Raw genomic sequence first — 129394 nt, forward strand, 5'->3', positions numbered from 1 at the left:
GCCAAGCTATTTGAGACAGCTAAATAGTCGCGGTACCAACATTATAATAATTAGTTAGTACTAATCATCTGTTTGGCTGTTTAATGGGCCTGTGCCTTCATTTGATATGGCCATTTCAACTTTTAAAAAGTTTGGCTCTCGACAAATAATGGAATTTCTATGCAACATTGCAGTCCCAAAATCGAGACTGCAATGTATTTTAACTTTTTAATTTTTGACTGACCATAAACTCCGCACTTCGCGATTATATTTTAAACGGCAAAGTTGACTTTGCCGTCCATTTTTGAGAAAAAGCATTTTCGGTAGCTGCCACTATCTGTTTAAAAAGTGCACACTGTACAGCGAGCTGCAAAATTCCATTCATAATTGGTTATGCAATTTTGCAGCTGTGCGTACACTTCCCTGACTTATTTATCGTTGTTTGCAGACAAGGCGGGCACACAGAACTCGCCGCCCGAATGGTAGAACTAGTATACGAAGCCACCGACCGCCTCATACAATTCCTGACGGGTTCGCGCCCAGACCATGCCACTGGGAAACACTTCGCCGTGCCACGGGCATCGGATGCGCATGAAATGACTGACGTTGCTAAGGCTGCCCGGGGAAAACTGCAACTTGTAAGTATACAATTACATAGACTTCTGTAACTTTAAGGTTTGTATGGCTTTAATGTTTAGGTTCAAATGTGTCTTAATTTCTAAATACGTTTTGAATATGCTTGTGCGGATAAATGTTGCGTAGTAGGAAATAAAAGAAGTATGTGGCAGATTCCTTTTTCTTTTTTATATAGTTCAGTACCTACTTATTGACTATTTCCTATAAACTTGCTTGTTTTTAAATTACTACAATTTGGTGCCGTGACCAGGATAGTTATGATAATTTGCCCCCCGTAAACAAAGTATTATGATATCTTGTTTTTTTTTTTTCAGCTACCAAATCACTTATTTGAAGAGTTAGTGATGGATATCTACGACGAGATCGACCGGAGAGAAACTGAAGCCAGTGAGTTTCATAACTATTGCTGCAATTATTTTTTTGCAAATTTTAGTTGTATATTTACTTCCTGAATATGAATATAATACACTTAGGTATTCTGGTTGATAAAATTTTGATTATTAAACTGACTTGACTTTGACTAATACTGAAGACCTTTGAAGACCTTTCCAAACGATTTCAGTTCATCGTAAGAGCTAAATAGATTATTTAACCGTTCATTATCGTGTGCGCAGTATGGCAGACCAGCGGAACAGGACTAGAGCGATGCGGCGTAGTATTCCTCCCAGTGAACCCAGCGTTATCAGCGCCGCGGAACCAAGGCAGACAGAAGCTGGCGCGATTATCCTGCGTGGAACTTGGTGCTCTATGCCGAGACGTGTTACTAGACGCCACCCGTCGTCAGCACATCGCTTCTCTGCACCCGCACGGTACTGTTGCATGTTACATTTTTGAGTGATTATTTGTTCTTAGAGTGATCTTATTACAAAGAGATATGGTTTAAAATAGTCTTCATGATCAAGGACCAATCCAGAGACTAGGAATCCTCTAGACGGAGTTTAGAGCAGTTATTTCATGAAACCGATGCTGCCAAAAATACGGGGGTGCGGGGGACGAGGTGAGCGAGTTCCCGTGCCGTGATTGGTCCGTTCAAAGACACGGACGTCACACTTTCGACACAAGACACTTTCGACTCGAAAATGGAGTAAAACTACCGTATTTGTGGCAGAGGGGGTAGAGCTACTATGCTCAGTCTGGAGGATGTCTTCTCTGTGGATCCATCAGACATTTTAGCGATCATTCGTAGGATAAAGCTTAAAATAGTAACGAAGAATTTGTATTTCATATAGTGACCAGGATTTGTGTAGAATTTATACACCAAATAAAGTAATGGAAATTGATCACAATAGAAGCGAGCTTTCCTTCAGTTACTGCTCTGCAGTTTTTTCTCGTATTAAGAACGAATTTCCTACACAGCATTAATGGGCCCGCTGAATCCGCTGCTGTCAGCCAGCCACTTGAAGCACGTATCTCACATGTCAGACGACGAACCGCTGTACGATTCCGTCGCATCAGATGATGACTACGCTGCGCTCGCGCCCATCGACCTCGATGTAAGTATTTATTTAGATAAGATGTCTACATATTTACAAATATAGTAGTCAAAATCTAAGCAATTAAAGAAATTAACTTACTCACTGCTCGTAACTTGTATAAGCTAAATGCAAAATTTGCTTCTCCTTTTAAAAAAAGAAAACAATAAAACACAATACACTTGCTTATTCATTCATAGCTATAAATTTACCTGTGTGCCTGCAGATGGGTTTAGACCCGCGAGCCGGCGAGACCGTCTCCTCAACCTACAACCCTTCTCTCCCCATCGAGCACTCGACCAGCTCCGACCTTCGCTTCACATCTCTACACGGCAAAGAAGACGTCAAAACCCTTAAAAAAGAACTAGACAGCAGAGACTCGACCATTACAGAGCTTAAGAACCAACTAAAGAACCTACAAACTATAGTCGAACAACTCACTAAAGAAAACAGCGTTTTAAAAACAAACAGTATAGACGACAACAACAGCTTAACCTCACAAACAGACATAACTGACAACGTTTCTAGTTTCGACAACGGCTTAGATACGGCCTGCAAGCCCCCCGAGAGGGGCCGGAGTCTCGAGACAGACCAACTCACGCTTAGCGCCGAAGAGGCGGACTTAAAACAGGCCCTCAAGAGCTCCCAGCGACCGGTCAGTATGTATGAGACTAGGGAGGGACCAAAGAATAACTGGCACGTTACTAAACATCAGGTACTAATCATTAATTATACTAATTTTAGTCGCTTAGTAGTTAGAAGCCTTACAAGTAGTTTGATCTAACTTAAATTTATAAAACACGGTGTGGTGATGTCTATTAAAAGACGTAATAGATTTAACACTTCACTGGATAATAGTAAATAGTCATCTGGTTGATATAGGCTTGTAAATTGATTATGTTTAATTTGTAATCATGATTTTGTTAACTGTCCTTACAAATTGCATATTTTGAAAGAATGAAATAAAAGTCATGTCCAGTCAAGGGTAATGAAAACGTATCACTATTATGTATATTTTATACAAAGTTACCAGTTTTTATGGCTCTTGAGTATAATTGGAGATCTGGCGTTACATTTTGGTGCCGTGACCAGGATTTGCAGGGATTTCAAAGGATGTCTTTATTTTAAGACAATCTTTTTTATTTATTTTAAGGAACTTGTCGCGACATTTACAGTCATCAGAAGTTTTCTGAAACGCTAGTGATTTTCCTGTAGCTTTCCAAAACCTAGAATCCACTTGGAATGTTTGCAGCTAACGACCCTCTCGAGTCTCGATCGCTCGCTGACACAGAGCGTGTTAGAGTCCAGTGAAGTGCTACCCACAGCAGAAATGGTCCATCGACGGGCTGAGGCGGTGACGCGAGGCATACAGGTTCGTAAAAAAAGTACTTAGTACTGCTACTAGGGGACAAATCAAATTATTTCGTTTAATATGTGTTTTTTTGTGAATTCAGAAAACCTGGTTCAATCCCAGCTTGGGCACTGGAAGCCTTGAATGACATTTTCATTTGTAAATTACATATATGTGACGTCCCACGGGTAAAGGTACCTTATGGCGGTTGGCGCTTACGCTATTATTAACGCCGCTCCAATACTATTGCGGTGCTATGCAACGTAAGCGCCAGCCGTCATAAGGTACCTTTTCCCGTGGAGAGTCACATATTTCGGCTGATATTGTATAACCAATAATTGTAATAAATACAGGAACTGTGGGCGGCGGCGCGAGAACTCGGCCCCGCGAGATTGAGTGAGCGTGCAGAGGGTATACGGAAGGCAGTTAGGGCGCTACTGACATTGTTTCCTCAGGTATAGTTTATTATCAAGTTGTATGTTTTTTGCAAAATCAGGATTTGTCGGTGATACAGACGGTTTTTGCTGTCGTTAACAATCGTTAATATCATCAATGTTATTTTGTGCAGACATGTTCAGACCGCGAGTTAGAGGTCGTGCTGAGCTCGCTCCGCAGCAGCGGCGACGCGCTGACGGCGGCGTGCGGCGCGGCGGCGGCGCTGGACGCCGTGCGCGACGCCGCCTACGAGCTCGCGCGCGCCACCAAGCTGCTGGTGACGCACTTCCACGTCGACTCCTAGCGAACACCGCGCTACACCACGGTGTGAGTGGTGTGGACCTGTGGACCTTAGTGTGAGTGGCTTTAACACTATTTTGCTGCGACTCGTTAAAGTGTCTGAGCAACACTTATGACGACTCGACACGATTTGAGTAAGTGAAGAAGCTTAAAAATTACACTGTGATGTGAGCTGGAACTTTGTCAGTTGAGTGAAACGGCGTAAAGTACGTTTGTTTACATACCTGCATATAAATAATTCGGGGCTCTTGGTTAAATTATGTTAAGATATGAGCTGAAAGAACCATTTGTATATTTTAATGATTTAGTTCATGTTTCATAAAAGCTTGTACAATCAGCAGGAGATGATCAAATTGATCTACACACGCTCTTATTGTTTTAACAATAAAGTTGTGTCTACATACTGACTAACCTATGATACAAGCCTCTTTTTAACTAATTTTACTTAAAATATACAAGCTCTCATGAAACTGGCCGCACATTACGCTCTGTGTACATTCACAGTTCCATCTTGATTCCTAGTAGAAGTGACATATCATCGGGCATAGTGCAATACCACGCAACTAACAAATTCTACAGAGTTCGAAATTTCAATAATGTACAAGGTAATTGGAACTTTCCAAATGCAGTAACATTTGTTATAGTTGGTCAAGCACATCTTGTCAGTAGAAAAAAGCGGCAAATTTGAAAAATGTAGGCGCGAATGGATATCGTCTCGTAGAATATTTGAATTTCGCGCCTTTTTCTACTGACAAGATTTGCTTGACCATCTATAATTACGCGGTATTGCACTACCCCCGACGATATTGGAAATAATAATTGAACTGTGTGTGCAGTGCTGTGTACACTGAGACAAGAAACATAAATAAACACAGTCCCAATCATAAACCAATTAATTATTAGCAAATGATATGAAGAACTTTTGCTACATTATTTCGACTCCAATATGGTTGATTATTATAAGTACGAGTATGTGTTGGTTGTGTATAAGACTCGCTTCCGTAAAAGTATTATTTTTTATAGTTATTTTGCTTTTTGGATGTGAAATAAATTTTCGATGAGTGAAATGTGTTCGTGATTATGTATTAAAAAGTATTTACATGAATTAAAATGAAAATAATAACGTTTTCATTAAAATAATGTTGTGTTCGTTATCCTAAGAGTTAGAACTTTGTTCAGTTAGGATTTGTCAATCAAATGCTTTTTATATAAAAATGAAAATGAGTAGGTATGATATTTTTAAATGCATTTCATATTGTAACACCTCAGTGGTATCACTCTTATTGCATTGAGATTATATTACATTTTTGCGTAAGAAAATATATATTAGATTTTATGAGAGGCTATGAAAATCGTGTTAATAGAAATAACGTTAAATACATCCCCAGTGACAATTTGTATGAGATGAGAATATATTGTGACTGGGGTCTGTTGCCCGGTAAAGAAATATGAACGTTATTCTCCAAGGTTTAAGGTTGCTTTTCAATTCAATTATAAAAAATGGTTTACAAAAGTAAAAACTCGATCTAATGTGATTTGACATTGGCTAAATTTCAGCCATGATATAAGTAAATACAGAAAAAAAATATACATAATTTTAGTTTCTGACAAATTGTTCCTTAACTGCACAAGTGTGCAAAACGATAATGTATGAAATTATGTTGGTGTAGGTATAAATCTATTACAAGATAAGTTACTGTAGTATACCATATACACTTGTAGGTAGTTGTTATTATTGAGCTTAATGATTATTAAAGTTTCACATTGTATTCTTCGCGTTTGTTACTCGATTAAAAATAATGAAGGTTTATCAAGAGTGAGTACATATAATTCTATACTTCAGTCTTAAAGTCAAAAATTCGTCGATTATATGTTATACATACATACATATAGAAGAGAAAATTCGAAAATAAAGATGAGCAAAATTCTTCAAAATTATCACAAAAGATGGTGCAGTACAGCGCCATCTACTTCAGCTATCAAACTCGGGGACACTTTTTTTTCTTAGACTTTACTCATCTTCGCAATCAATGAATTTTATTATATTAAAAAAAATATAGTTCGTTTTTTTAGCATTAGAAAGAACTTGAAAGAAGGTAAGCGATCTTGACATGTCTTTTAATTGAAAAATACTTTTTAAAAATCAGTAACTATTACTTATGAAAGCAGAAGAATATAAATGATTGTATTAGATTCATAGTTGTTACATATTTGCTGTAACTCATTTAAAATGTGTTTTTCGATTAAAATTAAGACACATCAAGATTGTTTACCTTATTTCTAATGCTAAAAAAAACGAACTATAGTATCGCTCGCAGACGTTTCTGCTTGATAAAAATTACTTCAATGAATCTTTGTTTAAGACTAACAATGTTTGTGAACTTTAGTAATGATTAAATTTCGCGCCATTAAATTGAGATATAAATATAATGATTGGTTCGTTGTAATTCGTAAGGTAACGTAACTCAAGTGCCATACCCAGTGCGGGTCGATTCGGCTGTATTGGTCTAACCAAAGCTAACGCTTCATTGTCACAAATGTATCTTTATATATTCTGTATTGTTAAACAAATGTAGGGAAACATAACCTCGTGACTGCCATTCGGCAAATAATGTTAACACCATACATAAAGTTACTATGATTGAATGAGTAACATCTTCCATACTGTTTACTGATAATTCGTAGACCTTAGAGCACTTTCACATTATCCGATCCGATATCGGATGTCGGATAACCTTTGGAGAAAAACAACTGCTAGAGAGTGCCCCATAGGATCAAGTGCTTTTATTTATGCATTAACATTTTCACCAATAGATATTGACTTAATTATAGAATAAAAATATAAAGACACTTTTTCATTTTACATTTTGGAGTCGTAATAACTGTCATCCGATATCGGATCGGACAATATGAAAACGCTCTTATTGCAAAGACAAGATACCAATGGTCAGTTAAAAGTTTTTGGTATGTCAGAACGGGCGACGGGAGCTACGTGGTATTGTTTGGTTACATTATTACAAAAAAATAATAAAAGCACATTACAGAATTTAGGTTTAGTAAAAACTTTCAAAATCAATCCTTATGTCAATGTAACAGACATTGACGGTTCGTGTAAAACAAATGAATTTAAACCGTATGTCAAGGTCATAAATAATATCCCCAACTTTCTCACTTTATAATAGCTCGCGCCGCGTCATTCCATTTCATGTGTTTTTCGCTAATATAATTTTAATTGTCAACTGTATAAACTATTATGGGTCTTCTGGCATTATCATGAAACATATTTTTCAATAGGTTAAGCTTGTATATTGAAATTATGTAACATTTATATTTCGTTGTAAGACTAAACTGCATTAATTTAGAAATCTAAATTCTAACTCTGTCATAATAACATTGTTCAATTAGCATTTAAAACAAAAGGCAAATATGAAGTGCACTTTGATCTTAAGAAACGATAGAGATTCCATGTATTATTAATATGTATGTCGGCGGGCGATCGTAAGATTAGGCATATCGTGAAATTCCTAGGCATATCGTGAAACGTGAAAATCTTTGACTCGTTCCCTGAGTCGACGGAGCCCCGCTACGCGGGGCTCCTATTTCTGGGCAGTTAGCCCTTCAGGCATCTGAAGCAACGTAACGAACCTATCCTACCTATATATTGTTTAAATGTGACTATCGTCAAAACATGGCACAGGAACATTACGATCTGCCTGATCTTACGATCGGCCGCCGACATGTATATGGAGATTTTTTTGATTATAAATGCTAGTAACACGTAAAATCTTATCAGTGCATACATTTATAAATTATAACTATTATAAGATTATCAGACTTTATTTTTGCTCGAGATTGTATTTAAGTTTAAAGTATAAATATTAAATAACGCATTTATTAACATTTATATTAAATAGTATTTTTTAATAATTTTTCACATACTACTTTACGCTTAAAACATATATATGTAACATAATTCTAAAACATTTTTCTCTTCGCTGATACATAATATTATCTTTACGAAATTTATATATGTAATTTAATAAGCCCATAAGAGGCAGCGCATCGCATCCCTAAACATTGCAGTTATCTGCCAGTGCAAACGTGACTCTATTTCTTATTAAATAGGGTTCACTGTCGATGGCGCCCGAAGGTGCCTCAGTACCAGTGGCGTGCACTTCATAAAGGCAAAAAGGCACTGCCTACCCTACTATAATTCCGATGTCTATCCTCTTAAACTACTTAATTTAATTTATACCTGATCGTACTATCAGTAATCGATATAACTTAAAACATTCTAAAAATTAATAAGCGCTCCATCTACCGGTTAAGCTTTGTCATCAAGTCATCATCTATAATAATTCTACGCGACGAAGTTTACACCACGCGGCACTAGCGCCGCTACGTGCCTTGCACGGCAAAGACAGAAAACATTTCCGTCTAAATCTTTCTATGTGTGCCTCCCCGTGAGGCGTCGTTACGCGGTTACAGTGTAGTGGGCCTTCCTATAAGTACGAGCACACAATTATACAAGTAACGCACACATTTAGACGCAATAGGCAGTGTCTTTCGTACCAAACATAAACGAATGACGCCCGAAAGTTTCCGAATAGTTCCGATGTTTACGTGACTATTTTAAAAAGTAGCATTTGCTATGGTAATTTAGTGCAAAAACGAGACTATTTTTTTATTCGTTTACAGTATTTGGTTAAGTTTATTTACATTTTTTATTCGGTCGCCATTGTTTGTTTGTTTTGGTGAGTTTATGAGATAACAGTTAACAGTTGCCGGAAATTATAAAGTGCGATTAGTGAAAAAATGGATAATTTTATCTGTGAAAGTTGTGGGTGTGGGTGTGTGTGTGTGCAAACTATTAAAAATGATGCGTTTTCGAAGCTTTCGTTTAGCCAAAAAAAGAAGTAATTGAAAAGACTTGACAACAAAATGAAAACCATCACGCAATTTTTTTGGTGAGTTAGTAGCTCTCATTTTTTAAGGTTCCGTACCCAAAGGGTAAAACGGGACTCTAGTACTAAGACTCTGCTGTCCTTCCGTCCGTCCGTCTGTCATCAGGCTGTATCTCACGAACCGTGATAGCTAGACAGTTGAAATTTTCACAGATGTATTTCTGTTGCCGCTATAACAACAAACACTAAAAACAGAATAAAATAAAGATTTAAGTGGGGCTCCCATACAACAAACGTGATTTTTGACCGAAGTTAAGCAACGTAGGGCGGGGTCAGTACTTGGATGGGTGACCGTTTTTTTTTTTGCCTTTTTTTGCATTATGGTACGGAACCCTTCGTGCGCGAGTCCGACTCGCACTTGCCCGGTTTTCTGATATAATTTTGCCTACCCAGTCCCAAATCTCTGTGCACGCTACTGCTCAGTACTGACTCGGGTAGCTTGTGAGTATATACGCTTATTGGATAACACTACATAGATGAGGGTGGTGAAAGCTTTGGTATATGTAATCTATGGGGGAAACGGGAATTAAATATTTTTTTAATCAGTCATTAACTCTGCACAGATGCTTTAGCCTTAGACGGACTCTACACACTGATTGTCCATTTGTGGTAGGTATACTCATTACCGTCACTGGCTCTATTTTTGTATAAGTCACCTTTACTGCCTTAAAGGCCGTAACACACTATCGCACCGCACCAAGGTCATTGTGCGACGCACCGCTAAGTAAGAGCGAGAAAGAGATATCGCTTTCTCGCTCTTACTTATGGGTGCGTCGCACAATGACCTTGGTGCGGTGCGATAGTCTGTTACCACTATTAAATGAGATCGGATAAACCAATCGTTGGAGAGGGGCTGACAATAGTTTTTACATAAATATCAGTTGCATTTTAGGAAACAAATCTTTTTATAATGGTGGCGCCCACTGATACCTAGCAACCACGTAAACCAAATGCGAATGAAAGCTGCTTACTATTTAAATTTAATGTTTTATAACTCTTTCTAAATATTTAATTCCCGTTGACCTGTTTGCGCAAAATTAGAAGTAGAATGTTGCGAAATCGTCGGAGTTCTGTCGCAGTTCGTATCGTAGACTCCAGTGCTTGTACCCAGTACACTCGAAACTTAACGATTGTGCCTAAAATGTTGAACTATTCATACCTTTGTTAGAACATAGATACCTAACATAATATTTACTATATCAGTTGTGTAGATTTTTTATATGACCGTTTCATATATTATCTATGTTATAGAAACTGAATGTACGTATCTAGTACGATGTGAAATTTATATATTTAGCTTTCGTACGAATTGTAATAAGTATTAATTATTTATACATATAACGAGTATTTGTGATGTGCCAATGTTTATGTAAAAGACCTAGGTTAGTAAGTAGGTAGACACGCTGTGTAAGAATTCCTGCCTTCAAGTAAATTAGCTTCACAGTAACCAGTTTGTACGCTGCTGAATTTTGGACATGTAAAAAAAATAGGATATACCCAAGAAGTTATTTCAGAATGACAAAATTCTAAACAAGATTAGATGGGGTAAGAGAAGCTTATATTTTTTCTCTTGCCCTTACAACATTTATTTGGGACTTTATTATACTGATATTTAATTTTCTATTAATTCCTCTTCAAACAGAAACGTTGTTCAGAAATGAGTTCATTCACCCGCAAATTCAGATCCGTACATCATAAACTCTGTTACTTTGCACAACTAGCAAAGGAAGCAGGTATTCTTTAGCTCCATACGAAATTGATTAGAATTTGTATCGTTTAACATATAAAATTCTATTGAATATTATGAATTGTTTTATTGCGTTTGCAGCTGTTTAGCTGTCAAAATAAAAACCTTTAAACCAACGACGCTATCGACTCTTTAGATTTTGGAAATTGAATAAGAGTTCTTTCGATGCCTTGTTTTGATACTTAGGTAAAGTCAGCCAAGAAAGTGGTTTACCACTTTTCGGCTCTATCATCTGATTGATAGAGTCTCGAAAAGTGGTAGACTTTCTTGGCTGACCGTACGTACCTTTTTCCATTCCGTTATTATTGTTCCTCTATGATGTACAACTCCCATACAATTTTCGAAATAAGGTTTCTTACAGTTCTAAATAAATACGATTAATCGAAAGTCTCCACGTAATTTTTCGTGTATACAGCGACAAAGTACTAAATCCGTACACGGCGGGAAGAAGATGATAACTGGCGGCAAGGCGGGAAAAAATTTAAGAAATTGGAACCTTATGTAATTTTATTTTAAGTTCAAATTTCTCGAGTTATCTACTTCTTTCCGCTGTGTACGGAAATGTACAACAACTTCCGGGGCTACTACCTTTGAGTAGGTATTTTTATTTTGTAGCCAGTAAATACGAGTATCAGTCAATATTATTGTTCTGATTAGGCATTCACTAATCGTAATGATTCAAACAATCAGGTATAGTCAATAAAATACGTTCTACAAAATATAGTGATTTATTTGTAGATTTATAAAATAATTATAATAATGTCAACACCATCACTCGCATAAATATAAGAGTAATTATATTAATCAATATACCTATTAACCCGTGGAGCGCCCTACACAGACACGTGTGCTGGTAACTAGTATAGGAGTTCCATACTACGGTAATTATGGGGCGCTCCAGGGGTTAAATATTATTATAAGTAATGTCATGCAAAAAATACATCTCTCGTTATGGCCTCGATTTGTACGTTCTCGTACCTTGTCCCTGAATATCATAATAACGATTACAAAAAGTACGTATAATTGACAAAATAATTGTAACAACTGCCCAGTACTTATACAACGAGCACAAACCGTTTCAAGCTAAAACAGACGTTATGTTGTTGGCGTAAGGATTAAAGTTAATTGTCTAATGTTGGTTTTCCTATTCATAATTATTTCTGGGGACTTGATATGACTCAATGGACAATGGAAACTGGAGGAATATTCTCATAGCTCCAAACGAATCGTCTTAAGACGTCCAGTGTAAGAATATTCTCCTATTCTGTATAAATGTCTTGTCTTTCAAGGTCGCTCCTATTCTGGTGCGTTCGGTGATTGTTTAGGTAAGTCATGGGAAACACTGCGCTGCCCACGGTTCTTGGACAGATCTCACAAGGTCGCTCGATGGTTATAAAGCTATTACAATAATGGTTTGCAATAATTACGAAGTTTGCTAGCATTCATCAAATCTGTTCCTTGCTCTACCTCAAGAAAATACTTCAATTGAATTTTGTCCCTATTATAAGTATAAACAAGGCTCGACATCGTCCAAATGCATGGAAACAAAATATTACGCACGATGCTAAAAGGATTATCAGAATACATTCGTTACTGATTGTAGGTATTGGGCAACTTATGTGCATTTGGCATTATCTTAATTTGGATGATCTCATATCATAGGTAATGGTGAGCGTGTATAATTTATTTACTGCCTACATCATTGCGTAAGTACATAGAGTAATGCAATATAATAATTGTAGTATTTAATTAAGTATTAAATCAGTTCATGCAAATATTTGCTTAAGCACTGTTATTTGCATTAATATATTGCTCTTGTACAACCCAACGCCCAAATATGACCTATGACATGGCACACTCATCTGGCTCTAAAATAATATTAATTTTGCTATTTTTTTAGAGCCAGTTTTTAGATTTTTTTAGAGTTTTTTATCGTGTTCATTGTACCTACCTAAGATCTACATGTAAGGCAAGCAAATTGGATGCCGTAATGTGATTGATGGATGCCTCAAATAAATGGGGTTTAAAGAGATAGAGCAAGGAAAAATCTCAAAATAATTAGATTATTAGCATAATAATATGTAGTATGTAGTGCCCCTCTGGCGCAGAACTTTACGAAAGTAGGTAGGTAGATTTCTTTAAATGTGGAATTTAAAATAAAATGGAATTTATAAAATAAATGGAATTTACGTACTCTATCACAGTGACAATCATAATTATGAGATCCCTTAGCGGCTTTATTATTGGTAGTCACTGTGACAAAGGTACGAATACGAAGTGAAGTACCCATGTAGGGTAAACTACGTAATTTGGCACTGAGAAGTACCAGTCATCGGCCTATTTTATATCAAAGTCACAACTGAGCCAATCGTTGATTGGGTTTCGAATTTTCGATAATATATAGATTCGTTTAGAACTACTAAATAGGTATCAATTTGCGTGATCGGTTGAGATTTTTCAAGCTTGTTTAAAAAATATAACGTGTTCTGTCAACAACAAATTTGTATGCGGTATTCAGCGCGTGTCCCACAGAAATAACTAAGAGAAAACAATTTTAAAAGTCATTTACCCAGGCTTATGCTAATAAAGGCTACTCGTGTTTGTAGGGGTACGGATTTACATACGAATGCATCGGCGTTCCAGACATTTCGTCTCGAGGCATTACTATAATAGCCTTTAACGCTACTTCGAGGTAATCAAAGGTACAACTAAAGATAAGTAAGTATAGTTACAGAAAATATCTTTGTTCCTTTTAGACAGCTTAACATTACATTTTGTTTGCTGGTTAACATTAACTCCGACGTAATGCCATTCTTTATGCTGTAGGTACGTTAAACATATTCTCACAAAAGAAGTAGTAATATATTTTAATGTCAGTGCGTCAGCGTTTGCAATTGCCGCTTTTTAGGCTAATTGTCTTAAAAAGTATAATAACCTACAATTAAGAACAAAACCTGTCTGACGCACTGCTCTATACTTAGACACCTTATTGTATACTGGATGTTACAGTTCGCGCACGAAATCCAAGGAATCATATAAGCGTGCAAACTGAATGCACGTTCGAGCGAGGTTTGGGGCGTAGGGTTCATGTTAAACGAATGCAAAAGTAAATATGACGTGAGTGCACGCTATTATACTTTGGAAACTTCAACGCCACACTGAGACAAAAAACTAACAAAAACACACTTAGAATTACAAAAATAAAACTTAATCCGGGGACAAGGAGAGTCAACTAATAGGAACAAATCGACTTTTGCAATTTCCATTTAGTAGGAAATACAACTTCTATATTTGTAATTTGAAGTATGCTAGAGTAATTTCAGAAATTTGGTTTTGTTATTCCGAGAGGTGCTTTAGCAATATCGGAGGTGAGGACGTCATGGGTGAAAACTAACCGTTTTGTAATTCTAAGCGTGCTTTAGCAATATCGGAGACGATGACGTCATAGGTTTTACTAAACTGTACTGCGATTCCAAGCTAGCTGTTGTTATTCGAGAGAATGACGTCACAGGTAAAAACTAAACTGTTTGCAATTCCTCCGCCCCTAGCAAACGGGCGCCGCGAAAGCATGTCGCGCGCGTGGTAGCTACCCGTCTCTATTTCTGTCTGTATGAATAAAAAAGCATTTGGTAGTATATCTCTGTACTTACTAAAGAGGCACTATAAAAGCCTGTCGAGATATTCTACCCATTCCTTTCTTATTCATACAGTCAGAAAGAGACTAGTAGTTATTACGCGCGCAACATGCTCTCGCGACGCACCTGTGCTAGGGAGGTTGGAATTGCAAACAGTTTAGATTTACCTATGATGTCATTATCACTAGAATAACAACAGCTAGCTCGAAGTTGCAGAACAATATATTCCTGTAGACCCCAACTACACAGTAGGTCGCGGGTTAATATGTCCATGGCCCACAATATATCCTAAATTTATTATTTAACTTAAGTATGTTTTAAACAAAGAAGACACGAGACACGCCCGCCCGACATCCGACACAATACTAACTCTAACCAAATGAACGTAGCAAGTAGTAAATTTTACTAAAATCACTAACATTCGTTTCGCTGTGTTGGTATTACAAAACTCGTTTAGTGATTGGTACAACAATGAACATAAACACAACAAGTCTATCTACTAAATACCAGTAAACTTTGTAATGTCGCTATAGTAACAACTGAATTGTTATTTTAAATGGGGTAATGTTATTCCCGCGAACTCGTTTTTTAGATATTACAAAACTATGTAAGTGAGACATTTACTAAAATCATAACTTGAAATCACAGATGCTTTTTTCCAAAAATCACAAACTTTACTAGTAAAAATCGGAGAATTTTAGTAGTAATAAAAATGGATTGTAACAAATACTGAACTTTGTTTAATGCTCCATTTACTAAAGTCTGTTTGCTGAAATTAGATTTAGTATTACTGAGCTGTTTGTAGAAATAAATAAATTTTACAGAAATAGTGAAACTTCCATGATTACTACTAAAACTTCATTTTTTTCCCCAGTACAGAACTGTTTATTAATTCCTGGTGATGATTTTTCTCTCAGTGCACGCTGCGCTTGGATGCTCACCACTGAGGCTTAGGTAGACCTGTTTGTTGACACCCCCGCCAAGCCCTTCGATGCAACTCCACTTTCTCAATTCCTCAGACTACTTGCGCGGACCTTGTATCGTTAAATTCCAGTCCTAAGAGCACTTCCACATCATAATCGCCTGGTTCCCCCCAAAGTAAATATAGCAGATGGTGGTACACTCGTACGTGATCTCGAAGCCGTAGCTCTCGCCCACCACCACGTGGAAGGAGGGGCCGAACTTCTTGTCCATGGTCTCTTTCACCATGCGGGCCGCCAGCTCGTTGTTGTTGGCGTGCTTCTCGCAAGCCGTTACGGACAGCTCGAGAGCCTCTACCCGCATCTCTTCGCTCATGTCCGTGTGCTGGGAAAATGGAAAACTATTAGGAAAAATTACTGATGGTTTTTGATGGAAGTTTACTTTATCTCTACCCCGAGCAAAAAGTGGCAAAACAGCCGTTAAGTAGATTGAGGTCACTGATTTAAACTTTCACGATTATTAAACATTATCAAACTGCACTCGGGACTTAAATCGCGTATTTAAGTTTTAAAATTTATCTCCGACGTTTCGAGGACGGCGTTGTCCCCATGGTCTCGGAGAAGACTAGCTCAAGTTGACATCAACATCTTCTAGCCGCGCGAGTTTTTCGAACTACCCGCACTTGGTCTTGTTTATCAGTTTGAACGTTTTGCTCACTAGGGATGTTAACTCTGTCGACACACAACACTAACGATATTCGATTTATCGACTGCCGATATTCGTTTCCGCTTACATTTACTAATGACTGGATTCCATGGAGGTAAAAACATTGCAATTTTAATCGGGACGAGGGTTTTAAGATCTCATCCACATGGAATCCAGTCATTAGTAAATGTAAGCGGAAACGAATATCGGCAGTCGATAAATCGAATATCGTTAGTGTTGTGTGTCGACAGACTGGAGTAACATCCCTAGTGCGCAAAACGTTCAAACTGATAAACAAGACCAAGTGCGGGTAGTTCGAAAAACTCGCGCGGCTAGAAGATGTTGATGTCATGGTCTAATAAAACATGGTCTTCCATTCCCAGAGTGACACGGGCCTACGTCACAATAACATTGCCACTTTATTTCAACATAACATGTTACATGGGTACATTATACCTATGGTTAATAAGTTAAAATATTTCTTTATAATTTTATAATTTTCATTTATATGTATTTTAGCTTAAATTTTACAATAACACGTCATTTTTAATTACTCGTTAGCAATATCTTCCGATTCACGACAGAAATTTCAGACTTTCGGGTAATTCTGTTTATACTACTGGCAACACAGGATAGCGCTGTGCACATTTGACAATTCGGATCTAGATAACTTCATGCCCTGACCGTCATCCTTGTCGAACGCGTGTTAATTGTTATTTCCTTCTCGCTCAGTGTCAGCAGTCGCAGTGTTTTCCAAACTTTTCACGTCGTAAGCTTGGTAATTAATGTGTAACTGTGAATTAGTTTTTTAAACGTTTGTCTTGTATAGATAAATAAAGTTTAATTTAATACATTAGATTTGTTTTATTTTACTATGTTTCTACATGAATAACTTAAAATTAATGCCGTTAAAATAATTTTCACCGTTGGTTAAAATTCTCCCACATTTCAAAGTTTGAGAACCTGTAAACAGCATGATGACGTAGGCGCGTGTCAGTTAGGTCATACGCGAATCTCGGAATGGAGTACCAGGCGGAGTATATTATTATACCATGGTTGCATGATGTCAACTTGAGCCAGTCTTCTCCGAGACCATGGGGACAACGCCGTCCTCGAAACGTCGGAGGTAAATTTTAAAACTTAAATACGCGATTTTAAGTCCCGAGTGCAGTTTGATAATAGATTGAGGTCAATTATCGGAACAAAATAAGTATGATGTTTATAATCATAAACACGCCCTGTGGCCTATTTTATAAAGCTACAAGTTACAATTTACAAGCGGAAGTCTCTTTCTAACCCTATGTGTTAGAACGAGACTTCCGCTTGTAAATTGTAACTTGTAGCTTTATAAAATAGGCCACTGATGGTCGGTTGTTTGTGATCCTCTCAAGAAACTTCACACTCGTCGGCTAGGGTGGTGGAGTGGAGCTGTATATAGCATAGTCTAATAAAACATGCGGGCTCAGCATGGTTCCATTTTTATCGACTATCACTATGCCCGTCACTTTCGCACTTACATACTTGTTGTTAGAACGTGACAGGCATGGTGACAAATGATAAAAATGCGACCGTGCTACTAGGGCTGGTCTTCTATTCCCAGAGTGACACGGGCCTACGTCACAATAACATTGCCACTTTATTTCAACATAACATGTTACATGGGTACATTATACCTATGGTTAATAAGTTAAAATATTTCTTTATAATATTATAATTTTCATTTATATGTATTTTATCTTAAATTTTACAATAACACGTCATTTTTAATTATTCGTTAGCAATATCTTCCGATTCACGAATGAAATTTCAGACGTTCGGGGTAATTCTGTTTACATTACTGGCAACACAGGATAGCGCTGTCACATTTGACAATTCGGATCTAGATAACTTCATGCCCTGACCGTCATCCTTGTCGAACGCGTGTTAATTGTTATTTCCTTCTCGCTCAGTGTCAGCAGTCGCAGTGTTTTCCAAACTTTTCACGTCGTAAGCTTGGTAATTAATGTGTAACTGTGAATTAGTTTTTCAAACGTTTGTCTTGTATAGATAAATAAAGTTTAATTTAATACATTAGATTTGTTTTATTTTACTGTTTCTACAAATGCCGTTAAAATAATTTTCACCGTTGGTTAAAATTCTCCCACATTTTAAAGTTTGAGAACCTGTAAACAGCATGATGACGTAGGCCCGTGTCAGTTAGGTCATACGCGAATCTCGGAATAGAGTACCAGGCGGAGTATATTATTATACCATGGTATATAGTTATGTAATAGGTACCTAATAATACCTATATGTAGCATATATATGTGTTTAGGGCTGCCACGCCGAATACGGCGCTATACGTATCGCGCCTGCATGTTTCCGCCACGGCAGACGATGTGGTGGAATATCTTCGCAAGAAGACCCGTTACGAGTTGAAAGTGTTCCAGCTGCGATCGCGACATTACGTGCACTTCAGCTCGTTTGTGGTGCGCGTGCCGCGGCCTTTGCTGGAAGCCATCGCGAGCACGGACTTCTGGCCGAAGGGTGTGATATTTCGGCGGTTCCGTGGGAATCTGCCGAATCCTACACCAGAGCATGTGACGCCGCAACAGAAAACTGCGTCACGAAAATGATTTTTTAGTATTTAAGTTTTTATTATTGTATATATATGTTACTTTGTAAGGTATGTATCTATGGGCCTTAGTAGCCTGAAAATAAATGCTTTGATTGATTGATTGATAAAAACCGGACAAGTGCGAGTCGGACTCGCCCACCGAGGTTCTCCCTTTTTAGTATTTGTTGATAACAAAGCGCTATAAAGCGGCAACAGAAATAATATCACGGTTCATGAGATACAGCCTGGTAACAGACAGACAGACGGACAGTGGAGTCTTAGTAATAGGGTCCCGTTTTTACCCTTTGGGTACGGAACCCTAAAAAATAGCGTCACGTAACCAACAACCTCCGACAACCTAGCCGAAATCATTAAAAACTCCAAAGAAAGCAATAAAAAGAGCTGTAGTAGATGTTCTAAGAATTTCGCAACATGAATCTCGGGTCAATATAAAATTAATAGGTACCTAATAATGCCTTCGTGATGAACCGATTCAATATGTTTTTTGTCAAATTAACATTCAAAAGTTTTTGATTTTTTATGAGAGACACACGAAGGTGAATATTGAATTTCGAACAAATGAGAAGTCCAGTTGATGAGATTTGAGAGGCCTCTATAGGTATCTACTAAGATGTAGTTGAGTAAATCTATAGATAGATGGATCAGATAGAGGCGGACAGCATGGTCATCTATCTAGGTACCTCTTTATTATACCTACCCTACCTACGCGTATTCGCAGTGCCTTATCTGTTTAATATCATTAATTACGTAGTCCAAAATACCGTTCATTAATAATTAGGACTACGTAATCTATTGACAGATATTTTGAATGTTGCCAATAGGTTGATGATTTGGGATGTTTTTTAACGTGTGGGAGGGTAACAGTTGGATAAACGGAGACTCACAGTGCAGACTTAACAACTTATAGAACACAGGACAACAGGTTCTATTTACTGCAGTCAGACGAACTGTGGAAGCGCGATGGGATCTCTTTCGCCGCACTGAGGTATGGCTATGGGATGGGACATAGGACAAGCTGTGGGTTTCACTAAAATTCCTCTTCTGGGTTTCACTATAATCTTCCGCGAGTTATAGATAAAAGACAGCGACATATCCAAGACACAAACGGTATCTCTAATGTCCAGTTTAAGCTAAGTACCTTGTCTACCGTCCACATAGATCTACGAGGGAAAACAAACCCGGCGCGGAACCGTGACGTATCACGTTACGCCGTTCCGCCGTCAATCATTCGCTGCTAAATCACCGTTTCTTTTCTATTTATGCTATTGACAGTAAGTATACCTACAACTACACTGTACTGTATAGTTATTATGAGGAGTTGACAGTGTTGCGTCAGTTGCTTCTCCGGCGGTGGCCGCATGAAAGAAATGCTTAACAATTTTGATCAGAAGAAGTGTTTATCATCGTGACAAATTAAAATGCGTTCCACTGCTGTGGGCACAAGGTTTCAGGTTTGGGTTTTAGACTTCATCACACTAGCTAGCGCATTGCGGATTTTGTTATTATGCGCTTCCTAACGATATTTTTTTCACGATTTGGACGCACTTAAGATCCGAGCTACCTACTCAAATAATAGTGCGACGGTGCGAGCCGGGGTTTAAAAACCACAATCTCTGGTTTTAGACCTCATCGGTTTTACCGAATTATGAAAAACGAGAGCATATAATGTGACGTACTAGCTTCGCATCTACCTCACATGGTTTACGCTCAACATACATCAGCTAAAATAAACAAACGATCAAGTTAGAAAAGCGGAAACCGCGTTATTTACCGATGCCACACGCAGATCCAAATATTTGGACTGACACGCATATTTTCCAACAAATCTTAGGCAATGCTTAAACAATTACGTTCCGCTTTACAAACTAAACTTTTCCGTCGTTATCGTCGTCTCAAAGATGAATGAAACTCGTATTAAATCGTTAACGATTGTTTGATTATTTAATTTTTCTAACGGTAAAGTAAAGTTTGTTTTATATTGTTTGTTTTTGCAGCCGTAAGAAACCTCTGAGTAGTTTCGATAGATGTCGGACGCCGTCCATAGCGTTCTATAAATGTCTGGATGAATGGTTGCTTCGCGTACGTGTCTTTGTAGAATTTAGATTTAGATGAAGCTATATATCACGGGCTTTAAGTTAAACGGTCTTGGAGCGTGCTGATGGTGAAATACCATTGGGATTTTATTTTGTTAGTGGTAGAACTGGTAGAAGTGGCACGTACTATGTTAGTGTAGTGTCAGTCAGCTAGTGCGATTAAATGAAACGTTCCCTCTCTTAAAAATTAATTGATGTGGGTATCATATTGGGTCGAGCTTAACACATTTCGTCCAAATATGTAGCTTAATAAACTCCGGCCTGGTAAATGTTTTTTTATTAAATTATGTCCTCTCCTCTTGGTGACCTTACAACGTTTGATCAAAAAGCTCTGGAATCACTAAGTTCTGGAAACTCAATATCTTGTTCTTAAGTATAGGAAACTCTACTACTATTAGAATATTAAGAACCCACCACATTCTTCACCTGAAGCCGTGCAAAAGCATGACTAAAGCTAGGTACGTGAATAACAACTCTCAATCACTACTATTTAACCCTTTATTACTTATGTAGATATGGAAAAAATGACCACCTGCTATAACATTTAACACCTTTTTATTTTCTTCTTATACAGAATTTTTAGACTTTTGGGATGCGATGTCGTGTATTTTTTTAAATCTTAACCGTTAAATCAAAATCCAAATCCAGAGCTTAGATTTAGAGAGAGGACTCAAATCGGAATTGACAATTGCCCTCATTATAAAACCACAGTGACCTACTAATCTACGCTGAGGGGCTACCGCGAAAACCGAAATTCGCAAATTGCGGGGATCTTTCTCTTTTACTCCAATGAAGGCGTAATTAGAGTGACAGGAAAAAATGCCCGCAATTTGCGAACTTCGATTTTCGCGGTTATAGCCCTGGTGCTTGAAAATGAAGACATCTTGGCGCCTGCACCGTATTTACATAAGAACTTCTGTCAATCGAAAACCACTCTTAATTCGTCGCAATAAAGCCTCAATTACATTACATCATTTACATCTAGAAGCAGGTCCTGAATGACAACATAAACAACAACAATAGATAAAACTTACTCGAATCAGCGGGTACGTGTGCACAATCTTCTCCACTGGCGCTCCGGGGGCTGCTTCGTCCGCCATCTCCAAGATTCACAAAAGCCACAATACAACGAACAAAATGCACAGACGAGTGAATCGGCTCGCGTCTCCCCACTGTTTACGCGTTGCCTTGACGACCGACGGAGGCGGGAATCGCGCGATTGATTTTTCTCACCGACGCGGATGCGGCCAGCCTGTCGTGGACCAAGTTCATTCGTAATGAAGTTCGTATATTGCTCTCATTCAAAGATCATGTGATTTAATTTTTGTCTACTAGATTTCATTGAAATGGGTACAAAATAGAAAAATATTAAATATATTCTGTCAAACCACTTTGTCAGTAGAAAAAGACGCGAAAATAAATTTTTCTATGGTATGAAAACCGTTTTTAACCGCGCCTACATTTTTAAAATTTTCCGCTTTAATATAAATATTTCCGCGGTAATATTTGAATTTGGCGGTTAATGTGTCATTTCCGTATCCGCATTTAAATTACTTCCGGTGAACGCTGTTCGAGCTCATTTTAAAACTGCCAAAACATAATAGTTATGGAATTTTCATAATAACATCTGACAGCCTATCACTGTCAGAAGTGTCAGTTTGAAATGTGATGGATTGCGTTATTGGAACTGTCTGTCTGTAATGTCTGTATGCAAAACAGTACAAAATATTATGTAAAGTGATTATTAGGCTATTCAGGAAACAATCTAAACTCCTAAGCAGTACTAAGAAATGGCGTCTCGCTTCAGTGGTGCCCTCCAGCTCACCGATCTAGACGATTTCATTACTCCGTCGCAGGTAACCTATAACTTCCTTTTTCAATGTTTTTTACTCACCTTGGAGCTTTATTATTAAGAGCTAGTATGTTGTACCAACTTTTTTAATTACAGTATTATACCTGCAGACAGTTTGACACACAGGACCCGCAGTTTCATTTAATTTATGATTGAAATTTTTAAATAAAGATCAACAATAAAGTTTTAGTTTGGGACTAAATAGAACTAAAAAAACCAGTCATCGTTAGTCGACTATAATTCCAACAAGATAACTTATGATATTTAAAAATTTATTAGGTTCATAGTTGCAACATATTTCATTTTTGATGTGATAGGTAATTAAGTAAATTATACACACTGAACCAAACTGAAACACCTGTTTTAATTTTTCCTACACACCTTAGCAGATATAACGTTTGCAAAGATATTAAATTTATTAAATATCAGCTTTCGCCTTACTGTTAAAATATTACCAAAAGTTTTCATTTTTCACCAGGAATGCATAAAACCAGTAAAGATTGAGAAGCCAAAAACCAAAACTGGTGCCAAAATCAAGATAGGCGCCGATGGATACTTTGATATCAGTGAAGGGAGGGAGCAGAAGCTTCAAAAGGTGGAGATCACGTTGGCTGACTGTCTTGCCTGCAGCGGATGCATCACTTCAGCAGAGAGTGTATTAGTCACACGGCAGAGTCAGGAGGAGTTGCTAAAGTGAGTACACTTTTAATAAATTAAGGTTCCCAAACAAGTGTGTAGACTGTAGAATACAATAAAAAATTCTTGACTCCAACTCATGTTTAATTAATATTTCTATAAGTGATATATACACAAATGAACTAGTACAGCGGTCGGCAACCTTTTAGCAGCCAAGGGCCACATTATAGTTAACGAAGTTGACACGGGCCGCACTTTGTTAATATTGATGCCTTTATCAGACATTTGTCGGTTATCAATATTACACACAAAATAGCCAGGAATGCTCGCGGGCCGCTTGTTGCAGACCTCTGCATTATGTGTTATTAAAGTGGCCATTATTTTAATGCAAATGAACTAAGTTACTGTTTTATCTTGCTTAGTTATACTTTCAATGATATGTTGTTTTTGAATTCCAATGAATATAGAGGTAAAATAAACATGATTCATTAGATTTTCTCCCTTAAAACCATCAGGATAAAATCAGTACTACGAGCTTGTCACCAATGGTAGACTTTATGATTGTTATAGTAAAATAGAAAATCCAATGTATAATATAACACCTGCCAGACATATCTAGTGGTAAACACATACATACAATGTAACAAAGTAAAATAGTGTTTTCACCTTCCCATACAATGCAACATTGTATTGACTGTATGCAGCATACTCCACCAACCAGAGAACTGGCAGGTAAGAACTCAGTCTAATGAACTATGTATTTCAGGGTGTTCTCAGAGCGCAAACACACAGACAGCAAAGGTGTGACCCAAGACGTGAGCGTGATCGTGATCTCCTTGTCGCCGCAACCCGTGCTGTCGCTCGCAGCGCGTTACAAATTGGAGCCCGAGGAGGCGGCTAGCAGATTAGCAGGTTATTTATGTTTCCTGATTTGCAGTGGTAAAACATTATCAACATAACCCTGGCAAATTTATCTGATGTGTAGTAGTTTTAGAAATGGAGTTTTGGAGAATTATCTGACTGAGATTTTGTACTAACAATAAGCCACAAAATCACAATCCCAAAGGCCGCAATTACGAAATCGCGAGTGCGCCAGTTCAAATCTTGTATTGAATTTCAAATTTTTTAGAGCATTGCACAAAACTGTTTGCGGTGCTCTTATGGGATCACTTCAGTCTTGTATTTTACTGAGATCGTTTTGCAGGTTACTTCAAGAAGCTAGGTGCAGACCTAGTCTTAGACATGACGGTGGCAGAGGACCTGGTGCTGTTAGAAGCGCAGCAGGAGTTCCTCCAGCGGTACCAGAACCAGCAGCACGAGCCCACGGCGCGCCATCTACCCATGCTCGCTAGCTCCTGCCCAGGTATAAATATGAACCACACACATTAAATTGTAGGCAAAGATCAATTATCATCTAACTGGAGCATACAGATGACGAGAGATTCATGTGAATAAAATAACTGCGAGATTAAGTTGAAATTTGGTGCACATACGAGTATGTAAGTCTGTTACCCGATTTATGTAAATAAAAAGCTCGATGTGTAAAGACGTGCCTCGGCGGTGCGATCGATGCCGCGCGTGCGTTTGCTTCCAGCAAGGCACGCATTCTCGTTGATGTAAAAATCAGGATAATCGTGTAAAGTTGCTCTCTACAACCCAAGTAGAGATGGGTAACTACCCGGGTAAATACCCGAGAGCGGGTATTTACCCGGTAAATACCCGATATTTACCTACCCGCGGGTAAATACCCGATATTTACCTACCCGCGGGTAAATACGCGGGTATTTTCGTTTTTCTTCTAAATTTGAATTGTTAAATGGTATTTGAGTATAAATAAGATTAATTTAAGTACTTTTTTATAATGTTACATAAAATGTATGTTCAAACTAAGTATGAAAAGGTTGCTATGAGATGAAGTTCGATTTTAACATATCAGTACAATTATGAAAATCGTGTAAAATCATTCCCTGGCTTCCGGAAATGTTTTAAAACGCTTTTAATATACATTAAAAAGATGAAAATAAAGACTACTTATAAATGATAATAAAAAAAAATTGTGCCGTATCACAACTTGGGAAGCTCATAAGTCAAATACAGTTAGTTTTAGGACAAAAATGTATATAACCTTTTTTGTAGAAAATTATGTCTACTTTAGTTTGTACATACAACACTTTTCGATATTAATGACAGATTCCAAGAAATATGAAAAAGTTCACTTCTACCCCCCTCCCCCCAACCACACCCCCCGCCGACCGCAGTTGGAATGTGTATTATCAACGTATAAGTACGATAATTTACTCGAATCTAAAAAAATACTCTTATGACGGCCTTTTTTTAATATTTATCAAAATTGTACTAAAAATTCCTTAGTTACAACTGCAAGTTTCACTAAACCATTTATTTTTAAATAACACACAATAATTACAACCATTAACTCGGTTTATATCTCCACTTTAACACAAATCGACATGTGCATCAAGAAATGAATCTACCCGTCCATTTGGGTAGATACGGGTAAATACCGGGTAGATGGGTATTTACCGGGTATTTACCTGGGTGGGTAAATTGGGTAAATACCCGCGACCCATCTCTAAACCCAAGTGAAAAAGCTTTAATAAGTGGTAACTGGTAACCTTCGTAAACATAGGTCTAAGATTGTAGGTCACTAAAACTGTGACACCACTTGTACAGAAACAGAACTACAGTTAACCAAATCAAGTTATAAACAATTACTTTTTTCTCCCACAGGCTGGGTATGCTACGCCGAAAAGACCCACGGCTCCTTCATCCTCCCCCACATCTCGACCACCAAGTCCCCTCAACAGACCATGGGCTCGCTCGTGAAGCAACTGCTCGCGTCGCGCCGCGAGGTGGGCCCCGGCGAGGTGTACCACGTCACGGTGATGCCGTGCTACGACAAGAAGCTGGAGGCGTCGAGGGAGGACTTCTATAGCGACCTCACCAACTGCCACGACGTCGACTGTGTTATTACTGCTAGTAAGTGACTTGTATTAGTTATGGTCTAACGAGTGAGTGGTGTGAGTACATATGTACCACCAAGTCCCCTCAACAACCACGAGCTCACTCGTGAACAGTAGGGAGCAATACGTGCCTATGGATTAAGTTTAAGTTTTTAATTTAGGTCACAGGTGAACTACTTCAACACCCACGGTCCCTATTACAAATCAAAAATATTATTTTATTACATACTTACCAATTTATAAAGTGTACTCATAAACGATAACAATTTTATTTAACATAATTATATGTATTATTATGAGGGAACCCACATACATACCGGTCAAAATCATAACCCTCCTTTTGCGTTGCCGTAGTCGGGTAAAAAGTAATCCTTTGGTGCTGTTTCTATATCAGGTCTCGCCATTTGGAGAGCGGCCACGAACACAAAAATATGACGTGTGTAATGAAATGAAATGAACATGACATTGTTAGTGTCATTTTATACACAGAATTCTCATCTCTATAGTTTTTTTACCAGTGTGTTCACCATCGCTCTCTTAATGGCGAGATAATTATAGTCTGGAAAACCAATTATCAGATGAAAAAGGTGACAAATTCAAAATAAATATGCCAATTTGGGCAATCGAACCTTCTCGCCAACATTATTTAAATTTGCCGCCATTTTCTACCGACAAATCGGTTTGCCAAACCTTAAAATCCTCGTTATTTTTACTGACAAATCGGTTTGCCAGACCTTCAAATCCTCGTTATTCCTTAATTAAAATATTAAACATTCAACAGTCGAGTTGGAACAGATGTTGGGTCCCACCGAGCTCGGAGACGCGCCGCTGTCGCCGCTGGACTGGCCGTGGGGGGAGCCGCCCGGCGCGGGGCTCCGCGGACACGTCGGCACCGGCTCGGGGGGCCTAGCGGACCACATCTTCTTGTACGCCGCTGAACAGCTGTTTGGAGAGACTAAGGCGGAGCTGGTTTATAGGAATTTGAGGTTAGTAGAGATTTAAAACAAAACAGCTTTAATAATCAAGTTGGGGGCGACGCCCCATTTGCCCCCATTTGACTGGAAAAATACAAAATGTATTAGGGTAGGACTGTGTGTTGAATGTGTGTTGTGGTCTCAATTCCAGTGTGTTGGTTCTAATTATCAGTACTATACTACTAATTTAACACACAGTCGCGTTTAGGTGGTTCGACTAGGTTACTCAAAGCTGAACCCTCGCTAGATGGCGCCACTTTCGCAAAATTTCAGGTTTTATTTTTTTGTGGAATGGTCTTGGTATTTGTATACTTAAAAGTATGAATAGCGCATTCTTTAAGGAAATATTGAACTATTAAAATAAACATTGAATACGTCATTGTGCAAAAACCACCATTAAAAAACGACGGAGTGTTGCTGTCACGCTTTTTCCTACTATTACTCGCACATGCAAACAGTGTTTCCGTGATCCTTCTAGTAGACAATTTCGCACAACGTAACTATGCTGCAATAGCGTTGCGGTATGTTCGTGGAAATACGTGCAAGAGGATTGGGGTTCAAAACTGGTGCGAGTACGTATAATTTCTTTTTGTTTATTTTTGTCCTTTTTGTGTTATCTTACCTTTAAACGAGCAATTATTACATATATACTTATTTTTATACTTGGGTGATATCGGAAACGGCTCTAACGATTTCGATGAAATTTGCTATAAGGGGTTTGATCTCTTAGCTAGGTCTGATCTGTGAGAAAACGCGCATTTTCGAGTTTTTATGTTTTCTGAGCTTTGGTCGGTCTCCCAGATATTCAATCTCTTCTTCCTTGCGTGGGGTCCGCTTGGCAACTAATCCCAGAATTGGCGTGGGCACTAGTTTTTACGAAAGCGACTGCCCTGACCTTCCAACCCAGAGAGTAAACTAGGCCTTATTGGGATTAAGTAGTCCGGTTTCCTCACATTGTTTTCTTTCACCGAAAAGCGACTGGTAAATAGGTATATTTCGTACAAAAGTTCCGAAAAATCATTGGTACGAGCCGGGGTTAGAACCCACGACCTCCGGATTGCAAGTCGCACGCTCTTTCCGCTAGGCCACCAGCGCTTCCCCCAGATATTCAACTATCAATAAATTACTTTATCAACGTTTTCTAAAAAAATATTCAATACCTGATTTTCACAGATTATGATCTTTTTGGGTTCTTCCAACTCAGAATCAATAGCTTATTCTTGTTGAATCCTGATGCTAATATAAAACCTATGTCCCAAATATTTGTATAGAAGTTTTAGTTTCCGCTACGTCACGCAGGCTGGGAAACATTTTTGATCCTAAAATTGATTTTATGCTAGGATGGAGAATACTGTCGATTCTTGGTAGAATGAACCCAAGGAAGTCCAGGTTTGTAAGTGGCAAGTATCAGTTTTTTTTTAAAGCGCTAACAGTTAGTTCTACAAGTAAAGCAATCCCTTACTGCCCAGCCTCTAATAAAGTAGTACGTAATTGTAAAATAAAATGAAAACATATAATAAAACAATACGAAATATAATGTAAAAAAATACAAAAAGTTATGTCCCAGCATACAATGACTGAGGATCGAACCGGGAACCTTCCGTTTGTAAGCAAAAAAGCGACTGTTTGCAAAACACACCATGATAGTTCTTAGCTAAGCTGACAAATTTCGGGTACTTATTCTCGCTTTGGTCAATTAAGTATCATGCAGTGTCAACAAAAATGGACCAAACATGACAGCACTGAAAATACGCGCCGCTGTCGGCCCGGCAACGTCGGAAATGGAATGGCAACGTCGCAATGTATCTGTACACGACATTTGTGGCACACACATATGTAAAATTGATGAAAAATTAACTATAATTTTTGCATGATTTCTGTATGAGACAAAGTTTTTTTATTCATTTAGCTCAAACGAATACTCGAAAGTAGATAAATGCGAAAAAAAATGTAGTAATAATGTGTAGTTACTTAATGAAAACTAATTGAATTTTGTATGAAAATCGAACCACCTTAACTGGGACTGGGGCCCAAGCCCAACACCCTGCAGTAAAAATGGCAAATGTGTTGAAATTTGTCTATTTCATAAATAGCAAAAAAACGAAATCTGGTCGTTTTTCATTAAGCACACGGATACCTATCTTTAAAAGGTATCGAATTTCCAAGTGTGACTAATCTACCCTATTGACTAAATTGGCTTTTACGTGTAGTAAGTATTTTTCAAAAAAATTAATAAAGAAATTATTTTGGAAAATGATTTTGGCAAAAAGAAAACGTCGGAAATAGTTATTTACGATACAAGTGCGGAAAAGAGGAAATTCGTAACGAGTGGCGATAAATTAAAACACGACCGAAGGGAGTGTTTTAAATCGACACGAGTTGCGAACTACCTATTCGCACGTGTATCGTACAACGTTTTACAGTACATATGGCCCTTTAAACTTTTGACATCGCACGAAAAGTGCTATTTTACGCACTAGTGCGGGAAAATAGGACCATATGTACTGTAAAAAATATTTCCGAACACCAATAGTAGAGCGTTTATGATACTCCTGACTCAGAGATGTGGCCCCTGCATATATGCATATATGCAGGGATGTGTTTTGGCCACATCTCTGAGTCAGGAGTATCCGCTGCATTGCGCGTATTTCCAGACGGTTCCTACGAACAATGGACGTGTATACGATACATTGTGAAACGCTGACCCCGCTGACGCAAGCTAGCCATCGCGACCCATATTTACATTACTTGCACTATGCTATCTGGATTTTTATAAAACATGCTTCGACACTATTCGCCGATATTTAAAAAAAAACCGGCCAAGTGCTTATCGGACTCGCGCACGAAGGGTTCCGTACCATTACGCAAAAAACGGCAAATAAAATCACGTTTCTTGTATGGGAGCCCCACTTAAATATTTATTTTATTCTGTTTTTAGTATTTGTTGTTATAGCGGCAACAGAAATACATCATTTGTGAAAATTTCAACCGTCTAGCTATCGCGGTTCATGAGATACAGGCTGGTGACAGACAGACGAGTCTTAGTAATAGGGTCCCGTAAAGGGTAAAACCCTTCGGGTACGGAACCCTAAAAATCACAGTCTTTTTTTCAATTAAGACGTCAGATCAATTTATCCTAATTTTCAATCAACCGCCTGACACAGAATGCATTATTACAGTAAAACAGTATCAGTAGATTGATCCAATAACGCCAATAAGTTTCATAGACCACATTAGCTTGTCTATTAAGACTGGCAAAGTTTATGGGACTGGAGCCCATCAACCTTGAGATCCACAATTTAGCAATACATCTTAGTTACCTCACGTGCATAGTTCTCGAATCGAGGGCTTTTTGCGCAGTTACGCCACTACATATAACATATCTTGTTTCACTTCATTGAACAATATAGCAAACTGTTTCTTCCAGAAACCCAGATTTTCGAGAAGTGACCCTCGAAAAGGACGGTGTAGAGGTCCTCCGGTTCGCGATCGCCAACGGGTTCCGTAACATACAAAACCTGGTTCAGAAGATGAAGCGCGGCAAGTCGCCGTACCACTACGTCGAGGTCATGGCGTGCCCTTCAGGTACATGCGGCAGCATCGCTTTTTTTATTGTAGCTGAAATCAAGACTCAGTCGATTTATGTCTATTCCGCATACTGATAAAACTGTATATACGTGATCGTCTGCAGCCGCTCCGTTGGTGGGTTGAGGAACAGTAGCCCAAAAAACACGTAATAGTTATTTGTTATACAAGGGGGCAAAGTTGTTGTTTAACTGCTCGTGCTAATATTGATACCCGAGCAAGCGAAAGATTCCAAAATTTGCCCCCAAGTGACACAAAATTATTCACCACACCAACCCGAAGCAAATATTAAATGTAAAATATCAAACAAAATTCAACCAAATCAAATCCAAATAAATGTTATTACATATTTATCATCCAAAATCATCATTTAAAAGTCAATTCTACCAGCAAACATAAGAAAACAACTCAATATTTGCCTTTGATTACTTTGCCTCACATGTGAATAAAATGCAACTTTGCTATCAGTTTTTAAAGTGCAAAGTAAGCCTTTCCGAGCTGGTGTGGTGAAAAAAATATTTTTAGTTATTTTAGTCCTTAATTTATACGAAAATGATAACATTGATAACAAACTTGAGCTGGGTGAAATAGGGAATAGACTATTAGACCTCCGCAACGGTCTTTTCTACTCTCCTTGTAGGGGCGTATAGGGACGGTTAATCTCGTGGCTGGGCGCTAAACCAGTATAATGTGACCTAAGAAACAATGTAAAAAAGTACAAGCATGCATTTCTGTCAATATTACCCCCGATGTATTATTGGCAGGTTGCCTGAACGGCGGTGCTCAGGTGCGGCCCGTGGCGGGCGAGAGCGGCCGCGAGCTGGTGGCCAACCTCGAGAAGCTGTACCGGGGCCTGCCTGTCTCCGTCCCTGCTGAAAACAAATTGGTTCGGAGGTAATGATCGACAATCAAGCTTTTTTATTCACGATAGGTTGAGCAATGAGCATTCCTTTACTTTACAGAAAACCGCGAGATCTATCCGTTTTGAAGATATTTGAGAACATTAATTTATCAAAACGCGAAAGTTTTAAATATTATATTAATTTATCTGCTGAAACAAATATCCTCTTACCCAAAACTTCCCTAATGCTGCATTTCCGCCAGAGATGTGCGAAGATGCGTAGATGCGTTGTTAAGAACCAATAGGATCTCTTCATTTACTTATCCTCGCTCAGTGCTGTTCTAGTCGACAATTTTCTATTGGTTATTAACAAACAGTAACCACATCCTTCGCTAAGTTCGCTACGCAACCTCACACATCTCTGATGGAAACTCAGCCTAAATGAATATACTTACTATCTACGTTCAGACTGGAGTAAATCACAATTTTTTATTGACGTATACATTATTTTTTTAGATATACACGTATGGAGTTCTTCATAAACGCGTTAGTGGCCGGAATTAGCTATGAATCGTTTGTCTAAATCTGTTATTGTGACTTATGTCAATGACTTATGTAAGAAAGGGATAAAACATAATTTACCTAAATCATCACCGTAAAGTTTTATGAATAAGGGGGGTAAAATATAACTAATACTTCCAGGTTATACACTGAATGGCTAGACGGGCGAGACTCGGACAAGGCGCGAGCGATGCTGCACACCTCCTACCACGCCGTTGAAAAATCCGACGTCGCGCTCAACATCAAGTGGTGAATTCAACCTTAAGGGTACTGTGCTAAAGTCGCTTTTACCTTGAGACTGTTTCCGTCGTAGTTACATCGCGTTTAAGTGATAATTTATACTTTAAGCGTACAGTGCTAGAGTTCATTTTATATTATAAGCAATGTGTTGACTACATCGTTATCCCATGTGGCTTTAAACATTGTACCAATTTTAACCTTAATCTTACAGCGTTAAAGTCGTGTTTGCTTTGCAAGCTAAGTTTGCAATATCCTCAGAACCACATCAAATGGTGATTTCGACTTTAAAGTCTAGTGATAAAGTCCAGTTCACTTTGTAAGTGGAGTGTTGACAAATTAGTGAGGTTGTTTGTATCATAAATGTGATACCAATTTGATCGTAGCAGGAGCTACCGTGTGACTGTTTTGAATTCGCCACGACTAGAATCGAATCAGTTTATTAAAATAGAGTCGGACCAAGCAAAATCTGCAGCGGATTTCATAGCCCACGCAGTGTAAGTGTTATTTATACGTCATAATTTCATAGAAGTGTGACTTTTAAAATAACACTTGCACTGCGTGGGCTATCAAATCCGCTGCAGACTTTTCTTGGTCTGACTCTAACACCTTGTGTTGACGTTTTAGGTGCAGCCATCAGATGTATCTGAGGGGTCGAGGTGCTCAAAAATATCTGAACACGCACTCTAACTACTCGACAGTAGAATAGAGGCGTGTGAGCACCTTGGCCGCTCCGATATATCTGACGGCAACTGTACAGATCCAGATTAATTATAATATTTATAATTTGAATATCTCCCAGAGACAGTTTTTAGGATTCCGAACCCAAAGGGTATAAACGGGACCCTATTACTAAGACTCCGCTGTCCGTCCGTCCGTCCGTCTGTCACCAGGCTGTATCTCATGAACGGTGATAGCTAGGCAGTTGAAATTTTCACAGATGATGTATTTCTGTTGCCGCTATACTAGCTATCACGGTTCATGAGATACAGCCTGTTGACAGACAGACAGACGGACAGTGGGGTCTTAGTAATAGGGTCCGGTCCCGTTTTACCTTTTGGGTACGGAACTCTAATAAGATCCGCTTGTTTTTCGGCGTTGTTAATTAAAATTCGACCTTACACAAAATTACTGAAGGTTTATAATCAAAAAATGATCAACATAGGGTGATCGATTACATCAGGGCCCCTTTTACGTCGCTTGTATAACGGTTGTGTTAACTTGGGTTATACAGGGTGATTCAGGAGACGTGAGCAGGACTAACACTGCGCATATCGTTAATTATAAGCAACTGTTTCGTATCAGTATTAGTGAGGTTAACGTTAATTTACTAGTCGTGTTGAAAAAAAAAGTTATTAATTTTTTTACGACATGCATGGTCACCCTAAAATTAGAATACTAAACTACCGATATTCTGTGTCAAATTGAATGTCATTACTGTCATCACGGTCTGGTTACTTTTGAAAACTCGTATCTCACTCAAGTTTGACATTTTATTTTCTTCGTAATCAAAATGCCATTACGGTTAAAGAGGTTTTATGTTGATTAATTAGTAGTGTCCGACCGAAACATGTTTTTTTGCCGAAACCGAAACCGAAACCGAATGTTCGGCTTTGGCTCTAGTTTCGGCCGAAACCGAAACCGAAACCGAACCTTTTGTAGATTTGTTAAAATCGTTGAAAAAATGTCATAAAACCGCTTTTACGCACATATTATGGGGCTGTCAACACCCAATGTCCTTGAAATTGATGTTACTTAAGCAGTTTTTTAAGAAAATTACTAGAGTTAGACCAAGATAATTCTGCAACGATTTGATAACACACACAGTGCAAGTGTTATTTTAAACGTCTAAACTTCTATGAAATTATGACGTATAAATAACATTTGCACTTGTTGCACTGATATCAAAATCATTGTAGAATATTCTTGGTCTAACTCTATTCATTCACCAGTCAAGCTAACATGTACATATAGGGTCAACTAAAAAACCAACCATAAATGCGAGCGCAGCGAGCGCGAAATTTTTTGTTGACAAATATCGCAAGGCCGGGTACCGATCTTCAACTGGGCCTAATAGTCCGAAGTTCCCCAGTGAGGCGAACTTTCATGCGAAGTTAAAGCCGTACTTCAGGCTTCAGGATAAGTAGTTGAGCACAGACTCCAACCAATGTCCATTGTATTAAAAATCGAGACCGCAGGCCGAGCATGGCGCAGCGAGGCTAAATGCTAAGCTGATGTAGAGGACATGTGGAACACAAACCAATGGTAAATTGAGGTAAAAAGTGAGGCTAAGGTCGAGCATTCGTATGATAAACTGTACTGGGGACACTTTTAAGAGATTTTCTTCGTTTTAATCAATTGTCAGCTGTTCAGCCTCGCAAGATATAAACTATTGAGAAAATCAACTTTGCGGCACTAGTTGAGCGTAGCCTTTAGCCTCGCTTAAAATTTACCATTAGAAGTATGTAGGAAAATGACTGAATAAGGGAGTGAATAAGAGCGAAAAAGACATCGTTCGACTCGGGCCGACCTGATACTGGGGGCCCCGACCTGATACTGGGGGCCCCGACATGCTTAATCCGGCCCCGCTTAAAATCACCATTAAACAGTTCTAATTCCGTGAGGAAGCCGGACTAGTCCCGATAAGGCCTAGTTTACTCTCTGGGTTAGAATATCAGTCTGATGGCAGTCGCTTTCGTAAAAACTAGTGCCTACGCCAATTCTTGGGATTAGTTGTCAATTGGACCCCAGGCTCCCATTCCCAGTGCCACGGCTCGGCAAAAATTCCGGCATCACGCGAGGAAGATGATGAGTTTTCTTATTACTATTCTCTTGCCCAGGGCCCAGTAACATGCGACAGTGCTATCTCATTCACTCCGATACCATTAGACAGTGTGCACGTTATAGGTATTGACAGCCTCTTAAGACTGCGTCGACCGTCCAGTGGCGCCCTCATTAGTGGAATTGTATTTTATAATAAACCAATTAATTTCTGTATCTCTACATGAATCAGTATATGTAGGTATTAATATTGTTGTCCTACTTATTCCCCAACTTTTGGTCTTTGTCCGAAGTACCATTTCGTAAGTTTCGGCCCGGCCGAAAGGTTCGGCCGGTTTTTGGCCGAAACCGAAACTCCAGCCGAAACATGATTTTTTGGCCGAAACTGGCCGAAACCGAAACCGAAACCGAACCTTCGGTCGGACACTATTAATTAGGTCCTGTAGGGTGACCATGATTGTTGAGAATTAAATTTGCCCTCACCAAAAAGTAAAAACATAGGAAAAAGTGTTGTTGTTTCTCCTAAATACGACGGTGATCGATCAATTATCAGTTACTGAGTGTGCAGGATTAGTCCTGCTCACGTCTCATGAATCATCCTGTATATAAGTTTATTACATGCAAATGAGGTTGAGTACCTACTCGCAAGTTAAAGGGTAACACGTGTCATTACATCCATTTCTAAGAATACAGCTGGAAACTAATCATTTTTTTTTTCTATATTTTGATTTGTGTTTTTAAGTAGTCAGACCAAAGTATTTTTCAATAGCTTGGGTACGGTGACAAATGTCGATTCCTCGTTTTAAGGTTATTAATTGTATGGAGATGACATCTGTCACCGTACCCAAGCTATTTGAAAAATACTATAGGTACAAAACAATACCAGCCTATTTAAATATATCAAATACAAATATGTAGATATGTATTATGATGATAATGTAAAATTGTTTTAAATGTTAATAATGTTGGTGATGTTTTTGTTTAAATGACGCACTTCATAAACTCGTTATACGCGTGTATGAATAGTAGGGTAAATTACTCAATAATTGGCCCTTTAAAGTACAGTCGTAGGCCGTTTAAGGGGCCAATCCTTTGGGGCTTAAACAAGTTACTCAATGTCACTAATGATCAGACATCGTAAATTTTATAGCATTTTCGGTGCAGCGGAGTGGTGTTAACGGAATTGGTATAAACAATTTCAAGCCTAATGATTAATTAGCGTTAATTACGTTAATATTAACCTTAATTTATCATTTCAGTTGGAATTATCTATACCAATTCCGTTAACACCACTCCGCTGCACCAAAAATGCTATAAAATTAACGATGTCTGCTAATAATAGGTATAATGTTATGTATATTTTGTTTGTGATACAATTGATTGTTAAGGGAAAATGAAGTATATAATATGACTTGTTTAACATTTGTTTTACTCGTAGGACCTTGAAGAAACTCGGTTGACACGAGCGCCCTATGCATATGCAATGTCGTTATATAAAACTGCCCGGAATATATTATGATGACTTATGCATTGTCACCTGTGGGCTGGTGCGTACGAGCTAACTTTAGCTTCGTTTGTGGCTTTTCTTTAGGAAATGTTGTTGGGAAATGTGTGTACTTGTGTAGGTACATTTAAGTGCAAATGTCCGTACATACAGCCGTATTAAATAGATAAACTTCGCAGTAATATCTGTCGAATGTACTACACTGAGAACTAATACTGAATCTCGCATTTAATCATCATTACAATTTACATAAATGTAATGTAATAGGTAGGTACCGGAATTGGTCTTAAGCAATGTTTAAGGTACCTATGTACTTTATCTGGTAAATATTATAGGACATTATAGGACATTTTTACACAAATTGACTAAGCCCCACGGTAAGCTCAAGAAGGCTTGTGTTGTGGGTACTCAGACAACGATATATATAATATATAAATACTTAAATACATAAAAAACAACCATGACTTAGGAACAAATATCTGTATCATCATACAAATAAATGCCCTTACCAGGATTCGAACCCGGGACCATCGGCTTCATAGGCAGGGTCACTACCCACTAGGCCAGACCGGTCGTCAAAAGTAGTATGTTCAGCAGAAAGTATAAAAATTAATTATTACAGGACTTATTCCGAGGAATGTTATAAAAAATATATTTTCGAACGAGCGAGCGAAGCGAAGTGAAGTTCTTACATTCGACTTGAATCACGCGGCTCGCTAGCGGCACGTCCCGGCATTTCGATGTTTTTAAGCTGAACTATCAGAAGATAGTTTGATACTCAAGAACTTAAGTAAATTTGTTCTAATTTCAATGAAATTGGGTAAACGTGTAGTTGAGGGCATTATATTTTAGTCATTAAATTATGAGCAGGCTCGATCAAGGGATTATTGAGGTAGAAGAGCTTAGAAGGCCAAAAAGCTGTTTGTGAGAGGTCTTGCTATTCTGGTCATTTTATTTGCAAAAAACATGGTCGAATTTAGTATCAAATGAAAGTGCTCGGTTTGCACTTTTATAATATCGATTTTAAATTTACCATTTTGAAATAATTAGCAAGATAAAAATAAAATAATATAAACATAATATAGGTATTTGACATTTGACAGGAAATATTTCGGCTTAGCACAGGATACAGTTTATTTTAATCTCTATGATGACTTAAATCCAGGGGAGGGACAGTCGTATATAAAGCACTTTATTCGAAAAAATAGCGACATCTATATTACTTAACGCTAAACTTTTTTTTTAATATGGCTGCACTTAATTTCCTCAGAACGTCTTAAAAGTCTTGTATCCAGGGCATGGATCAAACAAAAAAACATCTGTTGAACAGATTATTTATGGCCATCGTTGCCATGGAGGCGATTGTCACAAAAAAACAACTTTGTCAAATAAAACTCAAAATATTATAACACCCCATTTATTGTCTGTACTACGACATAATTCAGATAAATAAAAATACTTTCAGTTTTACAATGTCAAAAGAAACAAAGTTTCCATACGCCATCACAGTTGCTGAGAACTTTATTACCAAAAAATTTTGAAAATTTTTTGGCGGGTAGATTCACAACCTGCTGCGTGTATTGTGTTTCGTGGTCAATTGTGTGTTATTCCAGCCGTGTATGATAGGTAATTTATTTACATCAACAGCCAAGTTAACGGTACCTAAAGCACTACCACCAGTTTTAACATTGACATATTCACTCACGTTTAAGTAACTTACTTTCTATGCATCTCGCTCGTACTCGCATATTAGTGCAAGCGAGATGTATAGAAAGTAATTTACGTAGACGCGAGTTAATCTGTCAATGTCAAAACTGGTGGTAGCCGTACTGATCTGTTTTCGTGTATTAGTAAATATCCTGAAGCCTTTCTTCAAACTCAAAGTTTTTTATGTTCGCAACATACTTAGACGCTATTTATGCCCCCCCCTGATATTGATGTTGATATTTCTGGTTAAGAATTACAGCATGGCACTTCAAAATGGATGCAAAAAAAGTTCCACGAGAGGGCTCTCTTTGTCCTATATATTATACGTACTATCAGTCAAGGGCTCCACAGACCTTGCAATAAATCCAGGCGATTTTTGATCCATTCAATCCATTGCCGCCTATAGTGCGACACAATAAAATAGTAGAAATTAAATAAAATGGAACTCAAAAATGTCCATACTAAATTGTTGCCATGTGTAAGCATTTTACATGCATTGTACGTCAAAAATGTGATAGTTACGTAGAAAGTGGTGCCCTCATTTATTCTCTACTATAGTAGGTCAAGCAGATCTTGTCAGTAGAAAAAGGCGGCAAATTTGAAAACCGTAGGCGGGAAGGAATATCGTCCCATGGAAAATTTAAATTTCGCGCCTTTTTCTACTGACAACATTGGCTTGACCAACTACAATTTATGTCGCACTGTACGAGTACCTAAGTAGGTGCAACAAAGTCAATCGCTCTATAATAATTTTTGCTAAGAATATAAAACACCAGTAATACTACTACTTTTGTAAATACCTATTCTATACACAGACACGTGTACTATCACATGCAGGAATAAGCTACCACTGAGATCCAACCAATCAGGAAAATATGACGGCCCAGGCGACCAATCATAACATCACGGTCGTTTCTTTTCAAAAGGTTAACTTTTGATTAACACAAACATTCCAAACTCTTTCAATTCGGTAAGACCAGAATGTTCGCGTTAATTCGGGCGCTATAAGTCTAGTGGTTGTCACAGCCGTACCCGTCCGTCATTACTGAAAGCCCCTTTAGCACTCGAATTAAGTTATTCAGCTTCGACCCTTGGTTCGTAAACAGACAAACGTCCACAACTAATTCCCTACACGAGTAAACTTCACGTCACATCGTATGTTTAATCGGTACAATTTGAATAATGGCGCAGACGTCAGCGGCAGTCGCGCGCGCCGCAATGTTGTACAAACAATCCGACAGTTTCCCAAACATCCGAGAGGCTGTAATTTCACTCTCGTAAACTAGACCTTACTTATTATAAAACGGGGTGACGGTGTGTTTTCAGTCGGTCAACGAATTTTACCCCGATTTTTGTGACTTATATTAAATTTAGAAGCGCGGATTTTAATTTCCCGTTCATATTTAAAGATAGGGATTTTCGCTGGCTTTAATTAACTTCATATAATAAGCAGATTTTTAATGTGATTTTATTCTTACTTTATTTTGTTTTTGTTTTGTAAATTAAATCATACGTCGTTTTTAAGGGAGATAGCCAAATTTAGCCCGTAGAATCACAGATTTTCCGCCTTTTTTGCTCGAATAAAGTTCCTAAGTTAGACTAAGTATATAAAAGTGATGGGAGACTTCAGAGTGCGAGGGTTGTTCAACATGTTGATGACGAGTCTCACAGTGGGGGTGATGGGCACAAGGCTGGGCACGTGCCCCGTCTACCCACAGCAGCCGAACTTCCAAATACAGAAGGTAAGTGCGCAGTTTGCCATGATGTTATGTATGATTTGTGTATGCTGCGTAGTGGTGTCAAATACGATCCTATTACATTTGTCTTTCGCTTTATTAGTTACATTAATAATATCGTTCAAGTCAATCAGACAATCACGATCCAAACCATTTTGTATAAGTAGTCAACCTAGCCTTCTATCAGACCTACCTCTGACTTGTATTTTTTACGTTGTATAGATAAAATTAGCCTGTAGCCAAAATGCGTGATGAACTAAATACACTGCTAAAATTAGTGCTTACCTACCCTAATGTACTAGTAGTAAGAATGTATATGTTATTGTCTATTGAAATGTTCTATAATCTAGGCAGGTACCTACCTAGGTACCTAATTACCTACGTCATGACCGACATTCAAACGTTCGGATGCAAATAAGTAAACATTAATTTGCACGTTTGTATTTTTCCACTTGACACATGCTGTTATTGTTTTTCGGCATTTTACAAATTTGAATCTATTTAAACCAAAGAGTAGAGATTTAAACTACCCAGTCATCCATGCCTGCCTACAGAATAAGTCATTGACATGTAGTTGTTTGCTTTTAAAAACATTGACCCTTAAACATTTAAATGAAATTAAAGACCCCAATGTGTTGCTATACGGATAGAAATGAATATATTTATTAGTATTAAATACGTAAAATAGTATTCAAATGTTTCATTTGTTGACATTAGGTGATTAACACTGGTCCTTCGAGCCGGATGCTGTTTAGTTACTATTGATGAAATTTGAACTGAAACTACTTATTGTAAGTTTCGAATGCCTCAATATATTATGGAATTTAGAATTTTTTGAAAATTCGGTGACATACCTACAACAATTATATGGATAAAGCGTTTTTTTGGGTTTTTTTTTTAAACATATGCGTAGGTAAGTTTCACGTAAAAAATACATATTACGTTACTAACTAAATGGGGATATGTAGCTACATTGTAATGCAACATAAGTTAAATTTACACAATGGATGACCAAAGTATATGATACCCATCCCGTAGTGCGTCGTGCATATTCTTGCCGACGTGTGCTTGTAGGTTTATCCACCTGCAAGGGATTGGCGTCGATCCAATAGCGTCCCGCCACAACAAGCCGTGCCCACTTATGCGTAATTGCGTTGCAATATAGGTAAAGGGTGGAGGTCGCGACCCGCTAGCGTACGAGTCTGTAATGTAAGCAAGTACTCACGCGCGCGTAGCTGCTACGTTGCAGTCGCCTGCCAAATCTTGAACTTGTTATGTACCTAGTCGATGCAACGTAAGAATTGATATTTGACAGTAATGAATTTACCCTTATATACATGAGGCGAGGCTAAGACCAGTAAGACCCATCGGTTAACTGATATTATAGCTAGGGAATGCAAATCGGTTATTTTCGGTTATTTTTTGTATGGAAATAATCGGTTATTAACCGAAACCGCGGTTATTTCCATACAAAAAATAACCGATTTGCATTCCCTAATTATAGCTTAGCTTCATAGCCTTCATAGGGTCAATATTAGGTTGTGCAGGGTATTTAGGCTCAGGGCTTAAATGACGATCAAAACATTTGTACTCGTAATGCCAGGCTTGTGACTTTCATAAAACGATCAAACTTACCTACCATATAGGTCGAGGCCCTAAATTGAATATGTATGAAAAATCTTTTGAAAGTAAATGAGGCTAATGTTTTGGAGCTCTATCCAGATGGACGGATCGGATTATAGGTAGGTATTAGGTACAATACTAAAAGTTTGTGCGGAAAGAGAAGAGTCGTGGAATGTATGAGGCTCTACATTCCACGACACTTCTCTTTCCGAACAGATTCTAATAATAGCAATAGACAGGTCACTGACTGAAGTGACTGACTGGTAAACCCTTTCTCGGTTCAATACGACATACGGCTTATTATCAGTTAACTGTGTCAATTATTAACGCTGGAACCTCTGACGAAGACGATGTTTGTTCCCACAGATGACAGGCACATGGTACGAAGTAGAACGCTCTTTCTACCTGATGGAGATGACCGCTAGCTGCACCGAGCTTCATGTGACGTTGAACGAACGAGGGTACTACCTCATCGCCGTCACCACTGTCAACAGATGGTAAGTACGTAACACACAGATGCCATGAATAAATAACCACACTCAGAGGAACTGTTAATAATCATCCTACAACGGTTTCAACAACCTAAAGCTATATCTAGTACCTACCTTAACAACAATTTTTATTTCCTCTATACCTTAATGTCACAGTCCAAAAACTTGAAGAGGACAAAATCTTGATCCGCTCCGTTATATTTGCAGGACAGGATCGCCAGCCACAACCTACGGCGTGGGCATCCCGAACCACAACGGCTCCTCCTCCTTCCGCTACAAGCTGAACAATCGCATGCCCTACATCATAGGACGAATGCTACCAGGCGCGGGGCAATACAGCATACTGTTCACCGACTACGATCACTTTGCCGTCGTGTGGTCCTGCACCTCCGTGTCCATCATGCACAACGGTGAGACAACATGTACATCATAGAGAATGTTGCCAGCAGGCGCGGGTAGTACAGCCTACTGTTCACTGACTACGAGCACCGTCTTGTGGTCCTGCACGTCCGTGTCCATCATGCACAACGGTGAGACGACATGTACATCATAGAGAATGTTGCCAGCAGGCGCGGGTAGTAGGTACAGCCTACTGTTCACCGACTACTAGCACCGTCTTGTGGTCCTGCACGTTCGTGTCCATCATGCACAACGGTGAGACAACATGTACATCATAGAGAATGTTGCCAGCAGACGCGGGGCAGTATAGTATACCGTTCACCGACTACGAGCACCGTCGTGTGGTCCTGCACGTCCGTGTCCATCATGCACAACGGTGAGACAACATGTACATCATAGAGAATGTTGCCAGTAGGCGCGGGGCTGTACAGCCTACTGTTCTCCGACTACGAGCACCGTCGTGTGGTCCTGCACGTCCGTATCCATCATGCACAACGGTGAGACAACATGTACATCATAGAGAATGTTGCCAGCAGACGCGGGGCAGTATAGTATACCGTTCACCGACTACGAGCACCGTCCGTCGTGTGGTCCTGCACGTCCGTGTCCATCATGCACAACGGTGAGACAACATGTACATCATAGAGAATGTTGCCAGTAGGCGCGGGGCAGTACAGCCTACTGTTCTCTGACTACGAGCACCGTCGTGTGGTCCTGCACGTCTGTATACATCATGCACAATGGTGAGACAACATGTAGGTACATGGTACATCATAGAGAATGTTGCCAGCAGGCGCGGGGCAGTACAGCCTACTGTTCACCGACTACGAGCACCGTCTTGTGGTCCTGCACGTCCGTGTCCATCATGCACAACGGTGAGCCAACATGTACATCATAGAGAATGTTGCCAGCAGACGCGGGGCAGTATAGTAAACCGTTCACCGACTACGAGCACCGTCGTGTGGTCCTGCACGCCCGTGTCCATCATGCACAACGGTGAGACAACATGTACATCATAGAGAATGTTGCCAGCAGACGCGGGGCAGTATAGTAAACCGTTCACCGACTACGAGCACCGTCGTGTGGTCCTGCACGTCCGTGTCCATCATGCACAACGGTGAGACAACATGTACATCATAGAGAATGTTGCCAGCAGGCGCGGGGCAGTACAGCCTACTGTTCGCCGACTACGAGCACCGTCGTGTGGTCCTGCACATCCGTGTCCATCATGCACAACGGTGAGACAACATGTAGGTACATCATAGAGAATTTTGCCAGCAGGCGCGGGGCAGTACAGCCTACTGTTCGCCGACTACGATCACTTTACCGTCGTGTGGTCCTGCACCTCCGTGTCCATCATGCACAACGGTGAGACAACATGTACATCATAGAGAATGTTGCCAGCAGGCGCGGGGCAGTATAGTATACCGTTCACCGACTACGAGCACCGTCGTGTGGTCCTGCACCTCCGTGTCCATGATGCACAACGGTGAGACAAGATGTACATCATAGAGAATGTTGCCAGCAGGCGCGGGGCAGTATAGTATACCGTTCACCGACTACGAGCACCGTCGTGTGGTCCTGCATGTCCGTGTCCATATGCACAACGGTGAGACATGTAGGTACATCATAGATAATTTTATCAGACGCGCGTCAGTACAGCATACCGACTAACGACCACTATCGTGTGGTTCTACACCTCCGTGTCCGGTGTCCATCATGCACAACGGTGAGTAGCTAATACAAGCTATATCTACCAACGGCAACGGCCGCCTGGCCCACAACAATTTGTTCATCATACATAAGTTACATAACGATCGGTGAGCCCCACCTAACTCTTCAAGGAAAAGCGCATTGACAATTTGCCGTAGATTACCTAAAACCAAAGTTATTCAAAAGTCGTCCGACGCATGGACATTTACTAAAGATTCCCATGAAAGTTCCCCAAGGAATTAAAATATACTTACCTACTATTGTATTGTAGGGATAAGTGGAAAACGCAGAGACGCGCTGCTGTCAAGCAAAATAAGACCAATCCGAGGGCCACGGAAAACACGCTCGGGGCCGCGGCGTGAGTATCCGTAAATAATGGGGGTTTCGTTAATGTAGGTAGTATAAGGCATTTATTTCCAGTCAACACCGTGCACTGTCAATAACCAGGCAAGAGTAAAATTTAAAGATCAGTAATAAGTACATGCTTATTGATTACAGATCGGTTTTGGATCTTGGGGCGGCGGCGCGAGCTAAGCGCGGAGCTGCGCGCCAACATCTACGCGCTGTTGCAGGAGCTGCGGCTCGATCCCGACCGCCTGCTGCTCTCCAAGAACAGCAACTGCGTCGACAGCCCCGACCAGATATTAAAGTAATACTTCTAACACATGTCATTTATTTATACTCCCGTTCATTCTGATGGCCTCTGACCTTCTCAGGCCCGATATCCTTTTAAAAGCACAAGTTCAAATCGAATTTTGAACTATAATGGAATAAAAGAATGTTCAAAAACTTCAAAACTGTAAAAATAACTCTGGGACTTAGGCGGAGCAGGCTAAAGGCATATTCGAGCGACAGATAGGCAGATAACGAAATAATAATCCTGGCGGTCTAGCATAAGTCGCGTTCTCTCGTGCGAGTCCATACCTACTTGAAGTCGCGCTAGATGTATGGAGAACGCAACTCTTGCTAGACCGCCTGGGTCAAAAAAAAATCAATAGAACGGTAAAGTATTTGTACCTTCTGTGCCCCGTTGCCAATTTAAGGAATAGCTTTTTTTACCAAACTGTTCACTTTAGATTGTTTTGTCTCCGTGAATAAGGATCTTTTAGAAAATAAAATGTCCCAAGTTAGTCATCACACCTTCTATTTTTATAAGAAAATATCTTATATTTACAATGCATAGTACAAGTAGATTAAAACGTTCATGTGATTTTGGATCAGGAATAAAATACAGTTTACTTGAACCATCAAAAACGAACTCAAAAAGAGTAGATACAACGAGTGCGTATAAACTTGTGTTACATAAAATTATCCTATTTATTTGGTTGTATTGCTTGTACCTAGCCGTGCGGCCGCATTTGGTGTTGTGCCTTGGACATTACCGCATAAGGTTCATATTGCAACGGACAGATCCCAGTCGCGAGTGTGTACTGTCTCTTCCGAAAATCGTTTATCCAGATTGATATTTTTGCCATTCGCATTTTTTACCATTTTACTTTTTCTTGTACGATACCGACTTATTTTATTGTACGATATTGATTTTCAAAAAGAAGTTATTTTTTAGTTAGTGTGTCGTATATTATAATTAGAATACATATCCAAATTATGCGAATGGTTAGAAAACCTATTAGGAAAATAAGCTACTAGAAAATAAAATTATTGGGAAAATATATTTAGTATCAAAAGCAGCAGAACTAAACATGCGCAGCACTCATACATTAAACGCACATGTAGGTTGTACAATGTAAAGTGCCAAAACGTAGACATATTTAGCAGCTCACTAAGATTGTTTAAAAAATTAGTTTTTTCTTCTTTAAAATAAAAAACACCTGTATGACCACGTAAATTAAGATTTCCTCGCATATCTCGTCACACATACTAGTACATATGCATGTCATTTATACGTAATAATAAGTTTTTATTAAAATATTTGTTTACATATAGGAAACTATAAGTCTATTACTAGAATAATGTTACTCTATATACTTATCTGTTCTATAAGCTATTGAGAAAAAATAAAGTGGTAAAAATTGCGAATGGCAAAAATCGCAATCTGGAAAAAACGATTTTCGGAAGAGACAGTACACACTCCTAGTCGCTCTTTAGTACTCTGGCACCAAGCTGACAATTGTCGCCTGATACTGACAATTCACAACTTACAACACACAATTAACAACATATAAATATTCACGCTTTGTACCGTCGTTGCTTACCGACCCATAAATGTACAGGAAATTGTCAGTGTAACGTGTCAATTGTGAACTTGGTAAAACAGGCGCTAGAGCCATAGAATCCATAAATGTACTAAGGCAACCAATAGTAGACCTTACTCAGTAGTAATAAAGTGCATATTAATGGTCAGTTCGTATACATTGTATAGTGCCTGTGGTATTGATAACACCTATAGCGCGATGTAGAACAGAGAGGAGCGCCATCTATTATACTATCCGCAAACCAAACTGACGACCGGGGTCGTAAAACTTCATATTCACGCTTACGTCGTTATTGCAAGAGGGAGAGAAATAGTGCTATGACCTCGTTGGTTTGCGGATAGTATAGTCACAATTAGGAGACACGGGATCTTCAAATTTTATACAAGGTCATTTTTATACAGGGAATTTTTTCCAGGTATAAGTATCATTAATTAGATATAATAACCCATCTAGTGGTCGCCATAGTGCAGCTTTGGTGTTCAAGTTTAGACTCTATTGTATAAGGTTTTCACTAGACTGTAAAACAACTGGGAGGTACCCATTTTCAGCGCCCCTATGCTCTTAACTCTAAACTTATTATATACTGATAGATTGCAAGGTAAGACGAATGAATATCATTCATAATATCCCTAATTTAAGACATGAATAAGTCATTATTGTCGCAGCACTGTTAACACTTTCACTGCCATTTGAAAATAAAATTAATTTGAATGGGTTCAATGAAAGTGCTAAAAATTAAGCCGCTTTTACAATCATTATCAAATATAGGAGTTCACAGAAAATGTTCGTTGAGATCCGTATGAGTTGTGTCAGCCTAGCACAAGCGCGCGCGACATGATGGTATCGCGGTGAAGCTGTGCTAGGGGTGTGGGCGGTTTAAACTAAAGAATATATTGTTGGCACAGGTTAGAAAAGACAATATACTAACCCCCTTATTCATAAACGTTTACTAAAGTTGACAAGCCGATAATAATCGTTTGTCCCTTTCCGACGTATTGGTATGATGGAAAGGGACAAACGATTATTATCGGCTTGTCAACTTTAGTAAACGTTTATGAATAAGGAGGTAAGTTACCATCCTGAGTTTGGATCACTATCAAATAAGTCAAAGTCAAAAAATAATAAAAGTTTTCAAAAATATGAATAGTCATAAGATGACTAAAATACTCCTATATTGGTGGTGCTGATTGTACATTATCTTATTTAGATAAAGTCCTAAATACCCTCTAAACCCCATATCATTAATTTAGGCCGTCTATCGTACACTAACACATTTAACGTTAAAATAAAACAAAGATAATTTACATACAAAGTCAGTACATACACTGACTATGTGAACGGAACTTGTCATTTGTAGATACGTTGGTACAAACAGCAACACTCCTGACTGTATATCGGTGGACCTTATTACAAAAGGCATAAGGTTCACGATGGTATACCTATATATCTTCACGATGGAAGGTGGGCGATGGTATACCTATATATCTTCACGATGGAAGGTGGGCGATGGTATACCTATATATCTTCACGATGGAAGGTGGGCGATGGTATACCTATATATCTTCGTTGTCCAAAAAATTACCAAATAAATAATAAATAATGCAGTTAAAACCGCCTTTAAGAACAACCGACAATGTCTAGTGAAAGCGACACATTTTTTTTCTTCGGTTCTCTGTCATACGGAATAGCTTGGACAGAAACGTCTGGCTTGTGCTAATAGCCACTTAACCAACACAGCAACAAATAACTCGTTCCTATATTACAACTAACCCAACAAAATTGTACAAAACAAATAAATTAAACACAACACAATAACACAACAATAAAAATCGTATTATTCGTACTATAAGTAGTACTATAAATCCAGAAAATAAAGAAGTATTGCCACGAATTCTGAGCAGATACCTAGAAAAGATACTTGCATAGGTACCCAAGTATGTTTCTTGCCCTATAGCTCTTATATGGCGAATCAAAAACTAAATATAGGACATATATATTGTATAATAAGTTCTATCCACCCATATTTTTACACTGTACAGTTAGCATATCTAATAGATAGTGACGGAAATAAGCATGTGTTCCGATAAAGGCCACTTAGGCTGTCACTGTATATTTGATGGTGACTCTACACTAGGATACTTCGCTGGTAATCCGATCTTGGTAATGTAGAATATTTTGATCGTTATATATAAATACATTAAAATTGTAAGCGCCCAAAACTCGTGTCTCCATTCTATCTGTTATAGTATAGTATAGTAATAACTTTACAATATGGTCATCATTAATATACGAGGATATGTTTTCTTAATTACACGTACAATTTTAGACGGAGACGTAACAATGTGGCACTGGGTATCCTTCACACGTCTATCAAACTATTTGTCGCCTCGTGTCAACGTCAACGTTAACCTATGGAGCAAGGATATTTACTTCGTTGTAGACTTGGAATCACATTTTAATTAAATACTTTATTTATATACCTATTGAAACGCACAGATATACATCATATATATGTTATCCAACGCCGCATTGTTAGTAATCGAGCGTCAACTTTTGACCCTTACTTACGGGTTATAATTGGTATTGAATATCTAAGACAGTATAGTTATATTTGTATATATTCAAGATGATAGACGTCTGCCGAAATAACTTTTTTACAATAAGCTATATGTTCGTTTTAAAATCCGATCCAAAAGATTCAAATTACAATATTAGTATATTTTTCATGATAACTTGAGAAATAGACACATTATGCAATAATTCGACTAAATTATTTATAAATATTTATAATTTTCACTACTGGATCTAAAACAGATCATACAACATTACCATTTATAAGGCATAGTTCACAATGGCATTAGGCGTTTCACTCATCTGTTAAGTTATACCAATTGATTTTAGACTTTCATACTAAAGAAATAAGTATGCAAATAATATCAGCAACAAACAAGTTAAAACTTGCAAATGTAAGGTTTAAAATTTAAACCTTAAAAATTAGTTGCCTTTTAAACTGTTTTCACTGCTACACTGAGAGAGCAAATTGTTAATACAAACATCAAGTGCGCCTTGTTAAATTTATTAAAAGTTTTAGGTAAATGATGAGCATTAAAAATAGAACTCCAATTCTCAAAATTTTAAAAGCCCATTCATTAGAAATAAAAAAAGCAGATGTTAATCATACTCTTATCAGGTGTATACAAACACACATGCTTTAAAATAGTTTCCATAACAGAAAAACTTTAAATAAATAGGGTAATAATATAGTAAACAACAATTTAATCAATTTTTATGGTTCAATCTCCAACACCCACAGAACCACACAGTCGACACTATCAGTCTAATGGAAAGAAGTACACTTTTAAAAGTCATTAACCGCCAAAGAACAGTTCCGCACTTCATGTATTTGAAGACACTCCACACTATCATTTCTAGACTCGTACGGATTACTGGTATCTGAAACACTGTCAGGGCTGTCACAGTGGTTGAGGGGGAGGTTGTGGGTTGGTGAGGTGACAGTGAACTGGTTCATCCAGAGCTGCTTTTCTTCTACTTCCTTGCTTACAACCACAAAGAGCTCCTTTTCTTTACACTCCATTTGCTGCTTTAGGTAGGCTATGAGATCACTGCTCTGAAAAAGGAAAGGTAATATATTTAGAATTTGATAATGGCAGCATTCAAATATTTATCACAAAATTAAATAAACTTAGCCTCATTCGTTTTGCTACTGGGAAATAGCCTTTTTCCGGTTTAAATTTTTGATGACTCTTTAGAGAATTTACTTATCCACTTGACCGTCCGACGATAGCATAGTAACCGAAAAAAATATGCTCTTAACCGTCCGCGGGAACCTTACTATCCAAAGGGGTGGAAGAAAGAATTGATTTCGGAGCCATCTAACGGAATATTTCGGCATTATTTCCTAATTCTCTTGATGGGACAACGTAGCCTAATAAAATAGTTAGCTCTAAAAAAATTTAGATGGCAGTGTAGTCATAATTTTTGTAGAAAGTTGTGAATGCGCTGCGCGGGGCGTGCGTCGCTAAAAAAACCCGGACGGTTGACAGGAAAACAGTCTCGCGGGCCGGACGGTTGAGTGGTTATAATAAAAATATTCTTACTCTTCCAATAAGCTGTGGTGCGTCCAACTTGGAGTCCAAGTTGTAGAAGTTCCCCTGGATCTGACGGATGGCAATCCAGTGACGACGGCGCAGGGGCAGCATCACAAAGCCAAACTTGTAGTCAGAGGGCACATTCAGAATGAACCCACAGATGTTTGATAGGTCAAGGCAGCCTGGGTCTCTGAAAATATTGGTCATAATCAATATATTTATTGAATGTGAAATTGCAAGTTACAGCATGAATGATGTGTAAAAATAATAGGTTAAATATACAATTTCAAGCACACAGCTTTTTCTTCTAAAAATATGTAATGTAGAATATGAGTACAAGAATTCATAATCATGTTCCTTTAACTTTTAGAACTCAGGCATTAAAATGTACTTATATCTTATACTAACAATATACCTACAACACCAACATAATAATATGATGTCACTGGACATGGAAGGATTAATTAAAGATGATTACATGCAACTTGTGATTTTAATTATATAACTGATTACTTTAGTAACATAGTTATTTGCTGAATAACTATGTTTCTAAATGCCACATTGCATGTAGTACACAGGACAATTAGTGTAAATTGCAAATTTACACAACACAAAAGTTATTTACTATTGAAATTCAAGATTACACAATATTTTCAAGGTTTTACATAAATCAGAGCAAATCATGCTAATGAGCGAGTCGGCAGAACCGCAACCTTGAGACTCACTTCCTCTTGTCGAACCACACGGCCTCGCAGCCCTTCAGCTGCAGCGCCGCCATGATCACGTTGATGTCGTAGTTGCCCAGCCCCAGCATGGAGCGGTGCGGGTTGATCCACACGTTCGGCGACAGCCGGCTGCAGATCCCGTCCAGCTCGCTCTTCGTAAACGTCCCGCGCACCTAGCAACAAGTATCATGTTTACATACTCCGTCTATAACTCAAATTTATTCCAATTCCCCTGCTAATGCTGTATACAATGATGAGGGTAATACGTGCCTGGAATAAATTGTTAAGTGCGTGCAGCGCGCACAGTTCTTTAACTTGTTTTTCATGGTAAATCGTCGGTTTTGCAGACATCCCGATTACATTCAAAATTACATCGTTTTCTAACAAAAAACACACATGGTTTAACTTTTGTTTAAATGATACGAATAAAATTTACGCCGTTAGTAGTCTTTCTCACTAATTAATTTAATCACAGCAATTATTACAATTTTACAGAAAACCCGACGATTATTTTGTGATGACAAATGTGTTTGACAGATTTACGAATGCAATGGATTGAATGGATATATGTAATTACAATAATTTTAATTACCGTATTAGTGAGTTTAATATGAAATCACTGTAACATAACTTTTAAAACTATACTGATAAGGACCAATTCTTCATGCCATGTTTTTTAATTAAATAAAAAATAACGGCGTTAGCACTAATACCATGTGCTCATAACTTTTTTTGGTACAATTGAGGCGTGATTAAAAATGTCTCAAACAGATAAAAACATAGACAATTTTGTTCAATGTTTATTTTTTTATCTGCGGTATGGCGGGAGTTTTGCACGAGTTTTGTCAGTTTTGACAAATGACATTATCACATTAGTGTCATGCATGACATTGAATGGTTGTGGACTGTGGTTGAGTCGTGTTGTGTTGTTTATATTATTTTTGTCGTGTATTTAATAAAATAAAATAGTACATCAATTTGCTACGACATTGCTTCTGAGAAATGGATAATTCCAAAACGTATTACGGAACTGCTCCAGAGGATACTTATGGAAATCATTTTTCTACAGTCAACAAAACAAACTTGCAACATTACAAAGTTTCTCTTGAAAGGTTTAGAATCAAAATATTGTATTTTAATGATCTCTTATGTTTATTGAAGTGATATTCACAGTAACTACTAATTACTTTATTATATCACAGCTCAACTAATGCATCGTCCAACATTCTGTTGAAAGATGTTTGGAATTCCCACATGGATCTATGCAGTGAAAAGGCTTGGGACCAAATTACGAACTCTGCCAACTCATTGCTGCAAAATAATGATACAAGTAACATGAAAACATGGAAAAGCTCACTTGGGTAAGAATATACATGTTTCTTTTGATTGAGTTTAAAAAGAATTCCTAATAAAACAATTTGTGTGGAGTACATTTTTTATTTTCTTACTGATAGCTCACTCAAGCTTACAATTAACAATCTTCTAAATTTCTTGCATTAATGTTAATATTTATATTTTTAGCAAATTCACAGATGCCGAGACATTATTTGAACAATCAATACCGGCCTGCAAAAACTGCACCTCCAGTACCTCTCAAAGTATGACTTTACAGAAGCTCATGAACTCTAATTGCAAATGTACTATTCCAAAAGTTGAACCAAAAAGAATAGAGAAAGAAAATGTGTATGAAAACAAAAAATCATTATTTGTAAAAACTCTACATTCAAATAGTTCAAGTTTTGAAGTGAACTCGGGTGATGAGCAGAGGCCATTATTTAAACCAAAATTTGGGCGTCCAAAGCCTGTAGTTAAAAACCAGCCTGTTTTACCAAAACCAATATCTCAAGAAATGGAGATAGACCTTACAAAAGAAGAGGAAGAGGCCAAAACCCATAAAGCAAATGTAGCTAAGATTACATTTAAAACTGCAAAGGATTGTTTGTTTGCGGCTAATCCGGCTGCCAAGAGGACTTTGGGGACTTCCCGGAAGGCTCAAGCAAAGTTTGTTTCACCCATGATTGGAGCCCAGTAAGTTCTATCTTTGCTGCGGCAATTACTGTAACTCGTAATTAAGCATACTTTACACAGGGTCTTTGACCCCAATCTGCAGTACTTTTAATCAATCCTTAATGCTAAGTCATTTCAGAAATGGATTCTAATATCATTGAATTAGGGGTGATTTTAGGAATAACCTGATGTTCAGAAGGGATTTGGAGTTATCTGAATACACCTTGTAAATTTTTGTATGTAGTTTTGTAAGTCCTCAATCTTAGTCAAAGCTTGAGGCACAACCCAAAAAGAAAGCTACAACTTAATCTATTGTATTTTCCTTTTTAGGGTTCCGTACCCAAAGGGTAAAAACGGGACCCTATTACTAAGACGTTGCTGTCTGTCTGTCTATCACCAGGCTGTTTCTCATGAACCCTGATAGAACCCTAGACAGTTGAAATTTTCACACATGATGTATTTCTGTTGCTGCTATAGCAACAAATACTAAGAACAGAATTAAATAAATATTTAAGTGGGGCTCCCATACAATAAACCTGATTTTTTTGCGTAATGGTACGGAACCTTTCGTGCGCGAATCCGACTTGGCCGGTTTTCTGTCTTTATATTATATCTGATTTTTTTAGGGATAAGCAAGAAAGTGTAGAGCTAGCTCCAGCAATAGCCGATGACAGACTGAAGCACATTGACCCCAAAATGATAGAACTCATTGAGAGTGAGATCATTGATAAAGGAACACCTATTGGTAAGTATGTAGTATTTATTTTTATCAATAGGCTGATCCAGGTTCACACAAAACAAGCTGACACGCAAGAAAATGGCCGGCTCACAGGGTACTGTAGCGAGTCACAGAGTAGTGTAGTGTACAGTCCGAACTGTGTGGATCAGCCAAGCCAAGGTTTTACTTTGCTAAAATTGCCCTTTGGAGTTATTTATGTTTGGCAATAAAAGTTTAAAGACATTAGGGACAAAAAAAGTTTCAGAGACATCATCAGCGCTGGAGTGTCTGGAGGAAGGTATCTGTATCATTTTTATAAAGAATTTATTTTCCCACATGGATTTATATGTTTATACATGTCAAATTACTTGCAGCTTTCAGTTTAGCTGCAAATGGACGAATCCCACGCAGACAGATTTATTATCGAGATTTGCTCTTTTTATATAGCATAACGTAAATGGCGCATCAACACTACGCATACGCAAACCTACACCACAAAATTGGCTTTGAAAAATGTGTCTATGAATATTTCAGGGTGGGACGACATAGCAGGCCTGCATCTGGTAAAGTCGGTGATCCAAGAAGCTGTAGTATGGCCTCTACTGCGGCCCGACATCTTCACGGGGCTGCGGCGCCCGCCCAAGGGCATCCTGCTCTTTGGCCCGCCCGGCACTGGGAAAACACTCATTGGTAACATCATTTATACATATGAACTGAAAAAGATACTAAAAAATCGACCCAGCCTTCCTTACAACTCTGCTAATCAACCTAGGAAATAAATCAATTTTTTCAATTTTTTTCTTATTTACTCCTTGCTAATTGAAGCAAAAACATTGTCAGAGTATTTATAAACTTTATGTCAGAGTAATAAGATTCAATATCGTTTATCAGGGAAATGCGTAGCAGCGCAATGCCGCGCGACTTTCTTCAGTATCTCAGCGTCGTCTCTGACTTCGAAATGGATCGGAGACGGGGAGAAGATGGTGCGTGCGCTGTTCGCTGTCGCTAGAGTACATCAACCAGCTGTAAGTCTACTCCATACAGTCTACAGATGGAGAAATTATTGCCAACTGAACTACCAGTCAATACATACATGGTTATAAAAAACAATAGATTTTTGCTATCAACAGCATGCATTTTGCATTTCATTCACTCAAAACAGTTTTAATGCGCCGAGCGCTGGCCGTCGACCATCCTATCAATCGAAATAGTAAAGGGGTTACACCTATCCTTTCGCCGGTTACTTTCTTCAATCTTGCGAGAGGGACAGGGAAACAGCATAAACCTTTCTCTGTCCTCAGCAGAAACTGTCCTGAAAAAGAATAGATGTAACCTCTTATATTTCACGCTTCCTGGTTGTGGTTTATATTATAATATAATTATGTTGTTAGTAATTTCATGATTATTTCATTATTTTTATTCTGGCAGGTGATATTCATAGATGAAATTGACTCGTTGCTGACCCAGAGAAGTGACAGCGAACATGAAGCTACCAGGAGAATCAAGACTGAATTCCTTGTGCAGTTCGATGGAGCTGCCACAGGTTGGTTTGTTATATCTACTACATCTACATCTACAGCAAATTCTCATTTACCTAACCTCATATACATGCAAGTGACACCTCGGGCATTGGAGTTGCACATAAGCTATGATGTCCGCTTAGTATCAGCTAAGCCATTATGTTCGTTTTTCGCCACATAAAATCGAAATAAAATAAAAATCGCCGTTCCCGCCGCGTGGAAGCCACTGACGTTCAGTTATAACCACATAATAAACGGCCTGATAATCCACTCATGTTATAATTATGTAGTAGAGGAATAGATTTATTAATTATACTCATATTAAAACTGGTCACTCACCTTTGTTTAAGTGGAAAATTGCTCGACATGTTGCACGAATTGATTTGAAATACGTGTAAGCTTTTTGTCCATGTGCAAATATTGAAAGTATTTTCACGTCAATTTTGTACTGAACTTAAAAGAGCATGAAGTCTATTAAAATATATTTGTCATAAATTCTTGACCACAAACGTTCTACATGTCATATAGCTGGATGATCTGGTGAAAGGCGTCTTAAGGTTGTTGATGATGGTCTTTAGGTGAGGATGAGCGGCTGCTGATAGTTGGCGCCACCAACCGACCACAGGAACTGGACGAAGCGGCTCGCCGGCGCCTCGTCAAACGTCTCTACGTGCCGCTGCCCGATGCTGATGTAAGTAGTCCACTTGTGACTCTTCCAGAATGAGTTGTTACTAAGAAGCAGATAAACACAGAAGGCGATCAGGCTCATAGAGGCCAGTCTTCGACCAATTCAATTGAAGGCCTCAACTACTAATATTTGCTGCCAGTCAAGAGATCTTCATTCTCTTTTGTCGTTTTTTAGTGAAGGTCTTGAGAATTTAGGTTTGTCATATTAGGACATATATCAACGAAAAAATGACACTGTTTAATGTCAACTCTTTTCTTTAGGCCCGTGAACAGATAATCAACAACCTGCTAAAGTGTGAGAACAACGCCTTGTCTGCCACGGACATTAACGAGTTGGCGCATCTAACGGACGGCTACTCGGGCGCCGATATGAAGTCGCTCTGCTCCGAGGCCGCCATGGGGCCGGTGCGGGCTGTGCCGCTGTCACAGATATGCACTATTGACCGTGATAAGGTAGTTAAAAAAAATCAAATTGTTCGCTTAACGAAGCCTCTTGGCATGTGTTCTAGACCTCAAGTGTTCTTATTTATTCGAAATGTTATGTAATTTTAAATTATTTGTGCTTCCAGGTGCGTCCAGTGACCGTGCAAGACTTTAAAAACGCGCTTAAACGCGTCCGGCCAAGCGTGTCCCAGGACGACCTTGGCCAGTATGTTAACTGGAACAACACTTACGGCCAAGGGTTTTGAATGTTGATTTATGCTATTATACGGTTCATTTAACAATTTGTTTAATTTTCTGACCTACCTACCTTGTTAGTCTGTTCACTCCATAAAAAGAAATAAAATCGCTACCTGAATAAAACCCTAAAAAGTATCATAAGCGACCCAATAGTAGTGGAACACCTGCTTGTCCCTTTTTTGGGGTCAAAATGTTATTGTACGCACTACATTTCTCTAGTCAACTCCAATGCCCGATACGATACAATTCATCTGTGCCAACTGTTAAGCCCCCTCCCCAATCGTGCGCGAATCGCGGCTTCGCCCGCGATTCACGCACATAGTCTGGAGGGGGCTTTATAGGTGGTTATAGGCTTGAATTGAATAATGGGGAAAAACCTTTTAGCAAGTATTGCCAACTTAAAATTACTGCACGCAATAGCACCAAAAGGCCGTAACACACTATTGCACCGCACCGCGACCTTGGTGCGTCGCACCCATAAGTGAGAGCGAGAAACAGATATCTCTTTCTCGCTCTCACTTATGGGTGCGATGCACTAAGGTCGGGATGCGATGCGATAGTGTGTTATCACTTTAAGATCGAATTATCGAACCGTGCATGACATGGCTGTACATTTTGGCTCACTTTGACAGTGACGCTGTCACTTTATTGGAATGTCAAAAAATCATATGTTTTGGCGCGCCTGTATGCATAAATATGTTTTGATTTTTAAGATTTTTCAAATGATTCGTAGATAAAATACGCCTGGTATAATTTAGCCGTAACGTGGAATCATTAAACTAACAACAATGGAACAAGAAAATCGTGTTGTTGTGTTAATTGATATGGATTGTTTTTATTGCCAAGTTGAGGAGAAATTGAATCCCGAACTAAAGGGACAACCTATTGCCGTGGTACAATACAACCCTTGGAAGGGTGGCGGGTAAATAATAATCACACAACTGATATTCAGGACTACATATTTTGTGTTTTCTTGCTTGCATCGTATGTTGTAACCTGCTATGTTCATTTTGTAACTGCATGTTTGTTTTGGTTTGTATTGGCTAGTTTTCTGCGCCTCGGCGGCCTTTGCTTCTTGTTGACACTGATACTTGTAAACCCTACATTATATTTTTAACTTTTGTGAGTTACTATATTTATTATTTATTGCAGCATAATTGCAGTGAATTATGTGGCCAGGGCTCGCGGAGTCACGCGCCATATGCGCGGTGACGAAGCGAAAGAAAAGTGTCCTGAAATACAGCTACCCTCAGTACCATGCAATAGAGGGAAAGCTAATATCTCAAAGTAAGTAGCTTGCTGTAAGGACAATATTTTAATTTTAGCAATAAAGAAATGTTAGGAAACTACTTCTAAAGGTGAGAATCGGACTTGCAAGACTGGTAAGTGACTATTATAAAGCTAATCACTATCACAGGTCATTTTAACACAACCAAATTTCCTAATTACCTATACTAAATTATTTTATGACACTGTAGGTACAGAGATGCAGGTATAGAGGTGGCGAAAGTGCTGCAAACCTTCACTCCGCTCCTGGAGCGGGCCTCCATTGATGAAGCCTATTTAGATATAACTGTACCAGTAAGTGTTGGGTTTATGATTTTCTGTGTAAACATGAATAATTTGTTGAAATTGTTGTCAACCATATAACATTTAGCCAGAGAAAGGGGTTTCTTTAGCTAAATTCTTGTTATTCTTGGTCTGATGATATTTCATGTCTTTGTAATGACGATGATGATGATATAAAATGGTAGAGATATCAATAAGGTAAGCATGCTCCATCTTAAACTGCATTGGCAATTACCATGTGAGATTCTGGTCAAATGCTTACCTTTTTCCAATAAAATAAAATAAATATATGCTAACCCTGCATAGAAACATTGGAATATTCACAGCTCTTTAATACAACTTAACTTAATATTTAATTTCCAGGTTAAAGAAAGGCTAAAAACTTTAAACGTAAGTACAATCAACAGTGACATGATGCCAAACACGTTTGCCCTCGGCTATAACAGCATTGAGCAGTTCATAAGTGACGTGCACAACTATGGCTGTGACTCTATCGACTTTGACCATGACCACTCCAAGATGTTGCTCGTTGGAGCTGTGGTTGTTAGTGAGATCAGGGCTGCTGTGTTCAGGGAAACTGGTAAGAATTATAATATTTAATGAAAGCATATATGTTATACCTATGTCTGTGATTCCTATTGTACCAACTAGATAGCATATCAAGATGTTTTTGGTAATCCTTTACAAAAAGATTGGCAAGTCTAATCAGCAAAAAGTGAAAAAAGAAGTAAATAAGTTTATAAATACTATGGATTAAATCGTCCGAAATAAATATTTTTTATTATTTTTATATAAAATGGTTCTCAGGTTACACATGTTCAGCTGGCATTGCCCACAATAAGATCTTAGCCAAGCTGGTCTGCGGCATGAACAAGCCCAACAAACAGTCTGTGCTGCCCAAACACACTGTCAACATTCTTTACAAGTAAGTAGCTGTATTTAGCATTAGCAACACTCTTACTGGCCATTGGTAAATCTTATGTCTTTGCAATAAGCTCAGTTAGCTGAGCTATGCTTACTTAAGACTAAAACCTCTTCTTCCATGTCCACTACATGTTTATGGTCTTCAGACAACCTTGCGTGCTGTAGCCTGTAGTTATTAAAAAAATGCCCGTAAATTTTTGAGCAATGAGTTGACGATTTCTTTGGGTGATGGTCTTTTGCCATGAATCTTTGCTTTGTTTTTTGTAAGTTCGTAATTTTTTGGACCATGTGATGACTATTTCCTTGAGTGGTCTCATTCCATGATTTTTTAGTGGTCATTCAAAAAACTAATAATGCATTTTTGTGTTTCAGGACTTTGCCAGTGAAAAAGGTGAAACATCTGGGAGGAAAGTTTGGGCTATCAGTCTGCGGTGCACTGAAAATCAACAACATGTATGAGCTGCAGAAATTCTCCGAAAAGGAACTGCAGACCAAATTCGACGAGAAAAATGGGTAATCGATCAGTTAGCCCTTTTGCTTGGGGTTTCTTACTGTCGAACAACAAATAGACACATTTCAATATCCTTTTGACAAGAAATGGTTTACAAAGGTCGCCTCTTTGGCATATATATTATGCAAAAATCAATAGCAATAATAAATGTAGTGTTTTGAGGGATTAACTATTTCCGCGTCACCAAAAAATGAAAGAAACATCTCTCACACTTTGAGATTTTACCATAATGTAATTCTAAATAAACAATTGTTCATAATATTTGTGTTCGAGGTAATGACGTCTTTCTTTTTTTATCTATTTCAGGACATGGCTTTACAATATAGCGCGCGGAATCGACTTAGAGCCCGTGCAAGCAAAATTCAACCCTAAGAGCATAGGATGCTGCAAAAACTTCAAAGGCAAATCTGCTATACTTGATTTGGAAAATCTAACAAAATGGCTAAAAGACTTAGGAGATGAGATAGAAGATAGATTAGAAAAAGACGCAGTGGACAACAACCGGGCGCCGAAGCAGATGGTTGCCAGCTTTTCAACATTGTTGCCGGACGGGAGAGGCAGTAGTAGTTCAAGGTCATACAATTTTGTGAACGAGGAAGAGTTGTGTACTGAATTCTTTTCGAATAAAGCCTTGGAATTAGTCATGGAGAGTGTTGAGGGTGTGAAAGTTAAAGGTAAGATAAAGAACTTTGATTTGAATGTCTTCAACACATTACTCGTACATGTACAGTACGCTCCAGCGACAACTGGCCCCTCCTGCATTGAAAATTGTTTTCAGGGGAGGTAAGTTATTATCTCTGTAGCCTTTTGTACATGCAATAGACCCTTGTTGGTAATAACAAAGTTTTCTCGAAAACAATATGACATGTTTTTATAATTTCAGAAGGAGAAGCAAATAGAAAACTCAAAGCAGCGATAACATTTTTAGGCATTAGTGTTGGTAAATTTGAAGACCATTCAGAAAAGAAAACCAAGAAAATAATGGATTTCTTCACTGCCGGCTCCTCTAAAGAAACTACTACTACCAACAAACCCAAAGAAACGAGACCTGATGAATCAAAAGCTAAAGATAAACGAAAGAATGATAAAGAGAATATGATGCGTAGATTCTTCAAGATCAATGAAAATGAAGAGAAGTCTGAAAAGAAACTTGAAGAATCAAATATTGTACCAAAGGAAAGTGATGAATCCAGACCTGAATTACCGAAAGATAGAAGTACTGTTGCGACCAAAGCAGATGATACACAACGAATATCTAAAAATGAACAAAACACTGACAAAGATTACATCATGCAAAGATTTTTGAATGATGATGCTAAATCCGATAGTAAATCAAACGATCCAATCACACACGGAGCAGAAGATAGTTTATCAAATAAGTATGCAGATATTAATGAAATAAAACTACCAGAGCAAAGTAGGTCCGGACTAGAATCAACTTTGAATAAACAAGAATCATTCTTTGCAAAGTTCTTGCTAAAGTCAGATCCTGGTCGTCCTACAACTCCTGTCTGCAACATTATCCCTTGTGGCGAAGACAGCAACGATACACATTGCTCTGGCTCCACTATTGAATTAGAAATCAACAAGAGCATTGCATTATTTGATGACGACCCAGAGAAAACAGACCGCGTAAGCAGTATGCGCGAACTGCTCAACGCTACTTCAATAGCTGCTGCAGAATTAGAAGAACCAGGTTCTGACGTAGAATTAGAAGGTTCTCCTAACTTGATACATCCAGAACCGATCCCTTCAACAGCTACAAACCACCGTAATTCTCCGAATGAATTAGAGACGTTCCAATGCTCGGAATGCATGAAACAGGTGCCTGTAAATATGTTTGATACACATGCAGATTACCATCTCGCTTTAAAGCTACGCGATGAAGAGAGACAGCAAGTGCGAAATGAGAGACTAAAGCCAATTCCGAAAACTGTTGTGAATAGCGAAAGTACCACGAAAAAGAAACAAGTTGAAGTAAAGATCGAATCTGTGTGTTCAATAGCAAGTTTTCTCGTTAAGGTGGATAATAACGTCCCTACAGAAAAATGTGGTGAATGTGGAAAAAGGGTACCAGTAGAAAAGTTGACAGAGCATTTAGATTTCCACGAGGCCCAGAAACTGAGTAGACAGTTGAATGCGAAACCTACTGCCGTAATATCGACAAGCGTTAAGCGTAAAAGGAGTTCAGGATCACCGGTTAAGAAGCCGAAAATGCCCTGCAAATCTATACAGTCTTTCTTTGGCTCGAATAGGTGACACATATACTAGTACTTTATTTTTTGTTAAATATGTATAAATGTAATTATGTTAACAGTAAAAGTACAATATAAAATGTACAATAATTGACAGTTACGGAGTTTTGTTTTGTGGACAGTGTGTAGTAGTAGTATATAGCATAATAACCTCACAAGAAAAATCTATTTAACCAGCCTCGAGCCCAAACGGCAACAGGCACATAGTTGATGAGATGTTGTTTTACCACTTTTACCTTCTACTTCCCTTATAGAGTTAAACCAAGAAAAGTCTGCAGCGATTTTGATAGCCCACGCAGTGCAAATGTTATTTTAAACGTCAAACTTCTATGAAATTATGACGTATAAATAACACTTGCACTGCGTGGGCTATCAAAATCGATGCAGACTTTTCTTGGTCGAACTCTAGTTGTGACGTAAGCACTATGGACAAGTAATAGAAACAACTGCATCAGTATTTACACATTTATTTTTATTGGTTTGAGCCAATAAAACTTGAACTAATAAAGACATAATTCTCTTTTCAACACTCTGAACTTAACACTTTTTTCTAGAAGCGGTCAATTACAACTCCTAGTTCCAGCTAGAACAGCCAGCATAAGTAGCTGATTCTTAAACATGAAAAGCTAGATAGGATTGCTGAACTTGAAGAATTATAAACACACTATCCCTAGTTCCTCCTACGCCGCACACGTGATATTCTCCACGCGTTCGGCTCCTCGTACTTATTGTACAACGGTTCGAGTCGCTGGTTCTTCTTGAACTTGGAGAGCTTGGTGGGGTCGGAGAACTTGAAGAAGGCGGGCGCGAACTCCACCAGCCACTTGGGGTCGATGGTCGTCACCTCGCGCATGTACTCCTTCGTCGTTTGGACCAGCTCGTGGTAGATTACCCTGGAAACAAGTTTATAGGTTAGGAATTGTTGGTATTTGTACCTTAAGATTACATTCATACAGTTTATTTCATCCAATTTATTTCTGTGCTGTCTTTGTAATAGACTTCATACTGTTATTATCTAAGGACGGGCCTTACGGGCACTAAGAACGGTGCTAGTTCAGCGGTGTCACTCACGAATTCGAGCCAATCGTGCAGTCTAACGCAACTAGTTGCGACCAGTCGCGCGGGTGATGCGAGCTCATCAACCAATCGCGTTGTGGCGTTAGATTGCACGATTGGCTCCAATTTGTGTGCGTGACACCGCTGTACTGGCCCCATTCTTATTGCCCTAAAGTCCGTCCCTAGATATACGTCAATGGTTTTTATGACTATAGAGAATAGAAAAAAAATCAAAACAATCTCATTGCCAGCATCAAATTTGACTGAGTGTTGTGATAAGTACAGTCTGCTGAGGATCTTTGTCAACGGCAGTCTTTATATTGGCAGTCCAACAGATTAGTCCTTGTCAAAACAGCTAATTAAACATTCATAAATATCTTACCACTCGGGTTGTCTGTTAAAAAGCGCGCTGGACGGATGGATGTAGACAACTTGGCTGTCCACGAGGGTCCGGTAGCCCTCCTGGGGGTCCTTCTTGGCCGCGTTCCGGAAGAATCCCGAGCAGATTGTCTTCTGGATGCGGACGGTGTTCTTCGCGGCGGAGACTACGTCCAGTTTGTGCCTGGAATATTACAATGTTATTTAGTAAACAAAATTAAATTCAACAAACGCAAATATCAACGCCAAAGTCTGCGATGCCCACAGATAAGCTCTGCATGTGAGAAGGGGTCCAAAGGGGTACTGGACATATACTGTACTTGTTTTTTGCAAGTTTTGGAAACATTCTAAAGTTCTCCTTCTCGGCAACTATTAAAAAAATTATAGGAATACAAAACTTACAAAGTTACCTATAAAAAACCGGGCAAGTGCGAGTCGGACTCGCGCACGAAGGGTTCCGTACCATAATGCAAAAAAAAAAACAAAAAAAAAGCAAAAAAAAAAAACGGTCACCCATCCAAATACTGACCACTCCCGACGTTGCTTAACTTTGGTCAAAAATCACGTTTGTTGTATGGGAGCCCCATTTAAATCTTTATTTTATTCTGTTTTTAGTATTTGTTGTTATAGCGGCAACAGAAATACATCATCTGTGAAAATTTCAACGGTTCGTGAGATACAGCCTGGTGACAGACGGACGGACGGACGGACGGACAGCGAAGTCTTAGTAATAGGGTCCCGTTTTACCCTTTGGGTACGGAACCCTAAAAAGTTTTGAGGAAAGTTCGAAATGTAAAGTTTCGACTTTTTGGAATATTTTTTCGTAGACCAGGGGCCCATTGCATAACAAACTACAACAAATATTACAAGCGGAACTCCTTTTCTAATTTCACTTATTAAATAAGAAGTTCCGCTTGTAATATTAGTTGTACTTTGTTATGCAATAGGCCCCTGGTTCATTGGTACCCATGAATGAGTTAACTGATTAATGTTTTTTATATGTAGAAGACAAATCCTCACCTATCCATAATCCCAAGCAGCTGTTTCCTCACATCCTGCGCCCGCTTCAGCGTTCTAATCTGGACGAAGTTCTCATAACACCACGCGTTAGAAAACTTATTATTCCTCCAACTATTGAACACAGCCAACAGCGTGAGATGGTCGCCCTCCGGCTGGTTGAACTTGGCTTTCTTCTGGTCGGCGAGGGCCTGCTTGTCCTTGGGCCGGTAGAACACGTTCTGGACGCTGAGCATGGACACTATGGTGAGGATCTCGTCGGAGCATTGGAGGGCCACGGACATGATTAGGATCTTGGAGAGGTTGGGCTCTAGGGGGAATTCGGCCATCTGAAATGAAAGAAATTTAATTTGAATAATAGTGATCGCACTCGACAATTTAAAACTAGTATTTCTAGTCTGGTACTAATGTAAAATATAAATGAATATGGCACTAATGTAATCGTTTGTTAGTATTAATGTCACGTTGAAATGGTGACGTTGAATTTTTCACAGAACGACATATGACGGACGCAGCATAAGGGTGTCAAAAATTACGTAAAATTAAACCCAATAATTTTGAAATAAAGTTCAAGATCATTGTGGGGAATATATTCCCTCTTTCTTATAAAGCTTTAGCAATGGGCATTTACCAGGTTTTCTCGTCAGTACATACAAATACAAGTTGTAATGAAGAAGTACAAATCGTCATAAATAAGTAGTCGGTAGAAATCTACCTTACCCTGCGTCCAAGCCGCGTCAGCAGCCCCTCCTGGTCCAACGCGGACAACGAGTGTAGTTGTTCTAGAGCCATAATCAAAGACTCAACCGGCGGCGCGTCCATAAAGTCAAAGTGGAGTAAATCATTGATGCCCATAGTCTTCAACTGCAGCACTGTAGTAGCAAGGTTGGTTCGTTGTATCTCTGGTACGGGCGTGGGCAGCATCTCGTCGCGGTAGGCGCGCTCGGTGTAGAGCCGGTAGCACTTGCCGGGGCCGGTGCGGCCGGCGCGACCGGCGCGCTGCTTCGCGGCCGCCTGGACAGACAAGGGGGTTTAGGTGGATGTATTTTACGAGCTAAAAAGGTTAGACAGATATTTACATAGCTTAGGTGAAGTGCGGGAAAGGCCAGAGGAGTTTGTTGAGAAAGAAAAAGTCAGCCCCGGGCTACAATTCTAAGCCTCATCTGTGCCATCTTAGCCAAGTGTTGGTCTTATTATTATTATTATTGAGAGCCTGTTGTATCCCACTGCTGGGCAAAGGCCTTCCCCCGTTTTTTCCATTCTTCCCGGTTCTGAGCAGTCTTATCATAACAAAATAAATTAAAAATGTAGACAAATGTATTCTATTAAAAAATAGTGTATAGACGAGTTTGGAAGAAGCATAGTCCCCCAAAAAGATGGACAACCCGAAGGCTGTGTCCTACCTACTGTTGATGCAAAAAAAATTTTCATCAAACTGATAGACATCTCGAAAAGGGCCGATTTTGGTAAGCAATCCCGAATTTTAATATTGGTCAAACAATGATAAATATCTCTTATATTAATTTGTTTTTACCTGCGAAATCGGCGTGACAACCAGCGAATCCATACCAGTCTTAGAATTATAGACCTTCTGCTTCACAAAACCGGGGTCCACCACATAATATATCCCGTCTATAGTCAAAGAAGTCTCCGCAATATTCGTAGCTATCACCACCTTACGGGACCCGGGCGGGGCGGGCTCGAAAATACGGGTCTGCATTTCCGAAGGCAGGGCAGAGTAAACAGGTAAAATGATCAGTTCAGGCACATCAGGGCCTAGAGATTTCATCCTCTCGTAGAGTATCTCACAAGCCGTGTCAATCTCCTCTTGACCCGTTAAAAAGAGGAGTATATCTCCAGGCGGTTCTCTCAAATGTATCTGCATTACTGTTATTAACGAAGCATCTAAGTAATCAGTTTCTGGTTCTTTAGTGTATAAAACTTCAACAGGGAAAGTTCTTCCAGGGATAGTGAAGATTGGTGCTTCGAAGAAGTATTGCGAGAATTTGACAGCGTCTAGAGTGGCGGAGGTGACTATGAGTTTGAGTTCTGGTCGTTTTTGGACAGCTTGCTTCAGGAGGCCGAAGAGGACGTCGGTGTGGATGGTGCGCTCGTGGGCCTCGTCCAGCATGATGACGGAGTAGGACTTCAGGTCCAGGTCCATGAGGCACTCGCGGAGCAACATGCCGTCTGTCATGTACCTGCACACAACCAGTAAGGTTAAGTTAGTCAAGATCTAATAAATAATGAGATACTAACTGTCCTACCAAAATGCTGCTATCGCTACCAACTTGATCGCATTCAACAGTAGGTTTGTAGTGCTTATTTCACGCAAAACAGACAATTTCCTGAAATTCTGTTAGTAACATTACCAACAGTACCAACTATTTTTTAAATATAAAAATTATTGAATAATTCGTGGGAAAGAAGCTATACTTACTTGATAACAGTCTCAGGGCTGGTGCAGTCTTCAAATCGAATAGTGTAACCCACTTCTTGTCCCAGTCGGCACCCAAACTCCTCAGCCACACGTTTGGCCACAGACATGGCGGCGACTCTCCTGGGTTGAGTGCAGGCGATCTTGCCGCGCGCCGTGAGGCCGCACTCGGCGAGGTACTGGGTGATTTGGGTCGTCTTGCCGGAGCCGGTCTCGCCGATTACTATGAGGATTTGGTTGTCGGAGACGGCCTGGAACGAAACAAAAGTGTAAGAACACGCACTTTATTTCTAAGTAATGTTATACCTACTTAAGTCTTTTACTTTGACATTGTCTAAATTTCTAGAACATTAATTTTGTTCTGGTTTTTCTTTCAATCATGAAGTCGCGGCTTGGAATCCTGTTTTTCTGAACTTTTGTATTACGGAATATAATTTGGTATTTTCGATGAATGAAAACATCCTGAGGAAGCCTGCATACTTCCGCGAAAGAAATCGCTTGATGGCTCTTTCTTGAAGCTTCATCATTGAAAAATTCATTCCTATAATTAAATCAGAATGTTTGAGAAAACGTCTAAAAAAACATTGATGATGTATTGGTGTGTACGTAGGTGAAGGTCAAATGAATTCTATTAAAAACAGAAAATACAAAATGCACATACCTTAGTCAACTCATCTCTAAGCTTGTAAATCGGGAGTGATTGCCTCTGCTCCAGCAGCGACAGATTCGTCTTCTTACCAAACGAAGATTTCTTTCCTCCAATCACATGCTTCTTCCACTCTGGTAAATCCTGCGGCGTGATACCAGTTCCCCTCATATTGGCCGCTAAGGCCCTACCATCAGATTCCGGGAGCGGATCTATCCAGTTTTTGTTAAGACCAGTTGGCAAGCTTTCCATCTCAGCCTCTCGTTGTATCATTTTCTGTTCTCTTCTCTCCTTTGCTAAAGCTGACTGCATCATGGCAGCTTGTGCTAGTGAACCATCAGGGTTTTTCACTATCCGGACAGGGGATAAGTCGTGGAGCGCTCTGCCGTGGCCCTGTAGGAAGGGTGGCTCGTCTTCTACTAGCTCTATCTCTATGTCGGCTTCGCCATCCTCCTCTTTGGGCAGTAGGCCGGTTTCTTCGTCGAAGTCCGGTAGTTCGCTCTTGTCAATTACGCCTGATGATATCATCTGTGAAATAAACTCATTTTTTTAAATCAGTGATGAAAATATTGAAATAAGATTAATAAGACAACCAAGGGTCGTGAATGACATCTTATCAGGAAATGAAGTCGAATAGAACCCTCGAAGTGGCCGCCATTCAATTTCTTTCTTATTGGATCGATTGAAATCAAGGAGATAGAGAGCGTGTGTGAAATGTTGGGGCATAACAGGAAACCCCTGTTTATAAGCGCAAAGAACTGTCAAGATTATGTTTTCGATTTAGGCCACAAAATAGATAACCCTCCAACCTATGGAAAATTACAAACAAATATAATTAAGTGGTTTATTCCCCTGTTCAGGTTCCTCCAGATAACACGTGACATTTTATGGTGTGGGGAGGGGGTAAAAAAATCACATACCTATTATTAATCAAGATGGAATATCTGATAAAATATCAAGTGCGATTTGTCATACCAAACACAGCACCTTACCTGTTTGATTTCCCATCGCTCGGGACTGGAGACTCTGGTGACGCGCTTGCGGCTGGAGTCCTCGTCGGGGTCGAGGGAGCCCTGCAGCCCCGCTAGTACTGCAGCCGCGGGCGCAGGGCGGTCCGGGTTGCGGCCTTCGCGCTCCGCCTATAACATACAAATAGGTCAACATTGTATGACATTCAATTTGGTAGGTACACTGTTTCATTTAAGTACTATTTTTTATAATTTCAAGACACAAGTAGGTTCTTGTACACTCTTGTATTTCTTGTAAAAATCAGAGCTTCAGCTTTATTTGCATGTTTAACATGTGCATCTTCGTGTTTGACTATGATATGTTGGTCTATAGATGAACCAATTTGGATGCCATTTTCTATAAAGGATTTGTGACAATGATGGTTCTTAGACAGGGTTTAATTTACTAGATGTTGCTGTTATAAAATTTTCTTTTAAAGTTTTAGCACAGTTTTAATCAATAAAAGTACATTTACTTTTTCTTAAAATGTAAAAATTTTTGCACTTACCTCTAAATGCGCGTGTGATGTGGGGTTGAGATCCTTGCCTGTGTCCTGGCAGACATCCTTCATTGTGAGAGATACCTTTTGTCCAGTGACCGACAGAACTTTGATCTGCAACAAATTTTTAGAGTGATTGTGTAATTTCTATACTGAATACATATGTATTTCCAATACCAAACTTTTACCTGTAACACCTATTCGTTTTTAAAGTCAATTTAAAGCCAATGGGGAAGGGACGAGCAAGCTATGCAATGGAAATAAATCGCATTTTTGTTTGCTTTTTTTAACGCGCGTACCCTTGGGTCTTGGGTCCATTGGCCAAGGTTGGCCAAACATGTTCATTATGTTAATTTTTAATTTCGTACTTAATATTATTCTAATGTGTTTTATTGTATTGGGCTTATAAAAATGATATTTATTAATTTTTCTTATTTAAAATCCTATTTACATTTTGTAAACCAGAGTAGTTACCTTGACTTTGTCCCCGCGAGCGACGACATCGGACACGTTGGTGACGCGGCCCTCATTACGCAGCTGTGAGATGTGCACCAGCCCCTCCCAACGCTTCTTCACTCCTTCTATTTGGACAAAGCACCCAAATGGAACTATGTTGGCCACACGCCCATTGTATATCTAGAATAGAAAATACATGAATTTTAGTATTAGGTAACAACAGGTTCTCTTATAGTTAAAAAAATAAGCAGTGATCTCTTCCAGACAACCTTAAGGTTTCAGGCTACCAAAAAATGAAAGACCTGAGTTAACATGTAGTACCAAAAGTTTTAAAAGTGCGCAATTAATAAAATAAATGTGTCTTGTAGAAGATATGCAAGGCAAGAAATAAATTTGCAAAAAAATAATGGCACGTATTTAACCGGTCAACTAATTAATCGAATTTGGGTAATTTTAAAAAATAGAAATGGGTACTAAAATTAATATTTTAGTACCCATTTCTATGTAATAGAGTTGTATTTTAATGCTGTTACAGCTGTTGATTATTTTTAGGCAGGTACCAAGTATTTATGTGGCAACTAAATTATTATATTGGAGACCATTTTCATGAAGCACATTTTAAAAAGAAAACGGCTATCTATTAATTCAAAAATGAAGTTCTTTTAAAATATTTTGTTTGGTCATTACACGGTCAACCTAACACGCTCCTCCTCGCTTTGCTCGTCGTCGCACCTATCTGTTGACTCTAGCAGAACACAGTGGTAACTATTTAAATTAGTAATTAAAATTTAAAGATCTAATGGTATAATGGCCATTAGGCGTTTCATGATTAGAAATTTCGACTATAAGTATACTGACCATTACATATTGGTAAATTAATTTGAGGTGTTTTGTGTAAAAAGTGACCAATATTCATTAAATTTAACTGCTTTCGTGTTAAAATACTACCTAGCTGAAACGACATACTCAGTTATGACTATAGTTGATTACTTTTTTTTTTTTTTTTTTTATTATTATGGCTTTAGTTGATTACTTAGGTGTGAACAACTAGATGACAACTAAATTTTATGATCGCTTTACAATATTAGTTGCCAATTTATTATTTTAGTCGCCAACCTATTACTTTAAGTTCCCTATAATTTTTTTGGGTGGCTTGATTTTGCTGCCAGTTTTTTTTATATTATGATGCTTATATTTGAGGCTAATGTATTTTGTTTGGCGCTAATATATTAATGCACAGCCAAATTATATTATTAATATTATTATATGCCCAATGAAAGTTCCTGTTTAATATTTAGTTGCCCGGTTAATAATAAGCCAAAAATAATCATACCTTTCCCGGCTCAGGGTCATCACTCATTTCAACTTCAGGACTCCTTCTCTTAACCTTCTTGCCAAAGTCACCATATCTATCCTTCTGATCTCTGTCACGAGAAGGAGACCTGCGCTCCCGAGACTTGGAGCGCCTGCCCCGTGACCGGGACCTCCTGCGCCTGTCCTTGTCCCTGGACTTGGATCTGTGTTGCTGTCTGCTCCTAGACCTACGTCTTCTATCCCTACTTCTACTCCTTCTGTCCCTGCTTCTGCTTCTTTTATCTCTACTGCGACTTCTCCTACTTCTTTTCCTGTCTCTAGAATCATCTCTCCTCCTACTTCTTCCATCTTTACGATCTCTACTGCTACTGCGTACTCTTTTGCGATCATCCTCTTTCTTAGCCTCTGCTTTAATACCAGACTTTGATGGAGCCAAGGCCTCCAACTCTGCCATAGTTTGATCAACTACATTGTCATTTGAAGATTTGTTTTTCTCGTCCTTGAATATATCTTTAGTTGTTAGCCTTTTCTTCTTATCTTTTTCATCCTCACTTTCTTCATCTGAAGAGAAAACTGGTTTCTCATTGGGTATAGCCAGGCCTGGAAACTTGTTGGCTAAAGGATTCTTATTCACTCTTTCTTTTTCATTAGTTTCAGGCTTGGAGTTTGTCGGTTTCATGTGCTGGATGATCCGAAGCAAATTCGTCATGAATGAATCTGAGAATTCAGCCCCATTTTCTGTCAGAGCCGTTTTGAACGCGTCGAAAGTAGGATTCTTGTCTGCTAAGTCAATTATAAACTCGGCTGCAAACAAAGATAAAAATAAATTAATTCGATGATGAAACAAGTGCATTAATTAATAACAGAAAGATTTGTAAAACAATAAAGAATACATACCCAAATCCTTGTCATTCAACCCTAAATGATTGTCCAATTCTGTACATATTTTTGAGACTAACGACAAGTGTTCTAATTTAGCAACTTCGTCCATTGTTGTTATTTTTTATATTGCTCTTAGTTATTACTAAGGGCTACTTAAAATCAATTCATTTATCGTAAATTCTATTCACCATCAGACCAACATGTTTACGCCATAACACGCAACAATATGACATTGACACTTTAGTACAAGTGTTTTTGTCGTTATCTGTGGCAGCTCTTGTAAAGGGATAGCTGGACTTTACAAGTAGCACGTGGACTACCGGCCGTTGACACCAAAATGGTGGTTAAACGCCTTTCAAGATTAATTCTCCATTCACTGCACACTACCACATTAGTTTACTGTATAATAAGCTATCGATATTACACTATAAACAATATTAATGAGCAAAAAACAAAGGAATTAATAATGAGGCGTGACTATCAAGATGGCGCCAAAGAGCATATAATCACTACGTTCTGGCGCTTTAACCGGAAGTTGACCGGAAGTCCCTGTGGCAGTCTGTTTGAGTATATGTGAAAACAGCTCCCACAAAATAGTTTTTGAGTTGATTGACATTAGTTCATGAAGTTATATTGTTTAAACTGGAGCGAGTTGTCAGTTTTTTTGCCATACTAATTTGAACCTTATCACCGAGACAGAATGTTGTTCGTACCAGACTAGAGAAAACGGTCCACATGAGATAGAAAAACCTGAGCCCTGTGTCTCACTCGCACATGTTGCCAATGTTAAAAAGATACCATTGTGATAGAAATTATATCAATATACTACTGAAATTCATTACCTTCTTATACTATTTTAGTGCTATATTCTAATTACAGTTCTGATATCTTTTAAGTAATTTGTTAATTATTATGATGTTAATATTATTAACTGATTAAGCCAAGCATGTGCGCAACAAAAAAAACAGTAAATTGAATATGGTAGAAATTGTAGTAACTTTGAATATTAATTGGTATCCCCAACTTGATGACGATTAGGGTCACCATGATGTCGGTACGATTTGGATCGGTCTTACAAAATTGTTATTTCCTACTTAATGTAAAAATAACTTTACCTAAATAGTATACTAATAAATAAATAAAGATATACTTATTTTGGCATGTTTAATTATTCGGTTCACGTAATGAGAGCTACATAATTGCCAAAAATTAAATCCGAAGTCCTTACATTACAGATTGGACATTACAGACTCATATTTTTATACATAGTATTTAATTACTGGAACGTTAATTCTAACTATTTATATATATGTAATCGATTCTATATAGGTTGGGCCGACATTTCCGTCAGTATACAAAAGCGGCAAATTTGAAAATGTTGTTTCAATTACAGATCTACGATGACGCTAACGCTTAAAGAATAGCTAAAGTATGCAAAAGGGAAGTCATCACGTATATGAACACACCATGAGTATGATATTGATAGTGATAGGTATTTTGTTAAATTATGAATTATGAAGAGCATAAATAGTGTAGAATGCCGGTTTACACAGTTAAATGTAAGTTTTTATTTCGTCGTGTGCTAATACTTTATCATTTTAGTCAATAATCAAGATAATTTCGTGTAAAAACATAAATTGTTACGCTACGCTAGGGCTTCACAAAATGACTAGTATCGATAACCAGTGGGCATAGTAATAATATAAATTTATTTGCGTTGCAAGTGTTGAAAGTAGGAATTAAATTCGCAACGAGTGGTGATAAATTAAAACACGACCGAAGGCAGCGTTTTTAATCGATACGATTTGCGAATTACCAAGTACAACTACAACGTTTTACCCGACCCTAGATATTTGTCTCGCTCTCTCTTATAGCTGTCTTTGATAGAAATAGAAAATATTTATTTGGCGTACAAAAACATACCTACATTACGGTAAGTACACCATAAAGTTAACAATACAGTAAACATACACCAAATAGGATGCCGCTCAGCATAAGCAGTGTCTGTAAGACACTACGCTGGTTTTCACCCAATACGTACGATGGACGTACGGCGGACCACCTTCCTCACAATAAACCACGATCGCATTGATCGCGATCCAATACGCCCATCCCATCTGTAACAGCTTTTATAACGACTAAAAGCTTTATAACGACTAAATTAAGTAAGGTTGTGTGAAGCGTTTTACAGAAGAGAAAAAAACTATATCCATCTCTTTTCTGGGGCAATTATACTAGCATAGGGTAAATACAGTATGATTCTCTCATTTCTCTCTGATTATGCACGAATGAGAAAAGATCCTGGCCAAACTATACATTCCATCTTATGCTAATATCCCACATTCATATGACTTATGGTCACCCTAATTAGAAAGAGATGGAGGGCTCAGGTTTGACCTCTCATGTGGACACACTTTTTGGCCAGTGTACACTATCCAGTTTACTCTCTACGTCCGTGCATTAGTTTGACACGAAAAATTTGACATGGCTGGAGGGCTTGACGGCTTGTGCAGTAATTTTTTTATAGAAATTTCTCTTTTCTCATGCGAAGTAAATAGCGCAAGCTTTTCACATTGTTAGGCAAGTGATCTTTATTTTGTGTTGACGTTGCTTGTAATTGAGTTTGTATGATGGAAAACAACACCGACAATCCCGAACAAAACAATTTCACCCCATTATCTGTGCAAGAAGTAGACGTAGATTTTTTACCAATAGTATACGAAATCATACGAAGGTATTTACATGTTGTTTTTATTTTTAGCTTACCATGACTTGTTGTTGTTTATTCTTTTATTTATTGACCTTTCTCATTGTTCAGTGTCGAGCGTGATTTCCACGACAACTCTGCAAAGGTGCGAGAGTCCCAGGAGTGCAGTCTGAAGGTTCTTGAACTACAAAAGAAACTCGATTACGCGCGATCTCAGGTATGTTATTAACCTTATGAATTCTAGTTTCCAAGCAGGTTACAACAACATAATAATTATGCAATAATGTATTGCCACAAATTTATTTCCCATCTTGAAATATGTTACAGATAAGGCGTTTACCAGGAATTGAGTACAACAAGCAAGATCAAATCAAGCAGTTTGAGGTGCTCCGGACACAACTGCAGCTGAAAAGAGAACTACTCCAGAAGTACCAGAATATGTGCTCAATTGAAACTTCCTTCAAGTGATATCAGACAAGATGCCGCTCCGTGCTCTCTTCAAATATCTGGCTGACAATGAGCGCCTGGTACAAAAGTTAGCTGATTCTTACCCCGTTCGCCGTGCTGCACAGCTAGCCGTTTCCATGTTTTACAGGGGAAAGGAAAAGGTTTCTAAATTGGACCCTGAACAAGTCAATAGACTAGTGTCATTTTTAAAAAAATTCTCACAAAATGTAAAAGAAGGTATTGAGGATGCAAAAAAACAGATAAAAAAGTAAAAGGCTTCACATAGGTACTGTAAATATAATCAGTGTTCAGATTTAGTCAAGGCTGCAATAATGTTATGAATAATTTATAGAATAAAATGCTGAAATAGTTTTGAGCTATTTTAATTTCCCTCACTCAGAACAAATCAATAAAAATATTCTCTCACTTAAACTAGAAAAATCACATATTATAATGGTACTGCAAACAATCAAATACTGAATATAGTTATGATATGAAGTAGAGCAGCTAGCCTCACTAATACAACTAATATAATCAGATACTCACTAACATAAGCCTTAGTAGGCATAGTGCTAGTTTGTAGCAGCCAAGATATTGGCTTGTCATCACTATTGTCATAAATGTCCACTATTACCCTTACCAGACATCACAACACAGAAACTCTTGGAAACTATGATATACAACATCATAGTTCAGCTGCTCACATCACTTGCTATATTTATGATTATTGCTTCAACAACATTAATAAGACAATCATTTTTAATCACAAAAGTTAACTAATAAGAACAACAATTTAGAATACAATCAATGTACTTCTTTTGCTACTGAAATCAAACATAAAATATATATTATAAGTAATCATACAATCTTGGATATAGTAAGATCGGATTTTTTTACTGCCACATATATATAATAATAAACATTATACAGTTCAATGATTATTTCTCTCTAGACAATTAAAGATTTTTATTTCAGATTATAATCTAAGACAGATAAATGTAAACGCCCGTTTTTACAGCAATATTATAAGAATAGTAGTTGTCAAAAATATGGAAAAATCTGTTGAGACCACGACTGGATACATCTGTCATCTACTCATACACAGAAGGATATTGTCATTTAAATAAATAATAGACTGTTCATAGCTAAGAAATAATTATTGTTAAGATTGCTTTATCCTCGTAAGGCCCACGGTTCTACCCATAATACAAATTACTTCAATGCACTTTAAACCATTTTCAATTGGAGCAGAGTTTATTTTCTTGTGTTCCGTTATTTCAAATTCAAATGACATTTTTTTTGTGGGGCTATTGTAGTACATAAATATGTGTAGATGATCCAGTCTTTATATTATTACATCTAACTTAGTGAATAGATCCTAAGTACCTTGTACTCTTGGTATTATAGTGCCTGGAGACAGTATCTAGCAATGCTATAGTATAGTTGTAAAATGTTGGCCGAGGCTAGGGAATATTTGTACCTGAAAGCTGTTTTTCTAATATTTCTATTGGTAAGCAAGCTTTGATTATACACTGTGCTTCTAATTTTATACGGATTATATTGATTACAAAATTTAGGCGGATTCTGATACTTAAATTTTTTTGTAATGAAATTCAATACATTTTAGTACAACCATTCCCTAGAATTTTTCGTATAGTTACGCCAACGGATTTTTATCAGGAACCTATTAGAAAAATATTTTTCTATAAAAATTTGAATATAACATGACAGTTATGTGAAGTGACTTCAAAGGTGCGAATTTCTGAAGCACTGCGAAATCGGAGGGGACTCTAGAACACTGTGTGGACTGCAAAATTATACTTTTTTTTTACAAACAGATAGAATACAAACGATGGAATTAATAACATTTCCGGTTATATGGTTGATGACCGCACTTTTCGCAGATAACTCGAAACGTCATTAAAAACTACTGCTACTATCGGAAAAATGTATCGTAAAAAGTGATCAAGAAACTCGATCTATGTATACAATGTCTACACAGACCGAGCGGCTCCACACGGTGATTTCTTGGCGATGCGGCTCGCTCTGTATCTGATACCCCCAAATAAAAACCCAGATTCCAGTGTTGTAGAAAGTCCGTATCCGCGAAGCCTGTGATTGAAGTCGGAGCTCCCTCAGTTTAGTTGGCGGCGACGGCGGGCGGCTCGGGCTTGTCGTGGCGCTTGCGGCCGCGCCGCCCGCCGGCGCCGCGTTTGTCGGCTTGTACCTCGAAGGGCGAGTCGGGGGTCGTCACGTCCGCTTCCTGTGGGGAAAACATTACGTTCTTAGATGGCATGGGTTTGTAACGTTGCACGCCATAACGTGAAGTTTTAGTCGACTCTATCTTGAAGTATGGATAATGTTTTAGTCAAAAAGTGCTTAAGTAAATGGTACTGCAGCGCAGCAAAACCTAAAAAGGTCCTGCCACACTCGGTATAAAGATAAAGGAAATGGTGGCCTCCCCAAAACTGTTCATTGGATTGGGTTGCTCGGCTATTTTAGTGCACTTCTTTTTACAAAACAAGATGATTAAAGTCACCACCCAAAGGCATCGCTTGCACCGTCAGCTTGACTGTTGGACAATTAAAATTGATTTGGTCGCATCAGACTATTTAAAGTCTAAACGTTTGTCAAGCTACACATGTTTATGTACCGTGACGTTGTCCCTGGCGTCAACACCGCCCGGTGTAGGAGGCGCGCGCTGCTTGTGTCGCGGCGGCGGCTTGTGGCGCGGCGCCGCGCTGGCCGGCTCGGGCCGCAGCACGTTGCCCACGGCCTTCGTGCGGCCCTCGCGGAACACCTACACATACACGTACAATATAAAACAAAAGCCATAAATTAAAAAAACAGATCGAACCGCCTCGTATGGAAGTCGGCTCATTGCTCATGTGCAACATGGAGAGAATGGAGGCGGTCTGTCGGATGGAGCCGCAGTGCACCCTGATGTAACTCACCATCCTCTGCCCTCGCTTCAGGTACTCGGGGTGCTTGATGAACCTGAACCGCACCAGCGCCTTGTCGCCCGTCCTCAGGCAGTCGCGCGACATAGAGAGGATGGAGGCGGTCTGTCGGATGGAGCCGCAGTGCACCATGGCCTGGTAGCGGGAGCTGATGGTGGTGGGGTGGTGCAGCACGAGGATCTCGCCCTCGAACTGCCAGCAAGCTTGTGGCTCCAGCGCGGGGGATACCATCACCATGCCCTGGGGGAAAATATAAGGTTGTTCTTAAAGTCAAAATAACATTGTTATCAATAGTTTGAATAATATTTCGTATTGAATTGCTCCGAAATGGAATAGAAACCATTTCAATTGGAATCTACCGTGTTCTGAAAAACACACGATTAAAAGTTTTCTATTCAATTTCGGGATTACAGATCAACCCATCTTTTTTACACTCACTATGACTTAAATTCGTCAAGAGAGCGTAAACGATTAACCTCGCGTATCTATTCTTATTTCTTGTAAGCGAACGAGGCATCCTGTCCAATGTCCATATCTTCTGACTGTTTGCGTTGGATATCCTTTACTGTGATAACAGTGCCCATTAGCAGTAGCGTGTCGTTTAGTCTGATCACTCCTGCTAGCGCTACTAACTCATAAGAGCTTGTAGCCTGTCTCACCTTGCGTATCTGCGAGCGCTTGATCTTCTTGAGAGCGAAGGAGGCGGTCTGCCCGCCGCGCACCTCCGACACTTGCATGCGCTTGCGGTGGATGGACTTGACGGTGATGGGCGTGAAGCGGCCCAGCGGGTCGGGCCCCAGCAGCAGCGTGTCGTTCAGTCTGATCACGCCGGCCAGCGTTGTGCCGGACACTACGGTGCCGACGCCCTGGAATAGATATTTGTATGAGGACAAGTGGACAACTTGGGGCAGTCTAGGGGTCTATTTCTCGAAAGGTATTTTAATTTAAAATATTGTAACATTATCGTAATTTATCAAATTGTGTAGGTTTCTTTAATATTGTCCATAAAACCGACACCTTCAGGCTTCGAGCAACACCGGCTTACGACACATCGGAAGGGAGGGGCCCAAGCGATATGTCACCGTACAAATCTTTCTGCCATTTTTCGCGGGGGGAAAGCACCACACAGTCGCACTTCTCACACACTTACATACAAAATCCAATCCGTAATGACGACACAAATACATAGAAAATGACACACGTCAAAGACAAATCTTGCAAACCTCGATCTCTTTTTGTGTACGGACGAGTGACAAGTGTCACAACACGCACACTAACACATTTTCGTTGAAGTATGTTATTGTATTCTGAGAGATGAGAAGTCGGATTTGTAGCTCGACCGATCCGCAATTTGTACTGAGCGAGCAAAATCGATAAATCCAACAATTACATCAGACTAAAATATAATAATTGTGTTTGAATGTAATTAAACGTATGATATGTAAAAAAAAATATTACATGTGAAATGTAACACTTTCTTTTTGTAAATTTGATGTCCCCGACCTCTTTTTATAACAAAAAACCGAGCAAACAGGCATTTTTGTGCAGCAGTATTCACGCGCGCGTCTGGACTCGGTCTAGTGAAAAATCCAAGTGCAACTAGTTTTATTACCCGCGCTAGATTAGATTGACGCGCTAATCTTGTACCTCGGCAGAGGGGAAATAGTGCGAATGCCGCCTCCCTTCCGTGTTGCTCGAAGCCCCTGTTATAAGCCTGTGTTCAGGAAATTATTAGAGAAACATATTAGGAAAGTAGAAGAAGAAAGACGTAAGATGAAGGAATATCTGCTGAGAAACAACTCGTAGCTTTAAAAAAATGCTGTTGAAAATGCGTAACGGAAAACGCAGCGTCTTTGCGTTGCACAAAAATCATACTTAAGGGTGGTATTCCACCTGTCCAATGTGTTACTTTATCCACATTTTGCTTAATGAGAGAGTGAGATGCAATGACATTGGACCAAGATATTGGACAAATGGAATACCACCCTTATGAAGGAGAGGGTCTTTGATTTTTTTTGGGTCTTATGAACTATAGGATTGACCGTAGACACCGTAGTAAAATCTTTGAAAGAAGTAAATTGTAACATTCCTGTTGTGCAACTCACCGGCACGGAATAAGTGTCGTCGATCTGGAACTCGGCGGGCTGGTCGTCGCTGGACGGCATGCGCGCCTTCAGGAGGTTCCGGAACATCGTCAGCAGTTCCAGGTTCAACAGGAAGCATAGCCTGCTGACGTTAGAGTAACATTTGACTCACCGGCACGGAATAAGTGTCGTCGATCTGGAACTCGGCGGGCTGGTCGTCGCTGGACGGCATCCGCGTCTTCAGGAGGTTCCGGAACATCGTCAGCAGTTCCAGGTTCAACAGGAAGCATAGCCTGCTGACCTTAGAGTAACATTTGACTCACCGGCACGGAATAAGTGGCGTCGATCTGGAACTCGGCGGGCTGGTCGTCGCTGGACGGCATCCGCGTCTTCAGGAGGTTCAGGAACATCGTCAGCAGTTCCAGGTTCAACAGGAAGCATAGCCTGCTGACCTTAGAGTAACATTTGACTCACCAGCACGGAATAAGTGTCGTCGATCTGGAACTCGGCGGGCTGGTCGTCGTTGGACGGCATCCGCGTCTTCAGGAGGTTCAGGAACATCGTCAGCAGTTCCAGGTTCAACAGGAAGCATAGCCCCCTGACCTTAGAGTAACATTTGACTCACCGGCACGGAACAAGTGTCGTGGATCTGGAACTCGGCGGGCTGGTCGTCGCTGGACGGCATGCGCGTCTTCAGGAGGTTCCGGAACATCGTCAGCAGTTCCAGGTTCAACAGGAAGCATAGCCTGCTGACCTTAGAGTAACATTTGACTCACCGGCACGGAATAAGTGTCGTCGATCTGGAACTCGGGGGGCTGGTCGTCGCTGGACGGCATCCGCGTCTTCAGGAGGTTCAGGAACATCGTCAGCAGTTCCAGGTTCAACAGGAAGCATAGCCTGCTGACCTTAGAGTAACATTTTACTCACCGGCACGGAATAAGTGTCGTCGATCTGGAACTCGGCGGGCTGGTCGTCGCTGGACGGCATGCGCGTCTTCAGGAGGTTCAGGAAGATCGTCAGCAGTTCCAGGTTCAACAGGAAGCATAGCCTGCTGACCTTAGAGTAACGTTTTACTCACCGGCACGGAATAAGTGTCGTCGATCTGGAACTCGGCGGGCTGGTCGTCGCTGGACGGCATGCGCGTCTTCAGGAGGTTCCGGAACATCGTCAGCAGTTCCAGGTTCAACAGGAAGCATAGCCTGCTGACCTTAGAGTAACATTTTACTCACCGGCACGGAATAAGTGTCGTCGATTTGGAACTCGGCGGGCTGGTCGTCGCTGGACGGCATGCGCGTCTTCAGGAGGTTCCGGAACATCGTCAGCAGTTCCAGGTTCAACAGGAAGCATAGCCTGCTGACCTTAGAGTAACATTTTACTCACCGGCACGGAATAAGTGTCGTCGATCTGGAACTCGGCGGGCTGGTCGTCGCTGGACGGCATGCGCGTCTTCAGGATGTTCCGGAACATCGTCAGCAGTTCCAGGTTCAACAGGAAGCATAGCCTGCTGATCTTAGAGTAACATTTTACTCACCGGCACGGAATAAGTGTCGTCGATCTGGAACTCGGCGGGCTGGTCGTCGCTGGACGGCATGCGCGTCTTCAGGAGGTTCAGGAACATCGTCAGCAGCTCCAGGTTCTCGCCGCTCACGTTCGACACCAGGAAGATTGGGCATAGCCTGGTGGAAAAGGTAAGTTTTAGCATGGCTTGAGATAAAAATAAAGTGTCAGTTGTGATGGTTAATACCATGTATTAGACCCATAGCGGATAAAATACTTATTGTAGCTAGTTGTTAATAAATTAACCTAAACCAGGCGTGGCTCATTCCGCGATTTCGTCGCGTCGCTACAAGTACATGCGGCCACACCAATATTGGTGCTAGCTAGACACAACTACTAAGTTGCCGCGCACAGCTACGGATAGATAGATAGATATATAGATAAATCATTTATTTGACAGTTGCAATGACACACAGTATAAGTTTACAAACATCATAACAGAAAAAAAAACAAAATAATTATTACACTAGCAAAGAAAATTAAATTACAAAGAAAATAGCCTAATAAAAATGAGATAGAAATGAGTAGGTACAAAAGTAAAATTTAATAAAAGTGGGTACAAAGTTATAAACTGTGTGCGTTGCAGCAGGACAAAAGGGTCACGGCTCAGTGATACGCTTCGCTCTTTCGAGCGAAGCACTGATTTTCTGCCGGAACCCAGGTCACAACAAATAATATATTTACGATGTATTTACGTAAGTCACGGAACGGACGCCTGCTCGCGCTTGCGCCACCTTGCGGTCATATCTGTCGTAATAGACGCGTTTTGTTAGTGAAACTTCTGTATCAAGTACTATTATTTATTCTGTCCTAAACCGTACCTCTGCGAGACGAAGTTGGTAGCGCTGACGATGACGTCATCCTTGGTCTTCACCATCACGGGCACCTTGCGGCAGCCGGACGACTTCAGTATCCTGATCAACAGCTTCAGGTTATCCTGGGAAACAAAACAACAAATAAATTTAAAACATAAAGCCTCTCAGGAACATGGAAAATGGTCTAAAGAAGCAAAAAATTAATATTAAGAGCCCTGTAAAATTATCAGTCTGTTAAACTGGGCCTTAGCCTGGTAAAGGGTTAAGGTCGAATCCAAACAGTTGTGCCTAATACTCCTGCTCTGACACTTGTTTACATTATCTTACGTTGTTACCTCCTATAGCTAATTACCTGTAGAACGTTAGGCGGGCACATGTCTATCTTGGTGACCACCACGAACACGGGCACGGAGAGCGCCAGCGCCAGCCCTAAGTGCTCTTTGGTCATGCCCACTATTCCTGCGTTCGCCCCTATCTGTAATAATATAATATATGTATTCATAAAATGTTCAAAATATTCATGCTAAAGGCATTTTTAATTTTAAGTTCAAGGTAGCTTTGACTGCCTTGAAGCAAGCTGAAGCTACGCTCCCTACCAGTGTGGTCGACTAATATCTTAACCATATTAGATGTCTCTATATGATCTAGTCCAGAGCTCTCCAAACTTTGGCCCACGGATCCTGGGCCAAATCCAGCCCGTGGAAAAAGCTCACCATAAGCATGCCGAAATCTGGTGCGTGGCCCGTCATGCCGAACACTGTGGTCTTGAGGTAGCGCTCGTGGCCCGCGAGGTCGATGAACGTGATGACCTTGGAAGACTTCTCACAGATCTTGACCCAGTCTAGCGTTCCGTGGTCAGGTTTGTTCACAACGTTGCCTGAGATTATAAATTAGATGTGGTTAAGTGAACCCAAATGTGTATGACTGTTTGGTATGAATAGCTTTAATTATCGGATACCACTAGCAAAACCTGTCAGGAACTTCTACTGCTGGTCGATTTGCATTAAACATATTATATGTGACATGGAAAATGTCTTTAATTATTGTTGCCGACGAAGCAAAATTTATGTCAAAGTCATAGGGTTCAGTTTAGAGTCATTTCTGACACATTTATGCCCGTTGGCGCCACTTGCACCATTCCACTAACCCGGGTTAACCAGTTAAACCTGAAGTTACCATGACTACCAGTACAAATTGACACTGGGTTAACGTTTTAACCGGTTAACCCGGGTTTATGGGATGGTGCAAGTAGCGCTTTAAGGGTTAAGTTTTTAAACCTCGAGGAGCCCTCAAAGATGGTTGTCAGTGTTCCAGAATTATTTAAATGCTCACCCATGCTATCAAATCCAAGAATATCGTTGCCAACAGAGCTGGTCCGTCCGCTCTCCACTTCATGTTTGTGTCTAAACAGCCGTTGTCGCGCGTATCCCCTCCCGTTGTCGAGTTCGCCGTGTGTCAGTACGCCCAGGAGTGTGGATTTGCCGGCGTCTACGTTGCCTACTACTGCCACTCTGTTAGGACAAAGAATGGAGTGTAAATATTGGGTAAAAAGACTAATATTTTATGTAAGGTAAAAATAGTAAGATAAACGAACACGACCCGACTCGAGGAATAAATGCGTACATCGCGCTCTCGATTCGCTCACACAAAGTGGAGCAGGCGTACGCTGCTTACCACATCCACATACCTAATAGATAATACTCGTAGTACTACGTGCCTACAGAGTTTTCCGTCTACTAAAACCAATGTTAGACAACAAAATGTCTCGAATCACCTTATCCTAACGCATGGCGACGTAACGACCGAGATCTTATTCGCTAAATAGTGAGACAGACTCACTATTTAGATTGTGACTTTTATGACTCGCTCAAAGCAATCGTGAGCTGCGTGCGTCCGAACAATTGAGTGAAATACCACTATCGCTGCATTCACTCCACGCTGCAATGCTAGGAAAGTTTAAAGACAGCGTGTAATATCAGTAGTATATACCTAATCTCCATGAAGTCGGTATGGTCGCGCTCGGCCCGCAGCAGGTACTGGCCGGTGAGCAGGCCGCGCTCGTCGCCGCCGCCGCAGTCCCAGCGTCGCAGCTCCACGCAGGACACTCGGGAGCCGCTCACTAGCGACTGTAGTGTGGCCACTGATGCGCTGTACTCGTCCTCTGTGAGGCCCCGTCCGTCTGTGCACATTGACTTAATTATGTGTTCTCTAACCTATATACATACAACAGTGGCCTACTCTTTAGAATGGCATAGATATCAGAATAACCTTGAGATTGTCAAGTGTTTCTAAAATCCTATTTACCTACATACTAACATCTCATACACTTTCCTGACCCATTAAGGTCCACAGATAAATTTTCTGTAGTCAGTTGTACTCTACAGAGAATATTTTATCATATTAATAGCTAAAAGGCTGCAATAAAATGTGAATCCAGTTTTTTTTTCCATAGCTGATTTCATAATGTTCAAAGAGTGATTTATTAACCCCTTGGTGCCCAGCGTCATCATATGATGTCACATATTATTCAGTATTGAGTCTTATATACTTGGTTTAAGATATTGTATTCGGGCGCACGAGCGCCGAGCTAACTAGGAGTCGAAGTGGTCACCTTGGTCGAAACCGGCCGGAAGGATCATCATCATCATCAAGATATTGTATATAAACGCCTGGGTTCCGACGGTATAATATATTTTATTATGTCGTCATGTCACGGTAATATGGTAATGTACAGCGTAGATAAGATTACAATGGATTGCATTACACTATCACTGAACAACATATCTGAAGCGTGTCTGCCATTAACATCTAAATGTTAACAATTTCGGCCTTATCTCTGCATTTATTAGTAAACATTATTGGACTACTACCTTTGCTACAAGGTTGATTATTAATTACTTGTGGTAATTACTCTTTAGCCAACTATTTTCTTCATGTTGGCAAATTATAAAAATTCTACTTAAACATTAATTAGTTAATTGAACATAATGTTATGTGTAATAACTATAGCATACTCGTACTATTAGTTTGTAATTTGTTAATGTTCCTAGTTAAATTAAAAATAATAAAGATATTTACATGAGGAACTACCTGTAAACAGACATAATGAAGACTACAGTGTAAACTATTAAATTATCAGTTATTTTGATTAAGGGAATCCCTGCTATTCATTGCTGTAACCTACCTATGTTGAACAAATAAATCTTTGAATCTTTGAATCTTTGTAATGTTACCAGATCACAAAATTATAATATAAATACAAAACATAGCCAGAGGGAGTATTTTAATTTTCTTTTATTTTGTTTTTTTACACAACCTATGAACCTATTCATTACCCATAATTAAACTTCTTCAATTAACCTTTTGTAATTACAATTAAATGAACATTTACTATCAAGTGAATGGGTACAACTTCATAAAAAAAATGTCTTAAATTGTGGGTAGATACCTAAATTCATACACTTTTCAATAGTTGCAATCAAATGGTTTTTGGAGAGTTTAAATACTTATACAGAGAGGTTGGTAATATAAAGAAAACACAAAGAACACATACCCTCTCCTTGTCCTATGTCATATATGATTTCTCCGTTGCCTGCCTCCAGCCTTTCCATGAGCTGCTTCCGCAGCAGGTCATACTCGTCTGCCGATGGACTCACCAGCACCATCTAGACATGTTCAGTTGCTAGATTCATCATTTTCACATATGCATTTAAAATGCCAACTTTGCAATTTTATGCATTAAGGTGTGTTTAGGTAAGTAATTTCGGATTCTGTAGATTGTCATTAATTCCGTAAATTTACCATACTATAATAAAATTATGAGTGATTTTCGGAATTACCTCAAATTCTGAGGTACTCAGTATTACCCAAAGACCCCTTACTACAGGCTAAGAATTAAATAGCAGACTTACGAAACAGGTTCTTTGATTCAAAATTTTCTACCTACCTAATTTGATAAGGTTACCTATATATTTGATTAGAATGATAAGAAGTAGAATCAATTATCATACATAGCCATAATTTAATAACTATCTTCCTTTTAATATGCTTATCTAAATTTCATTACAAAAACAAACAAAGGTCAGTGTTACAATAGTTGTAGCTAGAATGAGTCATATTGCATCATTGTTTTGCCTCCCAAGGTTTATACAAGTATACAGGTTATAATTACAACAAAATTAAAATTCATGACTCATATTGCATCACTCTTTTAAGGACCCCCTAGGAGAGTTAACACAACAAAAGGTGAAAATTGCACCTCTTTCCAAGGAAAGAGCCAAGGCTATATAAAATTTTATCTAGTCAATTAATTTTTGGCAAAAATTATGTTTTATTTTACAACTATTAAATAGGTATCAGATAAATAGATATCTGTATAGGTGAGAGTATGTCAATAAACCTTGAAACAAAAGTAAACAATGTTTCAGGCCAAGGTTCAGCAACAAAAACCTTAATCATATACCACCTGTGACCTAGTACATATATATGATTTAGTTAAATAAAATACTATAGAAAACGAGGCAAAGAGTTAACGTTGATTAGTGGACTGCGATTTCAAGTTTATGGACTGTTCACCACTAGCATGAGAGGACACACGGCATTTTTAAGCGGGAAACATATGTTTGTAAACAAAACGGACTACCCACCTTTCCTCTGATGCTGGAGTAGTCTGTTTCGCTCTCTTTGTAGCCCTCCATCTCCGGAAGCGGTGCCGCCGCTGCGGGGGACTCCGCGTCGTTGTCCATGTCCAGTTCAGATCGCGGGAATAACAACTCTTCTTATTACACAATTATGTCATCACATAACTAGACGCCACTCGTACTCCCACGTTTGTATTCGCTACAAATAAACAAAACAAGATATATAAAGTCAGGCAATGTCAATTGAATACTAAATAATGAACAAAATTTAATCGGAATAGCGACAAAAAATACTACGACTATTTCACAGCGCTAAGTTACGAAAATAGATTTGTAAACGTATGAAGCTTTTTGGCAAGGTGTTAATTTCGCGTTTATTGTAATTCAATAAAACTCACTAGTTATAAATTAATCGTCGATAACTATTGAAAATAGCTCGCTACACCAATAACAGATGGAAAAAAATGCCAACTTTTTGACAACTCAACTCGACATTTTCCTTTCTAGTCCGGTATTTCATCGTTACACAAAAATGCCCTATCTAATTTCATTTCTAAACCCGTGATTATAACTGTGACTGAAATAGCTAAAGTAATATGAGAGAAATTGCAATTGTAACAAGAAGGGCCAACATTAAAATTTGATCTATTGATATAATGCATGGCGAGATTGAGTAAGCCTTCTTTTGGTTTTCTTATTGTATCTGTGTACGCCATGAAAACGTCGAAAAAGTAAACAAGTGGAGGATGTGATTTCTTTTATAATTTATTGAATTTTATACAAAGAAGAACTGTAATTCGTGATATCGATTCGATACTATGATTCTTTGGATATCGCTGTCCTTGAACAATCAATATGGGTGAAGATTTTAGTACATCCGATTGTTCTTGGAAGAAAATGGTAATAGCGAAAGCGAACGACGAGTGGATCTCTACAATAAAATCTGAACAGATCGATGCACACAGAGCCATGAATACTTCGGATTTTAGTATGGAGGCTATCCAAATGCCCTTCGGCGGCGTGAAGGAGGAGCCGAACATGGAGCGATCGTATCAGGAGTACGGGGACGACGGGTCATCGACGGGGCCAGAGGACCCGCTGATGATCGAAGAGTCGGCTGCCGCCGGGCGGCGCAGGAGAAAGGGCTCGGGGCCCAGAAGCGAAACAGAAGAGGAACGGGCTGCGAGGCTGGCCAAGATGTCGGCGTACGCAGCGCAGCGGCTCGCCAACGAGACGCCGGAGCAGCGTGCGCTGCGCCTCAAGCGCATGTCAGAGTACGCGGCGCGGCGGCTGGCGCACGAGAGCGCCGAGCAGCGCGCGCGGCGCCTGGCGCGCATGTCGGCGTACGCCGCGCGGCGCCTCGCCAGCGAGACTCCCGAGCAGCGCCGCACGCGCCTGGCGCGGATGTCGGCCTACGCCGCGCGCCGACAGGCCCTCAAGAAAATCTCTAACCCTGCTGCTAACTCTCACCCCCCTATGGAGCCTAACTTTCCGCAGTTGAACAATGATATGAACAACCAAAGTTGAGAGCAAATCAGCGGGGTCTGTAGTGATCACTGGATTTAGCTACCAAAAATGATGGTGTTGTCCTTTTTATTGTGACAGAAGCGCTATTTGAATGTGAGATTTGTCCGGGTGACTTTAGGAATTGAATAGGATTGTTTATGGAAGTTTACTTTATTCTAACTTTATAGAATGTGTATTATGCAATAACTGAATTTAATATTATATTAGTGTTGTTGTAAATAATTATCTGCTTTTTTATGTTTTTATAGAATATTTATTTATGTATACTGTGAGGTTTGCTAATGTAGAGCAGCATAGTACCCGTGAGGTATTGAGTGTTTATCTCGGCACATATTTTTACAAGTTTAATTGAGATTTAAATTGTCATGTGTACCTTTCAAAAAATCACAATAAATGCATTTTGTATGTTTTAGTGACATTTATTGTTATTTTATTTATGTCTTAGTTTCTCACTGTAAATTAAGATACTTGTATATGCACTGTTATTTTCACAGGACAATTGTCTGTGTGGGGTGAAAATGTCTTGCTTTCTTGGGTATAGTTGTCGGTCCATTAAAAACTGGACTGGTATTGTCCAACACTCTTAATTATAAGCAGCTTAAATTACTGTAGAATTACTAACCACCCTCTTTCACTCTAGATTCTTTCCCTCACAGTTGCATTGAGTATCATGTGTGTGTGCCAAATCTGTTTACTGTTTTTACAGGCTTGACTGACTATACCTAAACTTATACAATCTGCGAATCTTTTTAATTCTAAGATGTAGGGATACCATAAAACAAGAATATGAAACACAAAATTAACAATCTTACAGTTTATTGAAATCATTTTCTATAAAATAATCCATAAATTTCAAAGAGACTAAAATGAGTAAACTTATAGATAATATACAGAACCACAATAAAGTTACTTAGCTAACGTTAGCTACCATTCTATTCTGAGATTCAGTGCTGAAGACAAGGAATGTTTTTGTCAGTCCATTATGCTTACATTTACCATCTACTTTATACATGGACTTGTCAAACACAGTTATATAATTGTAATACATATGTGTTCTGATTTTATACAGATTATGTTAACTTATCTACATTTTTAGTGTCATCAAGAAGAAATTTACATGTTGTTTCTTCTTTTACACTGAATAATATAAAAATCTGAAACCTTAAGACTAATGTAATATATTGAAAAAGATAGCCTACACTTTAATAATACTTATGTACAGATCAATTCACAGAAGTTGGTGCCGAATACCAATTAAAACATACTAACATAATAGCAAAACTCTTGACCACGGATGGATCTTATACCTTAGCAATAAGGTCGATCGATTGTCAGTTAACAGAGGACTTACCACGAAAATCAAGATTTCATCATCTGTCTCTCTATTACTCTTGCATATAAGAGCGACAGATAACTAAATTTCGCGGTAGACTCCCAGTGTCAACGATGGTACAAATCTTGCGCCAGCTGTTGTGAGTAGACCTGAAATAATAATTACATAATACGCCAAACTTTATTAATCCTAAATACGATAGACATCGATTTTTAAACTTGAGCGAAGATCGATATCGGTAATTGATGTTTATATACAAATAAAGCTAAATATCAGGTAGGTAATAACAATACACAATTTTAATCATCTGTAAATCAATATAGAAAAAACACTTGAAGCATATTGAAAGTACTCATGATGAACTGTATAAATTCCACATTTCCAAAAGCGGCTAATAAGTAATCATAGATAATTTTGGAAACGCTTAATCATATTAATTTGCAAAACGACACCAATAATTCTATTTCGTTTTCTGTTAAATATCCCGCGGACTACAATACTTAAAATTACAGGCGAACCGCACGCGTCATCTTTGTATCTTTGACTTAGCATATAGACCAATCAATGAAGCACTGTATACCAACGATTATAATTCAAGGTCGGCGCTAGCAGGCGGTGTGCGGTGTCTGACGTGGGACTGTGATAGTTGCCTGACGACAGTGACGACACCAAGTTACCGATTAGGTGTTACCCGGCTGTATAGCTACATGCGCGGTTATAACACATGGTTGGCGCTAGCACGCGGTATCGGCGGGCAGCGGCGCGGCCGCGAGCAGCTGGCGAGTGGACGACGTAGAACTGTCATAGTTGCCTGACGACACCAAGTTACCGATTAGGTGTTACCCGGCTGTATAGCGACATGCACGGTTATAACACATGGTTGGCGCTAGCACGCGGTGTCGGCGGGCAGCGGCGCGGCCGCGAGCAGCTGGCGAGTGGACGACGTAGAACTGTCATAGTTGCCTGACGACACCAAGTTACCGATTAGGTGTTACCCGGCTGTATAGCGACATGCGCGGTTATAACACATGGTTGGCGCTAGCACGCGGTGTCGGCGGGCAGCGGCGCGGCCGCGAGCAGCTGGCGAGTGGACGACGTAGAACTGTCATAGTTGCCTGACGACACCAAGTTACCGATTAGGTGTTACCCGGCTGTATAGCGACATGCACGGTTATAACACATGGTTGGCGCTAGCACGCGGTATCGGCGGGCAGCGGCGCGGCCGCGAGCAGCTGGCGAGTGGACGACGTAGAACTGTCATAGTTGCCTGACGACACCAAGTTACCGATTAGGTGTTACCCGGCTGTATAGCGACATGCGCGGTTATAACACATGGTTGGCGCTAGCACGCGGTATCGGCGGGCAGCGGCGCGGCCGCGAGCAGCTGGCGAGTGGACGACGTAGAACTGTCATAGTTGCCTGACGACACCAAGTTACCGATTAGGTGTTACCCGGCTGTATAGCGACATGCACGGTTATAACACATGGTTGGCGCTAGCACGCGGTATCGGCGGGCAGCGGCGCGGCCGCGAGCAGCTGGCGAGTGGACGACGTAGAACTGTCATAGTTGCCTGACGACACCAAGTTACCGATTAGGTGTTACCCGGCTGTATAGCGGCTGTACAGCGGTTATAACACATGGTTGGCGCTAGCACGCGGTATCGGCGGGCAGCGGCGCGGCCGCGAGCAGCTGGCGAGTGGACGACGTAGAACTGTCATAGTTGCCTGACGACACCAAGTTACCGATTAGGTGTTACCCGGCTGTATAGCGACATGCGCGGTTATAACACATGGTTGGCGCTAGCACGCGGTGTCGGCGGGCAGCGGCGCGGCCGCGAGCAGCTGGCGAGTGGACGACGTTGAACTGTAAGAGTCACCTGATGAACGCACTGACGATTGCGAGAGTGGCGTGCCTGAAATCATATTTGTGAATGTACATAAGGTACAGTTATGATATAGCCGGTCAAACAAGTTTGTCAGTAGAAATATTCGCGATTTTTTTTTAATTTTCCGCTCTTTTCTACTGACGGAAATGGCTTGACAGAGTATACCTAAAAAAATGTTGCTATTTAATTGAATAAGTGGAAAAATAATGTATAGGTCAGGGGTTATTGTGCTCCGTAGACAGCAAAGAGACAATCATCCTCAAGACCTCACCATGTTACCTATCTATTTCGAATAGCCTAGTAATAGTAAGGTTAGGGAGCTGAGATAAATTTTTAAACTTGCATGTGCGCCGCGGACTGAATAAGATTGGAAACCCCTGGTATAAGGTATTTAATTGTATACATGTAACAACGTGGTAACAGTTAGGTACCTGGCAAGGAAGTGACGCGATGCGGCAGCGCCCAGCGCTGCGGAGTGCCGTCGCCGGCCGCCGGCCCGTTGCTCATCAGCTCCTGTTATCAAACGTCATAGTTACGCCTAATCAAGTAACATAATCATATAAAAGTAATTTAACTGACCACTGAGGTCATATGTCATATACCTTTCACTTTGCTATGAGTATGCAAGTCACAAGTGTCACAGTGCAAGTTTTTTGAATAAAATAAATGTTAAAGTGTGAAAGAAATGTTTCAATACCAGTTAGTGGATAGTAGGTATACCTACTATTAGGTATAGTATAGCCACTCAACCGTCCGGCCCGCGAGACTGTTTTCCTGTCAACCGTCCGGGTTTTTTTAGCGACGCACGCCCCGCGCAGCGCATTCACAATTTTCTACAAAAATTATGATTACACTGCCATCTAATTTTTTTTAGAGCTAACTATTTTGTTAGGCTACGTTGTCCCATCAAGAGAATTAGGAAATAATGCCGAAATATTCCGTTAGATGGCTCTGAAATCAATTCTTTCTTCCACCCCTTTGGATAGTAAGGTTCCCGCGGACGGTTAAGAGCATATTTTTTTCGGATACTATGCTATCGTCGGACGGTCAAGTGGATAGAAGCAAAAACAAAACTCAACTATGGTGAAATGCTTCAAGATCTGATAGCTAGCAAGATCTCATAGCGATAAGCGTACGGTACGAATAATAATAACATATTAAATACATACCTATTTCAAATAGGATACAACTAGAGATATATATGTATAAGTATTATACATGTCGTAGCCAGATCGTAAAATACCAGTAGATAATTTAACTACTTTACATTTAGCCATTTCATGAAGGAATCGTGTGTTTATCTGTTTTTTTTATATATCCCGACTAAACCATAAGGTAATTGGTCATTTCATAAAACGGCCAATTCTACGATCAGGATACTTAACACAATCTTTACAGTGCATTTTTGTCAGTATTACATAATAATAAAAAACATTGTAAAAGTTCTCAGGTGAAAACTGTATCCAAGTCATTAACTTTGCATATTAATGACACCGAAGACGGCAGTTAACTAGTTAAACATGATGTCACACGAAAAATATGATTTACCAAAAACTACTAATAAATAGCTGTGTGATGCAACTTAAAAGAACGAACCAAAATAATAACCATAATGCAAAACAAAAATAACGTATTACGTGAAGAATGGATGCGCAAATTAAACCACAACAACAGAACGAAATCACCGCTACAGGATGACGTGATGTCACAAACCATGAGTGCCTGCTGATGCAAGAGGGCTCTTACGACATCATGATACTTCATCTATTTACAAGTGTCCAAGTGTCCAAACTTCCTGACGTGTTAACTTAGGGCTACCATTAACTGTCGACGCCAGGCAAAGATTTAAAAAACCCGGACATTTCCCTGAAATAGCGTTATTCCCCGGACACTTTAGATAAATATTATAATTCCATTAATAAGAACTGAAAACTGAAGTAGAACGCTTTAAAATCTCCGCCCTGACGACCCCCGGACAGGCTACTAGGGCAAATTGTATCAGAATCGAAAAAGCAATAAAGTCGTCATGTACCATCAAGACAATTTGATAGAGAAAGCTATGTTTGCTATCTAAAATTTAGATGTAGACCTTATAGAGATGGCATGCTATCCGCCGTGTTTCATAAGTTAATCGTCTTGGGTCGTCCCATTAGTTTTTCGTCAAGTTCTTAAATTAGTCCTATTCTGCTTTCGTCACTCATTCTACATTGAAAGCCACCGACGATTGTGACGAATGTAGAACGAGTGACGAAAGCAGAATAGGACTAAATATGAACCTGACGAAAAACGAATGGGACTACCCAAGACAATACCATACGATTTTTGATTTATCAATTCTACGTATATGCGTAATCTAAAGGGGCCCACAGATTACCAGTTCGCCGGACGATATCAGCCTGTCAGTTAAACGTAAAAGGTGTTCCGAACAACTGACAAGCTGATATCGTCCGGCGAACTGGTAATCAGAGGGCCTCTTTAGGGTTTGCATCGCATCCGATTTTTACCAGCCATCGGATGCCTCCTCAAGGTTCAAGTTACATATCTACGGTTCATACAATACGTAAACATCAAAATAATGTCGTAAGAGCCCCCCCACCCGCTCGGCACGCAGACTTACAGCGTGTTTGTGCTTGGGCACGGTCAGAATGGTGGTGGCGGTGTCCTCCGGCGTGAAATAGTCCGAGTCCTCGGCCGGCGGCGACCCCGCCGAGCCCGCAGAGCTCGCTGCTTTTACCAACAACCAACTTTTACCAACCCTATTGACCCTATACAGTCTAAAGTTTGCGTTCTCACATGTTTTACATGTCTTATTTGGGAGAATTGGGAGGTTTTCTTTCAGAGTAATTGCTCTACAGAGGCAGTCAAAACCAGGAATCGGAACCGGTTTTTTGCAAAAACTTCGAAATAACCATATATTTCGAATTATTATATACCCGAAATGTAGGACTCAGTTGTGTTTTAGCTTACGACTTCATATTATTAGATTGCCCCATTTTAGCATAGGTATTATCGATATTTCAATTAAATTAGGCACTTTTAGACGCCTGTCTAGTTAATTAGGATTTTATTCTTTATACTATATGCATGTAATTAATTAACTGGTTTTCTTTGACGTAAATAATTTTTTTTTTTCTTTCTTTATACACCAAACAAAACCAGTGAGAATGAGTAAACTTTAGACCGTCGATGATACTCCAGTCAATGAGGGTGGTCATCTTGAGTATTATTGCTCCATATCCGTAGGTACAATAATAAATGAAAATAACAAATCCGGACAAAATTTAACTGTGGTATGGCCTACCCATATTAGTATTTCCAAATATGATTATCGCCTTAAAAGCAATGTTTTTTGTGAATCCTGATTATCACCATCGATGCTAACTATAGGTAGCCAGCAATATTTTGCTAATACAAATTTAGTACAGGATAGTAAATAAATCTGACTTAAATATAAGGGATGTAATGATTTTCGCTGTAATAAAGCGGATGACGGGAAATCATCAATAATATGACACCAGACTGATATGATGATTTAATGATCTACAATTTTTGTATATTTAAAACATCAAGCATGCCTGAAAATTTCACGAGTACCAGATGATCTACCATTCCCTGTGACTAGCGATAAATAAAATATAGACAGTTTCTTTCTGTGCCTATCACCTCCAGTTCAATTATAACAGAATTACTTTTCTTAATAGTTAGTTAGTTTTCTAGGGAGGTGCGGCGTGGTAAGATAGTACTCACATGCGCGGGGCGAGGCGGGCACATCAGGGTCGGGGTCGTCGATGTGCGCGAGCGTCGGCAGCGGAGAGCGCGTGCGCGAACGGGCACCCAGGTGACCCACCTGCAGAATTAATACAATATTAGCTATGTGTGTGCCAAGAACCTGGTGAAACGCTCGCTCGACGCTGACGCTAACCGCCGTACTATACTACATAGCGTGCGTTTCGCAGCTCTCGGGCAACAGTGAACGAGCTTGACGCGACAAAATATTGTACAACAAGCTACACGGTAGGTTGTTAACTTATTGTTACATACGGCTGTGTCAATTAGAGGCGACAGTCGCTCGGCGTCGCTGTCAGGCTCGTGTTCGTCAGCCGGCTCGGGTTCAGCGAGAGCCAGCTCGGCGGAACCCTCGTCTCCATATCATTGAGGAGGTTGAACTTACCCCGTTAGGCTGTAATGGTGGTTGCGGCTGTGTCAATAGAGGCGACAGTCGCTCGGCGTCGCTGTCAGGCTCGTGCTCTTCAGCCGGCTCGGGTTCAGCGAGAGCTAGTTCGGCGGAGCCCTCGTCTCCGTATCATTGAGGAGGTTGAACTTACCCCGTTAGGCTGTAATGGCGGTTGTGGCTGTGTCAATAGAGGCGACAGTCGCTCGGCGTCGCTGTCAGGCTCGTGTTCTTCAGCCGGCTCGGGTTCAGTGAGAGCCAGCTCGGCGGAACCCTCGTCTCCATATCATTGAGGAGGTTGAACTTACCCCGTTAGGCTGTAATGGTGGTTGCGGCTGTGTCAATAGAGGCGACAGTCGCTCGGCGTCGCTGTCAGGCTCGTGCTCCTCGGCCGGCTCGGGTTCAGCGAGAGCCAGCTCGGCGGAGCCCTCGTCTTCGGAGCTCGGCTCGTGGACGGACGCTTCCGCGGGGTATTCCAGGCTTAGGGATGACTGGAAATATAATTAAATAGTTTACTTTGCTTTTTCGAGCTTTTTTGACTCAAATTAAAAAAACAGAGTAAAATCTATAAACGTAAACGAAACTGACACAATTGTAAGATAATTTGGAACCAAACCTTTGAGAAGATTGTTAGCAACATTAAAAATTAACTAAAAAAAGTCTAAATTTAAAATCCAGGAAATTATTGTTATCCGTTGCCATAGCGGCACTTATCGTGGTTTTTCCAATAAATCTATATTTTTCCTACGAAACATATCTTTAAATTATATACAGTCTAGACCGCTCCACCTGACCAAGGCGAAGGCCTTTCCAAAGATTGACAGATTTTTTGTGGTGTGGTGTTGTGCTTGCACATGGCGCATGTTGCGTTCCGTGTGCAATCACCGCTTAAATAGGGAGTATTACTGCAATGTTCTGCCGCCAGAATGCAGCACTAATTTGTTTAGTAAACCATAGAGTAACTTATACATACTACGCCTTAAACAGTTTTTTGACAAGTTTTTACTATGACATTGATGCATTAAGGCGATTTGTTTACAGGTGGCCTACCGCGAAACGCGATAATCGAAATTTCGTTATCTCCCTCTCTATCGAATATCGATCGAATAAGCAAGAGTGATAGAGAGGCCGAAACCGAACTTTCGATTGTCGTGTTTCACGGTAGGCCATGTGATTGAGTTAGTGACGCCCTCTACGCAGAGTTTTGCGTAATATTCCCTATTCGATCATTCATTGAACATCGCATGGCACTTTACAAGTAGGTGATGTTACATGAATCTTTACCTTATTGACAGCCTCAGGGCTGACCCTCGCCGGCTCGCGCAACAGTGGGCTGGCGGCTCGTTCACGTCTGCCATCCTGCTCACGCGCCAAGAGCACCGACATGCGGAACTGAGATAAAAAAAAATATAAATTGTGATTTGTTATAAGAATTTTCTAGAGACAAGAATTGGCGCATCGTGCAGCATCGTACGATCTGCGTATAACAGAAAGCGAATAGCTATAGAGGATAGCACCAACTTGATATTGAATTGTTAATATATGGTTTTTGGTTTAAATTTCCGATTTATGTCACTAAGCGCCACTTGCACCATTCCACTAACCCGGGTTAAGCGGTTAAACCTGGAGGTACCATGGTTACCAGTACAATTTGACACTGTTAACGGTTTCAATGCTTAACCCCGGGTTGATGGGATGGACGGATGGTGCAAGTGGCCCTAGGTGGCATACTCTCCAACGCCTGACTTTACCTCTGGTGTGAGAGCGTGTGTGTTGTTGAGCGCGCTGCCGAGACTGGTGGAGGAGCTGCGCTCGAGGTTACAGCGGTTCAGGATCTCTGCCGCCTGTGCAAATACCATTTTTTTTATATAGACTAATAGACGATAGTAGAATCCCAAGAATCCATAGTGTACGCTGGTTGAATGAAGGGACATTGTGAGTGTTGTGTGCCAGTCGAATGATAGCCCTAGTGTACATATGCAAAGCGTTCAATTAGAAACTGTACAATATACGATACAAATGAAAAACTTGCAAGGGCTACGGAAGTAAGTCGTGATCCAATCATCGAAGGTAATTCTCAAGCTTAAATTTAATACTAATGCAAGCCTCGAGGTTAGACTTCGGATGAACATGTCGAAGACCAAGCTAATGACAAATAGCAGCACCCCACGTAGGATTGAGATAAACGGAGAATCGGTTGCATATGTCCAGGAGTACATTTACTTGGGCCAACTAGTTTCCTTCCAGGCGGCCTAGCCAAGGTGACGATCGCTTGCACTTCGCCATAGAATATCACTCTTCCATATTAGTGTGACAGTGGCAGTTGCGTTTCGTTCGCTATGTAGCGTTAGCGATTGGCATGTTGTCTACGGGGCCAGACGCGACAAGAGAACGAACTCGAAAGACGGACTGAAAACGCCTGGAGGAGCTATTGGTCCATGAAACATCTGATGAAAGGCAATCTCCCCCTGTCACTTAAGCGGAGACTCATGGACATGTGCATACTTCCAATTCTCACCTACGGTGCACAAACTTGGTCTTTGAGGGCGTGTCAGAGGTCCAAACTAGGGGTTTGCCGGCGAGCGAGATATTTGACGTTTTTTAAGTACCCTAATCTTGGCATCCGCATCCGCGGATGTGAGCCTTTAAATATCCACATCCGCATCCGCGGATGCCAAAAAATCTGCATCCGCAACATCCCTGCTGTATATCATGAACCGTGATAGACAGTTGAAATTTTCACAGTTGACGTATTTTTGGGGTGCGTAACGGTCCATATAACAACTTTTGATATATTTTTAGTCGATATAACGATTGAGGGACATAATGCACTTTTGCTATAACAATACGTGGTATATTCTTAGAGAGTCTAACTATCGTCAAGTATAATGAACTTGTAATATAACAACTTCTAATCTAACATTAACAGCGTATAACGTATATGTGATATAATTATGTTCGATATAACGCTCAGTTGGCATAATGTAGTACTGGTATAATTTTTAATATTTACTACTATATAACAACCTACGTATTCGAATTTAAGGCAGGTCTCAGTTAGGTACGACGACGAGCGAAGCGAGGAGGAGTGTTAGGTATAACTGCGACCCTACAGCGCGCGAGCCGAGCGACCGAAGCGAGCGTGCCGCGGTAGCGGCCGGCGAAGCGCCAGAACCGACTTTTTTTATTACTTTACTTTTACTGACAAACCTCAACTTATTTTTATACATTTGAATACATTATCATTATACCATAAATCCTTATAACAAGGCCCGTTCAGCGCCTCTATCAGCGACACCGGCTCGTAGCCTGCCGGGATGTATAGCGGCTACTACAGTGTTGTGTGTAGTACCTGCGAGGCGGTGTCGGTGTCGGGGCTGGCGATGGCGGGCTGGAGCTGCGGCGGGGCGCGGGGGGGGGTGCGGCCCGTTCAGCGCCTCCATCAGCGACACCGGCTCGTAGCCTGCCGGGATGTATAGCGGCTACTACAGTGTTGTGTGTAGTACCTGCGAGGCGGTGTCGGTGTCGGGGCTGGCGATGGCGGGCTGGAGCTGCGGCGGGGCGCGGGGGGGGGTGCGGCCCGTTCAGCGCCTCCATCAGCGACACCGGCTCGTAGCCTGCCGGGATGTATAGCGGCTACTACAGTGTTGTGTGTAGTACCTGCGAGGCGGTGTCGGTGTCGGGGCTGGCGATGGCGGGCTGGAGCTGCGGCGGGGCGCGGGGGGGGTGCGGCCCGTTCAGCGCCTCCATCAGCGACACCGGCTCGTAGCCTGCCGGGATGTATAGCGGCTACTACAGTGTTGTGTGTAGTACCTGCGAGGCGGTGTCGGTGTCGGGGCTGGCGATGGCGGGCTGGAGCTGCGGCGGGGCGCGGGGGGGGGGGGGGGGGTGCGGCCCGTTCAGCGCCTCCATCAGCGACACCGGCTCGTAGCCTGCCGGGATGTATAGCGGCTACTACAGTGTTGTGTGTAGTACCTGCGAGGCGGTGTCGGTGTCGGGGCTGGCGTTGGCGGGCTGGAGCGGCGGCGGGGCGGGGGGGGGGTGCGGCCCGTTCAGCGCCTCCATCAGCGACACCGGCTCGTAGCCTGCCGGGATGTATAGCGGCTACTACAGTGTTGTGTGTAGTACCTGCGAGGCGGTGTCGGTGTCGGGGCTGGCGATGGCGGGCTGGAGCTGCGGCGGGGCGCGGGGGGGGGGGGGGGGGCGGCCCGGTCAGCGCCTCCATCAGCGACACCGGCTCGTAGCCTGCCGGGATGTATAGCGGCTACTACAGTGTTGTGTGTAGTACCTGCGAGGCGGTGTCGGTGTCGGGGCTGGCGATGGCGGGCTGGAGCTGCGGCGGGGCGCGGGGGGGGGGGGGGGGGTGCGGCCCGTTCAGCGCCTCCATCAGCGACACCGGCTCGTAGCCTGCCGGGATGTATAGCGGCTACTACAGTGTTGTGTGTAGTACCTGCGAGGCGGTGTCGGTGTCGGGGCTGGCGATGGCGGGCTGGAGCTGCGGCGGGGCGCGGGGGGGGGTGCGGCCCGTTCAGCGCCTCCATCAGCGACACCGGCTCGTAGCCTGCCGGGATGTATAGCGGCTACTACAGTGTTGTGTGTAGTACCTGCGAGGCGGTGTCGGTGTCGGGGCTGGCGATGGCGGGCTGGAGCTGCGGCGGGGCGCGGGGGGGGGGGGGGGCGGCCCGTTCAGCGCCTCCATCAGCGACACCGGCTCGTAGCCTGCCGGGATGTATAGCGGCTACTACAGTGTTGTGTGTAGTACCTGCGAGGCGGTGTCGGTGTCGGGGCTGGCGATGGCGGGCTGGAGCTGCGGCGGGGCGCGGGGGGGGGGGGGGGGGGGGGGGGGCGTTCAGCGCCTCCATCAGCGACACCGGCTCGTAGCCTGCCGGGATGTATAGCGGCTACTACAGTGTTGTGTGTAGTACCTGCGAGGCGGTGTCGGTGTCGGGGCTGGCGATGGCGGGCTGGAGCTGCGGCGGGGCGCGGGGGGGGGGGGGGGGGGGGGGGGGGGGGGCGTTCAGCGCCTCCATCAGCGACACCGGCTCGTAGCCTGCCGGGATGTATAGCGGCTACTACAGTGTTGTGTGTAGTACCTGCGAGGCGGTGTCGGTGTCGGGGCTGGCGATGGCGGGCTGGAGCTGCGGCGGGGCGCGGGGGGGGGGGGGGGGGGGGGGGTGCGGCCCGTTCAGCGCCTCCATCAGCGACACCGGCTCGTAGCCTGCCGGGATGTATAGCGGCTACTACAGTGTTGTGTGTAGTACCTGCGAGGCGGTGTCGGTGTCGGGGCTGGCGATGGCGGGCTGGAGCTGCGGCGGGGCGCGGGGGGGGGGGGGGTGCGGCCCGTTCAGCGCCTCCATCAGCGACACCGGCTCGTAGCCTGCCGGGATGTATAGCGGCTACTACAGTGTTGTGTGTAGTACCTGCGAGGCGGTGTCGGTGTCGGGGCTGGCGATGGCGGGCTGGAGCTGCGGCGGGGCGCGGGGGGGGGGGGGGGTGCGGCCCGTTCAGCGCCTCCATCAGCGACACCGGCTCGTAGCCTGCCGGGATGTATAGCGGCTACTACAGTGTTGTGTGTAGTACCTGCGAGGCGGTGTCGGTGTCGGGGCTGGCGATGGCGGGCTGGAGCTGCGGCGGGGCGCGGGGGGGGGGGGGGTGCGGCCCGTTCAGCGCCTCCATCAGCGACACCGGCTCGTAGCCTGCCGGGATGTATAGCGGCTACTACAGTGTTGTGTGTAGTACCTGCGAGGCGGTGTCGGTGTCGGGGCTGGCGATGGCGGGCTGGAGCTGCGGCGGGGCGCGGGGGGGGGGGGGTGCGGCCCGTTCAGCGCCTCCATCAGCGACACCGGCTCGTAGCCTGCCGGGATGTATAGCGGCTACTACAGTGTTGTGTGTAGTACCTGCGAGGCGGTGTCGGTGTCGGGGCTGGCGATGGCGGGCTGGAGCTGCGGCGGGGCGCGGGGGGGGTGCGGCCCGTTCAGCGCCTCCATCAGCGACACCGGCTCGTAGCCTGCCGGGATGTTCTCCATGCTCCCCTACAAACATATTCACTTATGAAGATACCGAATAATATAGGAAATTTCTAGCTTTATAAATAAACTGGACAGGGCAGTATGAAGGCGTCTCTCTCACACTTGCGGTCTGTCACTTACCAGTGGAGGGCTATATCCCTGAACAGCGCTCTACAGATCTAGCAGTTGTTGGCTTGGTACCAGAGAGAGTCCGCACACGAGTTACATAGACAGATGGTGGCGGGGTAATATAATAGTGTCTCTGTCACTCACCAGCGGCGGGCTCGCGGGGGCCGCAGGCGCAGTGGCCCGCTGTAAAGCCCTGATCTGCAGTAACGCCCTGAACGGGGCTCTGCAGATCGGGCAATTATTCGCCTGGTACCGCAAAGAGTCCGCACATGAGTTGCACAGACAGAGATGGCGGCACGGCAGTATGAGGGTGTCGCGGACGTCGCACATGCAGATGACGCATTCTGAGCCGCCCTCTTCGGTTTCTTCGTCGGAGCTTGGCTGGGGAAAAATGGGACTTTAAATATAGGTATCCATATGTCACTTGTTCAGATCCGGTTCTAAGGACCAATTACGCATGGAAAAAAAAGGTTAAATGAACTTTTATTGAGTTTTATATCATATTAAATAAAGTTAAAAAAGTGATCGCGGGACGTGTTGTTAGTTCGGATCGAGAAAAAAGAGAGAGAGTTGCCACATACAAATTATAAGGCAAATACAAAATATGTTGCTATATGTATAGCTATATGTTTTGTATTAAACAGTATTAAAATATACGTTTGGATAGATTAATAATGATTGGTTTACATTTTCAAAACACCATATTATAATTACGACAGCCAATATCCATCAAGGAACAAAATTATTTGGCTCTGTTATAAATGTTTCATCTCGTTTCATTTGTATATGAATATAAATTATAATTGAAATTAAAAATAAAACTTAAATAACATCATGCAATTATAACAACTATTATTATTATATTTATAATATTTACAGATATAATATGCTACAGAAGGGGAATAGCAATAGAACAAGAGTTTCTAACACCCATTACCTTAGTGTCGAGGTTCTTGTTCTCGATGCCGTAGATCTCCTGCAGCAGGTAGCACAGCCCGTCCACGAACAGCTTCTGTTTGAGGGCCTTCAGTACGTAAGTGCCGTCTGAGTGTTTCTCCACTATTGCTATCGTAGTGTGCGATTGGCGGATTTCTGGAACAAATTATTAATAGTTAAATTATAGTTTGTAGCTTCCTAATAGAGCCCGACGGCTAATCCTATTGTCTATTGTTAAGTAAAACCGCACGTGCTACTTACCTGCAAAAAAGGGTCTTAATTATTCTATTGAGCACCTGAGCGCTGGCTAGTCCAACGCTCAAAAAACCAGTGTAGGTGCGCTCTCCGATAACGCGCCTTTGTTACGCATCTCGATGACACATTTTAGACTGGTTCTGTAGCGTTCGACTCGCCAGCAGTCAGTAACCGAAGTACTGAGTGCCGGCGAGTTGAACGGACCATACACATCGTAACAAAATATTATAGTTCATTTTGAATCTTATTGCAATTTCTATAGGAGTTGTAATTCAATTACCTGGGTAAAGTGAACGAACGACTTTTTATGCAGGTGGTTGTGGCACGTGGCACGAGCGGTTTTACTTAACAATAGAATAGACAATAGGATTAGCCGTCGGGCTCTATTAGGAAGCCACAAACTATACTTAAAACCTTCATTTCTAAGGGGGGGGGGGGGCACAGTGCCGGCGAAATTTTTCAATGAGTATTTAATACCTTTAAAATTATATTTAATGTTAGTAGATGTTACGTAATCGCTTTTTCACCCCGCGCGCGTTACCCGAAAATGAGGCGCGGAGGGCTGTGTTCAGCGTTGAATAAAAAGTATAAATAATGGAGATACAGTTCTGCAAGTATGGAATGTTTTATTGGAAATATCCTCCTCTTTAATAATATTAATTTTCGTTTCTTAACTATGAATACTTTTTGAGATATTGGGGAAATAAAAAATATCTACCTAATCTAAATATATACCTTTTTTTTTTTTGTGTGCTAATGCACGCTTCGAATACATTTTTCAAGGCATCATGAAGAATCTAATGAGGTATCACACGTATTTTAGGAGTAGTATCTCTATTTTTCACCGTTTTCTGTTTCTCGAACAGACTAATGGTCTCTTGTCTAGAAGTAAGAGTAAAAAAAATATTATAATAATACTACTTACAAGAACTACAACTATTTCTGTTCCTTATCTCTTTGACGAAACAGTTGTAGGTACCGCATTTTGCTCTCATATGGCCTCTAGAAAAAACCTTGATGAAGATACCACTCACCGACGACATTTTCATGTCCTTACAGTAGGTACTCTAGTTAAGTCTTAGCAACGGTCCCTAGAGTAGAATCTGTAAATGGTAGCACTTACCTTCTTGGCCCTCGTCAACGACGCAGTATATAGCGACGGGAATGATCTCAGTGTCCGCATTGTATAATAGCTCCTCATCAGCATGTCGGGAGGGGTCGAAGACGTGTGCGAGCTGACAGAACTGCTGGTTCGCGCCTTTCTTGTAGTGGTAAGTTTGGGAGGTCATGGCTGGGTCACGGGGGTAGTACCTGTTGAGGAATATGTTGATTTTTAGCATGGATTTTGATACCAATATACAGGAATGTTTGAGCCAGCCACACTTTGAGAGGTAGGAAGACCAACTTTTTTCATTATTTATAAGTTGGTCTCATCCTAAAAATTGTTCTATGACCTACATGTTCACTACAAAACACGTAGCTGAACATGATTGTAAGCACAATAGACTCAAAGGCTGAGCTTAACCAGACAGCGGTGAAATGCGGCCAGTGGGCTGAGCTTAACCATACAGCGGGGAAATGCGGCCAGTGTCCTGGGGACTACGCCCCAGGTGACATTAGGTTTCGTCGAAAGTAAATATTGTAAATATATATTGTACTTAGTTAGGGTAAGTAAATAAACCCATTATTTATACAAAAAACTGTACTCTTAATGCCATTATCACTATCAGCCCAAAATATGCTAGAAGGTATTTATTGTATAAGTTTTTGAACAACAGATTTCCAATACTATTTGACAATAGATAAACCTCTAGTGTAGAAGGATATTATTGTATATCTTAAATCAATGTGAGCACAGATATTTACTTAACAGTCTTAAAACTATTCTGGAATAGAAAATATACTCAATATCTAAGTTCTACTTACACAACACCAGTTGGAGTAACTTCCTCAGTGCAGAAGTAGAATATAGTGATGGCAATCCTGGCATCACAGTCAAAAGTAAACTCTATATTATAATATGTCCCCTTCCCGTTCTCCACGGGTTTGATCATGCCGTCTCCGATCTTGTTGTTTTCCACCAGCTTGCCTACCGGCTCCGGGCAGCGGACGAATCTGAGTGACTCTTTGCGGATGTTTACGAGGCTTTTGAGAGTTTTTGTCGGTTCATTTGATTGTGGTGGTGGGTATGGGAACTGAAAAGTGTGTGTAGGGTAGTAAGTAAAAATTATAGGACAATTTTATACAGATCAACATTGTCCCACAGTAAGCTCAATTTTTTTAAAGGGGTTTTGTCACGCAGTAATGATACTGATCATTTTTCAGTGTCTTCAATGCAAAAACTACACAGAATAGAACCCTATGGAGGAACCTGGTCTTCAGCAGAAGGATATGATGTCACGATCCTCAGTATTGAGGGACTAACTGGAGAAGAGAATGCAAAAACTATCAACAAATATCAAATAATGCAACTTAAAATCAGTGCTTGTTAGAAAATAAAATTCCTAACAAAAGTACCACAAAGTTAATTCTATTAGTCTCTATAACTGAATATGGTAATATTCAATTAATTACTGTTTTACCTTGACTAACTGTTTTCCTTAGTATAGTATTACTATTATTAAAGTGGTACTTACAGGAGTTGGACGACTGCCCAGGAAGTTCAAGTCAGCATTTTCTCCAAACAAGTATGCTTCAGGCTGCGGGGTGTCAAATCTCTCACCACCCATGATGAAATGGCTGCCGAAGTAGTTACCTGAAACGGTTTACATTCACATGTTATTTTATTTTAAGACACTAATATTTTTGGATTATTTTTTCACAAGTGTGCTAAATCAAATTAAATTTTGTTAATTTGTGACATTCATGTGAAAGTCGCAAATGTACTCTTTGTAGTAATTGTGTTAATAGCTGTAAAATAAGATAAAATAAACACCAGATGACTAAAAAAACAACAAAGTATGTAAATCATTTTTTTTTTTTTTTGTCTTTTTTTTTTAACGGGTTTTGTCACGCAGTGACAATGTCACCCCCGTAATGAGATCTAATAGTAATATAGTGAAGTATTACCTACACCACTACATCACATATAAGTATAGTTTGCACATCAACCTGGCCTCGTCTGATAGTGGGGATGCCAGGGCGATGTTGCAACTACCTATGTTGGTAGATTTAATAAATGTCATGTCATTCCTCAGCGCCTCATTACGGACACATTCCATCAACACATGGTGAACATCTTCTATTTTATCGCACTCTTGGCAATTTGGTGAAGCCGCTAGTTTCATCAGATGCTTGAATTTGTTTGACGGAATGTGCCCAGAACGAAGTCTGAGGAGTGATACTACCTGTTTCCTGCTAAGCTTTTTGTCAAACCAGGGGACCTGAGGGGGCTGACATTGAACTGTTCGGTACCAGATTCCTTTAGTGAGAGACCTCTTATCAAAGTATTCCCTCCACATCTGCCTGCAACTAATCCTAACTTTACCTAGTACTTTGCTGTGTACTGGTATACAACGGTATGGAATACCGTCGGTTATTGCAAGTTTTGCTGCTCGGTCAGCCTCCTCGTTACCCATGATGCCAACATGAGAAGGTATCCACTGTACAATCACTTCCCTATTTAGTGTACGAAGTTTGTCGATGGATTCAAGGATGGTGTAGGCTATCAAAATCATTCTTTAAATACCTAAATACTGGTATTGTAAGTATATTATAGCTCTGAATAAAGTATGTAAAGTATCTTAGGAATGATTTTATACCGTTATTATTGTAATACCAACATAAATTGGATAAATAGGAAGATAATCAATATTATTCAAGGTACACTCGCAAAGCTTGTCATTCATATTCCTACGCAATAATCGCCAATTTCCACATAGTCAAGTCAACAATACAACAGGATAAAATAAATAGCAGTATAAGGTCACCAACTTACCTGAGCGAGGTGGATATTTGTATGCATGATTCGACACGACATCGGCCTCTTCAACACCAGCGTTCTGCCTGCTGGCGAGGGCCCCCATTATTGAAATTCACGAAGACAATGTAAACACAACTATTCTTTGACACAGTGGACGTGGTAATGATTATTTTTATCGCAAATAGCAGGCAAACAGCGTATCAATAAATGCAAATTATATGCAAATGACCACGATCAGACAGCTGAGTTGCAAAGAGCATATAATCACTACGTTCTGAGTTGATACTCAGTCACTCATGACAGTCGTGACAGTGACGCAATAGAGGCGTCTTTTAGAATTTAGAAGAACTGGTTCACGTTTCTAAAATTGTCTTAACAAACCAAAGGCGATCCTAGTAGAAGAAGAAGAACTAAAATTTGATATTTAGCTTATTGTTGTATGGAGTACACTAAAATAAAGCTATTATTTATAATGTCAATAAATGAATCAAGGAGACATTTCCTAATGGTTAAAATTTCGAAAAACGTCTCTGGAAATTATATTTTTGCTGTTCGAGCACAACTTATAAACGCTGAAAAATTATTATTATTTTCTTTGCTATGGCAACATTTTTAACTAAAACGTCAAGTTTATCTTTTCTGTCTTTCGAGGTTAAGGTGTCACTTTGTGAAGGTGCATATTCTTTACTTGCTATAAAAATCGCTTAAAATCCCAATAAGTGCTTCATAATTTTATAAATCATTGAACGGTGATCACCTGTGATTATTACTAAGTTGGTTTTTTGTTTTATTTCAGATCACAATGGGGCGCCGACCCGCGAGATGGTAAATAGTTTACGTTTACGAGTTCGTGCTTTTCCTTGTCACCCACGACCATAATTAACACTGAATGTAATTTATTTCCAGTTACCGCTACTGCAAAAACAAACCATACCCAAAATCGCGGTTCTGCCGTGGTGTGCCTGACCCCAAGATCCGTATTTTCGACTTGGGCAAGAAGAAGGCGCCGGTGGACGACTTTCCGCTATGCGTGCACTTGGTGTCCGACGAGTACGAGCAGCTGAGCTCGGAGGCGCTGGAAGCCGGCCGTATTTGCTGCAACAAGTACCTCGTGAAGAACTGCGGCAAGGATCAGTTCCACATCCGTATCCGTCTGCATCCCTTCCATGTCATCCGCATCAACAAAATGTTATCGTGCGCTGGAGCTGATAGGTATGTTAAACATTATTTTTGCATGCGTTTCTCTTTATATGTTATGGACACAAATTGTTAGTTTTAAAAATCCATCTTGTTAATTTGGTAACTAGGAAAAGGTTATCAAAGTGAAGCATCTTCATTGTGATATGTAGACAGTTTCGCAATATGTTTGTAATTCATTAAGTTAAACAATGTTAAATAACCCCATATGTAAATGTGTCCAAAACATATTAAATTAAGTCTACTTAAGTAGGTATTTGAGGTAAATGTAGTTAGAGCTATAAGATTGCAGTATTATAATCATTAAATTTTATTTATAATTTAGGTATTTCACTAATTAGAAGAATTAGTTAAAGATGTTTATAAATGCATTTCAGAGTGAAATTATTGAATGAGTATGAGTACCTATGACTAAAATTTTAATGTAAATATTGATTAAGGTGAACTTTCTTAAAAGTGGTTTCCAGCAGTTGTTTTTACAGCATAAGCCATACCTCCATGAAGAATCATTCCTTAAATGTAATTTAATTCATGATTTCTTTTGGTATTTTATAACTTTTATAAGTATACTAATTAGTAAAATTATCTGTAAATAAAGAGACACTTGAATAGAGAAATTGGTAGTGACATTTAACATCGTTTATTTTGTCCCATACATGAATTTACTAAGATGTTAATTATAATTTCAATTTATAGTAACATATAACTGTCAGAAAACTGTGTAAAAATTTTAAAACTTCAACAATCAATCAAATGAATGGTGACTTGCAATACTTTTTTGTGGAAAAACACTGAATCATATTTTTAAATATCACTACTCACTTTAGACGTAAATAATGACTTGCCATTTATGTATTTCTTATTATTGGGCAATATTTCACTAATCCTACCTCGAAATTGTCTTTGTTCTTACTATCTACATTCACCTCATGAACTAGCTTGTAAATAATGTCATTACATGACTGGTAAATAATCCAAATCAGTAACTTACTTCATAGCATGCTTTGTAATACACTTACACATTCCACTACCCTAACATAGATACTGTCAGTTACATTTGAGGAATTCGAAAAGGCACAGGTTTTTGGGTCTCATGTTCTGCCCAAATACTTCAAATGCCATTTTGTTTTAGGAACTAAAAGAGCCACATTCTCATGCTACTTGAAAGATTTGGTTTTGTGGCCCTTGTTCTATGGCATTGTGATTTTCAGTTAAGCTAACTACTAGGGTATTTCATTTTTCCGAATTTTCGATTTCATCTGACGCTCGAATTCTTGTTCTAAAGGGGCCCACTGATTAACTGTCTGCCGGAAGGTATCGGCCTGTCAGTTAGAACAAAATTTTGACAGTTCCGAACAACTGACAGGCCGATACTGTCCAGCCGACTGTTAATCAGTGGGCCCCTTAACTGATAAAAATTTTTTTAAATTAAAAACTACTAACTACAATAAATCTATAAAGAATAATGTGATGTTATCCTTATATTGCTGCAGTCTACACTGCCCAGAGGCTGTCAGGACGAGTTCACCACCTGTAGCGATGAAATTGCTGTTGTCCAATTTTTTTTTTTATTTTTTTTTGTGTGCAGTAAATAATTATTTTCATTGTGCTGTATTATGTTGGAAGTACTTTTAGACACAGTAGCTCTGTATTTAAATACTGTAATTGCCATCTAAAATTCAAGGGAGTTGCGAAAAATAATTTTATTCATGTTTATGTGCCATATATTCACTCTTACGCATTACGCATACCCTGGACGGCTATGAGAACCAATAAGTCTTTCCTAGAGGAGCTGAAGATCACCACACGGCTCTCTACAAAATGTCAAGAACGCGCACTCAGCTTCTTTGGTCATATCATGCGGTCTAAAAAGCACGCCCTAGAAAGGCAGATTATCTTGGGCCAAATGGAGGGCAAGCGAGCGCGAGGAAAAGCACCCACGAGATGGTCTGATGTTGTGAAGGGGGTGGTTGGCGGCAACATGCAGTGCGTGACCCATATGGCTTATGATCGCACACTGTGGTGACGTAGCATACATGGTCGCGATCCTCAGCAATGAGGGACCGAGGAAGAAGAAGAATTCACTACACATTCTACAATCTGTTGTCAATTTAAATACATTATGTTTCTGATGCATTTTCGTAAATCGAAAATACCTACACTAATAGCTTTGTGTTCTAATTGCAGGCTCCAGACCGGGATGCGTGGTGCCTTCGGCAAGCCGCAGGGTACCGTAGCCCGCGTGCGCATTGGACAGCCCATCATGTCCGTGCGCTCCAGCGACCGCTGGAAGGCGCAGGTCATCGAGGCGCTCAGGCGTGCCAAGTTCAAGTTCCCTGGTCGCCAGAAGGTATGCACATCACTTACATGATTTTTGAGATGGTTGAGTAAAAGAGATGCAGATGTTTTTGTAGAAAAAGACGCTAAATTAATATTTTCTATGGGCGAACAACCCACATCACTTACATGATTTTTGAGATGGTTGAGTGAAAGAGATACAGATGTTTTTTGTAGAAATGACGCTAAATTAATATTTTCTATGGGCGAACAACCCATCGCGTCTACATGTTTTGCCCCCTTTTTCTAATGACAGAAATGGTTCACGCAGTCTCTAACGTAAATGTCAACTCATGGTACGGCTGTTTTATTAATAATGCTTTTCCATCTCAGTTATTCCTAGTTTTAGGGCACAATTGATAGCCAAACATGCAGCCACAGCTGACTTAGGGAGTATTGGGCCAACTGCAGTACTTGGCCTAGTGTTAAAGCCAACTCGTGGTAGCCGTGCAGAAACCTATATAACCTTTTTGCTATTGTAATTCCAGATCTACATCTCGAAGAGGTGGGGATTCACCAAGTACGACCGCGAGGAGTTCGAGAAGCTGCGCGCGGACGACCGGCTGGCCAACGACGGCTGCAACGTCAAGTACCGCCCTGAGCACGGCCCGCTCGACGCCTGGCGCAAGGTGCAGGTCGAGCTTCATAATGTCTAAGCTCGGACTATAATATACTGTAAAAACTATATGACTCTTTTATTTATCCTACCTTACAACTAGTGTCCGACCGAAACATGTTTTTTTGCCGAAACCGAAACCGAAACCGAATCTTCGGCTTTGGCTCTAGTTTCGGCCGAAACCGAAACCGAAACTTTTGTAGACTTGTTAAAATCGTTGAAAAAATGTCATAAAACCGCTTTTCCACACATATTATGGGGCTATCAACACCCAATGTCCTTGAAATTGATGTTACTTAAGCAGTTTTTTAAGAAAATTACTAGAGTTAAACCAATATAATTCTGCAACGATTTTGATAACACACGCAGTGCAAGTGTTATTATAAACGTCAAAACTTCTATGAAATTGTGACGTATAAATAACATTTGCACTGCGTATGCTATCAAAATCATTGCAGAATTTTCTTGGTCTAACTCTATTCATTCATCAGTCAAGCTAACATGTAGATACAGGGTCAACCAAAAACGCAAGCGTAGCGAGCGCGAAATTTTTTGTTAACAATATCGCAAGGCTGGGTACCGATCTTCACCTGGGCCTAAAAGCCCGAAATGCCCCAGTGAGGCGAACTTTCATGAGAAGTCAAAGCCGTGCTTCAGGCTTCAGGATAAGTAGTTGAGCACAGACTCCAACCAATGTCTATTGTATTTAAAAGCGAGACCGCAGGCCGAGCATGGCGCAGCGAGGCCAAAGGCTAAGCTGAAGTAGAGGACATGTGGAACACAAACCAATGGTAAATTGAGGCTAAGGTCGAGCATTCGTATGAAAAATTGTACTGGGGACACTTTTAAGGGTTTCTTCTTCGTTTTAATCAATAGTCAGCTGTTCAGCCTCGCAAAATATTAACTATTGAGAAATAACTTTGCGGCACTAGTTGAGCGTAGCCTTTAGCCTCGCTTAAAATTTGCCATTAGAGGTAGATAGGAAAATGACTGAATAAATGAGTGAATAAGAGCGAAAAAGACATCGTTCTACTCGGGCCGAGCTGATACTCGGAAAACGGCTACGTGCGACAGTGCTATCTCATTCACTGCGATACAATTAGACAGGGTGCGCGTTATAGGTATTGACAGCCTCTTAAGACTGCGTCGAGCGTCCAGTGGCGCCCTCATTAGTGGAATAGTGTTTGATAATAAACCAATTAATTTCTGTACCTATTAGGCTTGTGCCTGCTCGGTCACTTCAGAGGGAGCCACTAATGTACAACCAAATAATGCTCAACCCAAGAATGTACAGCCCAATAATTGGCGTCCATGGTGGACGCGTATTATTGGGCTGTACATTCCTGGGTTGAGCATTCTCGGTCCGCGCAAGATTGGTCCGGGGCGATAATACGAAGCCACTCTTTTCACAGGGCAATAATGTACGACCCCATAATTCGCGTCCACTAATTTGAGTCCCTTGGCTTTCAATTATTGGGCTGCGCATTATTGGTCCAGGTCGAGAAAGCCCGACCCAATAATGTACGACCCAATAATTGGAAGCCAAAAACCAGAGACATTCTTTTTTTTAAGGGAGCTGTCAAAATTAGTAGGGACGTTCTGACATTAGCTCTTGACAATTTAAAAATAATCGGTTTTTTCTAGTGCCATCTTTCAGTGACATTGACAGTATTGACACTTGTTGGTTTACAAATACAATAAATGAATTCTAATAAAAGAAACAGTAGACTCAGTAGAGGTACGAGGTACTGAAAAAATATTAATTAATGGAGAAGCCGAAGTTGGAGGTAAGTGCCGCAATTCAACAACTTAAGCTAAAAAAATCTTAGTGTCCGCATGGTATTCCCTCGTGCGTATGGACTGTACAGCATGGTGCTGGCGGAGCCGCTATGGCACATATTTAACCTCTGTCTCGAGCTAGAAGTATTCCCAGAAATTTGGAAAATTACTTGAGTGATGACCAGTACTGAAAGGTGGATCAGGAGATAAGGCAAGAGGGTTTCGACTTTCGACCGACACAAAGTTTGTACCCCACACTTAATTTTTTTAGACTGCATGAGAGACAGACAGCACGTACTTACGTATGTAGATTATGAAGGGCACAGATTGAAACCAGCAGTGACATGGCAGTTTGTTCAAAAGAATATCTTGGTTATATTTGACAACCGGTCTGGCCTAGTGGGTGCCTAGCCTAGTGACCCTGCCTGTGAAGCTGATGGTTCTGGGTTCAAATCCTGGTTAGGGAATTTATTTGTTTGATGAAACAGATATTTGTATATTGAATAATTATATTGTTGTCTGGGTGCCCACAACACAAGCCTTCTTGATCTTACCGTGGGACTTAGTCAATTTGTGTAAAAATGTCCCAATATACACCGTGTTTTTATTGAATTCCGTTAACTTCGGGGTATAGTTAAGTACGTTTATAAGAACTAAATGGCATAGTTAATTTTCAAAAAAAAAAATTTTTTTTGTTTTCTTTTTTGTTTTTTTTAATGTTTAAAAAGTAATTAAATGTAGCATATAGCGTTGTTGTAACACGGGCATTACATTTAACTCAACCAAACAATTGAAATCTGTGACATATCAATGTCATTTCGTACATCAATCGACCGAGATTGTACTTAAGTTTAGTAGCAAATGTATGAACTCATTCTAAACACTAATCAATATGTAAGCCGGCCCTAAGGCAAGTGTACACGCTTGTAGAGGCCTTATAGGAAAAAAATAAATTATGGATTATCTCCGAAATGGACTTAATTAGAACATTAAGACAGCTGTTTATCAGAAAAACTGAGACTGGGTCACTGATCAATGGATCAAACACCATCAAAAACTACTACTTAAGAGTAAAAAAAATGTGTTTATAGGTTCAGCAAAACTACAAAAGGATACATACCTATGTTGGTGGATCCCCTTAGTTAGTTAGTTATACTGGGCATTTTCCACAAGTCGACAACCATTGGCCTATTTTGCGTGAAAACGAGATAGCACTACTCTATAGTTCGTTTTTTTTAGCATTAGATAATATAAGGTAAACAATCTTGATGTGTCTTTTAATTGAAAAACACAGTCTAAAAAGAAGTTACGGCAAATATATATGTAACAATTATGAATCTAATATGTTCATTTATATTCTTCTGCTTTCTTACCGTTCGTCAACTGTTTCTGCATAAAATAGTTGTGATCACCCATATATCATCTAAACACTTGACTTGTTACAATTCGCTCCATAACAAGCGCATATTTAATCTACCGGTACCTAAAGTATCATCTGCATTCGCTAAACGTTTCGGGGACTACATAAAGGCAGCAACTTACAACGCCATTCTCAAGCACTGTGATTTAAAAGATAGCACTGCAAATGAGGCCAAAAACACTACCTATAAGCTACTTCAATCACTGAGTTACACAGAGACAGAAGCTATTTTGCAAAGTGTCACTTCACTGTAATTTTTACCTTAGACTATGTTAATTGTTAATTTTTAGTTTTAAGTATTAAATGTAAGTTTTAATGTTATTATGTGATATTATATTAATAGTATGACCTGCACACGATAACGAAACTCTGTTATACAAGTGTAATTGGTTCCCCGCGATACAGGTGTAACCTAGTGCAGGGGCCCCTGGTAACTATGTTTGTAACAGTTTTTAGAAATAAATTATTCTTATTCTTATTCTAATAAGTAATAGTTATTGATTTTTAAAAAGCGTTTTTCAACTAAAAGACATGTCAAGATTGCTTACCTTCTTCCAAGTTCTTTCTAATGCTAAAAAAAACGAACTATAGCCACCCCAGCTCCTCCATGACACCTAGCAGTGTCTTCAGGTTGCTAACTGCCTCCTTCAATGTGCACGGAGTCCCTAGGTATTGGTTCCTGTATACTTCTATCTACCTTCTACCTACAGTGTAGGAAAATATGCTTTACTGTTTCTTATTCTTCCATGCACACTCTGCACATGGGGCTGTCTGTTTTACCCATATTATGTAGGTGTTTGATTAGTGCAGCGGTCGGCAACAAGAGGCCCGCGAACCTCTCATTTGCGGCCCGCGAGCCTTTCACTAGCGGCCCGCGAACCTCTCACTTGCACCCCGCGAGCCTCCTAGGCTATTTTATATGTAATATTGACAAACGACAATGTCTGATAAAGTCATAAATATTAACAAAGTGCGGCCCGCATCAACTTCGGTAACTACTATTTGGTCCTTGGCTGCTAAAAGATTGCCGACCGCTGGATTAGTCTGTTATGTCCTGTGATTAATCCTACTATTTTGCGTAGTTGGTGTCTGGGTGTTTTTAGTAATATTTTGGTGTAAGCTTGTAGTTTTGTTCTTTGGTCTGCCTACAGGTGTTCATTTTAGTCCAGTACTTATTGTGAAGCTGTTTGTGATGTTGGTCTAGCTGGTTTCTGAACCTTTCCTGGCCAGTTCATCCGCTGCATCGTTTCCTCTTGATCCACTATGCCCCTTTATCCATTATACTGTTACTTTGTTGCCTTCTTTGCTCACTTCAGTGAGGCCTCGATGACATTCAAGTATGAGTTCCGATGTAAGTTTGTAGCTACCTAGTGCTTGCAGTACTGATTTACTGTCTGACAGTATTACTATATTTTCTTGTTCTACTTCTCGTCTTTTTATCGCATTGCAAGCTTCTATTATTTCTACACAGCTTGGAATACCGTATTGTGTTCCCAGTGTAACCCAGGGGTTTTGAGATGTATACGAGTATGTTCAGGTCCTCCGAGAAGACACCACATCCGGTCCCTTCATTTGTTTTTGAGCCATTTGTGGATATTCTTAAGTTTGTTTGGTATAGTCCTTATTAAATATATATTAAAAACGGGTCACTCACGTATTTTAAGTCGAAAAACGCTCGACATGTTTCACTCCGTACCGAGGAGTGTCATCAGGAGCTTGCGTTTACGGTGACGGACCGGCGCAGACTGCGGGCCGCAGCTCTCCGCGCCCGATAACTCGGCGCAGGCGCCGGTGGCGGCAAGGGGGGCGAGAAACTACCCTCATTTATGGCATTATTGTCAAATACGTGAGTGACCCGTTTTTTTAATATATTTAATATGTCTGTGTCTCACGGAAGTTTTGTTATTAAAATTGGTATAGTCCTTGTACAAAAAGAAACATAAAACATGAAAGAACACACATCATTAGTACAAAGGCGAACTTATCATGTAATTCATGTATGCGGCACCGCGATATAATACATTCGGTAAAGACACACTGAAAGAAAACGAACTTAAAGATGTTCTTCTGTTCTGCAGGAAAACAAGAAGATTCGAGGAGAATGGTGTGGCACTTAATGCCGCCGGGACAGTAACCTAGCTGCAACTCCAACTCTAGGGAATTGGGCTGAATGAACGCAACACGTGATCGACAGCCCACCTGCTTCCTGCCGAGCGTCCCTACACTACCTCTACATGGATGCCTCGCTTATTCTGCTCTACAAAACTTCTGTAAGTAGAGAATGTACAAGTGCAAGAGTTGAAGGATTGAAAGAGCTTGTCGTCTTACCTGACAGTTTTCCACACATTTACCTTAATTAATTTAAATGATTTTAATAATTATAGTCCTTTTTAGGGTTCCGTACCTCAAAAGGAAAAAACGGAACCCTTATAGGATCACTCGTGCGTCTGTCTGTCCGTCTGTCACAGCCGATTTTCTCCGGAACTACTGGACCAATCAAGTTGAAATTTGGTACACATATGTAAGTTTGTGACCCAAATATGGACATGTAACGTAAACAAGTTAATTTTAAACATGGGGACCACTTTTGGGGGGTAAATGAAAAAAAAAAAAAAAATTTCAAACTATATCATGTTACATATCAAATGAAAGAGCTTATTGTAAGGATCTCAAATATATTTTTTTTATAATTTTCTAATAAACAGTTTAGAAGTTATTCAAGAAAATAGGCAAAAAATGACCATTCCCCCCCCTTTATCTCCGAAACTACTAGGTCTAAAATTTTGAAAAAAATACATAAAATAGCTCTATACCTATAGATGTCAGGAAAACCTATTAGAAATGTACGTCAAGCGTGAGTCGGACTTAATTACAGTTTTAGATCCGACCCCTACGGATTTTTTAAAGATATTTCACTCACATATTTAATTACACAAACGGGTCTACCGCGATATAATTTCATTGTTTTTTTACCTTTAATTCCGACGTTTCAGCTGAGTTGCACCAGCTGTGGTCACGGAAAGACTGACGTCCCAACAAACCCACAAACGCCAACCAAACGCGGTAGACCCGTTTGTGTAATTAAATATGTGTACAAAACGCGAGAGTTTAAAGTGTTAGATTTCACTCACGTTTCACATAAAAAATACATTGTTAACAGTGCCGGATTAACCAATGAGCAAAACAAGCACGTGCTTAGGGCACCACGTTCATGGGGGGCACCAAAATGCCAGGTTGAAAAAGGTGAACAAATTTTAAAATTAGGGACAGACACATCGTTTTTACCACACGATTTTTTTTTAGCTGTCCAAAAGCTAGTTTGCAAAAATAATGGCGCGTATTTCTTTGGGAAACAATCGGTAGCAGTAGAAGAGGTGTGACTACATGCATAGATTCGATTTCAACCCACTCTTTTGCGGTTCGGCGTTAGGTCTTATGCGAGGCCTTCTGCCTTACGGCAAAGTTGATCTTCTGCCTTAAGTAATTACACTTGGGCGTGGATCCAAATCCAAGCTTTCCTCTTCGCAGCTGGGCCTACTGCCTTGCTCACACTTCGCCAATTCAATTCACTTGGTCAATTCCAAGCTCTACTTTCTTGCATATTTTATGCATGAAAACAACCTCGCTGAGAGCCTTAAATATCGAGCCTTATGCGAAGCTAGGCTGATAGAAAACTGTCCCATCCTTTCTCTGTATGAAATCCTGGATTCGGGCCTGGTTCGGACTAAAAGTAAAATTGCGTTTTTTATATCGAAAAATTTTCGCGCTCGCTTCGCTCGCCTTTTCAATAACTTTCTAAGGTATGACAAAGGTGACATTCGGATGACGACTGCAGCAACATTACTTTGTTGCAACGTTACTGCTGCAGTACTGTCAACTTCCGTGATAAAATGATGTGACTGATTTCCATACTAAAAGTAAAAATGTACAACTGTCTATCATATTGCGTTTTTATATCGAAAAATTTTCACGCTCGCTTCGCTCGCGTTTCAATCACTTTCTTAGATATGATAAAGGTGACATTCGGGTGGCGACTGCAGCAGTATTAGGTACTCTGTTGCAACATTACTGCTGCGGCACTGTCAATTTTCGTGATAAAATGATGTGACTGATTTCCATTCTCAGCTGTAATGCGGCATTGAACTTCTCTCAATTTACCAAAAAAATCAATGTAATCTTGATGACCCTAGGGAGAGGGCGCACCATGGTCTAGAAATGCTTAAAGCATCAAAATATCTTAATCCGGTACTGATTGTTAAAAATTGTGTAATATACATATATATGGAACGCGAGCCCGACTCGCACTTGGCGGGTTTTTTTTCAGATTACCTCAATTACCTCTAGTATACTACTTTTGAGGTTAGAACAACCCACCAAAACATTTAATGTAAAGTGTTGCCAAGACTAGTTGCATAAAGCTTTTACACTAAAAAGTTATCAGATCCCGTAGTAGGTACCAAGACTTTTACTCTGTCATTCCTAACTTTATAAGCTCTAACAGTATAAAGCCAACATCTTGGTCAAACAGTACGGCTTGGCCGTTTCGTTGGTGTCATACTCATATGGACAATCCCGTAATGACACTTTCAGAATTTGAAAGACCTTTGTTGCTACTTTGTACAACAAGTCCACTGAGGGAGTGTTTGTAAAAACGACATATCAGTTTATATAAACTACGATAATACAAGGTCATATAAGCAGGCATAATTTTAAAACATTTAACATTTAGGTTTTCATAAAAGTTACGTACCTATTTCTAGCGCCATCTGTGTATGTAGGGCCTATATAAAATAAGCCAGGAAAGTTATGAAAGTGAATTAAAGTTTATGTTGCACTGATAAAATCATTTTAAACAAATATTCTAAATATAATTATTCTCAAATTTCAGGAGCTGATACAAGCAGCCAGAATGAGTCTCTGCTGAGTCGCCGGCGCCGGACGTGCGTCGCGCGCCTCGGGCGTCTGACGTCTTCGTGTCAGTCGCCAATTGCAGGAGAAGATACGAATAGTTAGGTATAAAAGCTACTTTAGTCAACCTCGCCTCAGTACTGTTTGTATTGACTGAAATACAAGTAGCATATATGAGACGTTCGGACGTATCCGTGAAAATACGAAGTACGAGTAAAGGAAATTGCACTACATTTTTAGAACCTATTCACCTGTCAGTAAAATATTGAAAAGGAATGTTCATGAGTTTTATAATTTTCTTTCCTCCAACAGCTTCACATGGAGCAAATGTAAACCTTTTATGTTAATAATATCAGTAATGTCAAGGTACAACGCTCTTTAGATCATATTGCCATTCCTTTTACTCGAGCGGCCTGTGGGTTAACTATACGAAGCGAGCCTACAATGCATTAAAAGTGCAGTATAACAATGCATTCACAATGCTGTTGGGCTTACCTCGTAGATGTAGTGCATCTGGCATCTTTTGCGAAGCTAGAAGTTTTCTGGCAATCATGCGCAAGAAAATAGTATCTCTGCTAGGTCGAGTTAGAAGCAGTCCCAAACATACATGTTCGAAAAGTAGAACTCCCTTAGATCGTGTTTCAATTTATCGCCTCTCGTTGGCAATTAAGGTGGTTCGCTTTCCATACAAAAAACAATTAAGTACCTAATAGTGTGTAATTACTTAATATAACGCAATTGTTTTTTGTATGGAAAGCGAACCACCTTAACTATTCGCACAACGTTTTGTAGTTGCAGTAAGTACTTACATATGGCCAGTAAAATTTTCGAAATAGGTATGTATTTACGTACAGTGCTAATTGCCGCACATAGAATAATTAAAGTTTGATCAATCGGAATATGTTCATAAGTCACTTATTACATTTCGATTTATAAGTCTGTATTTTCCAGCTTTAGATGTGCATGACTGCATATGCACATCTAAAGCTGAAAAATGCTTTCATGAATACGTTTATAATTATGGCTAAATTATGTTAATAGGGACAAATGTATCATTTTCAACCAAAGGGGTACTTATTATCTGTTGTCAATAAGGCGCTAAGTATTTCCATAAAGCTTCAATTTGAAATCAGCCTCGTCGACAACCGACAATGTTAACCTTTTGGTTGAAAACGTCACAAATTATGGCGATAGAGAATACAATGTTCTGTTACCAGAGTGCAGCACTAGTAAAACCCGTAAACGAGTGAATTGCAAAAAAGTGTAGGTAACACAATGGAATATTCACAAAAATATGCAAGAATGTAACACAAAATGAAGAAAATGTATGTGTTTTTTTTTGTGTTACGTCACACAAAGGAAGCCAAAATCGACGCCGCAATATTTTTCACGACGTGTAGAATAAAAGTGGCGTCGAATTCAGGAATCCGCAAATACCATACCGATAGCCAAGTAATTTATCTATAGAACAATGTTAAAACAGTAGTAGAAACGGTTAGTTTTGCAAACTTTTAGTAGATTGGTTTGGTTTTGGTAGATCTCTCGGTTTGGCATGCTTGATGCTCTTCACATCACCACAGACGGAGGTCGACAGTTCGAATCTGTCTTGTTCAACCAATTGATGGAGGCACATGCACGCATACGAACTACATATTACACTACCATCCTGGAGCTAATTGGATTATTTGCATCTACTATTATAGTATATACCTATGCCTTATTTTTACGCCTAAGACCCTATAAGCTTTTAACAAAAACCATTATTTCTTTTATACCTACGGGCGGTTTAGCTCCCGTACCTACCTCTATTATACCTAGCCACGTGCTAAAGCAACAATGTCCTTTAAATCCGTATCCTGTATCGTGATAGTATTAAGATTCAACTCGTCTACATTGAGATGGTCGAACGTCCTAAATACATTACCAAAACATGTTAACTCGTATGAGCTGTTACATAGATTTGAACCTTAATACTATCATGATAATTTTTTATTAATATTTTTAAATAATTTAATTTGTTAAGCATATTTACACTTGCAAATATAATTTGCAGCATTCTAATATTATGCTATGGTAAACATATAACATGTTATATATTCGCGATTCATGTCAACAGCCCTATTGTCAGGCCCCCTCCAGCAGCGGCGGGCGCAGCTCGGCCCCCCGCCCCCGCCCCCGCCCCGCAGTAATAGTTATTTGTTTTACAAGGAGGCAAAGTTGTTGTTCAATCGCTCGTGCTAATATTGATACCCGAGCAAGCGAAAGATTCCAAAATTGAACCAATAGCGTAGCGAGTGGTTAAAAAAATGGAATCTTGAGCGTTGCGAGGGTTTCAAAGCGCGAGGGTTAAACAAAATTTGCCCCCGAGTGAAACACAAAATTTTTCACCACACCAACCCGAAGCAAATATTAAATGTAAAATATCAAAGAAAATCAAATCCAAATGAATGTTATTAAATATTTATCATCCAAAATCATCATTTAACAGTCAATTCTACCAGCAAACATAAGAAAACAACTCAAAATTTACATTTGATTACTTTGCCACACATGTGAATAAAATGCAACTTTGTTATCAGTTTTTGAAGTGCAAAGTAAGCCTTTCCGAGCTGGGGTGGTGAAAAATATAATGTTCTAGTGCTGAAACGTATCACTATCACTGTTTAGTTAGAACAAAATGAACCTCATAGAACCCTCTTTCAAGTGCTATTGAAAGAGGCGGCTATACAGGGCCTGGGGCCTAGGGCGGCGAATAGTTATTTACGATACAAGTGCGGAAAAGAGGAAATTCGAACGAGTGGCGATAAATTAAAACACGACCGAAGATTTGCAAATTACCTATTCGCACGTGTATCGTACAACGTTTTACAGTACATGGCCCTTTAAACTTTTGACATACGCACGAAAAGTGCTATTTTACGCACTAGTGCGGGAAAATAGGACCATATGTACTTTAAATGATATTTTTATTATTAATTTGTATAAATATATGAATGTCATTAGTCATTGCCTACATTAAATGTACTTAATCTATGCTTCAATAAATATATTTACTATCATTATCAATATATTACAAGACGTTGCACATATGTCGTTGTTTCACTTATATGCACACCAATATAGCCTAATATAACTGGAAAGCCTGGCAGGCTAATCTTTTAACACGTTGGCTGCCATGAACATTGAACATCACCGTTGGGATCACGTAATCTTCTCTGTGTGCCCATGAGCATCACCAGTGGAATCGAAAGCTCGTTACCTCTTTATTGACCTCAGTAATATAGTGATGCTGGGATCACTAAATTTGTAAGGGGCGTGGGAGATACACTTTAGGTGAAGGATGGTGGGCAGCCAATGTGTTTAATACTTCGTTTATTTTTGGTAGGCTTAATTTTGCTGCCCTTTTTAGTAGTTTCGGTCGGACACTACACAAAACCCATTGCGGTCCGGTCCAGGCGCCATAGTGACGATGACGAGCTATTCATAAAAACTGAAATCTCTAAACTACTCGAAGACGGTATCATCGAACACAGTGTATTTCCCTGGCGGGCACAAGTTCTAATTGCCGGTGGAGGTCTACATAAGAAGAGGATGGTAATCGATTATTCTCAAACGATTATCAAATAGGGTATAGTTAGACCGTAAAAAGTCTGCAGCGATTTTGATAGCCCACGCAATGCAAGTGTCATTTAAAACGTCAATCTTCTATGAAATTATGACTTATACATAACACTTACACTGCGTGGGCTATCAAATCCGCTGCAGACTTTTATTGGTGCGACTATAATTGCGTCAGTTTATCGTCCGGTGTCAGTTTCCGTCCACTTGACGGATTAGTAAATAATAAATTTCATTTATTTATAATTTGCTACTTGCGAAATATATTTTTATGTAGATAGATAAATTGTTTAGGTATTAAGGATCAAAGAATATAATACTCACTATTTATTTATTTATTTATATTCAAATTTCGTCAAATGGACGGAAACTGACACCGGACGAAAACTAGCACAATGACCCTATACTGAATTGGATGCATTCCCATTGCCAAAAATAGAAACAATTGTCGCAAAAGCAGCACAATACAATTATTTCAGTCAAATTGCTTATCACCATTCAAGTATACAGGGTGTCCAGTAATTAATGGACAACCTTCTAACCATCGGCCCTGTCGATTACATTACAAAAAATTACATTGTACTCTAACATTTTCAAGAAGTCTGGTCTCTTGTGGTGAAAAAAAAATGTATGGAGAACAGAGTGCCCAACTTTCTTAAAAATAGTTTATCTAATACTGATTCTAAAATGGTATCACACATGCTATTTACATTTCTACAAACAAAAATATGGCCTAGATGGTGATTAAAGTGAAGTATAATGGTGCTAACTAATAAAAAAGACATAAAAGTGTGATTATCTCGAAAACCACGAAACTTTTACTAGACCTATAAGTGCATTTTCTGGACCAGCCTAAGGTGCCCTGCCGATGGTTGGAAGGTTGTCCATTAATTACTGGACACCCTGTATAAGTACCTATGTATAAGTACCTATTCTACAAAAAGAACGAATATACACCGCGTTTGAAGCAAACGGTAAATTATATGGTACCATGTACCATGGTATATCAGTTCGGGGTCACCAACGGTGTAGCGGCTTTCCAGCCAGAGCTGGGCACCGTTAATCAAAAAGTTAACTTCGTTAATCGTTAATCCGTTAAATAAAAAGTTAACTTCGTTAAACGTTAAAACGTTACTTTTCAGAAGTTTTAACGGAAGTTAAAGTTAATCGTTAACTCGAAATCGTAAATATACGCAATAAGAAATAAAACTAGGAGAAATAATCATAAATTTTGATTTTTATTAAAGACTAATCTACTAATTAATAAAAAAAAAAAATAGCCAATAAAAATATCATTCGCTAGCATCTGCCATAAGGTGCATGTTCCCCTTCATGAACATGAGCATATTAAATTTGTCGTCTTATAGCGACGCCCGTTTTGGAGAAAAAATATCTTTTCCCGCCGAAAACAGGCGTTCCACAGCAGCACTCGAAGGTATACTAGTGATTATATTTGAGGCAGCGCGCGGCCTTGGTGTGAGTAGGTACTTAGGTATTAACGATTAACGGACTTAAGAAAAGTTAACGGAAGTTAACAAGTCCGTTACAGGTTTTTAAAGTTAACTTAAAAGTTAATCCGTTACTCGAAATCTTAACTTCGTTAATTAACGATTAACGGATTAACGAGTTAATGCCCAGCTATGTTTCCAGCGTACTCTGAACTACATCTAAAGAGAACTTTTAGCCCCCATGGCAGAAAAGCTGCGAATAGAGAAGAGTTCCGGACTATGGTAGCCGACATCCATAGAGGATATGGCACCTAAAGAAGAAGAAGTAGTAAAAGTTAAAGATCCCCGCAATTTGCGAATTTCAGTTTTCGCGGTGGGCCCCCTGGAAACCAAACGCCAGCCTTAAGTGGTATCCAGACGGGACTGATAAAATCGGTCGATTTGATCAGAAATGAAATTGGCGTCTATCTCCAATTCAATCACCAATTTTAGATTTATGGTGATATTAATTAAAGCCCCTGTATAGTTCGTAGTTTTGTAACAGAGCCCGAGCTAATCCTATTGTCTATTGTTAAGTAAAACCGCTCGTGCCACGTGCCACAACCACCTGCATAAAAACCTGCGTACTTCGGTTACTGAGTGCTGGCGAGTCGAACACTACAGAGCCAGTCTAAAATGTGTCATCGAGATGCGTAACAAAGGCGCGTTATCGGAGAGCGCACCTACACTGGTTTTTTGAGCGTTGGACTAACCCGCGCTCAGGTGTCAAATAGAATAAGTATGACCCTTTTTTGCAGGTAAGTAGCACGTGCGGTTTTACTTAACAATAAACAATAGGATTAGCCGCCGGGCTCTGTTACAAAACTACGAACTATACACAATGGGTCAGCGCCGGCCACTCCAAGGGACGCATTTGTGCGTTAGAGGGAGCAAGTGTTATTGCTATCTCATTCTACCGCATGGCTGCGTCCCTTGGAGTAGCCGGCGCTGGTCCCTTGTGTACAGGGGCCTTTAGAGCCCTCTAAATTGAAAAAATGCCCCAGAACGAAAATACTGGCGCACTGTGGGCTGAAATTCGGCTCTCAATGACATAGAAACCGAAGTTGTTATTTTTATGTTTTCTTGATTGAAATAGGTTTTGCTAGGCATTGTTATGATAACCTAGAGTCAGATCAAGAATAGTCTGCAGCGGATTTGATAGCCCACGCAGTGAAAGTGTTATTTTAAACGTCAAACTTCTATGAAATTATGACGTTAAATGACACTTGCACTGCGTGGGCTATCAAATCCGCTGCAGACTTTTTTTGGTCCGACTCTATGAATTTTACACGTTTTGGAATGAAAATTGTAGAGTTACGAATTTTTTTCAGAAAAATGTATGGAGCAGGAACAAGAAATCATTATTAAGTACTCAAGAACCGCGAAACAAACCGTAATATCCTCGCAGATGGTTATACTACGAATTATTTGTGATTTTTTGGCATATTACATACCTATATCCGTCACGGGTGCGGCTTTTTAAAAAAAACATTAATTGGTACTATGGAAAAAGCACGAAAACCAAAGTCAACTGTTGAGATATTTTGATTTTTTGTACCGGCTCCATACATTTTGTTTGAAAAAAAAATCATAACTAGTATTTTCGACTCAAATCGTCTGAAACTTACAACTTAGCATAAACATACTGGGCAAAACCCATTTCAGTCAAAAAATCTTAATATGTTGACTTTGGTTTTTGTGCTTTTCCCATAGAAACAATTAATGATTTTAAAAAACCGGGCAAGTGCGAGTCGGACTCGCGCACGAAGGGTTCCGTACCATAATGCAAAAAGAAAAAGAAAAAAAAGAGCAAACAAAAAACGGTCACCCATCCAAGTACTGACCACTCCCGACGTTGCTTAACTTTGGTCAAAAATCACGTTTGTTGTATGGGAGCCCCATTTAAATCTTTATTTTATTCTGTTTTTAGTATTTGTTGTTATAGCGGCAACAGAAATACATCATCTGTGAAAATTTCAACTGTCTAGCTATCACGGTTCGTGAGATACAGCCTGGTGACAGACGGACGGACGGACGGACGGACGGACGGACGGACGGACAGTGAAGTCTTAGTAATAGGGTCCCGTTTTACCCTTTGGGTACGGAACCCTAAATAATAGGGTCCCGTTTTACCCTTTGGGTACGGAACCCTAAAAAAGCCGCACCCGTGACGAAAATCACAAATAATTCGTAGTATAACCACCTGCGAAGATATTACGGTTTGTTTTGTGTTTCTTGAGTAAGTAATAATGATTTCTTGTTCCTGCTCCATACATTTTTTTGAAGTGAAAACTTCTTTAGCGGCGCTGAGCACTTTTTGAGGTGGGGAAAAAATATTAAACTCGATACAGCGTAACACATAACGCGTAACGTAACGCTGACGTCATGTGTCACGCACAATGTTATTCACCAAAGAACTTTAGTCATAACGTATCATAATCCGGTGAATTATTTAAAACTGGAACTTTTATATTAAGCAATAAATCTTGTACGGGCTGAAATACGAGAATCTCACAGTTACATTCTAACTTTATATCACTCCAATATAATTCAATAAAGCTACATCTTGATAAAATCGCTAATAAAAGTGAAAACTCAAAATATCATGACCAAATATATTTAGATGCGAGGTCTGCAAGGTAACTTTACAATTTATATTCGAATTTTAAACAATTAACGCTATAAATTTAAGCTCACTGGCCAGCAATTTCGGAACTAAAGTTTTTCAATAGAAAGGAGGATGGGTCAATTATACATAGTGCTGCAGACATTTTGGACTAGTCATTGAGTTGTCACTTCTGTCGGCACTCCAGGAGTGCAACCCGATTTTTTTTTAAATTCGTAACTCGACAACTTTCATTCCTAATCGTCTAAAATTCATAGGTTACTATAACAATGCCTAGCAAAACCTATTTCAATCAAGAAAAAACATAAACCTTTCACGTCGTAATATAAAACTATAATTTATTATACGTTACCTTATCCTGATCCTTGTCCAAAATTCCGAATTATCCGTTATAATGTAATCCTTTAATTCCGTTTCCCCGTTTTACTCGTTTGGCTGAATGCGCCAGGAGCGCGCTGCCATAAAAAAAAAAAAAGAAACAACTTCGGTTTCTATGTCAAAGAGAGCCTAATTTCAGCCCACAGTGTGGCGTCAGTCCTCACAAATGGGGTTGGCAACTGTCAAAGGTTTGCATAGATGGCGCCATCATAGCTTGCCCCTTTTTCTATGAGATTTGGCTTAAAGGACTGGCATCCAGGGTATTAAAAAAACAAAAATTTGACACAATTCTAGGGATTGACAGGGCAAGCTATGATGGCGCCATCTGCTAAAAACTTCCACCGGCCAACCCCATTGGTATTCAACCGTCCGCACCTCATTTTATCGGTAATATCGGTCAATATCAAAGTCAAAGTTGGTGTTTGCATCCGCACCTCGTTATTCGGTCGGGCAATTTAATCAGATTGGCGAAAAATTTACTAGTCAGGATCTGGTCAGGATACGCCTTTAGCCCCCATTCCCACGGGCGCTTTTACAACGCGCGTTAAAAAAGCGTTTGAATGACACAAATAGATACATGTGTATTTATTCACACGACAGCGGTGGCGCTTTTTATCACGCGTTGTTAGATTTTCGACTTACCTAAGCCTTGGTCGTTAAATCGAATTTAGAGTGCGGACAGATTCAAACGCTTTTTTAACGTGCGTTGAAAAAGCTCTCGTGCGAATGGGGGCTTAGAGTCCGTCGTTGCGACCGGCTGTAACGACCGATTTGTAAAAATGCATCGTTACATTAGGTCCGTTTTTAGGGTTCCGTACCCAAAGGGTAAAACGGGACCCTATTACTAAGACTTCGCTGTCCGTCCGTCCGTCTGTCACCAGGCTGTATCTCACGAACTGTGATAGCTAGACAGTTGAAATTTTCACAGATGATGTATTTCTGTTGCCGCTATAACAACAAATACTAAAAACAGAATAAAATAAAGATTTAAATGGGGCTCCCATACAACAAACGTGATTTTTGACCAAAGTTAAGCAACGTCGGGAGTGGTCAGTATTTGGATGGGTGACCGTTTTTTTTTTGCTTTTTTTTTGTTTTTTTTTGCATTATGGTACGGAACCCTTCGTGCGCGAGTCCGACTCGCACTTGCCCGGTTTTATTTTCTATGGTTAAGCCGAGTATAAGCCCCTTTAGCAATCACCGCTACCTGATTGAATCAAATTCAAATTTTTCAGTTATGACACTTATAATGGGACCAACTTCGAAATCACTTAAGTTTTATTGGCCGTTTCATACATTTTGATCGAATGGATGTCGACGTTTTCTATGGGAAGGCCAATATTTTTTTTGGGATTTCGGGGTTGGTCCGATAGAAAAAGTTGTTCAGTATGACCCAGTATGACGGGCGTAAGCCATAATGCTATGTTGGGGGTTGCAATAGTGTCCTGGCTGCTCCTTCGTCGGATGCTGCCATGGCGCTATTGCAGCTTGTACGAAAGGCTTTAGTATATAGAATAAGTTAGTTGTAAGAATGTATAAATTTGTAGTTTTTTATGGAGCGAC

The 129394-nt window shown here is 40.1% G+C and overlaps 13 protein-coding genes and 2 long non-coding RNA genes across 16 annotated transcripts in view; 10 read left to right on the forward strand and 5 right to left on the reverse strand.

Moving 5' to 3' along the window:
• The window catches only part of LOC134792670 (ARF GTPase-activating protein Git), a 17528-nt gene extending 13215 nt beyond the window's left edge, over positions 1 to 4313 (forward strand). The window contains exons 6-13 of one of the 2 annotated variants that reach the window (XM_063763933.1): positions 428 to 617; positions 930 to 1002; positions 1230 to 1424; positions 1972 to 2108; positions 2314 to 2742; positions 3340 to 3459; positions 3792 to 3893; positions 4007 to 4313. In XM_063763933.1, the coding sequence (XP_063620003.1) occupies positions 428 to 617; positions 930 to 1002; positions 1230 to 1424; positions 1972 to 2108; positions 2314 to 2742; positions 3340 to 3459; positions 3792 to 3893; positions 4007 to 4177 (1417 nt within the window). In that variant the 3' untranslated portion in view covers positions 4178 to 4313. Of the gene's footprint in view, positions 1 to 427; positions 618 to 929; positions 1003 to 1229; positions 1425 to 1971; positions 2109 to 2313; positions 2803 to 3339; positions 3460 to 3791; positions 3894 to 4006 lie in introns of both variants that reach the window. The other variant, XM_063763932.1, reaches the window with a different exon arrangement.
• Positions 4314 to 15536: 11223 nt separating this feature from the next.
• Positions 15537 to 22104, reverse strand: LOC134793195 (dynein axonemal light chain 4). The gene is made up of 2 exons (XM_063764776.1): positions 21890 to 22104; positions 15537 to 15824 (listed from the first exon to the last, which is right to left on the reverse strand). The coding sequence occupies exons 1-2, from the start codon at positions 21953 to 21955 to the stop codon at positions 15576 to 15578; spliced, it is 315 nt and encodes a 104-aa protein (XP_063620846.1). The 5' UTR covers positions 21956 to 22104; the 3' UTR covers positions 15537 to 15575.
• A 453-nt stretch (positions 22105 to 22557) lies between these two features.
• LOC134792656 (probable cytosolic Fe-S cluster assembly factor GI11683) lies at positions 22558 to 32966 on the forward strand. The gene is made up of 9 exons (XM_063763916.1): positions 22558 to 22711; positions 23186 to 23400; positions 24110 to 24255; positions 24548 to 24706; positions 26092 to 26340; positions 27106 to 27310; positions 30726 to 30883; positions 31648 to 31777; positions 32427 to 32966. Exons 1-9 carry the CDS (start codon positions 22646 to 22648, stop codon positions 32536 to 32538), a joined length of 1440 nt encoding a protein of 479 aa, XP_063619986.1. The 5' UTR covers positions 22558 to 22645; the 3' UTR covers positions 32539 to 32966.
• A 2771-nt stretch (positions 32967 to 35737) lies between these two features.
• On the forward strand, positions 35738 to 36723 carry LOC134793196 (uncharacterized). The gene is made up of 2 exons (XR_010144504.1): positions 35738 to 36044; positions 36173 to 36723. It is a non-coding gene; the product is annotated as an uncharacterized LOC134793196 (long non-coding RNA).
• A 2826-nt stretch (positions 36724 to 39549) lies between these two features.
• LOC134793197 (apolipoprotein D-like) lies at positions 39550 to 45138 on the forward strand. The gene is made up of 4 exons (XM_063764778.1): positions 39550 to 40256; positions 42240 to 42370; positions 42572 to 42774; positions 44975 to 45138. Exons 1-4 carry the CDS (start codon positions 40131 to 40133, stop codon positions 45127 to 45129), a joined length of 615 nt encoding a protein of 204 aa, XP_063620848.1. The 5' UTR covers positions 39550 to 40130; the 3' UTR covers positions 45130 to 45138.
• Positions 45139 to 45603: 465 nt separating this feature from the next.
• On the reverse strand, positions 45604 to 52054 carry LOC134792657 (josephin-2). Its single transcript, XM_063763917.1, has 5 exons — positions 51794 to 52054; positions 51524 to 51696; positions 50808 to 50988; positions 47765 to 50317; positions 45604 to 47620 (listed from the first exon to the last, which is right to left on the reverse strand). Exons 1-4 carry the CDS (start codon positions 51872 to 51874, stop codon positions 50048 to 50050), a joined length of 705 nt encoding a protein of 234 aa, XP_063619987.1. The 5' UTR covers positions 51875 to 52054; the 3' UTR covers positions 45604 to 47620; positions 47765 to 50047.
• Positions 52055 to 52436: 382 nt separating this feature from the next.
• LOC134792658 (fidgetin-like protein 1) lies at positions 52437 to 57144 on the forward strand. Its single transcript, XM_063763918.1, has 10 exons — positions 52437 to 52635; positions 52726 to 52884; positions 53045 to 53551; positions 54157 to 54275; positions 54783 to 54938; positions 55140 to 55273; positions 55677 to 55791; positions 56347 to 56459; positions 56717 to 56908; positions 57025 to 57144. Exons 1-10 carry the CDS (start codon positions 52526 to 52528, stop codon positions 57142 to 57144), a joined length of 1725 nt encoding a protein of 574 aa, XP_063619988.1. The 5' UTR covers positions 52437 to 52525.
• A 664-nt stretch (positions 57145 to 57808) lies between these two features.
• LOC134792659 (DNA polymerase eta) lies at positions 57809 to 62434 on the forward strand. The gene is made up of 8 exons (XM_063763920.1): positions 57809 to 58058; positions 58289 to 58423; positions 58615 to 58717; positions 59069 to 59285; positions 59513 to 59630; positions 60002 to 60142; positions 60447 to 60814; positions 61024 to 62434. The coding sequence occupies exons 1-8, from the start codon at positions 57925 to 57927 to the stop codon at positions 62397 to 62399; spliced, it is 2592 nt and encodes an 863-aa protein (XP_063619990.1). The 5' UTR covers positions 57809 to 57924; the 3' UTR covers positions 62400 to 62434.
• A 412-nt stretch (positions 62435 to 62846) lies between these two features.
• On the reverse strand, positions 62847 to 72250 carry LOC134792669 (ATP-dependent RNA helicase DHX8). Its single transcript, XM_063763931.1, has 12 exons — positions 72104 to 72250; positions 71226 to 72010; positions 69911 to 70072; positions 69446 to 69550; positions 68922 to 69068; positions 67945 to 68457; positions 67287 to 67534; positions 66381 to 67047; positions 65567 to 65860; positions 64850 to 65175; positions 63834 to 64013; positions 62847 to 63288 (listed from the first exon to the last, which is right to left on the reverse strand). Exons 1-12 carry the CDS (start codon positions 72195 to 72197, stop codon positions 63066 to 63068), a joined length of 3744 nt encoding a protein of 1247 aa, XP_063620001.1. The 5' UTR covers positions 72198 to 72250; the 3' UTR covers positions 62847 to 63065.
• Positions 72251 to 74595: 2345 nt separating this feature from the next.
• LOC134792660 (mediator of RNA polymerase II transcription subunit 9) lies at positions 74596 to 75399 on the forward strand. The gene is made up of 3 exons (XM_063763921.1): positions 74596 to 74822; positions 74907 to 75012; positions 75123 to 75399. The coding sequence occupies exons 1-3, from the start codon at positions 74716 to 74718 to the stop codon at positions 75261 to 75263; spliced, it is 354 nt and encodes a 117-aa protein (XP_063619991.1). The 5' UTR covers positions 74596 to 74715; the 3' UTR covers positions 75264 to 75399.
• A 1128-nt stretch (positions 75400 to 76527) lies between these two features.
• Positions 76528 to 87835, reverse strand: LOC134792662 (GTP-binding protein 1). The gene is made up of 13 exons (XM_063763923.1): positions 87697 to 87835; positions 87305 to 87497; positions 86212 to 86323; positions 84648 to 84837; positions 83991 to 84169; positions 83372 to 83535; positions 83011 to 83133; positions 82665 to 82780; positions 81818 to 81962; positions 78862 to 79068; positions 78197 to 78442; positions 77892 to 78042; positions 76528 to 77507 (listed from the first exon to the last, which is right to left on the reverse strand). Exons 2-13 carry the CDS (start codon positions 87401 to 87403, stop codon positions 77383 to 77385), a joined length of 1857 nt encoding a protein of 618 aa, XP_063619993.1. The 5' UTR covers positions 87404 to 87497; positions 87697 to 87835; the 3' UTR covers positions 76528 to 77382.
• A 125-nt stretch (positions 87836 to 87960) lies between these two features.
• On the forward strand, positions 87961 to 89244 carry LOC134792661 (zinc finger protein 821-like). Its single transcript, XM_063763922.1, has one exon. The coding sequence runs from the start codon at positions 88154 to 88156 to the stop codon at positions 88823 to 88825; it is 672 nt and encodes a 223-aa protein (XP_063619992.1). The 5' UTR covers positions 87961 to 88153; the 3' UTR covers positions 88826 to 89244.
• A 2539-nt stretch (positions 89245 to 91783) lies between these two features.
• On the reverse strand, positions 91784 to 107709 carry LOC134793087 (probable E3 ubiquitin-protein ligase MGRN1). The gene is made up of 15 exons (XM_063764613.1): positions 107481 to 107709; positions 106180 to 106298; positions 105470 to 105738; positions 104667 to 104854; positions 103290 to 103444; positions 102497 to 102733; positions 102113 to 102247; positions 97967 to 98059; positions 97500 to 97607; positions 96520 to 96706; positions 96216 to 96340; positions 95792 to 95891; positions 94662 to 94771; positions 92476 to 92557; positions 91784 to 92071 (listed from the first exon to the last, which is right to left on the reverse strand). Exons 1-15 carry the CDS (start codon positions 107566 to 107568, stop codon positions 91959 to 91961), a joined length of 2109 nt encoding a protein of 702 aa, XP_063620683.1. The 5' UTR covers positions 107569 to 107709; the 3' UTR covers positions 91784 to 91958.
• Positions 107710 to 108047: 338 nt separating this feature from the next.
• On the forward strand, positions 108048 to 111684 carry LOC134792663 (large ribosomal subunit protein uL16). The gene is made up of 5 exons (XM_063763924.1): positions 108048 to 108138; positions 108262 to 108290; positions 108372 to 108677; positions 110850 to 111012; positions 111488 to 111684. Exons 2-5 carry the CDS (start codon positions 108268 to 108270, stop codon positions 111653 to 111655), a joined length of 660 nt encoding a protein of 219 aa, XP_063619994.1. The 5' UTR covers positions 108048 to 108138; positions 108262 to 108267; the 3' UTR covers positions 111656 to 111684.
• A 1173-nt stretch (positions 111685 to 112857) lies between these two features.
• LOC134793198 (uncharacterized) lies at positions 112858 to 121681 on the forward strand. Its single transcript, XR_010144505.1, has 3 exons — positions 112858 to 113402; positions 116893 to 117084; positions 119703 to 121681. It is a non-coding gene; the product is annotated as an uncharacterized LOC134793198 (long non-coding RNA).
• The last annotated feature ends 7713 nt before the right edge of the window (positions 121682 to 129394 follow it).

The sequence above is a fragment of the Cydia splendana genome, chromosome 8 (genome assembly GCF_910591565.1).
Source record: "Cydia splendana chromosome 8, ilCydSple1.2, whole genome shotgun sequence".
Lineage (NCBI taxonomy): Eukaryota > Metazoa > Arthropoda > Insecta > Lepidoptera > Tortricidae > Cydia > Cydia splendana.

What these genes read in the sequence shown, in the direction of transcription:
- LOC134792661 (XM_063763922.1), top strand. Translation starts at nt 88,154, where the DNA reads ATGGGTGAAGATTTTAGTACATCCGATTGTTCTTGGAAGAAAATGGTA.
- LOC134792669 (XM_063763931.1), bottom strand. Translation starts at nt 72,197, where the DNA reads ATGGACGAAGTTGCTAAATTAGAACACTTGTCGTTAGTCTCAAAAATA. An exon ending in TTAGAGATGAGTTGACTAAG is followed by an intron (nt 67,535 to 67,944) that starts GTATGTGCATTT and finishes GTTTCGTTCCAG; the next exon opens with GCCGTCTCCGACAACCAAAT. An exon ending in AGCCCTGAGACTGTTATCAA is followed by an intron (nt 67,048 to 67,286) that starts GTAAGTATAGCT and finishes GGTTGTGTGCAG; the next exon opens with GTACATGACAGACGGCATGT.
- LOC134792659 (XM_063763920.1), top strand. Translation starts at nt 57,925, where the DNA reads ATGGAACAAGAAAATCGTGTTGTTGTGTTAATTGATATGGATTGTTTT. An exon ending in ATTTAGATATAACTGTACCA is followed by an intron (nt 58,718 to 59,068) that starts GTAAGTGTTGGG and finishes TTTAATTTCCAG; the next exon opens with GTTAAAGAAAGGCTAAAAAC. An exon ending in ACTGTCAACATTCTTTACAA is followed by an intron (nt 59,631 to 60,001) that starts GTAAGTAGCTGT and finishes TTTGTGTTTCAG; the next exon opens with GACTTTGCCAGTGAAAAAGG.
- LOC134792662 (XM_063763923.1), bottom strand. Translation starts at nt 87,403, where the DNA reads ATGGACAACGACGCGGAGTCCCCCGCAGCGGCGGCACCGCTTCCGGAG. An exon ending in ACTCCAGCATCAGAGGAAAG is followed by an intron (nt 86,324 to 87,304) that starts GTGGGTAGTCCG and finishes GAACATGTCTAG; the next exon opens with ATGGTGCTGGTGAGTCCATC. An exon ending in AGCGCTCGCAGATACGCAAG is followed by an intron (nt 78,443 to 78,861) that starts GTGAGACAGGCT and finishes ATTTTCCCCCAG; the next exon opens with GGCATGGTGATGGTATCCCC.
- LOC134792660 (XM_063763921.1), top strand. Translation starts at nt 74,716, where the DNA reads ATGATGGAAAACAACACCGACAATCCCGAACAAAACAATTTCACCCCA. An exon ending in GTATACGAAATCATACGAAG is followed by an intron (nt 74,823 to 74,906) that starts GTATTTACATGT and finishes CTCATTGTTCAG; the next exon opens with TGTCGAGCGTGATTTCCACG. An exon ending in TCGATTACGCGCGATCTCAG is followed by an intron (nt 75,013 to 75,122) that starts GTATGTTATTAA and finishes AATATGTTACAG; the next exon opens with ATAAGGCGTTTACCAGGAAT.
- LOC134792658 (XM_063763918.1), top strand. Translation starts at nt 52,526, where the DNA reads ATGGATAATTCCAAAACGTATTACGGAACTGCTCCAGAGGATACTTAT. An exon ending in CACTGGGAAAACACTCATTG is followed by an intron (nt 54,939 to 55,139) that starts GTAACATCATTT and finishes ATCGTTTATCAG; the next exon opens with GGAAATGCGTAGCAGCGCAA. An exon ending in CTAGAGTACATCAACCAGCT is followed by an intron (nt 55,274 to 55,676) that starts GTAAGTCTACTC and finishes TTATTCTGGCAG; the next exon opens with GTGATATTCATAGATGAAAT.
- LOC134792657 (XM_063763917.1), bottom strand. Translation starts at nt 51,874, where the DNA reads ATGTCTGCAAAACCGACGATTTACCATGAAAAACAAGTTAAAGAACTG. An exon ending in CACTTAACAATTTATTCCAG is followed by an intron (nt 51,697 to 51,793) that starts GCACGTATTACC and finishes ACTTGTTGCTAG; the next exon opens with GTGCGCGGGACGTTTACGAA. An exon ending in CACCACAGCTTATTGGAAGA is followed by an intron (nt 50,318 to 50,807) that starts GTAAGAATATTT and finishes TTCCTTTTTCAG; the next exon opens with AGCAGTGATCTCATAGCCTA.
- LOC134793195 (XM_063764776.1), bottom strand. Translation starts at nt 21,955, where the DNA reads ATGGCGGACGAAGCAGCCCCCGGAGCGCCAGTGGAGAAGATTGTGCAC. An exon ending in ACACGTACCCGCTGATTCGA is followed by an intron (nt 15,825 to 21,889) that starts GTAAGTTTTATC and finishes CCATTTTCCCAG; the next exon opens with CACACGGACATGAGCGAAGA.
- LOC134793087 (XM_063764613.1), bottom strand. Translation starts at nt 107,568, where the DNA reads ATGGGGGCCCTCGCCAGCAGGCAGAACGCTGGTGTTGAAGAGGCCGAT. An exon ending in TGGGCAGTCGTCCAACTCCT is followed by an intron (nt 105,739 to 106,179) that starts GTAAGTACCACT and finishes CACACTTTTCAG; the next exon opens with TTCCCATACCCACCACCACA. An exon ending in ATTACAGCCTAACGGGGTAA is followed by an intron (nt 96,341 to 96,519) that starts GTTCAACCTCCT and finishes AATGATACGGAG; the next exon opens with ACGAGGGCTCCGCCGAACTA.
- LOC134792656 (XM_063763916.1), top strand. Translation starts at nt 22,646, where the DNA reads ATGGCGTCTCGCTTCAGTGGTGCCCTCCAGCTCACCGATCTAGACGAT. An exon ending in ATTTCATTACTCCGTCGCAG is followed by an intron (nt 22,712 to 23,185) that starts GTAACCTATAAC and finishes ATTTTTCACCAG; the next exon opens with GAATGCATAAAACCAGTAAA. An exon ending in GCTCGCTAGCTCCTGCCCAG is followed by an intron (nt 24,707 to 26,091) that starts GTATAAATATGA and finishes TTTCTCCCACAG; the next exon opens with GCTGGGTATGCTACGCCGAA.
- LOC134793197 (XM_063764778.1), top strand. Translation starts at nt 40,131, where the DNA reads ATGGGAGACTTCAGAGTGCGAGGGTTGTTCAACATGTTGATGACGAGT. An exon ending in GTCACCACTGTCAACAGATG is followed by an intron (nt 42,371 to 42,571) that starts GTAAGTACGTAA and finishes TTATATTTGCAG; the next exon opens with GACAGGATCGCCAGCCACAA. An exon ending in CGTGTCCATCATGCACAACG is followed by an intron (nt 42,775 to 44,974) that starts GTGAGACAACAT and finishes TATTGATTACAG; the next exon opens with ATCGGTTTTGGATCTTGGGG.
- LOC134792663 (XM_063763924.1), top strand. Translation starts at nt 108,268, where the DNA reads ATGGGGCGCCGACCCGCGAGATG. An exon ending in TCGTGCGCTGGAGCTGATAG is followed by an intron (nt 108,678 to 110,849) that starts GTATGTTAAACA and finishes TTCTAATTGCAG; the next exon opens with GCTCCAGACCGGGATGCGTG. An exon ending in AGTTCCCTGGTCGCCAGAAG is followed by an intron (nt 111,013 to 111,487) that starts GTATGCACATCA and finishes TTGTAATTCCAG; the next exon opens with ATCTACATCTCGAAGAGGTG.